The 144,179-nt window shown below is 36.5% G+C and overlaps 2 protein-coding genes across 2 annotated transcripts in view; both read left to right on the top strand.

Annotated features, from left to right (window-relative positions):
* The window catches only part of UFL1 (UFM1 specific ligase 1), a 58,222-nt gene extending 5,177 nt beyond the window's left edge, over positions 1 to 53,045 (top strand). Inside the window, exons 6-19 of the mRNA XM_003922922.4 lie at positions 1,526 to 1,656; positions 14,294 to 14,352; positions 16,195 to 16,341; positions 17,319 to 17,494; positions 18,573 to 18,752; positions 38,769 to 38,889; positions 41,416 to 41,538; positions 46,065 to 46,182; positions 47,284 to 47,444; positions 47,525 to 47,655; positions 49,304 to 49,384; positions 49,683 to 49,768; positions 50,313 to 50,493; positions 51,105 to 53,045. Of these exons, the coding sequence (XP_003922971.1) occupies positions 1,526 to 1,656; positions 14,294 to 14,352; positions 16,195 to 16,341; positions 17,319 to 17,494; positions 18,573 to 18,752; positions 38,769 to 38,889; positions 41,416 to 41,538; positions 46,065 to 46,182; positions 47,284 to 47,444; positions 47,525 to 47,655; positions 49,304 to 49,384; positions 49,683 to 49,768; positions 50,313 to 50,493; positions 51,105 to 51,323 (1,914 nt within the window). The 3' untranslated portion in view covers positions 51,324 to 53,045. The remainder of the gene's footprint in view (positions 1 to 1,525; positions 1,657 to 14,293; positions 14,353 to 16,194; positions 16,342 to 17,318; positions 17,495 to 18,572; positions 18,753 to 38,768; positions 38,890 to 41,415; positions 41,539 to 46,064; positions 46,183 to 47,283; positions 47,445 to 47,524; positions 47,656 to 49,303; positions 49,385 to 49,682; positions 49,769 to 50,312; positions 50,494 to 51,104) is intronic.
* Positions 53,046 to 73,556: 20,511 nt separating this feature from the next.
* On the top strand, positions 73,557 to 133,841 carry FHL5 (four and a half LIM domains 5). The gene is made up of 6 exons (XM_003922920.4): positions 73,557 to 73,795; positions 114,753 to 114,923; positions 115,912 to 116,086; positions 117,007 to 117,176; positions 121,825 to 122,011; positions 126,837 to 133,841. The coding sequence occupies exons 2-6, from the start codon at positions 114,765 to 114,767 to the stop codon at positions 126,998 to 127,000; spliced, it is 855 nt and encodes a 284-aa protein (XP_003922969.1). The 5' UTR covers positions 73,557 to 73,795; positions 114,753 to 114,764; the 3' UTR covers positions 127,001 to 133,841.
* Positions 133,842 to 144,179: the final 10,338 nt, after the last annotated feature.

Below are 144,179 nucleotides of genomic sequence, written 5' to 3'. Positions count from 1 at the left end.
CAGTAGTGCCAGCATCTTTTGATTTCACCATTTATCATCTTCTAAACTGTCAGTATGATGAGAAGAAGAACCAAGGAATCTTAATTTTAGGTATTTGTGTCAATACTCAAATATCTTATATGTAATAACAATGCTGACTGAAAATATAGACTATTTTCTTGTTTGCTTTTTTTTTTTTAAAGAATCATAGAAATTCATTTGGTAGAGTGGAAAGGGCATAGGCTTTTAAAGTTTTTAAAGGACCTTGATTTGAATACTGTCTGTACCACTTCTTACTTATTTCACATTAAGAAAATCATTTCATCTCTTTTATGCTTCAAATTACATAGCTGTAGAACAGGAAATACTGTCTTTTTTATAGGCTTCATTGAAACCTAGGGAAATATCTGACACAATAGAGGCACTAAATAAATGCTGGTTCTGTTTTATATTTACTGAAACAAGGGAAAAGGTATCTATCACCTTAAGAAATGCCAACTTGTAAAATTTGCCAAACTATAATTGCATGAGATTAATTTATAATACAAGCAGATTTCCTTACTCATATTAAGAAAACGAGCTTCCCTAATTCCATTTAAAATACCATTTATACTATAAATCTGTTTTATATAGTATTTCAGGAGCTGAAGTTCTATTTTATATGAGCAAACATGTTAATCACAAGACAACAAATATATTTTAAAAATACTTCTTTAATGTATCCAGCTCAAATCCAAATGATTTCTTATAAAACTGTTGAATATATCTTAGAAACATATATACTTTTTAATATTTCAGTTCCATTCTGAATATGATAGTATTCTAAAAGCTCATTAAGTTGTTTGAAAAACATTTTTCTGTGTCATAAAAATATCAGCTGTGCTGACTTGAGTAGATTTAACTTAGGATGTGAAATACGTCCAAACTTATTTCAGATGTACCTGACGCCAGTCGTAGTGTAGCTATGGGGGAAATACTCTGTTGAACTTAAAAACAGGTTACCAAGAAGTCAGATCATCTGCCGTATAGATCTTCTGGACGGGGATAAATTTGCATCAAAGAGGATAACTTCTGAGGTCTTTTGTTTTCCTATATTGCAGAATCTTGAATAACATTTATACTTGACTGTTAGTGTTAGCAGCTCCGGAAAGGGTCTTCTCCAAGACCTATTTGTATGTTTTATACAAATAGGCTGTCTATATATTGGAAGCTGCCTACTTCCAGAAACCGTCATATCAAATAATCATATTTATAGTTAATTATTTCTATTTTATATTAGAAATAACCCTTATTAACAAGAGCTAATATGATAGCTGAACCTTTTAACACGTAAGCAAGCAATTTGACTCATTTCTTGGCTCTGCTATGAGATAGTCAACTTTTTAGATACTGTGTCTTCACTTTAATTTATGTATCTTGTATGCTTGTTGAACTCTCAATCACAATTGGTGCCTCAGCATGCAGCGTGACTTGAGTATGACTATGCAAATACATATGTGTAATTCTTTTCTTTTAAATTAATAAAAATTTACATCTGTACCCCCAGGCGCTAACTCAGCGACTTGGTAGAATTATCAACGGACATATTGATCTTGATAACAGAGGAGTAATTTATACAGAAGCTTTTGTAGCTCGACATAAAGCACGTATCCGTGGACTGTTCAGTGCTATCACCCGGTAAGTATATTTTAAAGTATATATATATTTGCACATGTGTTTGATCATGGTTTGCATTATTTTCCTCACAGCTGAATCTTTTCCTTTTTTTTAATAGAGTCTCATTAGGAGCCCAGTTTATTAAATGGATAAAAGGTCAGCTTTTATAAAATAGAAATTGAGATTCCAGAGTTCTGGAACACAGCCTCTTTCTCCAGTATGCATCTCCTTCCTCTCCCTACCTTCACAACCCTTGTGACCGCATATATACTTCTCCAGAATGCAATTTAAAAACTGCTGCCCAGATCAGTATATTAAAGTCACCCTGCAATCATGAAAAGAACATGCAATTTAAAGTCAGAAGAATTTGATTCATAGCTGTATCACATAGTAGGCATATGACCTAGAGCAGATAAGTCAGTCACCTAACTTCTTTGGGAATCATATGGGGCTAGAGAATTTTATGACATTTTTTACTTTATAGAATTCTATAATTCTAATGAATAACAATGTCACTTTCAAAATCACTGACTTTTCTAAATTAAGAATTTCTGAAATATTTGGATATGTGTGACAGACTCCAGTATAGAATTCAGAAAACCTGTATTCTCAATTATCTCCTCTCTCCTATGTCATCAGCTTCATCTCAGTGACTATATGGTCCACCAGCATTTAAATATGTCCAAAAGTCTCCCATTTTAAAACAAACCTCTCTGAACCCCTTTATTCCATATAATCTATCATGCTGTTTGTTCCCTCCCTTAAAGTGAACCTTCTCAACAGTTGAAATCTTCATTCAGTGTCTCAGTTACCTTCTGTCACTTCTCAACCTACCTATCTAGTTTCCATTATATACATAGGACTGGTATCTCAATATCTGTAAGTCTAATGGATACTTTCTATTTATTTGACTTGACTTTTCGGCAGCATTTAATTCCAGTTCCCACTTCCTTCTTGAAATATTCTCTTTTGTTAAATACGACACTTTAGATTTCTTCTTATTTCTTTTGGCTGCATCTTCTTTTTTTAATTTATTTTTACTTTAGGTTCATACTCTATCTGGCATTTCTCCCCATGTTATCCCTCTCCTCCCCACCCTCCCCTCCCTCTCCATCCCCCTCTGTCTCTCCCCTACCCGAGCCAACTGCCCACAGTGTGGGATGCTCCTCTCCCTGAGTCCACGTGTTCTCATTGTTCAACACCCACCTGTGAATGAGAACATGCTGTGTTGGCTTTCTGTTCTTGTGTCAGTTTGCTGAGAATGATGGTTTCCAGATTCATCCAAGTCCCTACAAAGGACATGAACTCATCATTTTTTATGGCTGCATAGTATTCCATGGTATATATGTGCCACATTTTCCCTGTCCAGTCTATCACTGATGGGCATTTCAGTTGGTTCCAGGTCTTTGCTATTATACACAGGGCTGCAATGACCATACGCGTGCATGTGTCTTTATAGTAGGATGATTTATAATCCTTTGGGTATATACCCAGTAATGGGATTGCTGCGTCAAATGGAATTTCTATTTCTATATCCTTGAGAAATCGCTACACTGTCTTCCACAATAGTTGAACTAATTTACACTCCCACCAACTGTGTAAGAGTGTTCCTATTTCTCCGCATCCTCTCTAGCATCTGCTGTCTCCAGATTTTTTAATGATCGCCATCCTAATTGGCATGAGATGGTATCTCAGTGTGGTTTTGATTTGCATTTCTCTAATGACCAGTGATGATGAGCATTTTTCCATGTGTTTCTTGGCCTCATATATGTCTTTTGAAAAGTGTCTGTTCATTTCCTTCACCCACTTTCGAATGGGGTGGTTTGTTTTTTTCTTGTATATCTGTTTTAGTTTTTTTATAGATTCTGGATATTAGCCCTTTGTCAGATGGGTAGATTGTGAAAATGTTTTCCCATTTTGTTGTTTGCCAGTTCACTCTAATGATGGTTTCTTTTGTTGTACAGAAGCTCTGAATTTTAATTAGATCCCATTTGTCTATCTTGCCTTTTATTGCCATTGCTTTTGGTGTTTTAGTCATGAAGTCCTTGCCTATGGCTATGTCCTGGATGGTTTTGCCTACGTTTTCTTTTAGTGTTTTAATGGTGTTAGGTTTAATGTTTAAATCTTTAATCTATCTGTAGTTAATTTTAGTATAAGGTGACAGGTAGGGGTCCAGTTTCTGCTTTCTGCACATAGCTAGCCAGTTTTCCCAAAACCGTTTATTAAACATCGAGTCCTTTCCCTATTGCTTCTTTTTGTCAGGTTTGTCAAAGATCAGATGGTCGTAGATGTGTGGTGTTGTTTCGAAGGCCTTTGTTCTGTTCCATTGGTCTGTATCTCTGCTTTGGTACCAGTACCATGCTGTTTTGATTACTGTAGCCTTGTAGTATAGTTTGAAGTACAGCATGTGATATCTCCAGCTTTGTTCTTTTTGCTTAGGATTGTCTTGGCTATGTGGGCTCTCTTGTGATTCCATATGAAGTTTAAAGTGGTTTTTTTCAGTTCTGTGAAGAAGGTCATTGGTAGCTTGATGGGGATAGCGTTGAATCTGTAGATTACTTTGGGCAGTATGGCCATTTTCAGGATATTTATTCTTCCTAACCATGAGCATGGAATGTTTTTCCATGTTTGTGTCCTTTCTTATTTCATTGAGCAGTGGTTTGTAGTTCTCCTTGAAGAGGTCCTTTACATCCTTTGTTAGTTTTATTCCTAGGTATTTTATTCTCTTTGTAGCAGTTGCGAATGGAAGTTCATTCCTGATTTGGCTCTCTGTCTGTTCTGTTATTAGTGTATAGGAATGCTTGTGATTTCTGCCACTGATTTTGTATCCTGAGACTTTGCTGAAGTTACATATCAGTTTGAGAAGATTTTGGGCTGAGACGATGGCGTCTCCTACATATACAATCATGTCATCTGGAAATAGAGACACTTTGACTTCCTCCTTTCCTAATTGAATACCCTTTATTTCTTTTTCTTGCCTGATTGCTCTGGCTAGACCTTCCAATACTATATTAAATAGGAGTGATGAGAGAGGGCATGCTTGTCTAATGCTTGATTTCAAAGGGAATGCTTCCAGTTTTTCCTGTTCAGTATGATGTTGACTGTAGGTTTGTCATATATAGCTTTTATCATTTTATGATACGTTCCATCAGTACCTAGTTTATTGAGAGTTTTTAGCATGAAGGGCTATTGAATTTTGTCGAAGGCTTTCTCTGCATCTATTGAGATAATCATGTGGTTTTTGTCTTCGGTTCCGTTTATGTGATGGATTGCATTTATGGATTTGTGTATGTTGAACCAGCCTTGCATCCCCGGGATGAAGCCTACTTGATCGTGATGGATAAGCTTCTCGATGTGCTGTTGCAGTCTGTTTGCCAGTATTTTATTGAAGATTTGTGTGTCGATATTCATCATGAATATTGACCTGAAGTTTTCTTTTTTACCTGAGTCTCTGCCTGTTTTTGGCATCAGGATGATGTTGGTCTCATAAAATGAGTTGGGGAGGATTCCCTCCATTTGTATCGTTTGACACAGTTTCAGAAGGAATGGAACAAGCTCCTCTTTGTACATCTGGTAGAATTCGGCTGTGAACCCATCTGGACCTGGACTTTTTTTGGTTGGTAGGCTATTGATTGCTGCCTCTACTTAAGCCCTTGATACTGGTCTATTCAGGGTTTCAACTTCCTTGGTTTAGTCTTGGCAGAATACAAGTGTCTAGGAATGTATCCATTTCTTCCTGGTTTACTGGTTTATATTCACAGAACTTTTGTAGTAATCTGATGGTAGTTTGTATTTCTGTGGAATCAGTGGTGAGATCATCTTCATCATTTTTTATTGCATCTATTTGATTCTTCTCCCTTTTTTATTAAACTGGCTAGCAGTCTATTTTGTTGATCATTTCAAAAAATCAGCTCCTGGATTTATTGATTTTTTGAAGGGTTTTTTGTGTCTCTATCTTTTTCAGTACTGTTCTGATCTTAGCTATTTCTTGATCTTAGCTATTGCTAGCTTTTGAATTTTTTTGATCTTCGTCTTTTAGCTCCTTCAATTTTGATGATAGGGTATCAATTTTAGATTTTTCCTTACTTCTCATGTGGGCATTTATTGCTATTAATTTCCCTCTAGACACTGCTTTAAAGGTGTTCCAGAGTTTCTGGTAAGTTGTGTCTTCATTCTGATGAGTTTCGAAGAACATCTTTATTTCTGCCTTCATTTCATTGTTTATCCAGTCGACACTCAGAAGCAGGTTTTTCAGTTTCCAAGTGGTTGTGTGCATTTGAGTGTGTTTCTTAATCCTGAGTTCTAATATGATTGCATTGTGGTCTGATAGACTATTTGTTATTATTTCCATTCTTTTGCATTTGCTGAGGAGTGATTTGCTTCCAATGATGTGGCCAATTTTAGACTAAGTGAGATGTGGTGCTGAGAAAAATGTATACTCTGTGGATTTGGGGTGGAGCGTTCTGTATATGTCTCTTAGGTCTGCTTGGTCCAGCTCTGCATTCAAGTCCTCGATATCCTTGTTAATTTTATGTCTCGTTAATCTGTCTAATAATAACAGTGGAGTGTTGAAATCTCCCACTATTACTGTGTGGTAGTCTGAATCTTGGTTTAGGTTATTAAGAACTTGCTTTATGTATCTGGGTGCTCTTGTGTTGGGGGCATATATATTTAGGATAGTTAACACTTCTTGTTGGATTGATCCTTTTACCATTATGTAGTATCCTTCTTTGTCTCTTTTGATCTTTGTTGGTTTGAAGTCCATTTTATCAGAGACTAGGATTGCAACCCCTGTTTTTTTTTTTTTTAGGGGGGTATCCATTTGCTCAGTAAATCTTCTCCCATCCCTTTCTTTTGAGTCTATGTGTGTCTTTGTATGTAAGATGGGTTTCCTGAATACAGCACACTGAGGGGTTGTGACATTTTATCCAGTTTGCCAGTCTGTGTCTTTTGATTAGGGCATTTAGGCCATTTACATTCAATGTTAATATTGTTATGTGTGAGTTTGATCCTGCCATTTTGTTACTGCTTGGTTTTCTTGCCTGTTTGTTGACTCATTTTCTTCATTGCATTTTTGGTCTTTGACAACTGGTTTGCTTTTTCAGTGGCTGGTACTTGTTCCTTTCCATGCTTAGTGTTTCTTTCAGGAGCTCTTGTAGAGCAGGTCTGGTGGTGATGAAATCTCTCAGTAATTGCTTGTCCATAAAGGATTTTATTTCTCCTTCACTTACGAAGCTTAGTTTGGCTGGATGTGAGATTCTGGGTTGAAAATTCCTTTAAGGATGTTGAAATTGGCCCCCACTCTCTTCTGGCTTGTAAGGTTTCTGCCGAGAGATCTGCTGTGAGTCTGGTTGGCTTCCCTCTGTGGGTGACCTGACCTTTCTCTCTGACTTCCCTTAGCATTTTTTCCTTCATTTCAACCCTGGTGAATCTGACAATTATGTCCCTTGGGGTTGTTCTTCTTGAGGAATATCTTTGTGAATTTCTCTGTATTTCTTGAATTTGAAACTTGGACTGCCTTGCTAGGCTTGGGAAGTTTTCCTAGATAATATCCTGGAGCGTGTTTTCCAGCTTGGATTCATTCTCCCCATCATATTCAGGTACACGGATCAAGCGTGGATTAGGTCTTTTCACATAATCCCATATTTCTTGGAGGCTTTGTTCATTTCTTTTCACTCTTTTTTTCTCTTGTCTTGCCTTCTCTTTTTATGTCATTGAGTTGATCTTTAATCTCTGATATCCTTCTGCTTGATCGATTCGGCTGTTAAAACTTGTGTTTGCTTCACATAGTTCTCGTGCTGTTTTTCAACTCCATCAAGTCGTTTATGTTCTTCTCTAAGCTGGTTATTCTAGTTAGCATTTCGTCTAACCTTTTTTCAAGGTTTGTGGTTTCTTTGCATTGAGTTAGAACGTGTTCCTTTAGCTCAGAAAAGTTTATTATTATGCATCTTCTGAATCCGGTTTCTGGCAATTCAACACACTTGTTGGTCAAGTTATGATCCTGTCTTGTTGAGAAGTTGTGATCTCTTGAAGGAGAAGAGCTGTTCTGGTCTTTGATGGTTTCATCTTTTTTGCACTGGTTTTTTCCCATTTTTATGGATTTACCTGGCTGTGGTGTCAGGGAGCTGCTTGATGAGATTGCTTGTCTGCCTGTGGAGGCGCTACTGGGTTTCCAGTAACTCCTTCAGGTTACTAGGGAAGCTTCCTGTGTCTTTTTTGTTTTATACTGGGAGATTAGGCCCGCCCCTTCCGCTGACCTGTAGGTGCTCCTGGGTTGTCAAGAATGCCATCCCGTTGCTACATAGGCTTCCTGTGTTTTTTATTAAAATGTGTAGCCCAGTCCCACCCCTCTAATGGTGGGTTGTGCCCTTCCTCCACTGGGCTGGATCTTTCAGGGTTCAGCTCAGACTGTGCACTGGCTGCACAACCCACTAGAGCCAGAGCTTCAGCCCTCTGAGGTTTGTTGGGGAGGGTAGGGACCCAGCCACGCCAGGCCATCTCCCCCTTTCAGCTTCCTGTCTCTCCCTTTTTCTCTCTCTGGCCATGGGGTAGGGGCCCGCCTAGCTGCTCCTGCTTACAGCTCCCTCTCTCTCCGGGCACGGGGAGGGGGCGATAGCTCAGTCTGCAGGCTCTCCTAGCCGACTTTTGGACTTAGGCGTCTGTTTAGGTCTGTGCACCAACCTGGGACACTGTCCTGGATTATCATTCAACTCGACGCCTGTAATTCCCAGTGCTGGACTGGCAAAGATTCCCTGTTCTCTGTATTACTGAGGCTTTGGGGAAGTGCTGTATCTGGACTGGAGTACCAGAGGGGGAAGCCTCCAGCTCGCTGGTCAGATGCACTTTCTGGGTGACGCAGCACACCTCCCCGCCTCGGTCTGCCCTGCGTGGGCTTTGTTCACTGTGGGCTTTGTTCACTGTCGGACCAGACCCGTTGAAAGGCACCTGGTACCTCGGTTGGAGCTAGGAGATCTCTGGATTTCTGCGTGTCTTTCTCTCTCTCTCTCTCTCTCTCTCTCTCTCTCTCTGTCTCTCTCTGTCTCTCTCTCTCTCTCTGGGTGTTGTGCGCTGGAGTTGTGTCTATTTGGCCATCTTGGATCACTCTCTCTGTTGGCTGCATCTTCTAAGGCACCTTTTCTAGCTCTTTCTTTCTTTATCCATTAAAAGTTTTGTTTCACGCCCTTTCCTTCACAGTTCTGTGCTGTCTTATTTGATTTCACATGGCAGCCACAGTGATTTCTCTTTCTGTCATTCAACAGATCAACAAGCATTTGTTGAGCACCTAATGCATATAAGGCATTGGGGTACAAAAGGGAGAAATTTAGAAGGAGAACTTGATTCTGGTGATTTTCTCCCTCCCTCGGTGCAAGAGAACTTTTTCTTTCTGACTAATTTGAGGGAAAGTTGTTGACGTGATATTCTATCACCACAGATACATCAATCTGTATTTCCTATCAAAAGGGGCATCATTGGCTGGGTGCAGTGGCTCATGCCTGTAACCCCAGCTTTTTGGGAGGCTGAGGCAGGTGAATCGCCTGAGGTCGGGAGTTTAAGACCAGCTTAAGGAACATGGAGAAACCCTGTCTCTACTAAAAGTACAAAATTAGCTCAGCATGGTGGCACCTGCTTGTAATCCTGGCTACTCAGGAGGCTGAGGCAGGAGAATTGCTTGAACCTTAGAGGCAGAGGTTGTGGTGAGCCGAGATCACACCATTGCACTCCAGTCTGGGCAACAAAAGTGACACTCTGTCTCAAAAAAAAAAAAAAGCGGGGGGGCATCATCCTATATAACTATAATACAGTCATCAAAATCTGAAAATTAACTTTGATTATTACCCTCTAGTCCTTGGATCCCTTGCAAGTTTTACTAGTTATTTGATTAATGTCCTTTGTAGAAAAAGGATCGAATTCAGGATTACAGATTGCATTTATTTAATATGAATCCTTAGTCACCTTCCATCTGGAATACTTACTTGATTTTTCCTTGACATTCATGACTTTGACATTCTTTCTTTGATGTTCATGACTTTTGAAGATGACCGGCCGATTATTTTATAGAATGTTCATTGTTGCTTGTCTGCTGTTATTTCATGTTATACCTATTTGCATTATGCATGTTATGCACATTTTTCATACTCAGGCTACATGTCTTTTGATAGGAATATCTCAGAAGTAACACTATCTTCTCGTTATTGACTCTTATCAGGTGGCATACAATTTAGATTTTTCCCAATAGAGATACCAGCTAGGCTTGTAAAGCCACTTGTTTTCCTTTGTAATTAAAAAGTTATTTGTGGGGAGGGCAATTTGGGACCATGGAAGTTATCCTGTTCTTCATCAGATTTGCAGTTTATTCATTCATTTAAATCACTATGGACTCATTATTCTCTAATTTATTTATTGGATTATAATTGCTATCGTTATTTACATGTTCAAACTGGCCCTGATTTATCTAATGGTAGTGCCTGCAGACTGGCTTTTTACATGCTCCCATCATTCTTTAAACTGTCTTTTTTTTCTGGCTTAAGATGTTCCAGGCTCAGTTCATACTTTCCCTGTCCCAAGCCTCAAATCAGCCGTTTCTCCAGGGAGCCCTGCTTTCTTTTAGTAGAGTATGGTATTTAGAAACCAAGATCCAGATACTACATTACTTATCACTATTGAGTTCTCATTGCTCCCAGGCCCTCTCAGAGTAGACAGGATAGCACAAGGGTCCCCAGTCCCCAGGCTGCCAACCGGTACCAGTCTGACCTGTTAGGAACGAGGCTGTGCCAGCAGGTGAGGTCAGGCAAGTGAACATTACCACTTGAGCTGCTTCTCCGATCAGTGGTGACATTAGATTCTGATAGGTACATGAACCCTATTATGAACTGCATATGCAAGGCATGTATTTGTGTGCTCCTTATGAGAATCTGATACCTGATGATCTGAGGTAGAACAGTTTCATCCTGAAACCATCCCCTACAACTTATGTTAGTGGAAAATTTGTGTTCCATGAAACCAGTCCCTGGTGCCAAAATGGTTGGGGACTGTTGAGCTAGGAGATACACATACACATGTATATACACCCCACTATACAACTGTATTTCTGTATCTTTATCTATGTGTATTGAAAACTGTGAGTTTGTACTGATACTTCCAATTTTAGTCCAACACAATACGTTTCATTTCATTCTAGTTTCCTTCTTTTCCATGTTCGTAGCTTTCTTCACTGACTAAGAAAAATCTAACTCCTATTATCTTTAATGTATTTACTTACTTGATAGCTCCCCTATGTGACTGGTTTCCCATTGCTACTGCAGCTCTTTTTCTCATGTGGATGTTGTCTTTATTCCATGTAGGCTCAGACAGCCTGCACTAGATCACCCTCTTAACAAAGACACGGATGGTTGTTTTCTGGGGAGAGAAACTGGGTAGCTGGGTGATAGGAATGGACAGGGATTTTTCAGTTTTGTAACTTTTTTGTACCCTGTTCATTTATTACTTTGTCAAAAACCAAAAACTAAAAATATGTTGCTCCTAGTTATAAATATTTAACTTTTTTCATTGACTATTGTGGTGATGGTAATTTTCATCAAAATCAGCTGTTTTTCTCATTCATAGTAGTCCTGAGTTTCTCTATATGGTACCATCAAATAATGAGAGGAAAATAAGTTTTGAGCCTCAAAAGATGTTGCTAGGTTGGCCGGGCGCGGTGGCTCAAGCCTGTAATCCCAGCACTTTGGGAGGCCGAAGCGGGTGGATCACGAGGTCAAGAGATCGAGACCATCCCGGTCAACATGGTGAAACCCCGTCTCTGATAAAAAATACAAAAAATTAGCTGGGCATGGTGGCGCGTGCCTATAATCCCAGCTACTCAGGAGGCTGAGGCAGGAGAATTGCCTGAACTCGGGAGGCGGAGGTTGCGGTTAGCCGAGATCGCGCCACTGCACTCCAGCCTGGGTAACGAGCAAAACTCCGTCTCAAAAAATAAAAAAAGATGTCGCTAGGTTGTGTGGTATCCAGACAGTACCATTTAGGAGACCATATCTTCACATTTGTTTCTTAAAAATAAAGAGCCATCCCACTACTCTAGCCTAACTTAAAAGAAGACACCTGCATCTCTGACTTTTAAAAAGTTTGTATTTCTTGTTTTTATGGATATTTCTTGTCATTATGGATGGCCAGAGAAAAGAGCAGGAAGCAGTTAGTGAGAACTATATATGTAGGTTTACTAAACTATGTTGTATTTCAGATTGAAATAAAAATTAAGCTAAAGTTTCATCATACAAAAAAAAGCTAGAAATTCTACACAACTCAATTGATTATTTATTGAACACCACCAGTAATTTATGTACTAGAAATTTTAAGGTGAAGTCCTTCAGAGAGACTTGTACATTTTTGTAAGGGTGTGTTTGGGTAGAAGGTAATAAAAGACAAAATATATTAGAGGGTTGTCACAATTATAAGGTAAACAGAGGAGAGCAAAATTCACAGAGCACCTAGACCTTGTTGGTTTGGAGGTTTGCTCTGGTTTGGATGTGCTATGTACCCACTGAAATTCTGTTGCAGTTTGATCTCCAATATAGCAGTATTTTGTTGCAGTTTGATTTCAAATGCTTGGGTCATAGTAGTGGATCTCTCATAAATAGATTAATACCCTCCCACCAGGATGAGTGAATTCTTGTTCTCATGGGAATGGATTAGTTCTCAAGAGAGTATATTGTTGAGCAGAGTCTGGCTTCCTTGGTTTCTCCCCTTTGCTTCTTCCATGTGATTTCTTTTCACATGTCTGCTCGTTTTCTACCTACCGCCATGAATTGAAGCTGCTTGAAACCCTCAACAAGTGTAGCTGTTCAGTCTTGAACTTTCCAGCCACCAGAATCATGAGCCAAATAAACCTTTTTTCTTTTTCTTTTTTTTTTTTTTTTGAGACGGAGTTTCGCTCTTGTTACCCAGGCTGGAGTGCAATGGCGCGATCTCGGCTCACCGCAACCTCCACCTCCTGGGTTCAGGCAATTCTCCTGCCTCAGCCTCCTCAGTAGCTGGGATTACAGGCATGAGCAATCATGCCCAGCTAATTTTTTGTATTTTTAGTAGAGACAGGGTTTCACCATGTTGACCAGGATGGTCTTGATCTCTTGACCTCGTGATCCACCCACCTGAGCCTCCCAAAGTGCTGGGATTACAGGCTTGAGCCACTGCGCCCAGCAACCTTTTTCTTTATAAATTACCCAGCCTCTAGTATCTTGTTACGGCAACACTTAACTGATTAAAGCAGAGTGCTAGATAATTTAGCTGAAAATTTGGGGTAAAACAATTTAATAAAAAGGAAACTGATTCTAAGAATTTGGTAAAAAGAATAATTTACTCAAAACCACAGAAGTTTTAAATAGTCAATTCATTTTCATACAACTGTTTCTGTTTTCACAGATTTGAAGTAGAAAATATTTACAGTATCCTAAATGATAAACAATGGAGGGTTGAAATGTTAGAATTACTTGTCTTTTTATTATATGCATTAAAAATGAAAACTAACCTTAACTAAAGAGAATAGGCATACTGACTTAAAAGGAATAGGAAAAAATGATATAATCAGAATAAAAAGTCTAGATCCTTTTCTTGTATCCTTTACTTTAAAAAAAACAAACTATAGTTATTACAAATGAGATACACTTATAGGAATCCACCGCCCCCAAAATGAAAACATTCATCCATACAAAGTCAAAATTGTAAATGTTCATGGGAGCATTATCCACAGTAGCCACAAACTAGAAATAATCCACATGTCTGTCCACCAATGAGTGTATAAACAAAATGTGGTGTACTCATACAATGGAATGCTATTCATTAGTAAGTGGAAATGAACTACTGATGCATGCTTCATCATGGATGAATCTCAAAAACACAGGAGACCACATATTAATTCCATTTATATTAATGGCTAGAAAGGCAAATTTATAGAGGCAGGAAACAGATAGTTGTCTAAATTTAGGAGTGAAAACAGGAATTAACTGCAGATAACTATCAGATAACTTTATGGGTGATGAAAACATTGTGAACTGGTTCATAGTGATGATTGCCCAACTCTATAAATGTATTAAGAACATTGAATTGTACACTTATGATGGGGTAGATTTCATGTAATTTAAATTATGACTTATTGCAATAAAACTGCTTAGCAAAAGAAATGCAGAAAATAGAAAATACTCAAAAGCAAAAGAAAAAAAATGAATTTTAAATGGATCCCTCTCAGTCAGTCACCATAATCTAGCCTCATATAATTCCAAATATTTTCAATGCACATATGATCTCATTTTTCTTCAAAAATAGCATCATATGGCATCAACTTGAATATTCTCAAGTAAGGAAAGCGCCTCCCAGACAGAAAAAAACAGAATGAAGAAAAACATAAAGACCAAGGCAAATATCATGGAAATCTAAGGTGAAAATTTAGTGGAATGGGAACATAAATTAATCCTTGATTGCAAGTACAGATTGATTTCTTTGATATTTCAGTAGCAAAATTCCAATTAAGGATTAAACATTTGGTGTAATTTTTGACTTCATTTTTTCTTTTAAGCAGTATTTTTCTTAAATTCTAATTACCCTATTTTTCAAGTTCAAAAATCTATAACCCTATAATGAGTAAGAATTTCTTTTTTGACTTTCCATAAAGGCCTACAGCTGTGAATTCTTTGATTTCAAAATATGGATTTCAGGAGCAACTTCTTTACTGTGAGTTTGGTTTAAATTATCTTCAGTTGATTTGCTGCCGAATAGATTATTAATGTAAAACGATTTTTTCCTCTTTTATTCTTAATGTAACTAAAATATTTCCTAGTTTGAAAAAGTTTCTTTGTATCAAGTTTTATATATGTACCTATCTGTTATACTCACCAAACATTTAATATTGGTTAGCCCTAGAAGAGTAGAATGAATAAAAAAGTAAGCACATATAATGAAAACATATGCTTATGATTTTGCTACATTGTCTAATATGAAAGTAAATCGTGTTTTACTAACAATTTTTACAGAGTTGATAGCAATAAAAGTATATTTTTAGCATTCCAACAACATAATATTATCTCCAAAATAATCTTTGTTCATTATCTATGTTGTTTGTTAAGCTCTTGGGAGGTTTTGGGAGTTTTCTTAATGCTTTGTTGAAATAATTTTTAAAAGCAATGATTTTATCTTTCAGTTCAGATTATCTGTGCAAATGTAAGATGAAAAATGAAAAATGGAAAAGAAATGTCAAGTATTGAACCAAAAATTAATTTTCACTGTATTTTCAGAATATGAACTTTAAAATTTTTGTTTGACAGATTTAAAATTAAGCTGTCTTTTTGGAATCTATGTAATTAGTGGTTTGGTGTAGTTTCATTATAATGTAAAGTTCTTCAAGTAATAATTGGTATCTTCACAACTTTGGTCAGAATTTAAAATGGATTTGTATTGTACAGTCATATTAAATTGAGAATCATGTGTTATAGTCTATTGATAAGTCTGAATTTTTTTGATGTATTCTAGTTTACTCAGCATTGCAGTTTTAAAATTCATGCACGAACCAATTTATATTTCTGTTACAGACTAATTTTTATTAGCCTTTCTTTGTGCCAATCATCTTTTGAATGTGCTTGCTGATTCACTTAGAAATAGCTCCCTTCTCTCTTTTTCCTTTTTTAGAGGATTTTAATTTCTGAAACAACAAAATGTGTAGTTAAATGTTACGGTTTAAATAGAAATATAAATTTGTTATTAATGGCAGCATTATCCACTTGATGGTGGTGGTGGTGGTGGTAGTGATATTTAGTTAATATTTATTGAGCTTTTATTATGTGGCAGATACCATTCCAAGCACTTTACTTGAATACAGCAATTCTATGAGATGATATTGGTACTGTCCCCATTTCACAGATACGAAAGTAGAGAAATAAGGAAAATGACTTGTCTAGTGTTTCATAGCTAGTAGGTGGCAGAGTTGAGGTTTAGATTTAGTCAGTCCGGCTCCATATTTGGTCCTCTTAACCAGTGCATTCTGCTTCTCTTATAAGTAGGGTTGAAATGTCTTACTTCAGTGTAAACAGTGGAAATGTAATAACTTTAAAATGCTCACACTTTTATTTCACACTGATTCTAATATGGTCTAGGTGTCTTGATTTTTTTTTTTTAATATTAAAACACTGAACTTGTTTAACACTAATAATTACATATTACCTGTTCTTCAAGTGTTTTATCATCTATTTTTAATAAATTATTAGATAGATAATGGCATACTATGTTTTCCCCAAAATTACTCAAACTAAAAAATTAAGTGTTAATATTAACTAGTTTGAGTTAGAAGTTCAATACCTTTAGCAAGTTGCCAAAAATGTAAAATTTCCCTGAATTTGTGGTCTGAATATTCTCATAAATGGCAGGAAATTTTTGTCTAAAATATATTGCCTTCATTTATGCTATTTCAGATTGGTTTTTTTAAGGGTGAGAATAAGTAAATTATGAAATAATAAAGTATTTTACTTTTTAAGATTTATACCCTGCTCTGATTTGTTTGTATTCCTGTGGGTTTGTTTTAAGCTGTGCTTGAGGAACTTGTTAATAGCGGACGCTTACGAGGCACTGTGGTTGGTGGGAGACAGGATAAAGCTGTGTTTATCCCTGACATCTACTCCAGGACACAGAGTACTTGGGTGGATTCCTTTTTAAGGCAGAATGGCTATCTAGGTAACTTTCTTATTTCCTTAAAACTAAAATTTCATCTTAACACTAAACTCACTCTTCAAAAGTATTATACTAATCCTAGGGTCCTCCTTTGATCTGCAGGTTATATTAAAAAATAATAATAAATAAATTAAAATTTAAAAAGGGAACCCTAGAGGCTACATATACTGTCCTGTATGATCAGAAGATTATAATGGTTCCCTTTGAGTGTAAAAGTAATCACACTGCAAGTTTCTGTGGGTCTTGGAACTGAGTTTAGTTCTATGGTTACTGAACAATTATAATTTAAAAAGGCTAAAAGCTGTTACTAATTGCTGCCACTCTTCCAGTTACATTTATTGAGATGGCACTATAAACTTAAAGTATCTTTTAATTCATAAAAGTAATTATTATATCTTACGTTTTGTGAAGTTGCCCAGTTTTTCAGATATATCGTCTTAGAAATATTTTGTTGGCTGTCAGATTTACAATGTGTGTTTTTATTAGTTACCTAAAACTTTGGAAACATTGAAATTATTCTAAATTCTGTGTCTGAAGTTCTGTCATTTGGATAAATTGGACTAAATTTAGTTATTAAAACAATTAGCATGTTTATATATAATATATATAGGTATATATTTATATATCACTTCTTCATTTGATCGATTTTATAATCCAAGTCAAACTGCATAACAGAGTACTTCCTCAGTGATAAACCTGTAAGTTTTTAGTATATAAACAATTTAAACGGATGGTAGAATACTGGGTTTTGCTTATGTTTTCTTGATTTCCTATGCTGGACTTTTTAGTTTCTTCAATTATAATCATGGATTATAACTTTATTATAACTAGTTTTCTTAAGCATGATTATTTGGGGTGGAGTTAGAGGAGTTAAGAAGATAGATATCTCTAATAATTTTTATTGACTTTAAGTTTTTATTTTTCACTTTTGTCTTATATGTAATTGACAATCCTAATCCAACTTTGTTATGTATTTCTAGAATTTGATGCTTTGTCCAGACTTGGAATCCCAGATGCTGTAAGCTACATAAAGAAAAGATACAAAACTACACAACTCTTGTTTTTGAAAGCAGCTTGTGTCGGTCAAGGACTTGTGGATCAAGTGGAAGCATCAGTAGAAGAAGCCATCAGCTCTGGAACATGGGTTGATATTGCAGTATGTTTTATCTTTTTCTCACTTTTCTTTAAACCAATGACAACTGATATTTTACTAATATTTGACCATTTAGAAATTAGGATAAATAAAGGTGGTCTTGGCTTTGGAGGCAAATTCTAATTATTGTTATAACAAAAATAATCTTTATGCTTAAAGTTTTTCGGGTGACCTTCTACATGTGGACATTCAACATTGAGAACTCTGTAAATCTCAAAACAAGCAAGCAGTGTAACACTCCTGTTAATCCTGATATTGAATTGATCAGACTTCTCACATCTTATCCAAGCATTTACAGCTGTACTGGCATGAGGCACCGTGTAGCATTTGTTTATTCCTTATCTATTAATCTCTGTTAATGTATTAACACAAGCTGCTTTGGCACTGATAGTGTTTACTTCAGTGTTCAATGTTGACCTGCCCTTCAGCATGCCAAAAAGATAAGTGTAGGTAAAGAAAAATAAACAAGAGGCCAATCCATTATTTCTAGTCGAGCCCAGACCTTCTTTATAAAGCAGAAAATTCTCTGTTTTGGATATGCAAGTACCAAAGATTCCAGATTTAAGTGGTTTTTTATTCATCTAACAAAACCACCTTATGTGTGCCAGGCACCATTCTATTAATACTTGTTGGGGATATGGTAGCCGGAGAAGTTTGCTGTTCTTAGGAGGGACACTTTCATTAAGCAAAGATAGTTAATGAAAACAGTAAGATAATTTCAGATAGGAGAAAGAGTTATGACAACATACAATTTGAAGGGTATCAGGACATCCTGTTGGATTGTTTGTGGCTTTGTGAGAAGAGGAACTATATGCCTTGTAGGTCTGAGTATTGTTTTGAACAGTTGGAGATGCCTGTTAGGCATCCAAGTGGGGAAGGTAGGCAATAGGATATATGATTTCAGAACTCAGAGTAGTGATGAAACCAGAAATATAATTTGTGAGGTTATTGGCATACATACAGTTCCAAAAGCAACTGGACTTGGTGAGATCACCTAGAGAGAGCATATATGTATACAGCAAATGGTTTCCCTGTATTATAGTGCATTTATACTTTATTTTTATTTTGTTTGTAATTTTAGCCTCTGCTACCCACTTCTTTATCAGTTGAAGATGCTGCCATATTACTTCAGCAGGTGATGAGGACATTCAGCAAACAGGCCTCAGCTGTAGTCTTTAGTGACACTGTTGTAGTCAGTGAAAAATTTATAAATGACTGTACAGAACTGTTCAATGAGATGATGCACCAGAAGGCTGAAAAGGTATGCCAGATTTCCTTTTATCTGCTAATCTTTTTTTTTATTGTACTTTAGGTTCTGGGGTACATGTGCAGATCAGACAGGATTGTTGCATGGGTACATACATACATACATGGCAAGGTAGATTGCTGTTTCCATTCCCCCTTAACCTATATCTGGCATTTCTCCCCATGTTATTCCTCCCCACCCCCTGCTGTCCCTCCCCTAGTCTACCTCCCAGCAGACCCCAGTGTATGATGCTTCCCTCCCTGTGTCCATGTGTTCTCATTGTTCAACACCTGCCTATGAGTGAGAAGATGGAGGTGTTTGATTTTTGGTTCTGGTGTCAGTTTGCTGAGAATGATTTCCAGATTCATCTGTGTTCCTACAAAGGACATGAACTTATTGTTTTTATGGCTGCGTAGTATTTCATGGTATGTATGTGCCACATTTTCTTTGTCCAGTCTATCATTGATGGGCATTTGGGTTTGTTCCAGGTCTTTGCTATTGTAAACAGTGCCATAGTGAACATACGTGTGCATGTGTCTTTATAATAGAAAGATTTATAATCCTCTGGGTATATAACCAGTAATGTGATTGCTGGGTCAAATGGAATTTCTATTTCTGATCCTTGAGGAATCAGCACACTGTCTTCCACAATGGTTGACCTATTGGTTACACCCCGACCAGCAGTGTAAAAGTGTGCCTATTTCTCCACATCCTCTCCAGCATCTGTTGTCTCCAGATTTTTTAATGATCACCATTTTAACTGGCGTGAGATGGTATCTCAATGTAGTTTTGATTTGCATTTCTCTAATGACTAGTGATGATGAGCATTTTTTCATATGTTTGTTGGCCTCATATATGTCTTCTTTTGTAAAGTGTCTGTTCATATCCTTCACCCACGTTTGAGTGGGTTTGTTTGGTATTTTCTTCAAAATCTGTTTTAGTTCTTTGTAGATTCTGGATATTAGCCCTTTGTAAGATGGGTAGATTGTGAATATTTTTTCCCATTCTGTTGGTTGCCAGTTCACTCTAATGATTGTTTCTTTTGCTGTACAGAAGCTCTGTAGTTTAATTAAATCTGATTTGTCTATTTTGGCTTTTGTTGTCATTGCTTTTGATGTTTTAGTCATGAAGTCCTTGCCTATGTCTATATCCTGAATGGTTTTGCCTCAGTTTTCTTCTAGGTTTTTATGGCATTAGGTCTTATGTTTAAATATTTAATCCATCTGGAGTTTATTTTAGAATAAGGTGTCAGGAAGGGATGCAGTTTTTGCTTTCTGCACATGGCTAGTGAGTTTTCCCAACACCATTTATTAAACAGGGAATCCTTTCCTCATTGCTGGTTGTCAGGTTTGTTGAAGATCAGATGGTTATAGATATGTGGTGTTGCTTCCAAGGCCTCTGTTCTATTCCATTGGTCTATGTCTCTGTTTTGGTACCAGTACCATGCTGTTTTGATTATTGTAGACTTGTAGTATAGTTTGAAGTCAGGCAACATGATGCCTCCAGCTTTGTTCTTTTTGCTTAGTATTGTCTTGGCTAGGCTATGCGGGCTCTCTTTTGGTTCCATAGGAATTTTAAAGTAGTTTTTTCCAGTTCAGTAAAGAGGGTCATAGGTAGCTTGATAGGGATAGCATTGAATCTGTAAGTTACTTTGGGCAGTATGGCCATTTTCACAATATTAATTCTTCCTAACCATGAGCATGGAATGCTTTTCCATCTGTTTGTGTCCTCTCTTATTTCCTTAAGCAGTAATTTGTAGTTCTCCTTGAGGAGGTCTTTTACATCCTTTGTTACTTGTATTCCTAGTTATTTTATTCTCTTTGTAGCAATTGTGAATGGGAGTTCACTCTTGATTTGCCTCTGTTTGTCTGTTACTGGTGTATAGGAATGTTGTGTGATTTCTGCACATTGATTTTGTATCCCGAGACTTTGCTGAAGTTGCTTATCAATTTAAGGAGATTTTGGGCTGAGACTATCGGGTCTCAAAAGAGACAATTTGACTTTCTCCTTTCCTAATTGAATACCCTTTATTTCTTTTTTTTTTTTGCTTGATTGCTCTGGCTATAACTTCCAATACTATATTGAATAGGAGTGATGAGAGAGGGCATCCTTGTCTAGTGCCTGATTTCAAAGGGAATGCTTCAAGTGTTAGCACATCAATGTGATATTGGCTGTGGATTTGTCCTAAGTAGCTTTTATTATTTTGAGATACATTCCATTGATATCTAGTTTATTGAGGGTTTTTGGCATAGCAGGCTGTTGAATTTTGTCAAAGGCCTTGTCTGCATCTATTGAGATAACATGTGGTTTTTGTCTTTGGTTCTGTTTATGTGTTGGATTATGTTTATAGACTTGTGTATGTTGAACCAGCCTTACATTCCCGGGATGAAGCCTACTTGATCTTGATGAATAAGCTTTTTGATATGCTGTTGCATTCGATTTGCCAGTATTATATTGAAGATTTTTGTTATCGATGTTCATCATGGATATTGCCCTGAAGTTTTCTTTTTGTATTGAGTCTCTACCAGGTTTTGGTATCAGGATGATGTTGGTCTCAAAAAAAGGAGTTAAAGAGGATTCCCTCTTTTTGTATTGTTTGGAATAGTTTCAGAAGGAATGGTACCAGCTCTTCTTTGCACATTTGGTAGAATTGGGCAGTGAACCCATCTGGACTTGGACTTTTTTTGTTTGGTAGGCTATTAATTACTACCTCAGCTTCAGCCCTGGTTATTGGTCTATTCAGGGTTTCAACTACTTCCTGCCTTAGGCTTGAGAGGGTGTAAGTGTCCAGGAATTTATCCTTTTATTCCAGATTTACTGGTTTATGTTCATAGAGTTGTTTGTAGCAATCTCTGATGGTAGTTTGTATTTCTGTGGAATCAGAGGTGATGTCCCTTTATCATTTTTTATTGTATCTATTTGATTCCTCCTCTCTTTTCTTTTTTATTAATCTGGCTAGTGGTCTATTTTGTTGATCTTTTTAAAAAACCAGCTCCTAGATTTAATTCAGTTTTGGATGGTTTTTTGTATATCTCTCTCCTTCAGTTCTGCTCTGATCTTAGCTATTTCTTGTCTTCTGCTAGCTTTTGAGTTTTTTGATCTTGCTCCTGTAGCTCTTTCAATTTTGGTTATAGGGTGTCAATTTTAGATCTTTCCTCACTTCTCATGCAGGCATTTATTGCTATAAGTTTCCATCTAGCCACTGCTCTAATTGTGTCCCAGAGATTCTGGTATGTTGTGTCTTCATTGGTTTTGAAGAACATCTTTATTTCATGTCTCATTGGTTTTGAAGAACATCTTTCTTTATACCTTCATTTCGTTGTTTATCCAGTTGACATTCAGGAGCCAGTTGTTCAGTTTCCATGAAGTGGTGCAGTTTTGAGTGAGTTTCTTAATTCTGAGTTCTAATTTGATTGCACTGTGGTCTGAAAGAATGTTTGTTATTATTTCTGTTCTTTTGAATTTGCTGAGGAATGATTTACTTCGAATTATGTGGTCAGTTTTAGAGTAAGTGCGATGTGGTGCCAGGAAGAATATATATTCTGTGGATTTGGGGTGGAGAGTTCTGTAAATGTATATGAGATTTGCATGGTCCCAGTTTGCTTTCAAGTCCTGAATATCCTTGTTGATTTTCTTTCTCGTTGATCTGTCTAATATTGACAGTGGAGTGTTAAAGTTTCCCACATTATTGTGTGGGAGTCTGAGTCTCTTTGTAGGTAATTAAGAACTTGCTTTATGTATCTGGATGCTCCTGCATTGGGTGCATATATGTTTAGGACAGTTAGCTCTTCTTGTTATATTGATCCTTTTACCATTACGTAATGCCCTTTGTCTCTTTTTGATCTTTGTTGCTTTAAAGACCATTTTATCAGAGACTAGGATTGCAACCCCTACTTTTTTTTGCCCTCCATTTGCTTGGTAAATCTTCCATCCCTTTATTTTGAGTCTTTGTGTGCCTTTGCACATAGATGGGTCTTCTGAATACAGCACACCAATGATTCTTGACTTTTTATCCAGTTTGCCAGTCTGTCTTTTGATTGGGCATTTAGTACGTTTACATTTAATGTTAATATTGTTATGTGTGAATTTGATCTTGCCATTTTGTTACTGGTTGGTTGTTTTGCCCATTGGTTGGCACAGTTTCTTGATTGCATCATTGTTCTTTACCATTTGGTTCTTTGTTGCAGTGGCTGGTACTGGTTGTTGCTTTCTGTGTTTAGTGCTTCCTTCAGGAGCTCTTGTAAGGCAGCTGTGGTGGCAAGGAAATCTCTCAGCAATTGCTGGTCCATAAAGGATTTTATTTCTCCTTCACTTATGAAGCTTATTTTGGCTGGATGAAATTCTGGGTTGAAAGTTTTTTTCTTTAAGGATGTTGAATATTGGCCCTAACTCTCTTCTGGCTTTTAGGGTTTCTGCCAAGAGATCCGCTGTGAGTCTGATTGGCTTCCCATGGTGGGTGACCTGTTCTTTCTCTTTGGCTGCCTTAGCATTTTTTCCCTCGTTTCAACCCTGGTGAATGTGATGATTATGTGCCTTCGGGTTGCTCTTCTTGAGGAGTATCTTTGTGGTGTTCTCTGTGTTTCTTTTATTTGAATGTTGGCCTGCCTTGCTAGGTTGGGTCAGTTCTCCTGGATAATATCCTGAAGAGTGTTTTCCAACTTGGATTCATTCTCCTCATCAACTTCAGGTACACCAGTCAAGTGTAGATTAGGTCTTTTCACATAGTCCCATATTTCTTAGAGGCTTTGTTCATTTCTTTTCCCTGCTTTTTTTCCTTTTCTTGCCTTCTCATTTTATTTCATTGAGTTGATCTTCAGTCTCTGATATCCTTTCTTCTGCTTGATTGATTCATGTATTGAAACTTCTGTATGCTCTGTGAAGTTCTTTTGCTCTGCTTTTCAGCTCCATCAAGTTGTTTATGTTCTTCTTTAAGCTGGTTATTCTAATTAGCATTTCATCTAACATTTTTTCAAGGTAAAAGTTTCTTTGCATTGGGTTAGAACATGTTCGTTTAGCTCAAAGAAGTTCTTACACACCTTCTGAAACCTGCTTCTGTCAGTTCGTCAAACTCATTCTTTATCCTGTTTGTTCCCTTGGTGGTGAGGAGTTACGATCCCTTGGTGGGGAAGAGGCGTTCTGGTCTTTGATGGTTTCATACTTTTTTGAGCTAGTTTCTTCCCATCTTCTTGGATTTATCTAGCTTTGATCTCAGGGAGCTGCCTGGGGAGGCAGCCCCTGCTTTGTATGCCTGCAGAGGTGCTACTGGGCTGCCACCGATTCAGTGGAGCTGCTGCATGTATTTCCTGCCTCTCTTGTTTACTCAGGAAGAGTAGGCCTACCTCTGCAATAGGAGCTACCCTTCCCCTCAGCCAAGCTCAGTAGTTCTGGGTTGAGCTCGAACTGATGTGCTGGCTGCAAAACTCTCAAGAAGGCTTCAGTTTGCTATGGTTTGTAGGGGAGGGACCCACCTAGCTGTGTCGCCTGATTCCCTGCTTTCAGTTCCTCGTGTGTATGTGTGTGTGTGTGTGTGTGTGTGTGTGTGTGTGTGTGTGTATGTATATTTTTATTGTTTTAGGTTCTGGGGTACATGTAAAGAACATGCAGTTTTGTTGCATAGGTACATACACGGCAGTGTGGTTTGCTGCCTCCATCCCCATGACCTATATCTGGCATTTCTCTTCATCTAATCCTTCCCCAGCTCCCTACCCCACAGTGTCCCTCCACTAGTCCCTCTGCACACACCTGAGTGTGTAATGCTCCCCTCCCTGTGTCTATGTGTTCTCATTGTTCAACACCCATATATGGGTGAGAATATGCAGTGCTTGATTCTCTGTTCCTGTGTCAGTTTGCTGAGAATGATGGTTTCCAGGTTCATCCATGTCCCTACAAAGGACACGAACTTATCATTTTTTATGGCTGCATGGTACTCCATGGTGTATATGTGCCACATTTCCCCTGTCTACTCTATCATCGATGGGCATTTGGGTTGGTTCCAGGTCTTAGCTATTATAAAAAGTGCTGCAGCAAACATATGTGTGCATGTGTCCTTATAATAGAATGATTTATAATCCTTTGGCTATATACCCAGTAATGGTATTGCTGGGTCAAATAGAATTTCTATTTCTAGGTCCTTGAGGAAGTACCACACTGTCTTCCACAATGGTAGAACTAGTTTACATTCCCACCAACAGTGTAAAAGTGTTCCTATTTCCCCACATCCTCTCCGGCATCTGTTGTCTCCAGATTATTTTAATGATTGCCATTCTAACTGGCATGAGATGGTATCTCAGTGTAATTTTGATTTGCATCTCTCTAATGACCAGTGATGATGAGCATTTTTTTATGTTTGTTGGCCTCATAAATGTCTTCTTTTGAAAAGTGTCTGTTCATATCCTTTGCCCACTTTTGAATGGGTTTGTTTGTATTCTTGTAAATCTGTTTTAGTTCTTCGTAGATTTTGGATATAAGTACTTTGTCAGATGGGTAGATTGCAAAAAAATTTTTCCCATTCTGTTGGTTGCCGATTCACACTAATGATTGTTTCTTTTGCTTGCAGAAGCTCTGGAGTTTAATTAGATCTGATTTGTCTATTTTGGCTTTTCTTGCCAATGCTTTTGGTGTTTTAGTCATGAAGTTCATGCCTATGCCTATGTCCTGAATGATTTTGCCTAGGTTTTCTTCTAAGGTTTTTATGGTTTTAGGTCTTATGTTTAAGTCTTGAATCCATCTGGAGTTAATTTTAGTGTAAGGTGTCAGGAAGGGGTCCAGTTTCTGCTTTCTACACATGGCTAGCCAGTTTTCCCGACACCATTTATTAAACAGGGAATCATTTCCCCATTGCTCTTTTTGTCAGGATTGTCAAAGATCAGATGGTTTTAGATGTGTGGTGTTGCTTCTGAGGTCTCTGTTCTGTTCCATTGGTCTGTATCTCTGCTTTGGTACCAGGACCATGCTGTTTTGATTACTGTAGACTTGTAGTATAGTTTGAAGTCAAGTAGCATGATGTCTCCAGCTTTGTTCTTTGTGCTTAGAATTGACTTGGCTATATGGGCTCTCTTTTGGTTCCATATGAAATTTAAGGTGGTTTTTTTCCAGTTCTGTGAAGTAGGTCATTGGTAGCTTGATGAGGATAACATTGAATCTATAAATTACTTAGGGTGGAATGGCCATTTTCACGATATTGATTCTTTCTAACCATGAGCGTGAAATGTTTCTCTATCTGTTTGTGTCCTGTCTTATTTCGTTGAGCAGTGGTTTGTAGTTCTCCTTGAAGAGGTCCTTTACATCCTTTGTTAGTTGTATTCCTAGGCATTTTATTCTCCTTGTAGCAGTTGTGAATGGCGGTGCATTTTTGAATTGGCTCTCTTTAAGTCTGTTGTTGGTGTATAGGAATGCTTGTGATTTTTGCACATTGAATTTGTATCCTGAGACTTTGCTGAAGTTGCTTACCAGTTGTAGGAGATTTTGGGCTGAGACAATAGGATCTATTAAATATACAATTATGTTGTCTGCAAATAGAGACAATTTGTCTTCCTACTTTCCTAATTGAATACCCTTTATTTCTTTTTCTTGCCTGATTGCTCTGGCTAGAACTTCCAATATTATATTGAATAGGAGTGATGAGAGAGGGCATCCTTGTCTAGTGCGAGATTTCAAAGGGAATACTTCCAGTTTTTGCCCATTAAGTATGATATTGGCTGTGAGTTTGTCATAAATAGCTTTTGTTATTTGGAGATACATTCCATTGATACCTAGTTTATTGAGAGTTTTTCGCATAAAGGACTGTTGAATTTTGTCAAAGGCCTTCTCTGCATCTATTGAGATAATCATGTGGTTTTTGTCTTTGGTTCTGTTTATGTGGTGAATTAAATTTATACATTTGCGTATCTTGAACCAGCGTTACATTTCCGGGATGAAGCCTACTTGATCTTGATAGATAAGCTTTTTGATGTGCTGTTTCAATCGGTGTGCCAGTATTTTATTGAAGATTTTTGCATCTATGTTCATCATGAATGTTGGCCTGAAGTTTTCTTTTCTTGTTGAGTCTCTGCCAGGTTTTGGTATCAGGGTGATTTTGATCTCATCAAAAGATTGGGGGAGGATTCTCTCTTTTTGTATTGTTTGGAATAGTTTCAGAAGGAGTGGTAACAGCTCCTCTTTGTATGTCTGGTAGATTTTGACTGTGAACCCATCTGGACCTGGAATTTTTTTGGTTGGTAAGCTATTAATTGCTGCCTCAACTTCAGCCCTTTTTATTGGTCTATTCAGGGTTTCGAATTCTTCCTGCTTTAGGCTTGGGAGGGTATAAGTGTCCAGGAATTTATCCATTTCTTCCAGGTTTACTGGTTTATGTGCATAGAGTTTGTAGTAATCTCTGATGGTGGTTTGTATTTCTGTGGAATCTGTGGTGATATCTCCTTTATCGTTTTTTATTGCATGTATTTGATTCTTGTCTCTTTTCTTTTTTATTAATCTGGCTGGTGGTCTGTCTGTTTTGTTGATCTTTTCAAAAAAACAGCTCCTAGATTGGTTTTTTTTTTTGAAGTGTTTTTTTTGCCTCTCTCTCTCCTTCAGTTCTGCTCAGATCTTAGTTATTTCTTCTCTTCTCCTAGCTTTTGAGTTTTTTTATCTTGCTCCTCTAGCTCTTTCCGTTTTGACAACAGGGTGTCAATGTTAGATCTTTCCTTGCTTCTCATGTGGGCATTTATTGCTGTAAATTTCCCTCTCCACATTGCTTTAAAGGTGTCCCAGAGATTCTGATACATTGTATCTTTTTTCTCATTGGTTTCGAAGAACATCTTTATTCTGCCTTTATTTCATTGTTTATCCAATCAACATTCAAGAAGTAACTGTTCAGTTTGCATGAAGTTGTGCAGTTCTGAATTAGTTTCTGAACTGAGTTCTAATTTGATTGCATTGTGGTCTGAGATAGTTTGTTATGATTTCTGTTCTTTCGCATTTTCTGAGGAGTGATTTACTTCCAATTATGTGGTCAGTTTTAGAGTAGGTATGATGTGGTGCTCAGAAGAATGTATATTCTATGGATTTCGGGTGGAGAGTTCTGTAAATGTCTGTTAAGTTTGATTGGTCTGGGTCTGAGTTCAAGACCTAGATATCCTTGTTAATTTTCTGTCTCGTTGATCTGTCTAATATTAACAGTGGAGTTTTAAAGTCTCCCACTATTATTGTGTGCGAGTCTAAGTGTCTTTGTAGGTCATTAAAAACTTGCTTTATGTATCTGGGTGCTCCTGTATTGGGCACATATATATTTAGTATCATTAGCTCTTCTTGTTGTATTGATCCTTCTGTCCATTATGTAATGCCCTTCTTTGACTCTCTTGATCTTTGTTGGTTTAAAGTCTATTTTATCAGAGACTAGGATAGCAACACCTGCCATTTTTATTTTTTATTTTTATTTTTTCTCTCTCTCCATTTGCTGGGTAGATCTTCCTCCATGCCTTTATTTTGAGCCTGTGTGTATCCTTACATGTGAGGTGCGTTTCCTGGATACAGCACACCAATTTGTTTTGACTTTTTATCCAATTTGCCAATCTGTGTCTTTTGATTGGGGCATTTCGCCCATTTACTTTTAAGGCTAATATTGTTATGTGTGAAATTGATCCTGCCATTTTGATGTTAGCTGGTTGTTTTGTCCATTAGTTGATGCAGTTTCTTCATTGCATTGATGCTCTTTACAATTTGGTACGTTTTTGGAGTGGCTGGTACTGGTTGTTCCTTTCTGTGTTTAGTGCTTCTTTCAGGAGCTCTTGTAAAGCCAGCCTGGTGGTGAAGAAATCTATGAGCAATTGCTTGTTCATAAAGGATTTTATTTCTCCTTCACTTATAAAGCTTAGTTTGGCTGGATATGAAATTCTAGGTTGAAAGTCCTTAAGGCTGTGGAATATTGGCCCCCACTCTCTTCTGGCTTGTAGGGTTTCTGCTGAGAGATCTGCTGTGAGTCTGATGGGCTTCCTTTTGTGGGAAACCTGACCTTTCTCTCTGGCCGCCCTTAGCCTTTGTTCCTTGTTTTCAACCCTGGTGAATCTGACAATTATGTGCCTTGGGGTTGCTCTTCTGGAGAAACATCTTTGTGGTGTTTTCTGTATTTCCTGATCTTGAATATTGGCCTGCCTTGCTAGATTGGGGAAGTTCTCCTGGATAATATCCTGAAGAGTGTTCTCCAGCTTGGATTCATTCTCTCCCTCACATTCAGGTACACCTATGAAACCTAGATTAGGTTTTTTCACATAATCCTATATTCTTGGAGGCTTTGTTCATTTCTTTTTACTCTTTTTTTCTCTAATCTTGCCTTCTCATTTTATTTCATTGAGTTGATCTTCAATCTCTGATACCCTTTCTTCTGCTTGGTCAATTCGGCTATTGAAACTTTGTGTATACTTCACAAAGTTCTTGTGTTGTGCTTTTCACCTCCATCAATTCATTTATATTCCTCTCTAAGCTGTTTATTCTCGTTAGCATTTCATCAAACCTTTTTTCAAGGTTCTGGGTTTCATTGCATTGGATTAAAACATCTTTTAGCTCAAAGAAGTTTATTACCCACCTTCTGAAGCCTGTTTCTATCAGTTCATCAGACTTATTCTCCATCCAGCCTTGTTCCCTTGCTCGTGAGGAGTTGTGATCCCTTAGAGAAGGAGAGGCATTCTGGTTTGGGGTATTTTCATCCTTTCTATGCTGTTTTCTTCCCATCTTTGTGGAGTAATCTACCTGTGGTCTTTGCGGTTGGTCACTCTCAGATGGGGTCTCTGAGTTGATGTCCTTTTTGTTGCTGATGAAGTTGTTTGTTTTTTCCTTCTAGCAGTCAGGCCCCACTGCTGTAGGACTGCTAGAAGTCCACTCCAGACTCTGCTTGCCTGGGGATCACCTGCAACGGCTGCAGAACAGTAGGAGTTGCTACCAGTTTCTTCTTCTGTTATATTTGTCCCAGAAGGATACCCACCAGATTTCAGCCTGAGCTCTCCTTTATGAGGTGTCTCTTTGGTTATATGGAGGTTGAGGAGCTACTTGAGGAGACAGCCTGTCCCTTAAAGGAGCTCAAGTCCTGAGCTTTGAGCTCCGTTGTTCTGTTAGGAGCTGCTGAGCAGGTAAGTCTGCTGCAGCAGAACTCATAACCACCGTTTTTTCCCAGGTGCTCTGTCCTGGGAAGGTGGGGCTTTATAAGTTCCTATCATTCTGCTGCCTTTTTTCAGAGATGCCCTGCCCAGAGAGGAGGTAGCCTAGTTACAGTCTGTCAGCAGAGGTGTGGCTGAGCTGCCATGGGCTCTGCCCAGCTACTGTGTGAACTTCCTTGCAGTTTTGTTTATAGGGGTATAGTTAGAACTGCCTCAGTAATGGTGGTCTGCCTGAGTAATGTCAGACTGTCTCTGTAATGGCAGACTGCCTCAGTAATGGCAGACTGCCTCAGTAGTGGTGGGCTGCCTCAATAGTGGTGGACTGCCTCGGTTAATGGCAGACACCCTTCCCCTCACAGAGCTGGACCATCCCAGGTCCAGCTCTGCTTTCTGTGAAACTCAATCCAGAGCATTTCATATTGCTGGTCTTTGCAGGGGTCGGACCAGTCGAGCCAGATCATCTGGCTCCCTGTTTCAGCTTCCATTTTTTCAGTTGAAAGGGCGACTCTGTCTCTCAGGTATTCCAGTCACCAGTTGAAATGGCACCTGGATTTGTGTGAGTTTTTGTGCGGAGACCCACTGTGCCAGCTGAAACGGCCATGCTGGAGACTCGTGGCATTTTTCCACCCAAGAATATCCTGGTCTGCGGGCAGTAAAAATTTGTTTGGAACTGCAGTGATCACTCACCTTCTACATTTTCGCTGGGAACTGCAATCTAGAGCTGTTCGTATTCAGCCATCTTGGATCGACTTCTCAGCTCCCCTTTTTCCTAGGGTGTGGGTAGCTAGCTCTGTCCCGCAGGCTTTCTCTGCGATAGCCAATGTTTCTGCTTAGATCTGTGCCAACAACCTGTGGCACCGGTCAGAGTTGCTTCTCACCTCTGTTCAGGTAACTCACAGGCGCTTTTCAGCCCAGTGAAGATCTCTTGTTCTGTGGGTTGTAGAGGGCATGGGTGAGGCGCAGTATCTGAACTGGAATCCTGGAGTGGGAGAGCCCCCAGTCCTCTAGTCAGTTTCACGTACTTCCTGGGTGAGGCAGTGCCCTGTCCTGCCTCAGTTTGCCCTCTTTGGATTATACCCACTGTCCAACCAGACCCGTTAAAATGAACCTGGTACCTCGTTTGGAATTGTGGAGATCACTTGGCTTCTGCATCTCTCTGGTTAGGAACTGCATTCCAGAGCTGTTTCTATTTAACCTATTTCTTACCTGCTAATCTTAACAATATTTTCAATTTAGAATCATCTGATGTCTTTTGAAAAATGGGATGAGCAAAAGTGAACACTTTGTATCATGTATTATTTTCCTTTCATGTATCATAACTTTTTATTTTCTCTCCCAGATTTTTTTTTCTCTTATTCCCATCAAAACATATGACTTAAAAGTTGGGGAACTGATTTTATAAATTAAAATCACATAAATGAAATTACATACTTTACAGTTAAGTTTCCTGAGGGTATTGGTCCAAATTTAAAACATCAAAATGCTCGAAAACAGTATCTTTAGATATGTACAAATATACGGTGTATTTGTCAATCAGTATACAATATATTTACTCAATCTAGTAGAGTCTCAATACAGACAGGATAAGTTATTGAAGAAAGAAATTTTGCTACCATCCCAGTTGATTAGTTCCTCAGAGCAACAGCTATCAAAGTATTTTGAAATAGGTCCTGCCAGATCTGTGTTAATGACTCTTTACTTCATGTTTCTAGTTGGGACCATCATCTCCTTATAAAGTCTGCTCTCAAATAGGTCAAATAGGCCCATTTATTTTAAACTGTTAATAAATTCACGAGGGCTTGTTAAATATGTAAATAGTTTATATTTAGCTGTTCTCATTCTAAGCTGCTTAATAGTCTAAAATGAGATAAATTTCTGCATTTAACCTGATAAACAGCAGAGGAGATTAAAAAGTATACATGTTTACTGACATGTATGTCTTAATTTAAAATATGTGTATTCTCTGTATGACTTTGGACAAATAAATCTCTAGTTTCCTTATCTTTTTTTTTTTTTTTTTTTTTTTACACTTAAGGTTCTGGGGTACATGTGCAGGTCATGCAGGGTTGTTGCATAGGTGCATACTATATCCAGCATTTCTCCCCACCAGCCACTATCCCTCCCCTAGCCCCCCTCCAACTACTCCCAGTGTGTGACGCTCTTCTCCCTGAGTCCACGTGTTCTCGTTGTTCAACACCCACCTATGAGTGACAACATGCAGTGTTTGGTTTTCTGTTCTTGTGTCAGTTTGCTGAGAATGATGGTTTCTAGATTCATCCAAGTCCCTACAGAGGATACAAACTCATTGTTTTTTATGGCTGCATAGTATTCCATGTTGTATATGTGCCACATTTTCTTTGTCCATTCTATCATTGATGGGCATTTGGGTTGGTTCCAGGTCTTTGCTGTTGTACACAGGGCTGCAATGAACATACGTGTGCATGTGTCTTAATAGTAGAATGATTTATAGTTCTTTGGGTATATACCCAGTAATGGGATTGCTGGGTGAAATGGAATTTCTATTTCTAGATCCTTGAGAAATTGCCACACAGTCTTCCACAATGGTTGAACTAATTTACACTCTCACCAACTGTGTAAGAGTGTTCCCATTTCTCCACATCCTCTCTAACCTCTGTTGTCTCCAGATTTTTTAATGATCACCCTTCTAACTGGCCTGAGATGGTATCTCAATGTGGTTTTGATTTGCATTTCTCTAATGACCAGTGATGATGAGCATTTTTTCATGTTTGTTGGCCTCATATGTCTTCTTTTGAAAAGTGTCTGTTTGTATCCTTTACCCACTTTTGAATGGGGTTGTTTGTTTTTTTCTTGTATATCCATTTTAGTTCTTTATAGATTCTGGATATTAGCCCTTTGTCAGATGGGTAGACTGCAGAAATTTTTTTCCCATTTTGTTGTTTGCCAGTTCACTCTAATGATGGTTTCTTTTGCTGTACAGAAGCTCTGAATTTTAATTATATCCCATTTGTCTATCTTGGCTTTTGTTGCCTTGCTCTTGGTGTTTTAGTCATGAAGTCCTTGCCTATGGCTATGTCCTGGATAATTTTGCATATGTTTTCTTCTAGTGTTTTAATCGTGTTAGGTTTTATATTTAAATCTTTAATCCATCTATAGTTAATTTTAGTGTACAGTGACAGGAAGGAGTTGAGTTTCTACTTTCTACACATAGCTACCCAGTTTTCCCAACACCATTTATTAAACATGGAATCCTTTCCCCATTGCTTGTTTTTGTCAGGTTTGTCAAAGATCAGATGGTTGTAAATGTGTGGGGTTGCTTCTGAGGCCTCTGTTCTGTTCCATTGGTCTATGTCTCTGCTTTGGTACCAGTACCATGCTGTTTTGATTACTGTAGCCTTGTAGTGTAGTTTGAAGTTTGGTAGTGTGATGCCTCCAGCTTTGTTTTTTTTGCTTAGAATTGACTTGGCTATGCGGGCTCTCTTTTGGTTCCATATGAAGTTTAAGGTGGTTTTTCCAGTTCTGTGAAGAAGGTGATTGGTAGCTTGATGGGGATAGCGTTGAATCTATAAATTACTTTGGGCGGGATGGCCATTTTCATGATATTGATTCTTCCTAACCATGAGCATGGAATGTTTCTCTGTCTGTTTGTGTCCTGTCTTATTTCGTTGAGCAGTGGTTTGTAGTTCTCTTTGAAGAGGTCCTTTACATCCTTTGTTAGTTGTATTCCTAGGTATTTTATTCTCTTTGTAGCAATTGTGAATGGCAGTTTGTTCTTGATTTGGCTCTCTTTAAGTCTGTTATTGGTGTGTAGGAATGCTTGTGATTTTTGTACATTGATTTTATATTCTGAGACTTTGCTGATGTTGCTTATCAAGTTTGAGAAGATTTTGGGCTGAGACCATGGGGTCTTATAAGTATACAATTATGTTGTCTGCAAATAATGACAGTTTGACTTCCTCCTTTCCTAATTGAAAACTTTGTATTTCTTTTACTTGCTTGATTGCTCTGGCTAGAACTTCTAGTTCTAATACTGTATTGATTATACAGTATTATATTCAACACTCCTAATACTGTATTGAATAGGAGTGGTGAGAGAGGGCATCCTTGTCTAGTGCCAGATTTCAAAGGGAATTCTTCCATCTTTTCTCCATTCAGTATGCTATTGGCTGTAGGTTTGTCGTATATAGCCTTTATCATTTTATGGTATGTTCCATCAATACCTAGTTTATGAGTTTTTAGCATGAAGGGCTGTTGAATTTTGTCGAAGGCCTTCTCTGCACCTATTGATAAATCATGTGGTTTTTGTCTTTGCTTCCATTTATGTGATGGATTACATTTACGGATTTGCGTATGTTGAACCCACTTTGCATCCCCAGGATGAAGCCTAATTGATCTTGATGAATACGTTTTTTGATGTGCTGTTGCATTTGGTTTGCCAGCATTTTTTTTGAAGATTTTCATGTCAATGTTCATCATGGATATTGGCCTGAAGTTCTCCTTTTTAGATGAGTCTCTGCCTGGTTTTGGTATCAGGATGATGTTGGTCTCATAGAATGAGTTAGGGAGGATTCCCTCTTTTTGTATTGTTTGATATAGTTTCAGAAGGAATGGAACCAGCTCCTCTGTGTACATCTTGTAGAATTCAGCTGTAAACCCATCTGAACCTGGATGTTTTTTGGTTGGTACGCTATTGATTGCTGCCTCAACTTCAGCCCTTTTTATTGGTCTATTCAGGGTTTCCACTTCCTCCTGGGTTAGTCTTGGTAGAGTACAAGTGTCCAGGAATTTATTTATTTCTTACTGGTTAACTGGTTTATGTGCATAGAGCTGTTTGTAGTAATCTGATGGTAGTTTGTGTTCTGTGGAATCAGTGATAATATCCTCTTTATCATTTTTTATTGCATCTATTTGATTCTTCTCCCTTTTCTTTTTATTAAACTGGGTATCAGTCTATTTTGTTGATCTTTTCAAAAAACCAGCTCCAGGATTTATTGATTTTTTTGAAGGTTTTTTTGTGTCTCTACCTCCTTCATTTCTGCTCTGATCTTAGTTATTTCTTGTCTTCTGCTAGCTTTTCAGTTTTTTTTTATCTTCCTCTTTTAGCTCCTTCAATTTTGATAATAGGGTGTCAATTTTAGATCTTCCTGGTTTCTCATGTGGGCATTTATTGCTATAAATTTCCCTCTCGACACTGCTTTAAATGTGTTCCAGAGTTTCTGGTAAGTTGTGTCTTCATTCTTACTGATTTCGAAGAACATTTTTATTCTGCCTTCATTTCATTGGATGAAGTCGACACTCAGAAGCAAGTTGATCAGTTTCCAAGTGGTTATGCGGGTTCGAGTGTGTTTCTTAATCCTGAGTTCTAATCTGATTGCGCTGTGGTCTTATAGACTATTTGTTATGATTTCTGTTCTTTTGCATTTGCTGAGGAGTGATTTGCTTCCAATGATGTGGCCAATTTTAGAGTAAGTGAGATGTGGTGCTGAGAAAAATGTATATTCTGTGGATTTGGGTGGAGCATTTTGTATATGTCTCTTAGGTTGCTTGGTCCTGCTCTGCATTCAAGTCCTGGATATTCTTGTTAATTTTCTGTCCCATTGATCTGTCTAATATTGACAGTGGAGTGTTGAAGTCTCCCACTGTTACTGTGTGGGAGTCTGAATCTCGGTTTAGTTTGTTAAGAAGTTGCTTTATGTATCCAAGTGCTCCTGTGTTGGGTGTGTATATATTTAGGATAGTTAGCTCTTCTTGTTGGATTGATTGTTTTACCATTATGTAGCATCCTTCTTTGTCTCTTTTGATCTTTGTTGGTTTGAAGTCCATTTTATCAGAGACTAGGATTGCAACCCCTGCTTTTTTTGGTTCTCCATTTGCTTGGTAAATCTTCTCCCATCCCTTTATTTTGAGTCTGTGTCTTTGTATGTGAGATGGGTTTCCTGAATACAGCACACCAATGGGTCTTGACTTTTTATCCAGTTTGCCAGTCTGTGTCTTTTGATTGGGGCATTTAGGCTGTTTCACTCAATGTTGATGTCATTATGTATGAATTTGATCCTGCCATTTTGTTACTGGCTGGTTTTCTTCCCCGTAAGTTGATTCATTTTCTTCATTGCATTTTTGGTCTTTGCCATTTGGTGTGCCTTTGCAGTGGCTGGTACTTTTTCCTTTCCATGCTTAGTGTTTCTTTGAGGAGGCTCTCGTAGGGCAGGTCTGGTGGTGATGAAATCTCTCAGTAATTGCTTGTCCATAAAGGATTTTATTTCTCCTTCACTTACGGAGCTTAGTTTGGCTGGATGTGAGATTCTGGGTTGAAAGTTCTTTTCTCTAACAATGTTAAATATTGGTCCCCACTCTATTCTGGTTTGTAGGGTTTCTTCTGAGATACCTGCTGTGAGTTTGACTGGCTTCCCTCGGTGGGTGACCTGACTTTTCTCTCTGGCTGCCCTTAGCATTTTTTCCTTTGTTTCAACCCTGGTGAATCTGACAATTATGTGCCTTGGGGTTGCTCTTCTTGAGGAGTATCTTCGTGGATTTCTCTGAATTTTTTGAATTTGAAACTTGGACTGCCTTGCTAGGCTTGGGAAGTTTTCCTGGATAATATCCTGGAGCATGTTTTCCAGCTTGGATTTATTCTCCCCATCATAATTCAGGTACACCGATCAAGCGTAGATTAGGTCTTTTCACATAATTCCATATTTCTTGGAGGCTTTGTTCATTTATTTTCACTCTTTTTTCTCTGGTCTTACCTTCTCTTTTTATTTCATTGAGTTGATCTTCAATCTCTGATATCCTTTCTTCCGTTTGATTGATTCGGCTATTAAAACTTGTGTTTGCTTCACATAGTTCTCGTGCTGTGTTTTTCAACTCCATCAAGTCGTTTATGTTCTTCACTAAGCTGGTTATTCTAGTTTGTGTTTCGTCTAACCTTTTTTCAAGGTTTGTGGTTTCTTTGCATTGAGTTAGAACGTGTTCCTGTAGCTCAGAAAAGTTTGTTATTATCCACCTTCCGAAGCCTGTTTCTGTCAATTTGTCGCATTCTTTCTCGGTCATGTGTGTTCCCATGTTGTTGAGGAGTTGTGGTTGTATTCCCATGTTGAGGAGTTGTGATCCTTTGATGGAGAAGAGGTGTTCTAGTCTTTGATGGTTTCATCTTTTTTGTGCTGGTTTTTTCCATCTTCGTGGATTTACCTGGCTGTGAACTCAGGGAGCTGCTTGATGAGGTCATTTGTCTGCCTGTGGAGGCACTACTGGGTTTCTAGGGACTCCTTCAGGTTACTAGATAAGCTTTCTGTGTCTTTTTTGTTTACACTGGGAGGTTAGGCCTACCTCTTCCGCTGACCTAGAGGCACTGCTGGGTGGTCAAGAACACCGTCCCATTGCTACTTAGGCTTCCTGTGTTTTTGTTAAAACATGAAGCCTAGTCCCACTTTAATGGTGGGATGTGTCTTTCCTCCACAGGGCTGGATCATTCAGGGTTCAGCTCAGACTGAGGTACTGGCTGTGTAACCCACTAGAGTTAGTGCTTCAGCCCTCTAGGGTTTGTTGGGGAGGGTAGGGACCCACCTAGCTGCTCCATCTGTCTTCCTGCTTTCAGCTCCCTCTCTCTCCAGGCAGGGGGAGGGGGTGATAGATTCGTCTGCAGGCTCCCCCAGCCGGCTTATGGGCTTTTGCCTTTGCTTAGGTCTGTGTAGATTATTATTCAACTCTGCGCTTGTAATTCCCGGCACTTAACTGGCAAAAATCCCCTGTTCTGTGTATTGCTGAGGCTTTGGGGGAAGCGCTGTATCTGGACTGGAGTACTAGATTGGAAGCTTCCAACTCACCAGTCAGATGCACTTTCTGGGTGAAGTGGCACCCCTCCCGACCTCGGTCTGCCCTGCCTGGGTTTTGCTCACCGTCCGACCAGACCTTTTGAAATGCACCTGGTACCTTGGTTGGAAGTAGGAGATCTCTCGATTTCTGCATCTCTCTCACTGGGTGTTGTGCACCCGAGTTGTGTCTATTCAGCTATCTTGACTCCCCAATACTTTCCTTATCTTTAAGGAAAGGATTATGATGCCTACTATGGAAAGAATAAATATAAATAAATAAGAGATATATGTAAAACATCTGTTCCGTGTTAACTACCAGTTATTAAATGACTATTATTTTTATTTGTGATCTTTTACTCAAGTAAAAATTTTACATGGTCATCACTTTCCTTGGGTTTCTTCCTCTAACCACAAAAGTAAATTTGGAAAAAGGTGATTCTGTCACGTAAACTGTCAACATTCTAAGCATGTTTCTTTAGAAAAACAAAAAGGAAATAGTATTACTTTTATAATAAATATATGTTTTGTCACTAGATATTATAGGACTCTATCCTATCAGAAAGAACCAGTATCCAAACTTGGAAATACTTCATCATTGTTAACATAAACTTTTTGAAAGTAGAGATTATAAAAAATGAGTCCAGAGGGGGAAACAAAAGATTATATGAGTATGCAACTAACATATATGATAATTTGGGTGTTATAGGGGATGGAGGGTTCATTATCTTTAATAATCTCAAGTATCCAGTTGGCATTGGAATTGGGAGTCTCAAAAAGAGAAGGAGCATGGGGCATCGATTAAGCTAAGGTAAAACCAGCCAATAACAGTTGAGGAATATTGCATCTGATTGCAGCTGTATAATCAGTTGTTCAGTAACAAGATAGGATTTCTCATTAGCTAATAATGGGTACAAAAATGCCAAGAGCAGCAAGGGAAGACACCTATTTTGGGCAAGGAGAAACAGCCTTAGAGTGACAGCTCTGAAACAAAGCTCTGTAATTCTTCTAAGCAATAAAACCAAACAAAAATTATTAGTATCTGAACAACTTTTATGTTTTTGGAAATGCTGTATATTTTTCCTACCAAAAAAAAAAAACATGTTTTATTGTAGGAAATGAAAAATAATCCTGTGCATTTAATCACTGAAGAAGATCTGAAACAAATCTCCATTTTAGAAAGCGTTAGCACAAGTAAAAAGGATAAAAAAGATGAGCGAAGAAGGAAAGCAGCAGGTAATAAATTGTTAACAAGAAATATTTAAAGATAAGTTTTGTATTTGTTGCAGTGAACTTTGCATTTATTACATTTATTATGCCCTTTGAAAGGCCTTTTATTTTATTGATTTACCTTTAAACAACTAATGTCAACCAAATAGTTTGCTAATGTGTTAAATTTTACATATTGAAATCGAAATATTGGTGATTATGTTTTCTGCTTTCTTTTGTGAAAACTTAATTTCATCATCACGCTGATGTCTTATTTTCCCCCCATCCTCTCTATATGTTCCAGCCCTCTACCCCGTAGCTTTTTTTTTTTTTTTTTTTTTTTTTTAATTCTCAAACTTGCCAGGATCATGTTCACCTTAAAGCTTTTGCACTAACTTTCTTTTTACCTGGAATGCCCTCTCCCAGACTTTAAGTAACTGGTTTCTTCTTTTCATTCAGAGCTCCACTTTAAATTCCACTTCATTAGAGAGGCCTCCTAACCCTTCAGCATAGCAGCCGCAGTCACTCTCTGCCACCTCATTTTGTCAGTTTATTTGCATCACTTTATCACTGTGCTGTGTTTTATTGTTTGAGAACCTTGGTGATCTCATTTATTGTTGTACTCTTGGTACATACCTAAAGAGCCACTTGGTATATTTTATGTGTTCTATAAACATACTTATTAAATGAAAGAATTTCTCAGTAAAATATTTTAAATTTCTTTTTCTAATCTATAGTCACTAGAAATTATTCTGGGTATCACTGGTATGCTTGTAATTTGCATTGGAAAAGTAACATATTTCCATAATTTTTATATTAGGAACAGTGTTACTAGTGCTTTCTCAGAGCTAAAGAACTTCAGTATACATTTTTCATTAATAAATACAGTCTTAATTCTTTGAGATAGTTTATTTTCTCTTCAAAAATCTTTTTCTGTAAAACCTTTAAATGGCATTATGAAGTTTATCTATTCTTCCAGGAAAATTAATTACTTCAGTAAATCACAGTAATAGTCATTGCTATGCATATTTTGTCATATTATTTGAAGAGATAAATTTGCCTTGCTCAGTTGATGACTTATGTCAGTATAACTAGTGTATTTAATATTTTATTTTATTTTTTTTTTTTTTTGAGACAGAGTTTCGCTCTTGTTACCCAGGCTGGAGTGCAATGGCGCGATCTCGGCTCACCGCAACCTCCGCCTCCTGGGTTTAGGCAATTCTCCTGCCTCAGCCTCCTGAGTAACTGGGATTACAGGCACACGCCACCATGCCCAGCTAATTTTTTTGTATTTTTAGTAGAGACGGGGTTTCACCATGTTGACCAGGATGGTCTAGATCTCTTGACCTCGTGATCCACCCGCCTCGGCCTCCCAAAGTGCTGGGATTACAGGCTTGAGCCGCCGCGCCCAGCAATATTTTATTTCTTATTAAAAGTTAATGGTCATTTGGTGCTTTATTCTTAGTGATACTATTGTATTATAATTGTTTACATTATGTAGAATCACGTCAATCATGAATGTCCTCCCAATAGGAAACTTATTTCCAAATGTAAAAAGCATGTTTATTTTACACTTATACTTTTGAAAATACAATTTTTTCATTATAAAAGCAAGGGAAGAATAAATTAATAGATGTTTAATTCTAGGATATGATGAAATATAAGGGAAATCTATTTAGAATTTAGAAAAAGACCTTCAGTAATGACTTTATTAAGAAGACTAATTTGTTACTTATTTTGAAGTAATATAATACAGTTGTAATATGTTTCAGTGGTTTCAACTCTTTATAAATATTTCAATTTTGTAGAGTAGATATTTTACATGTAAATATCAAATAGCAGGGAAAAGCTGAAATAGTATTTTTTTATTTACTGTGTTTGCATTTGTTTTATCATTTGTTTTTTTAAGTTTATAGTCAATAGGTGATTGACAATGATATTTTCCTACTTAACCAATTAATTATTCATGGTCAGTATTTATGGAGTGTGTGTTTCAAGCATTTCTGTAAAGAATATACACATTGAGACATGATCCTTGCTCTTAAGAAGTTTATAATCTGGTTGAGTGGTAGGTGAGTCAGGATGTCTCCTCTAAAAACAGATAATAATCTTTCAACCAACAAGGCAAAATAAGTATAATTAAATTAGTGAAGTCTTATAATAGAAGGTTATTGATGAGGCTGTGGTAACACAGATGATCAAAGGAGGACACACTTCTTTTGGGGAAGGTAGAAGAGGAGGTGAAGGAATAGATTTTGATTAAGAAAATATTGAGAGCTCCAGAAAAGAGGTGACATTAGAGAAGGAGAAAGAGAATGCATTTAGAGCAGTCAGGCTATCTTAAGTAGATTGCCCAAGGGATTTCATATTTTATTCTTTATTAGTTATGTATTGGAGTTACTAAACTCTTAATAAGGGAGCTTCAAATTTAAAAAGAGTCTAAAAGTTTATTTGGCCTTTATTTTTTCTGCTATAAAGTTAAATACAGCAATATAGTGTCATTATTTTCATGATTTAGGTAAGCAATGCTAACTTACGTCATTTTCCCACCAGAGGGCAGTGGAAGCATGAGAGGAGGAGGTGGGGGCAATGCCAGAGAGTACAAAATAAAAAAAATCAAGAAGAAAGGAAGAAAAGATGATGATAGTGATGATGAATCTCAGTCATCCCATACTGGTAGGTAGCTTTTCTTTACTTTTCCTTGGTGTATGTGTGATATTTTTTATCATGTTTTCTTAAGATGTATATAATTAGATATATATGCTTATACTGGAAGTCCTTGTTTTGCAGTTTCAGTGGCACAAATTTCAGTTACCACACTTTAGTCAAATGACATCAGTCTAATAACAAGACTGTTTATCTTAAATATTAGATACAAAGATGCTTTAGTATATTAACTGAGTATTGTATAAAGTACAGATTTTACTGCCAGCTCTTCAGTCCACAAATTACTACATAAATAACAGATGCATATCATTATCTGTGACAGTCACACCACTTATTTTATAGTTTGTCAATGATTGGTCACTGCACATTGGTTATTCCTTATGCACAAATGACAAAGCGTGTAGCTGTGTTGCCTCCTTGTCTCCTGGTAAACGCTGTGATATTTTATAGAAATGGATAATCAAAAAGGGAACTGGCCAACAAAGATAAAAGCACAGCAAAGAAATGAAAAGTGATAACACTGAAAATAAAACTGGAATCAAGCATAAATGGAGTTATAGAGGGAATGACTGACTGTGGGAATGTTGACACTGCCACTGTTCAAGAAAATGAGGAAAGTGGCTATGATAAAAAAGGATGAAAATGTCTTAGAGGATGTGAAGTGGGCAAAAATTTTACAATTCTTGGAGATATTCCAAGACATCGAAAGGGCAAGGGATAAAATGTTGGAAGCTGATTCAGAATTAGAAAGTGGTATGACAATTTATTTAATAAAAAAATTAATGATAATAGATTGAGACTTATACTTTCCCTCTTTCACAGAATTTATTACATACGGGCTATAGCTGGAAGATGTACATATCAAGTTATGTGGCTGCAGCTATTAATGTTCAACTTGCTATCTGTAATAGCACAGTTGTTTAAGATTTGTCTTTAAAGTATTCTGAGATAGGTAGAAGTAACTACTGTTCTTCATATATGTAAAGCAATGTTAATTAAAGGAAAAGTATCTTTATAGGAACTACTAGCTGTATCTTTATTTCAAATGGGATTAAGACTATCCATTGTGAATTTTCATTTTTCACTGGTAAATGAATTTTCCTGTTACCCAGGTGTACTAGGCATATGGGTGAAGCGGCATTACAAAAACACTTTTCTAATATCTTAATCTGAAATAATTGGTAAACGAGGCATGTGGTGTTCCTTTTGTGAGTAGATTATTATTGAAAGGAGCTATAAAGGTAGTAAAATCATTCTTCCTTTAAAAATGTAATTTCAGTGCTTTTGTAAAAAAGATTGTTTTATAATCTCTGAAATGGAGGATGAAATTGGGTTTCCAATAAACTATAGGATTAACTTGGTATGAAAGATTACTACAAAGAAATATAATTTAATAATTTATACAATGCATAAAGGAAGCAAACAGGGAAGTCATAGATCATTTAGTGTGAACGTCAGGAATGGACAGCAGATCCCAGAAAATAATAGTACTGTCTACTCTAAAGCTAGAATTTTAACTTTTTAGATTTTTATTTGTAGTGAAAATTGATTTTCGAGCCATTATATTTTTATTTCTAAGGTTTTGCTTGTTGAATCAATAACCTAATTAAGCTGGAAATAATCCCTTTTATACCTTTACAATTTCTAATGGAAATATTGTTAACTTTCTTTTGTCTACAACCCATGCTTTCCTAAGTGGGTAGGCGTGACATTTGCACAGTTAACAATTATTTTCATTACAGTAGCTGTACACAAATTTTCCTTACTATAGACTTAATGTTTGTGAGAGCAAAAATAAATTATAAAATTATGACTTTATCTATGCCTTTTCCAAAAGACAAACTTTAGCTTAAATAATTATAGGAATTGTGATACACATGATTATAAAGACTTTCTGAAGATCTTATTTAAATTATAAGTATTATTTAATTTTCAATAAATTTATATTTTTATAAAGGAGGAAAAACTGCCCAGTATTTCTTGTTCAACAAAGATAAATTATCCTTTCCTTAAAAATTTGTTTTATAATACTTGTTTTGATTTCCAGCTATTTGTATCATACAAGTTTAACAAGGGGGAAAACTCTATTTCCTGATTGATTTGTGGAAAATAATCAGTCATTTTAAATGAAGTTAGCAAATGATCATATAAGAAATTGTACCACTTGATGATAAAAACCTTCAACAAACTAGGCATCAAAGGAACATACCTCAAAATCAAAAGAACTGCTTAAGACAAACCCACAACCAGCATCATACTGAGTGGAGAAAAATTGATAGAACCATTAAGAAATAGAACAAGAGGAAAGATGTCCATTCTCACCACTCCTATTCAACATAGTACTGGAAATCCTAGCCAGAGCAGTCAGGCGAGAGAAAGAAATAAAAGCATTCATATTGGAAAAGAGGAAGCCAGATTATCTTTGTTCACTGATGACATGATCATATACTTAGCCATAAAGACTCTTACAAAGACTCCTAGTCTTGATAAATGACTTCAGTAAAATGTCAGGATACAAAATCAATGTATGAAAATTAGTAGCATTTTGATACAACAGTAACTTTCAATCTGAGAACCAAATCAAGAACTCAGTCTTATTTTTAATAACTACAAAAAAAAATACCTAAGGATACATTTTACCAAAGAAATGGAAGATCTCTACAAGGGGAACTGCAAAACACTGGTGAAAGAAATCTTAGATGACACAAACAAATAAAAGGCATTTCAGGTTCATAGATTAGAAGAATCAACATTGCTAAAATGACCATACTGCCCAAAGCAATCTATAGATGTAATGCAATCCTTATAAAAAATGACATCATTTTTCACAAAATAGAAAAAACACTCCTAAAGTTCACGTGGAACCAAAAAAGAGCCTGAATAACCAAAGCATCCTAACAAAAAAAAAAAAAAAAACGAATATGGAGGCATCCTATTGTCTGACTTCAAATTATACTACAACGCTGTCGTAACCAATACAGCATGGTACTTACAGAAAATGGACACATAGATCGTTGGAACAGCATAGGCAACCCAGAAATAAAACCACATACCTTCAAACAACCGATGTTGGACAGGGTAGACAAAATAAACAGTGGGGAAGGGACACCCTATTCAATAATGGTTCTGGGAAGAATGAAACTTTATCCCGTCTCTCACCATATATAAAATGGTGCAGAAGAACAAAACTGTATCCCATCTTTCACCATATACAAAAATCAACTCAAGATGGATTTGGAACGTTAAGACACGAAACTATAAAAATTCTTGAAGAAAACCTAGGTAAAACTCTTCTGAACATTGGCCTAGGCAAAGTATTTATGATGAAAATCCCAAAAGGAAATACAGCAAAACCAAAAATTGACAAATGGGACTTAATTAACTAAAAAGTTTCTTCACAGCTAAAGAATCACGAAGAGTAAATAGCCTTCAGAATTGTAGAAAAACTTGCAAATGATGCCTGACAAAAGACTAATATTTAGAATCTACAAAAAACAAGAAAAAATAACCCCATTGAAAACTGAGCAAAGTACATGAACAGATACTTCTCAAAAGAAGAAATACAAGTGGGCGACAAACGAATAAATGCTCAACGTCACTATCAGAGAAATGCAAACTAAAACCACAGTATATCGTCATACATCAGTCGGAATGGCTATTACTGAAAAGTCAAAAAACAACAGATGTTAGTGTTGATGTGGGGAAAAGGGAATACTTATACACAGTTGGTGAGAATGTAAATTAGTTCAACCTCTATGGAAAACGGTATGGAGATTTCTCAAAGAACTAAAAATAGAACTACTGTTTAACCTAGGAATCCCACTGCTGGGTTTCTACCCAAAGAAAATGGAATCATTCAATTGAAAAGACATGTATACTCATATGTTCATCAAGGTACTACTCACAATAGCAAAGTCATAGAACCAGCCTAATTGTTCACCAGTGATTGACTGGATTAAGAAAATGTGATATATATCATGTAATACAATGTAGCCATTAAAAAGAACGAAATCATGTCCTTTGCAGCAACATGGATGGAACTTGAGGTCATTACTCTAAATGAACTAACTCAGAAACAGAAAACAAAGTACCACATGTTCTCACTTATAAATGGGAAGTAAACAATGGGCACACATGGAAAATAGTAGAAGGAACTCCAAAAAGAGGGAAGTTGTTGGTTGGGGGCGGGGGGGCGCAGGGCAAGGGCTAAAAAAAAATTGCCTAATAAGTACAATGTTCACTGTTTGGTTAATAGGTACAATAGAGGCCCAGTCCCCACCAGTATGCCATATACTCATGTAACAAACATGCCTACAAAACCCCTGGATACAAAATAAAATATTTTTTAAAAAGATTTTATTATATATCCTAATTTTAATATTGTTTTCATTAATTGTTGCTATTTGACACTAACAATTAATGAATGAATTACTAATCTTAATATATTAATGGACCCTTATTTCCCATTTGGTTGTCATCTATCTATCTATCTGTCTACCTATCTATCTATTTGCCATTGCTCATGTCTGCTATAGGAAAGAAGAAGCCAGAGATCAGTTTTATGTTCCAGGATGAGATTGAAGGTTTTTTAAGGAAACACATACAAGATGCCCCTGAGGAGTTTATTTCGGAACTTGCTGAGTATTTAATAAAGCAAGTATAAAATGTATTTTTTCTATTTTATGATAGAAATTCAATGGGTTATTAAATAAAATTTTTCCAAGATCATAGAAAGCATATGTATTAAATGTTTTCTTTTCAAACTTGGAATTTAACCTAGCCACCAAATGCCAGATTTTATTTGCCTACAGAGGCAGTTTAATTCAACAAATATTTGTTAAGTGTTTTGGGCAAGGCAGTATGGGAAACAAAAGGCAAGATCCAGAAAGTGTCCTCACTCACTGATCTTACAGTCTTAAGTCTTGGTTGGGGAGAAAAATAACAGCATTAACCACTGGCTGGTCTCTCCTATGGCACGAAAAATAACATTCAAAAGGAAGAAAAGATAATTTTCTATTTTAATCTGACAAAGTAAACAGTGTTTACTCTTAGGGAGAATATGAAGTAAAAGTTCACTTCAAAAAAATTAATTTAGGCACTCCTACCTTGTGAATGAACCAGGCTAAGGGTATTTTTATATAAAAATGAAGAAAATTATGTAGTAACTAACCTGGTCATCCATCAAGTTAGTTCCACTGTGTAAGCTTCCATAAATACAATCCAGAAGACCAATGCATCTAGCTTTGATTTTAGAAATAAAACTTTTGTAGTAATTTTTTAATATAAATAATTTTTATGCATAAATATATTACAGAACTATATTTTTCACATGTAAAAAAGTGAAATACTACTAATCATTTTCCACTGCTTTTTAAAATAAGGCATAAAAAGTTTTTTTTATGTATTTTAGCATTTTAAAAATTGAGACTTTTAAGTTGTAATTGTTGAAGAACAGATTTATAGTCTACTATTCTCCAAATTAATTCTAAAAAGCTATTTTGAATTGTGGGTACTTTGTTATTCTTGGTGTCTTAAGTGCAATAACTTTGAATACTTAAAAATAGAGAAAATTCATCTATTTCTGTTTTAATTACTAGGGTTGGGGAACAAATTGTTAGCGAACTTGTCTCCAAATTAGTTTTATTTGTTTAAAAAAATAGAGCTCTCTATTATGCCTTATTTTCATAGAAACAAAATTTTTTATCTACGTATATAGTACATTTAATAAACTAAATATGTTTGTCTTGTGCACAGACCTCTTAATAAAACTTATCTCGAGGTGGTACGTTCAGTATTCATGTCTTCAACAACTTCTGGGACGGGCAGAAAACGCACAATCAAGGACTTGCAAGAAGAAGTTTCAAACCTGTACAATAACATTAGGTTATTTGAAAAAGGGATGAAGTTTTTTGCAGGTATACTTAATCTTATTTTTTCATTGATTTTCATAATTTGGGGAAGAAATTAGTTTTAATAAAGCTCCTTTATTTTCCAGATGACACACAGGCTGCTCTTACCAAACACTTGCTGAAGTCAGTGTGTACTGATATCACTAACCTCATTTTCAACTTCTTAGCTTCGGATTTAATGATGGCAGTAGATGATCCTGCAGCCATTACAAGTGAAGTATGTTAATGATCTGCTTACCACTCTTGATGGGTTCTGTTTTGCATGTATACACATGGGTTCTGTTTTGCATATATACACATTTTATTTTGTCTTATTGAAGTAGTTAAAGAGGAAAATAAAATGCAGTAAAAGATATTTGAGGAAAAAAATCAAAGATTTTTCATTTAACTTTAGTACAATATATATACATTTGCTAGCAGTATTTGGTAGTATAATTAGTCTGTAAAAAGTAATTATGCATCATGATTTTAGAATAAACAGTTTTTTCCTAAATATTATGTCACATTCCCTTTTCCAGATGACTGGCAAATCCCATAACATTCTGGCGTTTCCATAACTTTACAGTTATTTTCCTTTAAGGACATCTCATTTCAATATTTAGACTAATTCCAATTTCATTTTTTAAAATTCTAATCTCAAACTAAATTCAAAAGCTCATCTCTTCCCTTCTTGTGATGTTATGTGGACCAATGGCTCCTCGTTGCCTAGAGGAAGAAAGGTGTGGTCTACTCAAAGATGACAACCCCTCCTCCTTCTTCTCCTCTTCTCTATCCTCCTCCCACCTCCTTCACCTCCTTTTCTTCCTCCTCTTTCTTATTCTTCCTTCTTCCTCACCTTTCTAGGTCCACTTCAAGTTGGACATTTAGGGAAAATGAGAGAGGAAAAACTGTCTTGATACGACTAACTGCATATCACTGCTTTGATCAAGGTCAAACCAAATCAGCCTGATGTTTGTGGTCTTTGGTGATATAGTTAGTGATTGCCATATAGATGATATAAGTTGTTTCTTGGAATGTTGTTCAGTTTCATGTAACTTTTCACAGTAAGGACCAACCCTCAAACAGAGAGGTATGGTTATTTCTTCCTCCTATCCCAGCAAGGTGCTGGCCCTGTTCCCTTCTGCTTGAGTAGCAAATCCCCAATTATCTGGACAATTTCATGTGTCCTTCTATAGGAAATACAGGAGATCTTGTTCCATTCCCTTTAGGGGCCACAGAAAGATAGGCGTGGGACTGGGGCAGAGAGGCTAGACAGGGGCAACAAGCCCCCGTCTTCCCAGACATTATACCCCTTAGGGCCTGTTGTCAAGCCATTCCAGCAAGTTTCCTCCAAAATTTTATGCCAGAAGAAATAAATGATTCTCGTCAAGAAAACCATCAAACTTCATTGGGCACTAACATGTAGAAGAGGTGCTGAAAATGTTCCTCACACCATAGAGCATAACAAGCATCCAGCCATGAACAAGAGCTCAGTTCATCTTATAGGCATCCCTGATCTTTATGAGTGGGGCCCTTCATAAGGGGAGAAAAAAACTAGCACTGGGGAGAAAAAAACACTCTCTTCCTACTTCAATGGAAGAATTAGCCTCTTACCCCAAATACTCTGTTTCTCACAGGGTCAATGATTCTCTCTTGTCTTTCTCATATTGCTGGAGCAGGTGGAAGTAGCAGGGCTGTATCTCGCCTTTTGGGCTGATTGGCTGTTGACTAGCTCTCGAATGTTTTTTGTCTCTAATTTGAGATCTAAAATTCAAGAATATGATAAAATCCACTCAGCAATTTGTTACAGTATTTTTTTCACTTTATCTTATGTCCACTGCATGTCAAAAGCACAGTACTGAAAGATTTTTTATTTACCCCCACAGATAAGAAAAAAAATTCTAAGTAAATTATCAGAAGAAACCAAAGTAGCTCTTACAAAACTCCATAACTCTTTGAATGAAAAGGTAAGTAAAGTTTTATTCTATTTAGATGTCAGGAAGCAGTGTGTTACAAAGATCTTTGAGTAGATCCAATCTTAAACTAATCTTTTGCACTCAGCTACCTCTTTGAAAGGTGAAGGGAAGACCAAGCTGCTGGCATTTTACAATTTTCAGTTCTATATCACAGTTTCTAATTTATTGAGGAAGGGACCCTTTTAAAAATTGTATTTAGGATGTAAAATTACAAAACAGTTATTAAATAGCTATACTTCTTTAGGCAGCCATATAGAAAAGTAAATTATGGTATTCATTGCCTTTTCAGAGCATAGAAGACTTCCTTTCTTGTCTGGATTCTGCAGCAGAAGCTTGTGATATTATGGTTAAAAGGGGAGACAAAAAAAGGGAAAGGTAACATTCAATAAATCTGTATTGTTAATGTTCTTAAATGTGAGACTTTTCAGATCTGAAATCTGAATTTGACTGCCTGACTCTTACATAGAGAATATATATCTAATGTATCTAATATTCCTAAATGGCTGTAGACCTTCAAGCACATTCAAAGTCTTAAAATAGTCAGATATTTCTCTCTGACCCTCTGGATCAAGTAGCAGAGTTTCTTTATCCTACAGTTAATCAAGCCCAGGAACTTTTTATTAGCCTGGGGACTTTTCCTTACAGGAAACCTCATCTAAATCAGTGCAAATTTGTTTGACCTCCAGCAACTCAAAACAAAAAACATACTTCGAATGTTCCTCCTTGAATTTTCTAGCATACTACTCTATCTATGCCATTTAGGTTTTATATGTATATATCTGATATTGAAAAGTTAAAATGTTTATGGAATTAAATTTCTTAGAAAAGCTAAAAATTAACAGAAAGGGATAAATTGAAATTGGTGAGAACTTTTTAAATTATGATAATGCATTTGTGTGCTGTTTTATTATTTATTTAGACAGATACTGTTCCAACATCGACAAGCCCTGGCAGAACAGCTAAAGGTCACAGAAGACCCTGCTCTTATTCTGCACCTCACATCAGTTCTGTTGTTTCAGTTTTCAACCCACAGCATGCTCCATGCACCTGGAAGATGTGTCCCACAGATCATTGCTTTTCTTAATAGTAAAATTCCAGAGGTATTACATTTTCAATACACTTGAAACTTTTCAAAGGTTTAGATTCTGAATATTTTGAGTGGATCGAGATGAATTATTGTCAGCACTCAGGCATAAAATATATCAACATCAGAGGCCACTTCCAATAATGTGAACAGTGGATTAGGGGATTAATTTTTTAATATTAGGCATAGCTTAAGAATCTTTCAAGAATATTCTGAATTTGGAAACTAAGCTTTAAGAAAAGATACAAGAATGTCAGATCTCCCATTTCAGTTTCTTTAGGTTTAACTTATCCTTCAAAGACCCGTTCAAAAGTCTTGTCCTATCTCTTTTAGCTAAAAAAAACTCCTCAGCTAAAAGGGAACTTCCCTGTTCCTTTGACTGTACCTTTGATGATAGAAACTGGCAAAGTCAACTTACAGTTAAAGTGATTTGCATTGATGTTTTATCTCTTCTAAACTGTAAACTCCTTAAGAGCAGAAACTTTGCTAGATTAGCCTTGCTGCTTCCATGGCCAGTGTTTTGTAACAATGAGGACCTTCAATGTATATTAGTTGAAGAAATTCTACTTCATCTGTTCCACAAAAAGTTACATTGTGTTGATTAACTTTTTCTTTCCCTTTTTGCAGGATCAGCATGCTCTTTTGGTAAAGTACCAGGGTTTGGTTGTAAAGCAGCTAGTCAGTCAAAATAAGAAGACTGCACAGGGAGATTATCCCTTGAATAATGAATTAGGCAAAGAACAAGAAGATGTTGCCAATACTACTCGTAAAGAGCTTCAAGAACTTTCTTCATCTGTTAAAGAACTTGTTCTCAAATCTAGGAAATCGTCTGTGACAGAAGAGTAACGATCTTAATTTACATTTGTCATATAGTAAGCATTTTCCCCCAAGGTTGAAGGTGAGTGGTCACAAAAAAGTAGTCACTGTACAACTCCCATCTCCCCCCAGATACCACCTCACACACACACAATTCAGTTAAAACAGTACTGTTGTATTAAAGGTAAATGTTAAAAAGATGTGAATTTTTTGTTCTTCATGGAAGTTTTTTTTTTCCCACCTTATTTTCACACAAATGCTATATGAAGTGTTTCATATAAACATTTTCACATAATTTTAAAAATTACGTATTTTAGGTTTGTTTTCTTTCCAAATCTTGAATGAAAAACAAATTTTCTGATCCATTCACCCCTGGGAAAGGATTCATTTGTTGCGAGTGCCAGTGCTACACTTATATACATTTAAGCAGAAATTTAAAATGTGGTCATGCTTTTTTATAAAGAAACATTTCTGTGTCAGAAGTGAAATGAAATCATGTATTGTATTTCAAAATTAATAGAAAACACTTCAAAACTAAAATATTTTTTTGCAAATTTCTGTGTTTTATTACTAAGCCCTTGCTCTTATTTTTGGCAGATTTTAGTTGGGGCTACAAGGATGCCCTTACAGGTGCGCAGGAACACTAGAGGGGCTCATGCATTGCTGTGTTCTATTCTAAAACAAGCTACTAACAAGAGAGAGAGAACACATAGAATTTATCACCAGTAAGCATAAGTCATATTTAACATTGGAATAACTAAACATTTTATACAAAGATTTTTCTCTGACCTAGTTTACTTTTGTACATTTTATTTTAATTCAGTAGCTGCTCTATCACATAATACTTTGTAAATACTAGTGTGAAAAACAGATAGGATGCCTTTTTCAGTCGTAAGAGTATCTGTAAGTGCATTTAGATCATTAGAAGCTTTTTTCCAAAACTAGAAGCCCTTATTTAAAAAAGAGGTATTTTTGTTTTCTAAAGATTATTAGTTAGAAATAACTAAAGAGTTCCTTAGAATAATCATTTCAACCAACTGAATTTCAAGCAACAACTTATTATTTATCAGAAAGGAATTATTTTGATATAACTATAAATTTCAAATGTTTAAAAAATACTATTTTATATAATTCCTTATGACATTTTAAACTTTATATTTTACACTATTTGAATACAAAAAGATCAGTCTACCTCTACTCATTCTAGACAAAAATATTAATCTTTACTGAAAGTAATTAATTAAATTGCTGACTTAATTAAGTTGATAGGAATGCAACATTAAATTTAAAAATGTTTTTCCATGGGTAATTTTCTATTATATATTTTCATATGGGCAAAGGAAAAAATGATAAATTCTCTGTGATCACAAACCCCAATTTTGTTTGTTTATTCAGCTTCTAAAATATTGAACACCCAGACTTTTAATTCAACCTTTAAGAACCTTACATTTATGTTCAGCAAATATCAAAGTAATCCATGTTTGTGTCAAATGATCATAGAAAATAAATAAAAGAGAAGGTGAAAAGTAAAAAGAAAACCATTGTATTAATGGTTTTACTTGTATTAATTTTTTTTCATTTATCAAAATGCTTATGTTGCCACAGTAAAGTTTTTATTATTTTGTAAGTAAAATTACATGGTTGATTTTGTATGTAAAGATTAGTTTCCTTAACAAAAATTATTAAATGTTTACTGTGATCTTAATGGGCAAGATTAAGAACGTTATTTAAAATAAAGTTACCTGTTCTAAATTTTATGGTACTTTGAAGCTTCTATTATTTTAATTAACACAAAGATTAATTGGAGCATGTTTTTTGTATATACATTTTGAATTTTCATTTTGAACATTATTAAAGGATTTTTTCTTACACAAAAATAGTTCCATAGTTCTCAGTCTTTCATTCCTTGAGAATTTGCCATTCTTGAACCATTTTATCTTAGTAAATTATTTCTCAACTACATTTCAGCAAATGTGTAGCTGTATTCTTGCATATGCTAATTCCTGTTATTGCAGTTAGGGTAGATAAATCAGAAAATGTGCTCAGGTATTCATGTTCATATGTCCTAGCTCTAGACTTACATGCTTTTAAGGAGTCAAAGGAATCTCCTGGCCATCAGAAAGATCCAATAAAAAGTAACATATAATATCAAAATCACAGTGTATTTTGTGAAAAGACCTTAATGCTAAATCAGGACAATAAATCTAATATTTGCTTAGCCTGAATGTAGAGCCATCTTGAACTTATTAGAGAATATGCTTTAGTCAGGAATGAGGTCAGGGTGCAAGGGTGATCTGAAGCCAGAATCATTGAAAAGGAACAGTTCATTCAAAAATGCCACTAAACCAAGGGTGTCTTAGTCCATTTTCATGCTGCTGATAAAGATATACCTGAGACTGGGCAATTTACAAAAGAAAGGTTTATTGGACTTACATTTCCACGTGGCTGGAGAGGCCTCACAATCATGGCAGAAGGTGAAAGGCAATGTCTACATGGTGCCAGACAAGGGAAAAGGAGCTTGTGCAAGGAAACTCCCCTTTTAAAACCATCAGATCTCATGAGACTCATTCACTATCATGAGAACAGAGCAGGAAAGACCCACCGCATAATTCAGTCATCTCCCACCCGGTTCCTCCCATCCATGACACATGAGAACTGTGGGAATCACAATTTAAGATGAGATTTTGGTGGGGACGCAGTCAAACCATATCATTCCACCCCTGGTTCCTCCCAAATCTCATGTCCTCACATTTCAACACCAATCATGCCTTCCCAACAGTCACCCAGAATCTTAACTCATTTTAGTATTAACCCAAAAGTCCACAGTCCAATGTCTCATCTGAGGCAAGGCAAGTCTTTTCTGCCCATGAACCTGTAAAATCAAAAGCAAGCTAGTTACTTCCAAAAAAAAAAAAAAAAAATGGTACAGGTGTTGGGTAAACACAGCCGTTCCACATGGGAGAAATTGGCTAAAACAAAGGGGCTGCAATCCCCATACAAGTCCAAAGTTCAGCAGGCAGGCAAATCTTAATGCTCTCAAATGATCTCCTTTGACTCCATGTTTTGCATCTGAGTCAGACTCATGCAAGAGGTGAGTTCCCATGGTCTTGGGGTTTGCAGGGCACAGCCTCCCTCACAGCTGCCTTGACAGACGTGTTGAGTGTCTATGGCTCTTCCAGACACATGGTGCAAACTGTCAGTGGATCTACCATTCTGGGGTCTGTAGGACAGAGGCCCTCATCTCAGACCTCCACTAGGCGGTGCCCCAGTAGGGACTCTGTTGGGGGGCTGCCACCCCACATTTCCCTTCTACACTGCCCTAGCAGAGACTCTACATGAGTACCCTGCCACTGCAGCAAACTTCTGCAGGGGCATCAGGTGTTTCCATACATCTTCTGATACATAGGCAGAGGTTTTCAAACCCCAATTCTTGACTTCCGTGCACTTGCAGGCTCTACATCACATGGAAGCTGCCAAGGCTCAGGGCTTGTACCCTCTGAAGCCAGGGCTGTAGTGGTTGGGACACAGGGCACCAAGCTCGTAAACCCGGCCCACAAAACCATTTTCTCCTAGGCCTGGGCCTGTGCTGGCAGAGGCTGCCATGAAGACCTCTGACATGCCATGGAGACATTTGCCTCATTGTCATTCGGTTCCTTGTTACTTATGCAAATTTATGCAGCTGGCTTGAATTTCTCCTCAGAAAATGGGTTTCTCTTTTCTATTGCATTGTCAGGCTGCCAATTTTCCAAACCTTTATGCTGTGCTTCCCTTATGAAACTGAATGCATTTAATAACACCCAAGTCACCTCTTGAATGCCTTGCTACTTAAAAATTTCTTCCACCAGATACACTGAATCAACTCTCTCAAGTTCAAAGTTCCACAAATCTCTAGGGCAGGGAAGAAACACCACCAGCCTCTTTGCTAAAACATAATAAACGTCACCTTTGATCCAGTTCCCAACAAGTTCCTCATCTCCATCTGAGACCACCTCAGCCTGGACTTTATTGTCCATATCGCTATCACCATTTGAGGCAAAGTCATTCAACAAGTTTCTAGGAAGTTCCAAACTTTCCCACATTTTCCTGTCTCCTTTTGAGCCCTCCAAACTGTTCTAACTTCTGCCTGCTAACCAGTTCCAACATCAATTCCAGATTTTGGGGCATCTTTTAAGCAGCACCCCACTCTACTGCTACTAATTTACTGTCTTAGTCCATTTTCATGCTGCTGATAAAGATATACCCAAGACTGGGCAATTTACAAAAGAAAAAGGTTTACTGAACTTACAGCTTCACATGGCTGGGGAGGCCTCAAAATCATGGCAGAAGGTGAAAGGCATGTCTTACATATGGCAGACAAGAGAATTTGTGCACAGAAACTCCTCTTTTTAAAACCATCAGCTCTCATGAGACTCATTCACCATCACAGGAAGAGCACAGGAAAGACCTACCCCCATAATTCAATCACCTCCCACCAGGTTCCTCCCATGACATGGGAAATGTGGGAGTGACAATTCAAGATGGGATTTGGGTGGAGACAGCCAAACCATTTCACAGAACCAAGTGGGATTTTTTTCTATCAAGAACTAACTTAAGTGAGTACGAGGATGGAAGAGTGGCTTTTCACTAAGACCAATGAAAACTTTTCCCCAATATACAAGAGATGAGATAAAAGCACATTAAAAAAAACTCTCAGGAGATAAAAGCACATAAAAAATTCTGGGAGCACTATTCAAGTGGCTAATTAAATGATCTACAAATTCACACAAGTTGTTCTATCTTGAGGACCCTACTAAGCATACAACAGAATAAATAGAAGCCAGGAGAGACTTCTTCCAAACCATCTAAGAATAAACTCTCTTTGACTTTCAGGCTTTCAGAAAAACAGGTTGTAATCTACTTACATCACAAAAAAGAAGGCATAACCACTGTAAACATGCATTCAACACTTACAAGTTCCCAGTGTTGTATTATTTATCAAACTTGCCCCTAGTTGCATCTCTATTTCTCTTAAGTGATTAGTAGTAAGACAACCTGGGTGTTGGTCTTAAGGAGCAGGAAAGACAGGATTCTGTTGATGATGAGATGGAAGAAAGGGAGGACAAGGTGAATTTATGGACTTGGCCTGATTTACTGGATCTTGTATGACAGACAAATACTAGGAATGCAGATATAAACTTTAAAGATACACTTTACTTTCAAGGAGATAAAAAGTCAACAATTACAGTTAAATATAGTGTTTTGATAGAGGTGCACAGAGGATGTTGTGACAAGAAATGAAATTCAGATTGTATTGGATAATGGGGAGGCTAGAAATGACACCTGAACCAAGAATCCAGAGACAAAAAGAAGGATTGGGGAATGCTGGGAAGAGGGCCGCCTAAGAACAGCTCAGGACTTCAGCTCCCAGTGAAAGTGCAGAGGGTGAGTGGACGCCGCATTTCCAGATGAACTCTTATTGCCCACAGACCAGGAGATACCCAGGCAGAGGGGTCGCCAGCGTCGCAGTCCCAGCCCGCGCGGCTGCTGTGACCACGCCCTGTTGCTGCGATTCTCCATACAAAAGCCACTGGTCTGGGAGCCCTCTTAGCTGGCGAGCAGAGCCCTGAGACGGCAGAGTTGCCCATTCATCTGAAATAGCGAGTCAGGCCAGGAGATTCCTAGGCAAAAAATCCGCCAGGAGCCGGCGCCGCAGTTCGAGCCGACTCCATGAGTCGCAGCACGGGAGATCCCGGCGCCTTTTCAACAAGCGACCGGAACGCGGGGTCGTTCAACTTAAAAGACTCTGAGTCAGGGAGCCAGGTGATCAGGCTCGGTTGGTCCCACCCCTCCACCCCCAACAACAACGAAAACAAAAACAGTAATTGGAAACCCTCTGGGTTGAGCCCTTCAAACCAAGCACAGCTGAACCGGGACAGTCCGGCTCGGTGGGGGAGGGGCTTCCGCCATTACTGAGACTCTCCACCGCTACGGAGGCAGGCTGCCGTTGCCTAGGCAACCCGCTGTTGCCAAGGCAACCTGCCGAAACAGAGAGAGTCCGCCATAACAGAGCATAACAGAGGTGGGGCCACCATTGCGGAGACAGTTCTAAGTACACCCATATAAAAAGGACTACAGGGAAGAGCTCAGAGCAGCTGGACAGAGCCCACAGCAGCTCAGCAAAGCCCCTGCGGGCAGGCAGTGGCTAGGCGTGCTGCTAGCTGGGCGAGTCAGACCTGAAAGAAAAATCAAAAAAGGCAGTAGTGCAACGGAAACTCATAAAGCTCCAACTCCCTGGGACAGAGACAGACAACAGGTGGATAAACCCACAAAAATGGGAAGAAACCAGCGCAAAAAGGATGAAAACTCCCGAAACCAGAACACCTCTCCTCCTAAAAGGGATCACAACTCCTCACCAGCAAGGGAACCAGACCGGATGGAGAAGGAGGGTGATGAAATGACAGAATCAGACTTCAGAAGGTGGGTAGTAAGAAACTACAGTGAGCTAAAAGAACATGTTCTAACCCAACGCAAAGAAAATAGGAACCTTGAAAAAAGATTGGATGAACTGCTGATGAGAATGGATAGCATAGAGAGGAGTATAAGTGAATTGATGGAGCTGAAAAATGCAACACGAGAACTTCGTGAAGCATGCACAAGCTTCAACAACCGAATTGACCAAGCAGAAGAAAGGATATCAGAGGTCGAAGATCAACTCAATGAAATAAAAAGACAAGGCAAGAACAGAGAAAAAAGCACAAAAAGGAATGAACAAAATCTTCAAGAAATGTGGGACGATGTGAAAAGACCTAATCTACGTCTGATAGGTGTACTGAATGTGATGAAGAGAATGAATCCAAGCTGGAAAATACTCTTCAGGATATTATCCAGGAAAACTTCCCCAACCTAGCAAGGCAGACCAATATTCAAATCCAGGAAATACAGAGAACACCACAAAGATATTCCTCAAGAAGAGCAACCCCAAGGCACATAATCGTCAGATTCACCAGGGTTGAAATGAAAGAGAAAATGCTAAGGGCAGCCAGAGAGAAAGGTCGGGTTACCCACAAAGGGAAGCCCATTAGACTCACAGCAGATCTCTCAGCAGAAACCCTACAAGCCAGAAGAGATTGGGGGCCAATATTCAACATCCTTAAAGAAAAGAACTTTCAACCCAGAATCTCCTATCCAGCCAAACTTAGCTTCATAAGTGAAGGAAAAATAAAATCCTTTGTGAACAAGCAAGCACTCAGAGATTTCATCACCACCAAACCTGCCCTACAAGAACTGCTGAAAGAGGCTCTACACATATAAAGGAACAACCAGTACCAGCCACTCCAAAAACACACCAAATGGTAAAAGAGCATCAACACAATCAAGAATCTGCATCAACTAACCAACAAAACAGCCAGGTAGCATCAAAATGACAGTGTCAAATTCACACATAACAATACTATCCCTAAATGTCAATGGACTAAATGCCCCAATCAAAAGACACAGACTGGCAAATTGGATAAAAAGCCAAAACCCATCAGTGTGCTGTATCCAGGAAACCCATCTTACATGCAAGGATACAAAAAGGCTCAAAATAAAGGGATGGAGGAAGATCTACCAAGCAAATGGAGAGCAAAAAAGGCAAGAGTTGCAATTCTCATCTCTGATAAAATAGACTTTAAAGCAACAAAGATCAAAAGAGACAAAGAAGGACATTACATAATGGTAAAAGGATCACTGCAACAAGAAGAGCTAACGATCCTAAATATATACGCACCCAATACAGGAGCACCCAGATATATAAGGCAAGTTCTTAATGACTTACAAAGAGACTTAGACTCCCACACAATAATAGTGGGAGACTTTAACACCCCATTATCAATATTAGACCGATCAACCAGACAGAAAATCAACAAGGATATCCAGGACCTGAACTCAGACCTGGAACAAGCAAACCTAATAGACATTTACAGAACTCTCCACCCCAAATCCACAGAATATACCTTCTTCTCAGCACCACATCACACCTACTCTAAAATTGACCACATAATTGGCAATAAATCACTCCTCAGCAAATGCAAAAGAACAGAAATCATAACAAACAGTCTCTCAGACCACAGTGCAATCGAGTTAGAACTCAGAATTCAGAAACTAACTCAGAACCACACAGCTTCATGGAAACTGAACAACTTGCTCTTGAATGTTGACTGGATAAACAATGAAATGAAGGCAGAAATAAAGATGTTCTTCGAAACCAATGAGAATGAAGACACAACATACCAGAATCTCTGGGACACATTTAAAGCAGTCTCTAGAGGAAAATATATAGCAATGAGTGCCCACATGAGAAGAAAGGAGAGATCTAAAATTGACACCCTATCATCAAAATTGAAAGAGCTAGAGGAGCAAGATCAAAAAAACTCAAAACCTAGGAGAAGACAGGAAATAACTAAGATCAGAGAAGAACTAAAGGAAATAGAGACACAAAAAACTCTTCAAAAAATCAATAAATCCAGGAGCTGGTTTTTTGAAAAGATCAACAAAATAGACAGACCACTAGCCAGATTAATAAAAAAGAAAAGAGAGAATAACCAAATTGATGCAATAAAAACGATAAAGGGGATATCACCACAGATTCCACAGAAATCCAAACCATCATCAGAGATTATTACAAACAACTCTATGAACATAAACTAGTAAACCTGGAAGAAATGGATAAATTCCTGGACACCTGCATCCTCCCAAGCCTAAACCTGGAAGAAGCCGAAACCCTGAATAGACCAATAACATGGTCTGAAGTCGAGGCAGCAATAAAGAGCCTACCACCCAAAAAAAGCCCAGGTCCAGATGGGTTCACAGCTGAATTCTACCAGACATACAAAGAGGAGCTGATACTATTCCTTCTGAAACTATTCCAGACAATCCAAAAAGAGGGAATCCTTCCCAAATCAATTTACGAGACAAACATCATCCTGATACCAAAACCTGGCAGAGACTGAACAAGAAAAGAAAATTTCAGGCCAATATCCATGATGAACATAGATGCAAAAATCTTCAATAAAATACTGGCAAACCGATTGCAACAGCATATCAAAAAGCTCATCCACCATGATCAAGTAGGATTCATCCCGGGGATGCAAGGCTGGTTCAACATACACAAGTCCATAAACGTAATTCACCACATAAACAGAACCAAAGACAAAAACCACATGATTATCTCGATTGATGCAGAGAAGGCTTTTGACAAAATTCAACAACCCTTTATGCTAAAAACCCTCAATAAACTAGGTATTGACGGAACGTATCTCAAAACAATAAAAGCTATTTACGACAAACCAACAGCCAATATCATACTGAATGGGCAAAAACTGGAAGCATTCCCTTTGAAATCTGGCACTAGACAAGGATGCCCTCTCTCACCACTCCTATTCAATATAGTACTGGAAGTTCTAGCCAGAGCAATCAGGCAAGAAAAAGAAATAAAGGGTATCCAAATTGGAAAGGAGGAAATCAAATTGTCTCTATTTGCAGATGACATGATTGTATATCTGGAAGACCCCATCATCTCAGCCCAAAATCTCCTGAAACTGATAAACAACTTCAGCAAAGTCTCAGGATACAAAATCAACATGCAAAAATCACAAGCATTCCTATACACCAGTAATAGACTTCAAGAGAGCCAAATCAAGAACGAACTGCCATTCACAATTGCTACAAAGAGGATAAAGTACCTAGGAATACAACTAACAAGGAACGTAAAGGACCTCTTCAAGGAGAACTACAAGCCATTGCTCAACGAAATAAGAGAGGATACAAACAGATGGAGAAACATTCCATGTTCATGGTTAGGAAGAATCAACATCGTGAAAATGGCCATACTACCCAAAGTAATTTACAGATTCAATGCTATTCCCATCAAGCTACCAATGACCTTCTCCAAAGAACTGGAAAAAAACACCTTTAACTTCACATGGAACCAAAAGAGAGCCCGCATAGCCAAGTCAATTCTAAGCAAAAAGAACAAAGCAGGAGGCATCACACTACCGGACTTCAAACTATACTACAAGGCTACAGTAATCAAAACAGCATGGTACTGGTACCAAAACAGAGATATAGACCAATGGAACAGAACAGAGGCCTCAGAGGAAATACAACATACCCACAACCATCTGATCTTCGACAAACCTGACAAAAACAAGCAATGGGGAAAGGACTCCCTGTTTAATAAATGGTGTTGGGAAAACTGGTTAGCCATGTGCAGAAAGCAGAAACAGGACCCCTTCCTGACACCTTACACCAAAATTAACTCCAGATGGATTAAAGACTTAAACATCAGACCTAATACCATAAAAACCTTAGAAGAAAATCTAGGCAAAACCATTCAGGACTTAGGTGTAGGTAAGGACTTCATGACCAAAACGCCAAAAGCAATGGCAACAAAAGCCAAAATAGACAAATGGGACCTAATCAAACTCCACAGCTTCTGCACGGCAAAAGAAACAGTCAGTAGAGTGAATCAGCAACCAACAGAATGGGAAAAAATTTTTGCAGTCTACCCATCTGACAAGGGGCTGATATCCAGAATTTACAAAGAACTAAAGCAGATCTACAAGAAAAAAACAAGCCCATTCAAAAATGGGCGAAGGATATGAACAGATACTTTACAAAAGAAGACATACAGGAGGCCAACAAACATATGAAAAAATGCTCATCATCACTGGTCATCAGAGAAATGCAAATCAAAACCACATTGAGATACCATCTCACACCAGTTAGAATGGCGATCATAAAAAATCGGGAAACAACAGATGCTGGAGAGGATGTGGAGAAATAGGAACACTTTTACACTGTTGGTGGGAATGTAAGTTAATTCAACCATTGTGGAAGACAGTGTGGCCATTCCTTAAGGACCTAAAAATAGAAATCCCATTTGACCCAGCAATCCCATTACTGGGTATATATCCAAAGGATTATAAATCATTCTACTACAAGGACACGTGCACACGAATGTTCATTGCAGCACTGTTTACAATAGCAAAGACCTGGAACCAACCCAAATGCCCAACGATGATAGACTGGATAGGGAAAATGTGGTACATGTACACCATGGAATATTACGCAGCCATCAAAAACGATGAGTTCACGTCCTTTGTAGGGACATGGATGAACCTGGAAACCATCATTCTCAGCAAACTGACACAAGAGCAGAAAATCAAACACCGTATATTCTCACTCATAGGCGGGTGTTGAACAATGAGAACACATGGACACAGGGAGGGGAACACTACACACTGGGGTCCGTTGGGGGGAAATGGGGGAGGGGCGGGGGGTGGGGTGGTGGGAAGAGATAGCATGGGGAGAAATGACAGATACAGGTGAGGGGACAGAAGGCAGCAAACCACACTGCCATGTGTGTACCTATGCAACAATCTTGCATGTTCATCACATGTACCCCAAAACCTAAAATGCAATAAATAAATTAAAAAAAAGAAGGATTAACTTTGGCGAAAATGAAAGGAGGAAAAGCATATCAAGGCAGACAAAAGGAGGTACAGAAGTACTATGACGCTAATTAGTATGAAATAATGAGATGTGGGGAGCCTAAAAGTCTGAGAAATAGGAGACTGATCTGGGGAAGTAGTAAAAGATATAGTAGAGAAAAGAGGGAGTTGTCAAATGCCTTAAACACTAAGCTACAAAATTTAACCACTATCTCAAAAATACTGAAAGCCTTTAAAAAATTTAAGTAACCAGGGAAATTAAGTAATTGTATCTGTCTTCTAAAACATTACATTCTGAAAGGCAATTTGGTGATTTACCAAAATTCTTTAAAATGTACATATTATTTGTGAAATTCATAGCTTCCTTTTCTGAGAAGTAAAATGACTAAAAAATGTATATGAGTTTTTTTTCCCAGCCTCTAGTATAGAGGAACATGGACAACATGTCTTGCACAGAAAGGTGCCAATCTTGGCTCTGAAATAGTCTATTCAGACACTAGTTGGCCAAAGAAAAACTATTATCTTATTAGCCAACCTAAGACAAAAGTCTCAGAGGTTGTCTCATGTTTTTTGTCATTCAATGTAAAGAAGTAAAAGTGCTTTGTCAAACTGTTTTACTACTGAACCTGTCTTTACATCTAAAAATGTAGAATTTAACCTAATTCTATCATACAGACTTCAGAGTAGAGTTGGGAAAGAGCTTGAAGACATGACACATGGAAAATATAGTTATTTAAATAGTATCTAATAAATGTAAATGTACTAAAATCAATGTTCTAGATTTTTCTCCTTTCTTCTTCTCAACCTAAATCTCAGTCCTGTGATTTGTATGTTATAAGTGCTGAGTGTATCTTTTGGTACTGAAAAAAAGAGAGAGAAAAAGGGAGTGGTATTCCATTATGTGTTTCACTATATCAAAACTATTTTTTACAGCCAATTCAAAAAATATTTTATTGGCTTGGAAAATTGCAGTATATTAAGTGAAAAAAGAATAAAGATTTATAATGGGGTTCAGGACGTACTATCCCAAAATACGGCACCTTGGTGTTTGAGAAAATCCCAGAAGCAAGGTGGTCATTCCCACCTTCCCTTTGCCCTTCTCTCCTGAGGCAGGTCATAAGACCTTAATTCAAGAGACGTCTCTATGCCTGGAAGAAAGGAACACATTATATCCCCTTTGGCCAGCCATACTTCTCCACGACTATCCACTCTTCATCAAATCGAAGCATAAAAATACACGTTTGATCCAAGATGGCCGATTAGGAGCAGCTCTGGATAGCAGCTCCCAGAGAGAACACAGAGGTTGAGTGGATGCCACATTTCCAGACGGATTTTTATTGCCCACAGACCAGGAGATTCTAAGGCAGAGGAGCCCCACAGGTCACCAGCGTGGCTGTTTTGGCCAGCATGGCAGGTCTCCGAACAAAATACACAGGTCTGGGCACCATTTTAGCTGGCAATTGGAGCGCCTGGGAGACAGAGTCACCCATTCAACTGATAAAAAGGGGACTGAAACAGGAAGCCAGGTCAGGAGATTCCCAGGTGGAATTTGTGAAAAAGCACCACAAATCTCCAGTGTGGCTGTTTCAGCTGGCATAGTGGGTCACTGCATGGGAAATCACACAGATCCCAGTGCCTTTTCAACAGGTGACTGGAGCATCTGGAAGACAGTCACCCATTCAACTGATAAAAAGGGGACTGAAACAGGGAGCCAGGCCAGGAGATTCCCGGGTGAAAAAGCACCATGAATTTCCAATGTGGCTGTTTCAGCCAGTGCAGTGGGTCACTGCTTGGGAAATCACACAGATCCAGGCGCCTTTTCAACAGGCAACTGGAATGCCTGGGAGACAGAGTCGCTTGTTGAAGTGAAAAAAAAGGGACTGAAACACGGAGCCAGGCCTGGAGATTTCTGGGTAAAAAAGTGCCATGAGCCCCCAGTGCGGCTGATTCAGCTGGAGCAGGTCTCTGCACAAAATCGCACACAAATCCGAGAGCCATTCAACTGGCAACTGGAATGCCTGGGAGACAGAGTCACCCATTCAACTGAAAAAAAAAAAAGGCGACTAAAAACAGGGAGCTAGGCCAGGAGATTCCTTGGCGAAAAACTGCCATGAGTCTCCATCAGCTGTTTCAGCCAGTGCAGCAGGTCTATGTACAAGAAATCACACAAATCAGGGTGCCATTTCAACTGGTGACTGGGATGCCTGGGAAACAGAGTTGCCCGTAGAACTGAAAAAAAAGGGGTCTGAGGTAGGGAGCCAGGTGATCAGGCTGAGGTAGTCCCACCACCACAGAAACAGCAATATGAAACGCTCCAGATTAAGACTTTCACAGCAAGCACAGCTGAACCCAGGACAGTCCAGCTCTGTGGCGAAGGGGCATCCATTATTACCGCAGAAGTCCACCACTACCGAGGTAGTCCACCATTGCCAAGGCAGCCTGCCATTGCTGAGGCAGTCTGCCATTACAGAGAGAGTCCGCCATTACAGAGGTGGCCCACCATTGCTGAGGCAGTTCTAATTATACCCCTATACACAGGATTGCAAGGAAGTCCACACAGCAGCTGGGCGGAGCCCACAACAGCTCAGCAAAGCCTCTGTAGGCTGACTGTGACTAGGCTGCCTCCTCGCTGGGCAGGCAGCCCTGAAAAAAGGCAGCAGCATGACAGTGACTTATAAATAAAGCCCTACTTTCCTGGGACAGAGCAGCTGGGTAAAAAAAAAAAAAAAGACGTTTATGAGTTCTGCTGCAGCAGACTTAAACGTGCCTGCCCAGCAGCTCTGAATGGAACAACGGAGCTCACAGCTCAGCACTTGAGCTCCTATAAAAGACATACTGTCTCCTCAAGCAGCTCCCTGACCCCCATATATCCAAACAGTCACCTCATAAAGGAGAGCTCAGACTGACATCTGGCAGGGATCCTTCTGGGACAAAGATACCAGAAGAAGAAACTGGCAGCAACCCTTAGAGTTCTGCAGCACTGCAGGTGATCCCCAGGCAAGCAGGGTCTGGAGTAGACCTCCAATAGTTCTACAGCAGAGGGGCCTAACTGTTAGGAAAAGTAAGAAACAGAAAGAAATAACTTCATCATCAACAAACTAGAAGTCCACTCAGAGACCCCTTCTGAAAGTCAAAAACTACAAAGACCACAGGTAAATAAACCCACAAAGATGGGAAGAAACCAGCATAAAAAGGATGAAAATACCCAAAACCTGAACCCCTCTCCTCCTCCAAGGGATCACAACTGCTCACCAGCAAGGGAACAAGGCTAAATGGAGAATTAGTCTGATGAATTGACAGAAACAGGCTTCAGAAGGTGGGTAATAAGAAACTTCTCTGAGCTAAAAGAACATGTTCTAACCCAATGCAAAGAAATTAAGAACCTTGATAAAAAGTTTGATGAAATGCTAACGAGAATAAACAGCTTAGAGAGGAATATAAATGAATTGATGGAGCTGAAAAACACAACACAAGAACATCATGAAGCATACACAAGTTTAAATAGCCAAATGGACCAAGCAGAAAAAGGATATCAGAGGTGGAAGATCAACTCAATGAAATAAAATGAGAAGGCAAGATTAGCGAAAAAAGAGTAAAAAGAAATGAACAAGGTCTACAAAAAATATGGGACTATGGGAAAAGACCTAATCTACGTTTGATAGGTGTACCTGAATGTGAGGGAGAGAATGAATCCAAGCTGGAAAATACTCTTCAGGATATTATCCAGGAAAACTTCCCCAACCTAGCAAGGCAGGCCAATATTCAAGTCCAGGAAATACAGAGACCACCACAAAGATACTCCTCAAGAAGAGCAACCCCAAGGCACATAATCGTCAGATTCACCAGAGTTGAAATCAAGGAAAAAAGGCTAAGGGCAGCCAGAGAGAAAGATAAGGTTTCCCACAAAAGGAAGCCAATCAGACTCACCGCAGATCTCTCAGCAGAAACCCTGCAAGCCAGAAGAGAGTGAGAGCCAATATTCCACAGCCTTAAGGACTTTCAACCTAGAATTTCATATTCAGCCAAACTAAGCTTTATAAGTGAAGGAGAAATAAAATCCTTTATGAACAAGCAATTGCTCATAGATTTCTTCACCACCAGGATTGCTTTACAAGAGCTCCCAAAAGAAGCACTAAAAATAGAAAGGAAACCAGTACCAGCCACTCCAAAAACGTACCAAATGGTAAAGAGCATTGATACAATGAAGAAACTGCATCAACTAATGGGCAAAACAACCAGCTAACATCGAAATGGCAGGATCAATTTCCCACGTAACAATATTAACCTTAAATATAAGTGGGTGAAATGCCCCAACAAAAGACACAGACTGGCAAATTGGATAAAAAGCCAAAATCCATCAGTGTACTGTATCCAGGAAACCCACCTCACATGCAAGGATACACAAAGGCTTAAAATTAAGGGATGGAGGAAGATTTACCAAGCAAATGGAGAGAAAAACAAACAAACAAACAAACAGAAGTTGCAATCCTAGTCTCTGATAAAATAGACTTTAAACCAATAAAGATCAAAAGAGACAAAGAAGGACATTACATAATGGTTAAAAGGATCAATGTAACAAGAAGAGCTAACGATCCTAAATATGTATGCACCAAATCCAGGAGCACCCAGATACATAAAGCAAATTCTTAATGCCTTACAAAGAGACTTAGACTCCCACACAATAATAGTGGGAGACTTTAACACTCCACTGTCAATATTAGACAGATTAATGAGACAGAAAATTAACAAGCGTATCAAGGACTTGAATTCAGACCTGGACCAAGCAAACCTAATAGACATTTACAGAACTCTCCACCCCAAATCTACAGAATATACATTCTTCTCAGCGCCACATCACACCTAATCTAAAATTGACATATAATTGGAAGTAAATCACTCCCCAGCAAATGCAAAAAGAATGCAAATCATAGCAAACAGTCTCTCAGACCACAGTGCAATCAAGGTAGAACTCAGAATTCAGAAACTAACTCAGAACTGAACAAATTCATGGAAACGGAACAACTGGCTCTTGAATATTTACTAGATAAACAACGAAATGAAGGCAGAAATAAAGATGTTCTTCAAAACCAACAAGAACTAAGACACAATGTACCAGAATCTCTGGGACACATTTAAAACAGTGTCTAGAGAAAAATATATAGCAATAAATGCCCACATGAGAAGCAAAGATAGATCTAAAATCAACACCCTATCATCAGAATTGAAAAAGCTAGAAGAGCAAGATCAAAAAAACTCAAAAGCTAGCAGAAGAAAAGATATAACCAAGATCAGAGCAGTACTAAAGGAGATAGAGACAAAAAAAAAACTTTCAAAAATCAATAAATCCAGGAGCTGCTTTTTTGAAAACATCAACAAAATAGAAAACTAGCCATATTAATAAAAAAGAAGAGAGAATAATCAAATAGATGCAATAAAACACGATAAAGGGGATATCACTACAAATTCCACAGAAATACAAACCAAAATCAGAGATTATTACAAACAACTCTCTGCACATAAACTAGTAAACCTGGAAGAAATGGATAAATTCCTGGACACCTGCATCCTCCCAAGCCTAAACCAGGAAGAAGTTAAAACCCTGAATAGACCAATAACAAGGACAGAAGTTGAGGCAGCAATTAAGACCCTACAACCCAAAAAAAGTGCAGGTCCAGATGGGTTCACAGCTGAATTCTATCAGACATACAAAGAAAAGCTGGTACCATTCCTTCTGAAACTATTCCAAACAATCCAAAATGAGGGAATCCTTCCCAAATCATTTTATGAGAACAATATCATCCTGATACCAAAACCCGGCAGAGACTCAGCAAGAAAAAAAAAACTTCAGGCCAATATCCATGATAAACATAGATGCAAAACTCTTCAATAAAATACTTGCAAACTGATTGCAACAGCACATCTAAAAGCTTATCCACCATGATCAAGTAGGCTTTATCCCAGGGATGCAAGGCTGGTTCAACATCTGCAAGTCTATATATGTAATTCACCACATAAACAGAAACAAAGACTAAAATCACGTGATTATCCCAATAGATGCAGAGAAGGCCTTTGATAAAATTCAACAGCCCTTTATGCTAAAAACCCTCAGTAAACTAGGTACTGATTCAACGTATCTCAAAACAATAAAAGCTATTTACGACAAACCAACAGCCAATATCATACTGAATGGGCAAAAACTGGAAGCATTCCCTTTGAAATCTGGCACTTAACAAGAATGCCCTCTCTCACCACTCCTATTCAATATAGTACTGGAAGTTCTAGCCAGAGCAATCAGGCAAGAAAAAGAAATAAAGGGTATTCAATTAGGAAAGGAGGAAGTCAAATTGTCTCTATTCGCAAATGACACGATTGTATATTTAGAAGACCCCATGTTCTCAGCCCAAAATCTTCTGAAACTGATAAGCCACTTCAGCAAAATCTCAGGATACAAAATCAATGTGCAAAAATCACAAGTATGCCTATACACCAATAACAGACTTAAAGAGAGCCAAATCAAGAACAAACTGCCATTCACAATTGCTACAAAGAGAATAAAATACCTAGGAATACAACTAACAAAGGATGTAAAGGACTTCTTCAAGGAGAACTACAAACCATTGCTCAACAAAATAAGAGAGGACACAAGCAAAAGTAGAACCATTCCACGCTCATGGTTAGGAGTAATCAATATCATAAAAATGGCCATTCTGCCCAAAGTAATTTACAGATTCTACATTATCCCCATCAAGCTACCAATGACCTTCTTCACAGAACTGGAAAAAAACACTTTAAACTTCACATGGAACAACAAGAGTGCCTGCATAGCCAGTCAATTCTAAGCAAAATGAACAAAGCTGAAAATATCGCACTATCTCACCTCAAAGTATACTTCAAGACTACAGTAATCAAAACAGTATGGTACTGGTACCAAAACAGATATACACCAATGGAACAGAACAGAGGCCTCGGAGGCAATGCCATACATTTACAACCATCTGATCTTTGACAAACCTGACAAAAACGAGCAATGGGTAAAGGATTCCCAGTTTAATAAATGTTGTTGGGAAAACTGGCTAGCCATTTGCAGAAAGCAGAAACTGGACCCCTTCCTGGCACCTTACACTAAAATTAACTCCAGATAGATTAAAGACTTAAACATAAGACCTAACACCATAAAAACCATAGAAGAAAATCTAGGCAAAAAGATTCAGGACATAGGCATAGGCAAGGACTTTATGACTAAAACACAAAAGCATTGGCAACAAAAACCAAAATAGACAAATGGGACCTAATTAAACTCCAGAGCTTCTGCACAGCAAAAGAAACAGTTGTTAGCATGAATCAGCAACCAACAGAATGGGAAAAAATTTTTGCAATCTACCCATCTGATAAAGGGTTAATATCCAGAATCTACAAAGAACTAAAACAGATTTACAGGAAAAAAACAAGCACATTCAAAAGTGGGCAAAGGATATGAACAGACACTTTTCAAAAGAAGACATTTATGAGGCCAAGAAACATATGAATAAATGCTCATCATCACTGGTCGTTAGAGAAATGCAAATCAAAACTAAAGTGAGATACCATCTCACACCAGTTAGAATAGCGATCATTAAAAAATCTGGAGACAACAGATGCTAGAGAGGATGTGAAGAAATAGGAACACTTTTACACTGTTGGTGGGAGTGTAAATTAGTTCAACCATTGTGGAAGACAGTGTGGCAATTCCTCAAAGACCTAGAAACAGAAATTCTATTTGACCCAGCAATCCCATTACTGGGTATATATCCAAAGGATTATAAATCGTTCTATTATGAGGACACATGCACACAAATGTTCATTGTGGCACTGTTTACAATAGCAAAGACTTGGAACCAACCCAAATGCCCATCGATGACAGAGTGGACAGGGAAAATGTGGCACATATACACCATGGAATACTATGCAGCCATAAAAAACAATGAATTCATGTCCTTTATAGGGACATGGATGAACCTGGAAACCATCATTCTCAGCAAACTGACACAAGAACAGAAGATCAAACACCACATATTCTCACTCATAGGTGGGTGTTGAACAGTGAGAACACATGGACACAGGGAGGGGAGCATCACACACTGGGGTCTTGGAGGGGAAATAGGGGAGTGACAGCAGGGGGTTGGGAGTTGGGGAGGGATAACATGGGGAGAAATGCCAGATATAGGTGATGGGGAGGAAGGCAGCAAACCACATTGCCATGTGTGTACCTATGCAACAATCTTACATGTTCTTCACATGTACCCCCAAACCTAAAATGCAATAAAAATAAATACACACTTTTATCTCTTGAGTCTTCATTTCTGAAAACCTCCCATGTTACATAAAAGTGACATTAAATAATTTATATAATTTTATTAATTTGCCTTTTGTTATGGGGGCTCAACCATAATCCTAGCAATGGGAAAGAAAAACATCTTGTACTTTCTACAAGTCTTTCCAATGTGGTCTTGGTTTTCTAATTAAATATATTGGATAACTATGTTATATATATATATATATACACACACACACACACACACACACACACACACACACGTGCACAAAAAGTAAGCATTTCCTTGTATCATTAATATATAAATGATACAAAGTCTAAAGAGGTATGCAAAGATTTGGTCTGGGCTGTCTTAGATTGCAAGTCATTTTACATTTTCTTTGTTTTTCAGTTTCTGTTCCAGATTTTCTGCAAGCATGTATTTTATAATTTGACAAACATTTTAAAAAATATTGCTCTGTAGAAAAGGATAGAAAGGGACCAGGTTGAGACAGATGCCAGTTGTTTTATGGCTGACAGAATAATCGGAGTAAGAAATGTGAAACATGGAATGCAGGGATGAGGACAAATTTGAGCAAGATCATTTAACAAACTAGAACCTACAGAAGTTGGACAATAATGGGGATGGTGGAGAATAGATGAGGTAAGGGGATAGTCTAAGATAAGGGGTGGATGAATGTACCATTCCCTGAAGTAGGAAATACAGCAAACTGATAAGTTTGGAAAGGGGAGAAGACCAAGAGGATATTTGGGACTGTTGAGTTTGAGATGCCTGGAGACCTCTAGATAAGGTTGTCTAATAGATAGTGGGATATAGATCTGGAACCTTAAAGAGTGGTATCAGATGAGAGTACACATTTGGGAGTTATGTTGTATAATTCTTCTTTGTTTTGATGCAGAACATAATGGAGAGCCTTCAGAGAAGCATACTGAACAGAAGATAAAGCTCTAGGGAAGAGTGAGGTGAATAGAGAGAAGGCTGAGGATGCTAAGAGCAACCAAAAAATCAGAAGAGTGTAAAATAGCAAAACCAATGGAAGATAATTCAAAAAGAAACAGACATGGCCAGAGGTAAGAATTCTTCGGTAAGATGGAAGACCATGCTTTTTGGATGGCTAGTCAAGGTTGTACGTGATCTTAATGAAGCTTTTTTTTTTTTTTTTTTTTTTTTTTTTTTGGAGTGGTTTCAGTGAAAGACAGATTGTAAAAACTTGGGAGGTAGAAGGAGGCTCAGAATGTAGCAGGTTTGGAATGACTTGGTGAATGTAGATCATCCTCTCAGGAAGCATGGTAACAAATAAAGAGGGTAATGGTCCCAGGCATTTTTACCTCTCAAAGACTGCTTTCCTTGCCCATAAAACAAGGAAAATACAGGTAGCACCTTTTTAGCAGTGGTGTCCTAAGGTTTAAAATCTATTACTAAGGAAATATACTTGTGTCCTTTGGCTGAATCAAAATTTATTGTTGCTAATCACCATGCATTCATTTTCATAATGTCTTAATCATTAAAGTCAAGTGAATAACAAAACACAGCTAACCGGCTCTGTGTTTCCCTAGCTTAAGTTCTTTGACTGTATATACCCAAGTTTGACCTTAAAAGATATTAATATTTCATTCCTTTAGCACTTAAAACAAGGACAGTTTCAGTTTGGTCTGGAAATAAGGCAGAATTTCTCCTCTCATCCTGCCTTCCAAACTGAAGAAGTGGCCTCAAATGAGATCCTAAGAGGAAATGTCACTTGATTTATGAATCAGTGTGAGAATACCTATTGTGGATCGGTTCAATATCCAAAACTTTCTTCAGATCCAACTCTTGGCATCTCTGTCAAGAGAAGTCTTGACAGCCACTTCTCCTGTTTTGAAGATTTCAAAAGACCTAATGAGTTTATGCTTTATGAAATCATATAGCCATGGATGTGATGTCACAATTGTGGCCCACTCACCAGGAAGCACGCAGAGCAGGAAAGGCTGAGTCCACACTGCAAGTGCAGAGAGCAGGAAACTACCTTGAGTTATTCTATCCAAACCCAAGTCTCAGAGTTCCTCAATTTCCCAAGAAGGCAGTGATAGAGGCCACAACCCTGGGGGTCATCTCTCAAGGCACCAATAGTTTTGCAGGTAAGAACATGGAGCCTCCTCTCTTTCCAGACAGTCCAAAAGAAAAGCTCAGCAGTTCAGACATTTCTAACCTAAAAGAAGGGTTCTGATCACCACCAGAAAACAAAACAAAACCAAAAACAGATTGAGGAAACAGAAAATACATCATCCTTTTAGAGTATTATTTTTATAAATATGCCCTTAATTTAGACTAGTTAGTGGAAATTTCTCAAGTGTGTATGTGTCTGTACGAATGTTGTGTATTTTAAACTTTTTGGAGCTTAGCCAGATATTTCGAATGTTAATCCTAGCAAAATTTCCCTTTAAGGATGTCCTGCAGAGAATTTGTTACTCATAGTTTCAAGTAAAAATTTACAAGAAGTGCTTTTTCAGCCCAGAAGGAGTCATGTGCATGTCGTAAGACTTAAGGAAATGCAGGGACCCTCCTATTTTCTCCTGCAAAGTTGAAAAATCTGCATGCAGTTGGAAGGGATCTTCAGATGGTGCTGGTGACTTTCTGTTCCTTTTGGAGTTGACATGCATATGGATTGGAGGAAAAATAATCGACATACATCCTCCTTTCATACTGTTTAAATCACAGGAAGAAGTGCCTTGAAGACAAAGTGAGTTCTTTCCCCGAAAAGTTTCCTTTGTTTTGTTTATGTGGTATTTTGACTTCTCTTATTGTTTTTTTAAGGATGAGAAATTTTAATAAGCCTTCCAGTAACTGCTTAAGAGAAAACTTTTGCTTGGCAAAAGTGGATACCTTTTGAAGTTTCTTAGCTCTTTTAGCTAAAGGTTATCAAATTTTATATGCTAAGATTTTCAGATTTCTCATTCTTCTAACTTGTATGTAGGGGTAACATAGTGACCAGATAACTCTCTGAAATTGCCTCTTGAGTTTTTCTAATGGTCTTAATGCAGGTATAGCTTTATTGATATAAAAAGAAGAAGAAGAGGAGGGCTCTTGAGATTTTATTTGGCTTAATTTATTTGAATGAATAACATTATCACTGAGGATATTTTATCACTAGATTTATATTTTGAGAGCACATTCTGAAGTCACTTACAGGTTTTAAGTAAAAGGAGTTAATGAGATTCCTGCTATTTTCAAGAAAAATCTGCCTACTTTCCAGAAGTGGGCATACAAAAATTCATAATCTTAAATTTCCTAAGATTAAAATATCTGTGTTTGCAGCCCACAGAGATATACAATAGACTATATCAATCTAAAGTGCTACTTCTTGGAACGGAGGTAGTGTTGTTATTCAGGCGAAAAGCATACATCCCATATGTGTTAATGCATTCTCTCACTATTTTAGTCATATCCTCTTTGGTACCTATCATTCATTTGAAAACCAAAGCAGCTCCTCAGCTGTCAATTTAGACTTTAGAAAATTGGAAACTAAAAAGAAACATTATTAACAAAATGCTTAGTTCATATACACAAAACCTAAGAAAATCCTTGAGCCATTTTAGCCATTATTTCATATCCACAATACCACCATGTATAAATGCTAGCATTTTTATTAGCAAAGCATATGGATTAAAATTTAACTTAAGTATTTCAAACATATGTATCATACAAGATATTTCTTAACATATGCGTTATGATATATGCTTAAAGCCATAATCTAAATTGCTTAAGGGGAAGGTAAACTCTGGTGTCTGTTTTCTACATTTCTTGTTTCTATTCTCACATTATCATTAGGTGCCAATTCTGGGACTGTTCTACCTAAGCAAGAGCAGCAGATTTGTGTGTTAACATAACACCTCACTTCACTGACAAATTTACCTCTTATTTTTCGTACACTTGCCAACATTTTGAGTAAAGCTGAATTAATTTGTGTATCTTACACAAGACTGGGTACTTTTCTACTATAATATTACAACTAAGTGTTTAGAATATTTAGAGAAGCTTTGATTTGTTTCTGTTTTCATTTTTATGTTTTCAATCAAGGGAACATGATCTCTTTAGATATGAAAGCCGAATACTTGGGTTTGCATGGGAAGCTCTGAATCAGGTATTAGTTAAACCAGTTTGCATTTCCTTGTTCTTGTAATTATCTTTTTCTTCTCTGGTTATCATCATTTTTCTTGGTTACTTTTTGGTACCCTGAAATCTGATTGAAGAAGAGGAAGAGAAGAGGTAGAGGAAGAGGAGGACAAAGAGGACTCCTTTTTGCCCAACATGCCTCAAATCCCTGCAAAATAATCAGCTTGAGGCCAGGCATCATGGCTCACTTCTGTAATCCTAGCTTTGGGAGGCCAAGGCAGGGGTATCACTTGGGCCCAGGAGTTCAAGACCAGCCAGGGCAACATAGGGAGACTCTATTTAAAATAAAAATAAATAATAAGCTTGCTGATGACATACCCTAGTATTTTATGTGACCTAGTAAGACATTCTTATGGTTTGCATTCACCCTATCCTCACCATATGTCTAAACTTTCACACAGGCTAATTACCCTGATTAGAACATACTGTATGTCAACAGCAAGGTTTAAACTCATTAAATAAATAAAGCTAGAGAGTCTATTTGAAAGCAATAGTGTGATGTGGAGAAGAAATTCAAGGTTTTGAGGTATCATTCATGCTGAGTCTTCTGTGAACTAAGACTCTGTGAACTAAGACTTCTGTGAACTAAGGTAGGGAGGTTAGTTTGCCTCCCTACCTTAAAGCTATAATTAAAAGAGTTGTGTTATAGAATTTTAAATTAGAATAATAGTAACAGTAGTCATTTTTATTTTTATTTCTTCTCAAATTTTTCAGTTTTACTTCTGGCACCGATGAACCTTAAATTTATCTCACTTAATTTTCAGCTATGAGCTATTCCTTTGCATATTCATTTTGTCAAAGGAGTACTCACTAAATGGATCCTGAGTTTTATTTTTCAGTAGATTATTTTGATATGTTAAGATTGTCTCCTCACATTTAAAAATATGCCTTTTTGTATTATTTCATTTTCATTGCAATTATAATGCTCTAAAGATGGTGGTGTGGAAGTGGTATGGAGAAATGTGCTTCTGTGGCTTATTCTCCAGCTTGATTCTGTTTAATTACTTCTTACAATTATTCATAAAACAATTTACAGAACATCTCATAAGTCATATGACTTCTAATGTTTCTTAATTTTTTTCTTTTTTGCTTTCATTATTATTACTATAGACACATAATTGTACATATCTATGGGGTACAATGTAATATTTGTATACATGTATAAAACAAATTATCAAATCAGGGCAATTAGCGTATTTACCACCTTAAATAGTTATCATTTCTTTGTGTTGGGAACATTTAAAATCCACTCTTCTAGCTATTTGAAAATATACAATAAATTGCTAATTATAGTTACGCTATAGCACTATAGAACACTCAAACTTATTCCTCCTGTCTAGCTGTATTTTGTGTTTCTTAGGCTACCTTTGGCTATCTCTTTCTTCCCCCTACCCTTTTCTGCTTCTAGTAAGCACTATTCTGCTCTCTAATTGTATGAGATCGACTTTTTTTAGCTTCTTTATATTCATGACAACATGCAGTATTTATCTTTCTGTGTCTAGCTTATTTCACTTAAAATAATGTCCTCCAAGCTCATTCATGTTGCCTTGAATGACAGAAATTTGTTCTTTTATGCAACTAAATAATATTCCATTGGTATATATAGCACTTTTTTTATCCATTCACCGATTGATGGAAATGTAGGTAATTTCATGTCTTGGCTTTGTATCGTAAGTAGTGCTGCAATAAACATGTGAATACAGATAGCTCTCTGACATCTGAATTTCCCTTCCTTTGGCTATATATCCAGTAGTAGGATTGTGGGATGATACGGTAGTTCTAGTTTTAATTTTTTGAAGTAATGGACATACTAATTTACATTCTTCCAAATAGCATATAAGAGTTTGCTTTTCACCACATACTCTCAGCATTTTTGTCTCTTTGGTCATAGCCATTCTAACTGGGGTGACATAATATATTCTTATAGTTTGGATGTGCATAACCCTCATGATTAATGATGTTGACCATTTTTTGAACATACCTATTGGCCGTTAGTATGTCTTCCTTAAGAGATGTCTATTCAACTTATTTGCCTACTTTTTAATGTGATTCTTTTGCTATTAAGTTGAATTTATTTTATATTATGAATATTAAACTCTCATCAGATAGTTTTCAAATATTTTCTTCTATCCTGTAGGTTGTCTTTTCACTCTGTTAATTGTTTCCTTTGCTGTGCAGAAGCTTATTAGTTTGACAATATTCCATTTGTCTATTTTTGCTTTGGTTGTCTGTGCTATTGAGGTCTTATCCGTGAAATCTTTGCTCACAACAACATCATACAGTACTTTCCCCTATGGTTGCTTCTAGTGACTTCATAGATTCAGGTCTTATATTTAAGTTTTTAATCCATTTTGAGTTGATTTTTACATGTTATGTGAGATAGAAATCCAGTTTTATTTTTCTGCATATGAATAGTCAGTTTTCCCAGCATCATTTTTCAGAGACTGTTCCTTCTCCATTAAATGTTCTTGGCAGCTTTGTTGAAAATCATTTGGCTGTATATGTGAATTTATTTCTGGGTTCTGCATTCTGTTCTATTGTTCTATGTATCTATTTATATGCCAATATTATGCTGTCTGGGTTACTATAGCTTTGAAATATATTTTGAAGTTCAAAAATGTGATTTCTCCAGCTTTGTTCTTTTTGCTCAGGATTGCTTTGGCTATTCAGGGTTTTTTGTGGTTTCATATAAATTGTAGTAGCTTTTCTTTTTTCTATTTCTGTGAAGAATGTCATTGGTATTTTAATAGGATTGCACTGAATCAGTAAATCACTTTTAGCAGTGTCATTTTTAAAATATCAATGTCTCCAATTCATGAACATGAGATACGTTTTCATTTTTGTGTCCTCTTCAATTTTTATCATCAGTGTTTTGTAATTTTTCTTGTAGAGATTTTTCACCTCCTTGGTTAAATTTATTCCTACGTGGGTTGTTTTTCATAGCTATTATAAATGCAATTTGTTTCTTGATTTTTTTTTTCTCACTAGTTTGCCTATGGTGTATAGACAAGCTACTGGGTTCTGTTATGTTTATTTTGTATCCTGCAACTTTACTGAATCTATTGATCGGTTCTGAGATTTTTGGTGGAGCTTTTATGGTTTTCTACATAGAAGTTCTTGTCATCTGCAAATTAGGACAATTTGACCTCCTTTTCAATTTAAATACTCCTTATGTCCTTCTCTGGCCTAAGTACTCTGTCTAGGGCTTCCAGTACTATGTTGAATAAAAGTGATTAAAGTGAGATCATTGTCTTGTTCCAGATCTTAAAAGCTTGAAACTTTTCTCCATTCAATGTCATGTTGGCTATGGGTTTTTCATACACGGCTTTAATTATGTGGAAGTACATTTTTTCTGTACCTAATATGTTGATAATTTTTATCATGAGGGGATGTTGAATTTTTCTCAAATACTTTTTCTGTATCTATTGAGATGATCAAATGGTTTTGCCCTTCATTTTGTTGATATATTGTATCACATTTATTCATTTGTGTATTCCATCCCTGGGGTAAATCCTACCTACATGGTGAATAATCTCTTTAACATGCTGCCAGATTGGTTCACTGTTGATTAGTATTTTGTTGTGGATTTTTCTTTTTTTTCTTTTTTACTATTATACTTTAAGTTCTGGGGTACATGTGCAGATCTCGCAGAATTGTTACATAGGTATATACATGCCATGGTGGTTTGCTACCTCCATCCCCCCATCATCTACATTAGGTATTTCTCCTAATGTTATCCCTCTCCAATTCCCCACCTGCCTTGCTTTCCCTCCCCAGCTCCCCCACCCCCAACAGGCCCCAGTGTGTGATGTTCCCCTTCCTGAGTCCATGTGTTCTCAATGTTCAATACCCACTTATGAGTGCAAACATGCGGTGTTTAGTTTTATGTTCTTGTGTCAGTTTGCTGAGAATGATAGTTTCCAGACTTTCTATGTCACTCCAGAGGACATGAACTCATCCTTTTTATGGCTGCATAGTATTCCATGGTGTATATGTGCCACATTTTCTATATCCAGTCTATCAATGATGGGCATTTGGGTTGGCTTCAAGTCTTTGCTATTGTGAACAGTGTCGCAATGAACATATGTGTGCATGTGTCTTTATAACAGAACAATTTATAATCCTTTGAGTATATACCCAATAATGGGACTGCTGGGTTAAATGGAATTTCTATTTCTAAATCCTTGAGGAATTGCCACACTGTCTTCCACAATGGTTGAACTAATTTACACTCCCACTACCAGGGTAAAAGTGTGCCTATTTCTCCACACCCTCTCCAGCATCTGTTGTCTCCAGATTTTTTAATCATAGCCATTCTTACTGGCGTGAGATGGTATCTCAATGTGGTTTTGATTTGCATTTTTCTAATGACCAGTGATGATGAACATTGTTTCATATGTTTGTTGGCTGAATAAATGTCTTCTTTTGTAAAGTGTCTGTTCATATCCTTCACTTACTTTTTGATAGGGTTTTTTTGTTGTTTTCTTGTAAATTTAAGTTCTTTGTAAATTCTCGGTATTAGCCCTTTGTTGAAGATTTTTGCATCTATGCTCATCATGTTTACTGGCTGATAGTTTTTTTTTGTTGTTGTTGCATTCTTGACCAGTTTTGGTATTAAGGTAACACTGGCCTCATAGAATGCATTTGAAAGAATACCCTTATCTTCAATTTCTGAAGAATTTGAGGAGAGTTGATATTAGTTCTTCTATAAATCTTTGGTAGAATTCCAGACTGAAGCAATTATGCTCAAAGCTTTTCTTTGATAAGAGACTTTATTACAGACTTAATTCCATTGCTTGTAATTTGTCTGTTAGGCATTCTCTTTCTTGTTGGTTCATTTTGATAGGTTATGTCCAGTAATTTACTCATTTCTGCCAGGTTTTCTAAATTTTTTGGTATGTATAATAGTCTCTGATGATTTTTTGTATTTCTAGAGTATTAGTTGTAATGTCTCCTTTTTCATTCCTGATTTTATTGGGATCTTTACTGTTTTTCTTGGGTGGTGAAGCCAATGGAATGTTATTTTATCTTTTCAAAAAAATTTACCTTTCCATTTTGTTGTTCTTTTGTAATTTTTAGTCTCTATTTTATTTATGTATGCTTTTATTTCTTCAACTAATTTTGGGCTTGGTTTAGTCTTGCTTTTCTAGTTTCTCAAAATACATCATGAGCTTGTTTATTTGATATCTTTCTACTTTTTTGATAAAGGTGTTTGTGGCTGCACACTTACGTTCTAATACTGCTTTTGCTATACCCCTGATGTTTTGGTATTTTATGTTTCTATTTTTATTTGTTTGAAGATATTTTAAAATCTCCTTAATTTCTTCATTGACCAATTTGTTATTCAATATGTTTAATTTCTATGTATTTGTATGATTTTTAAAGTTTCTCTTGTTATTTTGATTTCTAGTTTTATTATATTGTGGGCAAAAAATAATTGATACGCTTTCTATTAAATTTGTTAAGATTTGTTTTGTGGCCTAACATGTGGTCTATCCTAAAGAGTGTGCCATGTTCTGATGAAAAGAATATATATTTTGCACCTGTTGAATAAAATGTTCTGTAAATGCCTGGTAGGTCCATTTGGTCTAAAGTGCAGTTTAAATTAAATGTTTCTTTGTTAATTTTCTGCCTGAATGATCTGTCCAATGCTGAGTGGTGTTGAAATCCCCAACTGTTTTTGTACGGAAATTTATTTCTCTTTTGGGTTTAGTAATATTTGCTTTGTAAATCTGGGTGTTTGGGTATTGGGTGTGTGTATGTTTACAATTGTTACCTCTTCTTGTGGAAGTGACAATAACCTTGCCTCTTCTTATGATTTTAATTAAAGTCTGCTTTATTTAATGTAAGTATAGCTATTCCTCCTTGCTTTTGGTTTCCATTTGTGTGGAAGTTTTTCCATTCCTTGTTTTTATTCTATATGTGTATTTTTAGGTAAAGTGAGTTTTTTTGTAGGGAGCATATAGTTGGGTCGTTTTTTAAAAAAACTCATGCAGCCAGTCTATATCTTTTAAGTTGGGAATTTAGCCTGTTTACACTCAAAGTTATTATTGATAAGTGAGGACTTACACCCACTATTTTGTTGTTTTCCTGTTGTCTTATGTATCTTTTGTTCCTTTCTTTTTCTCTAATTGTTGATCATTGTGGTTTGGTGTTTTTCTGTAGTAACAAGGTTTGATTCTTTTCTCTTTCTCCTCATATATCTGCTCTACCAATGAACTTTATTCTTTTTGTGTGTTTTCATGACAGTAATTTTCACTTCCAGATGTAAGTGGAAATCACTTAAGCATTTCTAGTAAGGCAAGCTGAGTGGTAATGAATTCCTTCGGTTTTTGCTTGCCTTGAAAAGGCTTTATTTCTCTGTAATTTCTGAAGGATAACTTTGCTCAGTATTCTTAGCTAGCAATTTTTTTTCTTTCACCATTTTGAGTTTATAATTCTATTTTCTCCTCACCTGTGAAGTTTCTGTAGCAAAATTTATTATTAGTCTAATAGCAGTTCTCTTATGTGACTTGACAATTTTCTCTTGCTGTTTTTAGAATTCTCTGTCTTTTGACTTTTGACAATTTGCCTATAATGCGCCTCAGAGAGGAGCTTTTTTGGGTTGAATCTATTTGGGGAATTTTGAGTTGCCTGGAGTTGGATGTTCAAATATCCCTACTCCACAACCCTCACCACTAAATTGGGAAGTTTTCAGTTATTATTTCATTAAACAGACTTTCTATGCCTTTTTCCTTATCTTCTCCTTCTGAAAATCTCATAATATGAATATTTGTTTAATATTTTCCAATAAATCTTACAGGATTTCTTCCCTTTTTTTAATTCTTATTTCTTCTTTTTCTCTGAATAGGTAACTTCAAAAGGCTTATCCTTAAGTTCAGAAATTATTTTTCCTGCTTGATCAAGTCTGCTGCTGAAGCTCTCTTGTATTTTATTCATTGAATTCTTCAACTACAGGATTCCTGTTTTGTTCTTTTTATGATTTTTTCTCTTTATTTAATTTTTCATTTATAGTGTGGATTATTTTTCTGATTATATTTGTCTGTCTGTATTTTCTTGTATCTAATTGAGTTTCCTTAAGATCATTATTTTAAATTTCCTTTTTTGGCAATTAATTGATTTCCTTTTCACTGGAGTCTGTTACTAGAGAATTACTATGTTCCTTTAGTGTTAACTTATTTCTTTGCTTTTTCATGTTTCTTGTGTCCCTACATTAATATCTGTGTATCTAATCACCCTTTACAGACTTTCTGGAGTGACTTTCATAGAGAAAGACTTTCATCCTGCAGTTGAGTTTTACTGTACAGCTAGAAAATGTGTAGTGACTCTGTTTCCAGATAGGTATAGAGATACAGTCTCTATGCAGCCTCTTCAGTTGTATTCAAAGTCAGGAATAACTGTGGGTGCCTCATAGCCTATGCTTAGAGGTTTGCCATTGGCAACAAAGGTTTTTAATGTTCTTTGCATTAAGTAAGGGCTTCTGGGGTCCTCTTATTCTGGTTTTCCTTAAAAGAAGGAGACTTAGCTGAGGGGATCCCATTTGGTGTCAAGTCTGACCTCGTCAACAAGCAACTGCAGTGGCATGGGTTCTACATGCAGGTGATCAGGTGGCTATGGAGTAGGAGTTTTTAGCTCAGTATCTCATAAAGCTGTTGTGGCAACTGGGCCTTGGGTGCAGCTTCACCCTTTGTGGCAGGGTTGGATGTAGGTTACCCACAGAGCCAGGATCTATGATTCTGAGGCACACCCTAGCAGCTCAGGCTCAGGATGCCAGGTTGTAGCTGTAATTCTACCCCTGGGGGCAGGATACAGCACTGGCCTGACTCCAGAAAATAAGGAGTGCTCCAGAACTTTGGCCTGGGCAGCAGGGTATGGCTGCAATTCAGGAACCTGAGCCAGTAGGGCTCAGTGTCAACTCAGGTTCCAAGGGATGAAGCACTGGATAAAAGTGACTGTAGACCCTTGCATGGTGGTGCTGAGCAGTATCCCAGAACATGTGTGGCCAAATGCATTTGCTTTAAGTACTTTAGAATGGTGGAGGACAGTTGCTTTTTGTTCCCTGGGTGAGAGGTGGGTAGGAAAAAACAGCAATGACCACTCACTAGCTAGAGGGGTAGTTCAGCATCTGAGACTCTGAGAGCTAAATCAGTTCCAGGGAATCAAGGTCTAAAGTTCAACTTGTAGAGTGGGGTGTCTCAGCTCAGTTTCTGCTCAGCTCAGCCAGGGCAGTAATTCCCCAAGGGACAATGTGCCACTTCTGCTTAGGCTTGAAGGATGTGACTGTTCTGGGCAGCACAAGCACTGTTTTCTTGGGATGCATGGCATCAGTTCAGCTTAAACAATGGAGTGCATGGCTGCTCTGGGTAGCCAAGGCACCATTTCCCAGGGTCCAGGGCACCACTTCAACTTAAGACACCAGGGAGACATGACTGCTCTAAATAGCCAAGGTACTGTTTTCCTGAGAGACAGGGTACTGCTTTAGCACAAACTGGGGATGTGGGCTCTTAGGATGGGATGGTTCAGTGGTGGTTTAGTCTCAGGGATGAAGGGAGCCATGACTACTTACTCCCTAAGTAAGGTTCACTCTAACTGTAGTTTCTGTTCCAAGATGCCGTAGCATAGTAGTCACATGGGCCACAGCAGGTGGAGCGCAATATCAACTCCTTCTCTAGCTGAGCACAACTATAAGAACTCCAGGCAGCTTCACCAGGGGGACTTGGTGCCTGAGAAGACTGCAGAGAACACCAGTGGGGAGGTCTGTAGGTGTCCAATGTGTTGATAGAGATTGTTAGAGCCATCCTGCTTACCTCCTCACCGTAAGAAGTTCCTCTTGGCTCCCAGCTGATCCCAGTTAGGGGATGGGATGATGAAGGTGTGGAATTTCCTTATTCTCTATATAGCCATCCAGAGTTTTTGTGTCCACCCAGGATTCTGTTACTATTAAAATATAGCTGTTTTTCCATTGTTCTGCCTGTCTTTGAGAGGAACATAAGCTCTAGGGGCTTCTAGTTGGCTATCTTGCTGCTCTCTGACCCTTAATACTTTTAAAAAGAATATTAACAGATTTCCTGATCAAGGTATCAAACTATTTATTATTTTCAACAGTACCAAAAAGTCATACACTTGTGTAATTAATTCATTCATCTCTTCATTAATCTATTCATCAGTTAGATCAAGCTGGTATAAATCTACTGAAAAAAAAGTCAAGATTTTCCTTTTTTTTTTTTATATTACAGAACTTTCTATTGTGCTAATGAACACTAAAGAGGCTCCTATTGAGAAGGAGCTGTCTCTCATCAATTTTGACCAATTGCCTCTTAATATGGAACTAAAATGCTTCTGATTTTCTTTGCTTGTTTGTTTGTTTTTGGTCACATAAAGACCAACATTTCTTTAGTAGATTTATGGGTATAATTTGCATTTAAAAAAGCATCTGACACCAAGCTGTCATGCTATCTAAATTAAGATTTCATTTATAAAAATGATTTCTAATCTTATAATTATATTCAGTCTATTCATTTTTTCCCTTGAACATTTTGACAGTCATGCTATCACAAAATATTCTAATTTTTTACCTATATATATTTTAAATTAAATAATTATACTCTCATGTTTTTCAATATTTTCCTTATGTTTCCTTATTACCAAATTGTTAGATTACAGTATACAATTTGGAAAGTACTGAAAAGCAAAATTTCAAATACTCCTTAACGTCAATAAAGAGGCTTAACATTTGAGCATATTTTCTTCTAAACTTACTTCTACTTTAAAAATAATTTATGTAATTGAGATTTTACTGATTATTCTGTTTCACACTTTTTTTCCCACTTAGAGCATAGTAAGCATTTTACCAGGCCATTGAATACTCTTCCAAACACCATGTTAATGACTTCTAGTATTATTTTTAAAACCATTTAGTAAGTATATATTTTTTAAGTAGTGTTTAGAAAGTTCTTTTCAAATCCTAATTAAACTTAAGCATACTTTAACAAACACCCAGCAAAATATAATTAAAAGCACAAGACATACTTTGAAACTTGAGATTAAGGATCAGCAAAATGTTTTCTGCAAAGAGCTAGATAATATTTTAGTCTTCAAAATTACTCAGCTCTACTGTTGTAGCTGGAAAGGAGCCATAGATAGTATGATAATGAATGAGTGTGGCTGTGTTCCAATAAAACTTTATTCATGAACACCAATATTTAAATTTCATATGTCAAAAATATTTCTCTTTTGGTATTTTATTGTTTAAAGATGTAAAGTCAATTTTTAGGTTTCAGACCATACAAAAACAGGCAGTGGCTAGATTTGGCCCTTAAGCTATATATAGTTGCAGATCTCTACTGTAGAGCCTGGTTTCAAGAACTCTGCCTTCCCAGGGTTTGAGAAATTTCTGTGAACACATGCATTTGTATATATTTTTCAGAAGAGGTAAATAGCTTCTATTATATGCTAAATAATTATTAAATATAAAATGGTTAAGAATCACTATTCTAAATAATATACATAAAGTCACTTTATAAACCATAATTTCTTATTAAAATATATACTCGTACTTCACTTATAATATTCTTCACTTAGATACCTTAGATACCAAATGATCTAAAAAAGATTGATTAGTAGAAATAAATATATGTTATTATCAGAATTCCACCTGGGAAAATAATATTCAGAATCCAAAAAGCTAATAAACTTTAAAGAGAAAATAGGTGACAAGTTAAATTTTGAAAAATATTTAAAATAATGTTTAATGGTTATTTCAGTGAAGGTAGTTGGAATATTTATTGCTTTTGGTTTTTTTTAACTGAGCCAAGAGATTCTTTTCATTTAAACTATAGTAAGTAGCATTATCAGAGAATAGATCCTGCTGCCTAATTTAACATCTGGTTAATAAGAGTTAATGTATGTATGTCTGTCTCATTCCTCTCCTCTCCCACCTCTCAGTACACATACACATACATACAACAAACAGACCAAGAATAAAACTAGCTTTATTGTAACATTTGTTTAGATTGGAAAGTTCCACTTAATCATGGATGTCTCCTTTCAGAATTCTAAAGCAATTGAGAAATAGATACAGAAATCACTTATGGATCAATTTATTATCAACCTCATTATTGTTAATGCTGGAGTAGAAAACAAAATGTGTATGAAAGACCAAACGCTTTCCTTCCCAGCCTGAATTGAGCTTTTTCCCAGTGGTAGTAGAGAGCCGGGATCCTACAGAGCACCCTCATGAGCTGGGACTGAGCAGTTGGAATGAACTCACTGCAGAGAGAGAACACAGGTCCATGCACTGGCAACTTCCAGTGGAGTAGAGAAAAGAATCTGGCTTCACATGAAGTGCCCCTGTGCCCAGTTACTTATCAGCTAAGTCACTCCTTAAGTGGCATAGAATGATGAACCAACAGAGGGACATGTTATCCCTAATACCTTCAAAAGAGAAAAATTCCTTTAAAGGACAAGCACAGAAACCAGGGGGAATGCGAAGTGCTCTCTTAAGATCTTTAACTCAAAAAAAAAAAAAAAAATTATCGATCTGTTTTAAGTTTAAGATGTTAGTGAAAATTGTTGAAATGCCAAGAGAGATTTTTGGTTAACAGAATATGTCATAGATCTACCTTTTCAGTATGGTCTTTAGTTGGCCAAAGAGAAAAGAGTGGGCCAAATAAATCCATAGCAATGTGTAGTTAAGTTTTTAAAGCTCTGACAGGTAAAAAGAATTAGTTTTATATGTGGCCTCTTTGTTATCCAAGTATGGATACCACCCTCCGGTTCTAATGGTGCTCACGGGCTTGCATTCCATTCCTCTGGCCATGCAACATCACCTCCTCGACAACTGTGTGGATGACCCTCAGCTTGGGAACCTCCTCCTACTTTGCCTTAGTGACTACCTTATATTCAACCTTCAAAGCACAGCTTTAAAAGAAGCTTTACCTGAAGTTTTCCAGAAATTTCCTAAAATTCCCAGAGTACCCTGTGCAAACCTTCATACTGACCCCTCTCATCCTTCTCTCACTCTCTTCCATCTGCAAATATTCACTGAGCCTTCAGCATATGCTGGTAATAAACTAGACACCAGGAGTCTGCTGGCAAACATAGTATCTTCCCCGTCTCTCTGTTGAGCAGGAAACACATTTAGGCAGAGATAAAGCATACTGCAGGTGGTAAAGTACCAAAAACCGTGCGAACACACAGCCAGGTCCTTATCCTGTAGAAGAGTGATGGAGTAAAGAGAATATTTCAGTCTCTCTCCCAGTCCAGAGTTGGCCCTCAAGAGCTTTTTATGAAACCTACAGAACTAAAGTATATGTATTCAGGGAGCTGTTTGATACCATTGGGTTTAAAGTGAAAGAGAGAGACAGGATTCCAGAACCAAACATCTGACTTCTTCCTTTCTGCCTTCATTCAGCACGTCTTTGTGCCGGCCTGTCTTGTAGGTGCCAGGGACACAGCCCTAAACAGGTCAGGACAGGTTCCTGCCCTGTTTGTGTGTTGCACTGGCATGCCTTAACAATTCACACCTTAAGTGATGTTTAGGATAAAAATTAGCACTAAATGGTAACCAATATTTAGCAACTAATACTGTGAACATTTGGTTTCCAAGGGAATGGTAACAGATTTTTCGTCTTTCCTTATACACAGAATTAGCATAAAAACCTGATATCAACATGTTGTGTTTCCACAGCCTCAAACATAAAACTGCTGAGTGAAAACTGCAAGTATTTGGGCTATAATCATTTTCCTTTGATGGATGCTGAGAATCAACTTTGCCCGAATCTTTGAGACGGAGAACACATAAAAATTAAGTTAAAGCTGGCTTTAAATATCAAATGGCCAACCCCCACCACCAACATCAGCAAAAAATTTTAAACTGTCAAAAGAATAGCTTGTAATTATTGATTAGGATTATCACCAAAGCACAGGATATAGCTTTGCCTTGTACCTTTTAAAATCACATTCTGGCAAGAGGCAGATCATTTTGCTTCAGGTATAGGTACTGGAAAAACTAGTTAACACCAACCTGCACCCCTCAACCCGGACCCAAACATCCCCCCAACACACACACACACACACACACACACACACACACACCCCACAGCACACATGCTCACTACTATACACAGACACACACATCCCACACAAATCATAGACATACACCACACATGCACACACATCACTAACCTTATTTTATCAGATGAGTCAGATGAGGATGCAGAAAATAAAACCAAATATGATTTTGGGCTTATCTTCCCGATTTCCACAGTAATCCCACAATTAATATAATAAACAAGTAGGAATTGAGTTTCTCTGAATGTTGCAGGGGATTTGTACTACCTTTTGAAGATAACTATTTCACTTTGTACAGCTAGAAGCAGTTTGGTTTTAGGCATGGAATGAACCTCTCTGTTTATGCTTATGAGGCTGTTATCTGGTCAATAATTAAAACTTAGAGGGATGCAAATAAGGAGGGAGGGTTTTCATCTTTTTCTATGTTTTGAAAAATTACAGCCTAACCAAAGCTATCATTTTAAACTAGCTTTTTGCCAATTTCTATAGGGAAAAACAAAACAAATGGCTTCTGTGAGAAGCCTGCAAACCTGAATTCTGGTTGAGGCTTTGTTACTAGTTTGTCAGCATTTTCTTTAAAAACAACAAAAAAAGTCAATTTGCCTTTCTGAACTCATTTTTTCTCATTTGTTAGATTAGAATAATAAACGAAACTAGAGAATTGCAAAAATCCCTCCCAGCTCTTAGTTAGTGGTTCTGCAAAAATGGACTTGGATGAGACATGTACTTTTATAGAGAACGAAATACAACTGAATGACTGCAGCATTAAGAGGCTTTATCTCTAAATGTCTTACACCATATCCACGAGGGATTTCTTTTTTCTGAGCTTTCCTAAAATTCTCTCTGCTCTTCCCTTCCTTTCCTCTTTCTCCTTACTTCTCATTCTTCTTTTTCCAATGATTGAAATTTGATTTTTAGTAAACTATTACAGAAAAGACTCATTGGTTGCACAATTAATTTATTACAAAATAAGAGTTAACTTTTTTCTCTCCTCTTAAGAAAACAAGGTCATAAAGAGCAAAGTTGAGAGACAAATTGTGCAAAATAACCAAAATGATGATAAATGTAAGTTGTCTTTAAATGAGTCACTAAACTGGCATCTAATTTTGGCTGATCTTCTCTTTTACTTCTGTTAACAACATGGTCCTAAATAAGCCAATCCCTGCAACTTGCAATCTAGTCTAAAAAGAAGCCTGTTAAAATTGATTTGGCACCCGGCACGGGGGCTCACTCCTGTAATCCCAGCACCTTGGGAAGCTGAAGTGGATCAATCACTTGAGGTCAGGAGTTCAAGACCAGCCTGGCCAACAGGATGAAACCCCATCTCTACAAAAAATTTTTTAAAAGCCAGGTGTGGTGGCATGCACCTGTAGTCCCAGCTACTCTGGAGGTTGAGACATGAGAATGGCTTGAACCTGGGAGGTGGAGGTTGCAGTGAGCCAAGATTGAGCCACTGCACTCCAGCCTTGGTGAAAGACTGAGACCCTGTCTCAAAAAAAAAAAAAAAAAAGATTTGGATTAGTTTTGTGGGTATTTCTACTAAGTATTTGCAAATTTTCATTTTGCAGATGTATTTCTTTTTTTCTAATTTTTCTGAAAAGAAAGACTGTATTAGTACTTTCTTTGAGACTTAGTTTTCATATCTGTAAAATGAGGACTTGAAACTGACCTATTTCTTCTAGTTCTTGCATTCTATGATAAAGAACAGGAGACTCAAGTGGAATAAGTACAGTCGTCTTATGAAAATCTTATTTATTATTTGAAATAGGCAACTCATGCATTTGGTACAAAATTCCAAAGGTACAAAATTCTGTATAATGAAAAATAAATTTTTTCTACCTTCCTTGTCTCTTTATCACAGTGTTTCATGCTCTTTCTTCAAGAATGACTCTGAGTATTTTTATTCTCGATGTCAGTTGACCAGAAACCATGTTTGATTTTGATCAGTAACAAATGTTACAGTACCATTGTGATAACAAACTATATATACAACAAATTTAATAATATATTTTTGAATATTCTTGCTATCATGATTTCCTATGCATTTTCCTCCTCAATAATGTTGATATTTGTATAATTCATAATAGTTTTAAAGATATCTCAATATGTGCTATCTAATTTGCTCTAAAACACCATCTATGGATATAATTTCCAATATTCGACCTTGCAATGTAGCTTATAAATGTCATGGTTTTGCCATGTACCATGTATGTATTTAGATACTGTCATAATACCTAACACAATGCTAATAATGGAGTGGTTTTATAAAGTGTTACTGTGACCTTCCTAAAAAAAAATCATGAACATTGTCAACTGGTAGTTAAGAATTGGGAGGTAAATTTGAAACTTCATGCATATGACAAGGGACACATTATCCTTTATGACAAACTCTTAGTGACAGGCTGCTGGGCTTCACATAAGTGTCTGGGGTTGAGGCCTCCCCAGGTCTGTGAAGGGACAGAGAGGGCTTCTGCTATCAAAGTCTAGCGCTCCCCTCCCCAGTCTTCTGCAGACTCAGTAAGAGTCTAAAGTCTACAGGGACCACTATTTTTGAAAATGGAATAAAAAGGTTTAGAGACAATGGATCCCTACTCCACACCTACACCCACCAGTGAAACTGCTGCTAGACTTGCAAAGACACAGTATACTTGTATCCTTCAGCTTGGTCTACCAGTTCAGAGGAAATGAAACTGAATGTATCTTGAGACTTCTCCCTATAAATTAAGGAAAGGATGCTTACTGCACCCTCACTTAGACTCCTTGTAGTTACTATGGAGTCATAACGATGTCTCCAAAAAGAAAGTTCTACCTCATGCAGCAGCCCCTGTTTTCTTGGCCTTGAGCCATCATCACTTTCAATTGAGTAGAAATCCTTTACAAATTTTTGTCAGTTTTATCCATTACCTTTTTAGAGACCCTCAAGTATATGATGGCTACTGCTTGGCTCTAATCGAAGCATAGAAATGAATAAGGCATAATGGTTGCTCTCAGTGAGCTTACATTTCAGTTAGAAGGGATACAACAAGCTCTGTTGTATCATAATAGAAGGTAAAATATGAAAAGTATCTAATAGAAATGCAAAGGGCTTTCATTAAACATATCACAATAACACAACTTATCAATGTGCCCTTATGAACCTCAGAACTGAAAAAGGTTTAAGCCAGAAGTAGAACAAAACATGTTGACAGGCTGTTCTTTAAAAAGGCCCAGAAATGAACTCTCCTTTTATCACTAGGTTTTATGCATTTTAAGGAGGTCATGAACCAACAGAATCTATAATACACATTAATGCCAGGATAAATGAAAGCCAATATATTATATGATTAGACGTGGCATAATCTCAGAAAAGAATTATGTGATTGATTTTGAAATCTTATTTATTACTCTTAGTTGAATAGCTGAAAGCTCTTCCTAACTAATTTGTAACTGGAGTTGCTATTTAGGTAAATCATAGATTTAAAAAAAAACTGCTTTATAACCTCTATTAGATAAAGGATGTATAACCCAATCTATCATTTTGTATTGGCCACCTTCCAAATAAAGTGCACTCTTCATTTTATTGGACAGTTTCCAACGCTATCCATGTATTACTAGAAGAGGAACTGTTTATTGCTTATATTTGAAAACATATTTGTTTTAAAAAATCATAGAAAAGAATTTCTTGATTCTCCTATACTATGGGGAGTGTATACTCTTAGTTTTTCAGGATTATATAGGGTCAAGATGAACTGACTAGTTGTAATTGGAGCACTCTACACCATTCTTCTAAATTCCTGGATCCAAGGTTATCAACCAAACCTTCCTTGAAGCCATTGATGACATTGAATATATCAGTCATCCATTTAAAGTGACTTCATAGAGTAAGGATTTATTTTTCTCATCAATAATTATTGGAAGAAATTAAAATTAATTTTATAACATCTAGGAAAATAAAATAGCCATCTTGGCTTCATAGTAACCAATTCACAATATTTTCATAAATCATGATATTAAACACATAATGGAAAATGAAAGATATAAATGCCATTGTTCTTTCTTTCTGATAAAACAAATTGGTGGGTATTGAACAATGAGCACACATGGACACAGGGAGAGCATCATACACTGGGATCTGTTGGGGGGAAGTAGGGGAGAGACAGTGGGGGTGAGAAAGGTTGGGGAGGAATAATGGGGAGAAATGCCAGATATAGGTGACAGGGGGATGGAGGCAGCAAACCACATTGCCACGTATGTACCTATGCAACAATCCTGTATCTTCTGCATGTGCACCCCAGAACCTAAAGTGCAATAAAATATTTTTTTAAAAAATCCTCCAGACCATGGCAAAATGTTTATGTTATCTTATGCCACCTAAATACCTGGCCCTGTGGTAGTTATTCAGCTGATCAATGTGTGTTACAGATGGGGCCCGTGGTACAGGTTTGATCATTGCTCAGGAGACAGTGTCTGCAATGGCAGGTTATACTTCTTATTAGATAAGCTTGCACTTGCCATTTGATGCAGGCAGAAGCACGTGGCAAGTGAAAGCTGGTAGAAACAGTGTTGAGTAGGTCAGTCAATGAGGGGCCCTCTCTGCACTGTTGAAAACAGCCACCAGAATTCAGGGGACAATGAAGGTAATCTCTAAATAGAAAAGAAAATCAAAATAAAACATTTTTTAAAAACACTGGCACAATGAATAATCTTGAGGAGTGTTATAGAATACTTGTTCAATTTTCCAAGGAGCATAAAGAGGTGAAGGGGAATACTTGCTGATTTTATTAGATCTATAGTGTCCATCCACAGAATCCATCTCCAGGAAACAGGGTTGATTTGGGGATTCACATACAAGAAACACCCTGCTCCAAACATGTGCTGAGCCTATGCTAAATACTCTTAGATAAATTATCTTTTTTAGTTCCATCATTGGCTATACTAAACCTTGTTACTAAATCAGATCTTCAAACAAGACTTTGAGGAGACCCTGAGGCAACCTAGGAATTATATTTGCTCTTCCAGAACGCCTTTAAAATGAATAACAGAGCAAGTCTGAAGGGAGTAGAAGGGCAGATTTATATCTGCTGAAATGATTGCGGTTTCTTTGGAATTAAAATTGCAGCAGGAAGCCTAATGATAGATTTAAAAGCAGAAGGTTGGGCTCTGGATAGTCAGAGCCCTACATAATCCAGTTTCATCTTCAAAGGCAATACTCTTACTGTCTTGAAAATTTTCTTATATCCCATTGAGGAAAAAAAAGAATGATATTTAACCTATGTATTTTTAAAGAGCCCTTCTTTTTTGTTTCTTAAAGAATAAAATGTTTGATAAAATATTTTATATGCTATTCTGAACTGTATTTTACTTCTATTTCAATAATAGCTACCATAACTACATGATTCTAAATGTAAACTATCCAAGAAAACCACATGAAGCACTTTTTTCTTTGTTAGTATCCACAGAACAAATTAGCCAAATGGAAAGCTCTAGTCAGCTGTTTTGTTTCATGGGAGAGTAGTTCATCAGCTCTCTGGAGAATTTGTGTTCAACCTCTCCACACAAGACATTCAGCTTCCAACAAACTGTGCTTGCAAATATGTCCCTAGAGACTAATATCAAACATTCCACCACAATTCTAGGATGCTTGTTTTAGGTTATTTTTGATTGATGGCCTGAAGTTATGGCTTAAGTTATTTTTAAGATTGTTTGTTGAGTTTTTTTAAAGTAGCATTTGGGAAGGGGGATGGATACAGCCTCCTTCTTCAAAACGCAAATTATAGTTATAATTTAGTTGTACATTTTTCATCAAGCCAAGTACATCTACAACCAACTTACCCATGACTTTTCTATTCTTACATCTCATTTGATCCTTGAGTGGGATCATAAGCAACTAATATAGTTCTCATATCAGAGTTAAAGAAAGGGCTAGAAAAGCTACATGGCTTTTTGTAACAATAGACAAACTATATGCTACGGCTGAAACCACCAGCATGAGAATCTGCTTAATACTCTTCTTGGTATGTATGTCTTTGGTTTCAAGCAAAAAGATAGATAAGGAAGTACACACAGATCTGTTCAACTTGACCCTCAGAACCAAGGGGAAAAAAAGAAAAAGGAAACCTAAAACTAGAACCTGTTTACTAATTATTCTAACTTGTTCATAGTTTTAAAATATGTAAAGTTTACATTTTTTCTATTGTAGAATGTGCACGTATCCCATCTGGCCTAGTTTACACAGACTAATAATAAATTTGGGGGATTTATTTTTCTCATATAACTCATGTAATTCCACTAAATTTTGTCAAATTTATCCACTTATTACACCAACATTTCAGTTAATATCATAGATATTAATGGACAATGACTTTGCAGTCTTGTTACGGTACGGTAGTCTCCAAAGTCTTATGCATAGACCCAGAAAAGACTCATGCAGCTCCCAACAAAGAATTGAAGTATCTGATCAGTTTAAACTGTTAGTAGAAGCTCATTGGTGCCCTGAGTTTAGAGAAAAACCCTTTAATCATGTTAACAGATTAATCACCTACTTTTGCTGTTTCTTTGATATCTTTCTTGGCTGATATTCAAAGGGCAATTGAATATCAAAGGCTGCCTTCTTCAGTCACCCTCACAGAAAAAGTAAAAAACTCTGCCTGACATGGCAGGCCCTTAGGGCTTCAGCTTTTGTTCCCTAGCCATTATGCTCAGTCCTTTGACATATTTGTCATACATATACAGATATGAGTTAATTCACAATTCAAGTGAATATATAACATGCAAATTCTTAACTATTTTATACTTAAGTTTTTATCCTTTATTATATTGATAGAATTATCTTTGCATGTGTGTTTTCACTAGTGCTTGTTTTGGATTCCATGTTCTCAGAGAACAAGAAGTTTCCATTTGTTCAAATATTCAGTCCTAACGCATTTACTGAGATCATGCTAAGCCTCCTGAGATACAGAGATGAAGTAAGCAGCATCCTTAGCCTTGAGGAGCTAATAGTGGTGTGAGAAAGACACACACAGGACAAAACAACTGTTACAAAATGTGGCAAAAGAAAGATAAACATAAATACAAGCTAATGAGAACAACCACTCTCTCCTGAAATATCTGAAAATGCTGAAAGAGAAGGATTTTTAACTGGACCTTTACTGATGAGGATAATCATCAGGTTGGATGGATGAGGTAGATAGGAAACAAAGAGAAGTGCATTAGAAATACGAGAAGAGTCATGTGTGGCAACCGAAAGGCATAACAGAACACAGTGCATTTGAAGAATCGGGAGTCGCTGGAAGTGGCTGAAGCACAGGTGGGATATGTGTGTGTGTGTGTTGGAAAGTCTGGGGCTGGAAAAGGGCTGGCGATAGTGAGACAAGTAGAGATGACAAGATAGTCAAAGATTTCTATGCCAAGTAGTGTAGATTTTATAGTCAAAGAGGAGTTGTTGGAAGTTTTTCACCAAGAAACATGATCAGATGAATCTGCACAAGATTTTTATCAAGCATCATGGAGGATGTTCTGGAATTCCCCAGGAAAGTTGAATTTATCATTACAAAGTCATATAATAGACATGTGCTTCATTTCTCTAAATAGAATAAGAAATCTATAATATTTTCAGTTCAATGTAAGCCAATATGGTCCACCAGATATACGAGGACAGCCTAAACTAAAATTTAAGTAATGCTTCTGAGGTAGAATCAATAGGATGTGGTAATCCATAAATGTGTGGGGAGTGTAGGGAGGAAATGAGAATGATTAAAACATTTGCCTAATGAAACTAGTTGTATTGTATAACTGTGCACTGCAGATGGTCTCTACAACCTTTTATAGAGTATAGAGCAGCATATCTTGCTCAATCAGGTTTCTAAAATGCTGTTGGCTGCCCATCAGTCACCTCTTGCCCTTAAGAGCCATGATTCAAATTAAAAACCTGAACAAGAAAACGACCACAGATAAATCCAGTTAATTGTAAATTAAACTTAGATTTTCCTTCCAGTTTCTGTCTCTCTTCGAGTTTTGCATGTCAATCAGACAAGTTTCAAAGACTTCAATAGTTTGCCTAAGCCCTTCCCAAGAGCATTTTAATATTCTTTACACCATTTAAATTTAAATTCTTCCAAGTTCTTCTCTAAAGGAAAAAGAAAAAAAATCTACTTTACAGAATCAAATAGAGACCTGAATGGGCAATTGGGATAGCTATGCAGCAATCCCAGATGAGCATAGATGTATTTATGCAGGTAAAGCTACTTTGAATAACCAGATGAAAATTAAATCAGAAAGCCAGGCAGTCTTTAAAGGGCAATGCACTTTTACATACATGCAAAAGTAATAATTATGGTGTTAGTTACATTTATTTAGTAAAATTTACATATCATAAATTAGAGAAAAAAGTAATCTTAACAACCACTTACTGTATATCCTTTATTTTAAGACATATATCAATGTGATTATTTTATTTGGTGCTACCTATATCCATGGGAAACAAAAAGCTGCAATAAAATCAATGCAGTAACTTATAATTGGTATTTAGAATAAGAATATATGGTAATTCAACTCCTTCAAATTATTGCACAAAAAATAAAATTCCCCAAAAAACACATGAACAGAGATCATTATTGGAAACCAGAAGACCATAATTATATCCTAGTGCACTTCAACTTTACTGTAAGAAAGTAAAAGCCCGCTTTCAAAACGTGTAATCTATAGCAGGAAAGTAGTAAGACACATATAGGTAGCACATTTATTTGCACAATGCTGTGTTAACTGAAACTTGTGTATATTGGAAACATATTCTTGCTTTGCACAGTTCCATGGTAGCTGAGTATTGAGAAAGGGAAGATAAATGAGAGGGAAGAAGGGAAAAAAAAGAGAACTTTATTGTCTTCCTCTTCTCTCTCTTGCACCTACAATGGTCTTCCTCAGCAATTTACTCATCCACTCAGTTCACAAACATTCCTACTCATCCACTCAGTTCACAAACATCCCAGCTCTTCTCTGTGAACACAACTTTCATGACCACTATCAGCACACAAAGCCCTTTCCTATTTTAGTAAAATAATCCAGATGGATGTAGAAATATAAAAGCTAGTTTAATACATGTTATTACTTATTCATGATACACTCGGTTTTTAAAAAACATTGCATCTATGAGAAGACTTCAAACAGTTCATGGAAAATACATATTATTTTAAAACTAAGCATGTGTTTAAAATGTTTTTACACCAAAACAAACTCATACTAATTTGTTATAACATATCTGAAAAGAATCTAGCTCGAGGCACAAAGAAGGATCAGACATCAGTTTGAGGAGTCTCTATCAGAGCAACATAAATTCTCCCAAAATTGAAGCAAGAGCAAACATCAAATTTATAGTGAAGCTTGGGTAGAAGAATGGTGAAATAATTTATGCTTTATGGAAAGATAACAGGACATTGCCCCCAAAGAAAGCAGTTTACAAATGGATGTCTTAAGAAGGGATGAGATGATGTTAAAGATGAAGCCTGCAGCAGCAGACCATTCACATCAATTTGCAAGGAAAAAATTAATCCTTTGTGCCCCAATTGGAGAGGACTGACAATTAACAAGCAGAAACAATAGCCAACACCACAGACATCTCAGTTGGTTCAGCTTACACAATTCTAACTAAAAAATAATAAGATGAGCAAGCTTTCCACTTGTGTTTCAAAACTATTGTACAGATCAGCTGCATGCAAGACCAGAGTTTTCAACAGAAATTTTAGGCAAGTGAGATCAAGATCCTGAAGCATTTATTTGAAGAATTGCAACAAGAGGTGAAACATGGCTTTGCCAGTCTGATCCTGAATAGAAAGCACAATCAAAGGAATGGCCTCCAAGAGACCAAAGTGGTCCAGTCAAAGCAAAATCAGAACAGTCAAGGGCAAAGATGATGGCAATGGCTTTTCAGGATGCTCAAGGCATTTTACTTCTTGACTTTCTGGAGGGCCAAAAATCAATAACATCTGCTTATTATGAGAGTGTTTGGAGAAAGCCAAAGCTTTAGCAAAAAAAAATACATGAGGAAGTTTCACCAGAGAATTCTTCACAGTTCTCCTGCTCATTTCTCTCATCAAACAAGAGCAATTTTATGTGAATGTCTATTGAAAATTATTAGGCGTCCATCTTATGGTACTGACTTGGCGCCTTCTGACTTCTTTTTGCTTCCCAATCTTAAAAAAGTCTGTAAAGGGCATCTATTTTTCTTCAGTTAATTATGTAAAAAGGCTGCATTGACATAGCTAAATTCCCAGGACCCTCAGTTCTTTAGGAAGGGATTATATGGCTGATATCATCACTTATAAAAGTGTTAAATTTGATGGAGCTTATGTTGAGAAATAAAATTTATATTTTCAATTTTTATCTCTTAATTCCATTTCCATGAACTTTTTGTAATCTCCTTATATAGAAAAGAATACTCATAACCTATATGTAAAGTGTAAGATATAACAAATTGGCTTAACAAACAAAACATCCCCTTTATACTTGAAACTCACTGTGCAACATCCCAATCCATTTTTATAACTATTAAAGTTAATCTTAAATTGCATCTTGAATTTTGTGGTAATCATCACTATGCTTTTTTTAAAATAACTTTAACAGCACATATTCATAATTCCTAATAATAAATATTGGCTGTTCTAAACTTTATGTAAATATCATTCTGGTATATTTACTCTCTACAACTTGCTTGTTTACTCAATATTGTAAAGTTCTCTTGCATTGAGGAGGTTATCTGTAAGTCATCTATTTTTGTGGCCATATCACAATATGTTGTGTGACCATATATCTATTTAATTATCCATTTTTCCCTTGATGGACATTCAGACTTTTTTTGTTATTGCTAGTATAAACTATGTTGCTGTGAGCATTGTTCCACACGATCCCTGCAAGTTGCTCTCAAATTTACACACATAGGGGTGAACTTGCTGAGTTACAAGAAAGGTACATGTTCAACTTTACAATATAATGAAAAATGGCTTTACAAACTGATTTTATCCCTTCATTTTGCATTCTTTTTTTCAACGGGTAAGAGTTTCCATTAATTCTTTTTTTTTCTTTAGTGAACTAAGTAGTTTATTATTCAACACAAAGAAGTATGGAGGAAGTGACAGCTTACATAGCTGCTCTATTGCTTTCTCCCATTAGTTACCCTGATGAGAGCCGGAGGCCTTTTGCTTCTTGTACCAGTTGTATCTGACCCAGAACACTACTAGGACTTCCACAGTACTCTTCCTCAGGGCACATTTTGTGTCATGGTTTCCTTGTTAATCTGATCCATTTGCTTTTTGTCTTTTATTTAATAAAACCAAAAGCTTTTTATTTGAAAAAAAAAAAAAACAAGAGAACAATCGAGAAAAAATACAAAAGTCGCCAATGTATAATATTGGCATCTAAACAGGCAACTTTCCTATCGATATATGTGGGGTTTTTTTCCACTTTTTAAAATTAGACTTTAAGTTCTCGGGTACATGTGCAGAATATGCAGGTTTGTTACATGGGTACAAATGTGCCATGGTGGTTTGCCGCATCCATCACCCCATCATCTACATTAGGTATTTCTCCTAATGTTATCCCTACACTAGCCTCCTGTTCCCCTGCTATCCCACCCCTAGCCCCACAACCCCCAACAGGCCACTGTGTGTGATGTTCCCCTCCCTGTGTTCATGTATTCTCATTGTTCAACATTTACTTATGAGTGAGAACATGCAGGGTTTCATTTTCTGTTCTATTATCAGTTTGCTGAGAATGAAGGTTTCCAGCTTCATTCATGTCTCTGTAAAGGACATGAACTTAATCCTTTTTTGTGGCTGCATGTTATTAAAAAATGTATATGTGCCACATTTTCTCTATCCAGTCTATCATGGATGGGCATTTGGGTTGATTTCAAGTCTTTGCTACTGTGAACAGTGCTGCAATAAACATACATGGGCATGTGTCTTTATAACAGAATAATTTATAATCCTTTGGGTATATGCCCAGGAATGCAATTGCTGGGTCAAATAGCATTTCTAATTCCAGATCTTTAAGGAAGCACCACACTGTCTTCCACAATGGTTGAACTAATTTACACTCCCATCAACAGTATAAAAGCATTCCTATTTCTCTACATCCTCTCCAGCATCTATTGTCTCCAGATTTTTTAATGATTGCCATTCCAACTGGCATAAAGTGGTATCTAAATGTGGTTTTGATTTGCATTTCTCTAATGACCAGCGATGATCAGCTTATTTTCTTATGTTTCTTGGTTGCATAAATATCTTCCTTTGAAAAGTGTCTGTTCATATCCTTTGCCCATTTTTTGATGGGGCTTGTTTTTTTCTTGTAAATTTGTTTAAGTTCTCATAGATTCTGGATATTAGCCCTTTGTCAGATGGGTAAATTGCAAAAATTTTTTCCCATTCTGTTGGTTGCTGGTTCACTCTATTGATAGTTTCTTTTACTGTACAGAAGCTCTGAAGTTTAATTAGATCCCATTTGTCTATTTTGGCTTTTGTTGCCATTGCTTTTGGTGTTTTCATCATGAAGATCTTGCCCATGCCTATGTCCTGAATGGTACTGCCTAGGTTTTCTTCTAGAGTTTTTATGGTGTTAGGCCTCATGTTTAAATCTTTAATCCATCTAGAGTTAATTTTTGTATAAGGTTTAAGGAAGGGCTTCAGTTTCAGCTTTCTGCACATGGCTAGCCAGTTTTCCCAACACCATTTATTAAATAGGGAATCCTTTCCCCAATGCTTGTTTTTGTAAGGTTTGTCAAAGATCAGATGGTTGTAGATGTGTGGCTTTATTTCTGAGTCCTCTGTTCTGTTTTCTGTTCCTCAGTCTATCTCTCTGTATTGGTACCAGTACCATGTTGTTTTGATTACTATAGCCTTGTAGTATAGTTTGAAGTCAAGTGGCATGATGCCTTCAGCCTTGTTTTTTGTTTGTTTGTTTTTGTTTTGTTCTTTTGCTTAGGATTGCCTTTGTTATGCAGGCTCTTTGTTGGTTCCATGTGAAATTTAATGTGGTTCTTTCCAATTCTGGAAGAGTCAATGGTAGCTTGATGGGCATAGCATTGAAACTATAAATTACTTTGGGCAGTATGGCCATTTTCATGATATTGATTCGTCCTAACCATGAGCATGAAATATTTTTCCATATGTTTGTGTCTCCTCTTTTTTCCTTGAGCAGTGGTTTGTGGTTCTCCTTGAAGAGGTCCTTCACATCCCTTGTTAGTTGTATTCCTAGGTATTTTATTCTCTTTGTAGCAATTGTGAATGACAGTTTACTCATGATTTATCTGTTTGTCTGTTATTGGTGTATAGGAATTCTTCTGATTTTTGCACATTAATTTTGTATCCTGAGACTTTGTTGAATTTGCTTATCAGCTTAAGAAGATTTTGGGCTGAGGTGATGGGGTCTTCTAAATATACAATCATGTCATCTGCACATAGAGACAACTTGACTTCCTCTTTTCCTAATTGAATACACTTTCTTTTTCTTGCCTGATTGCCCTGGCCAGAACTTCTAATACCATGTTGAACAGGAGTGATGAGGGAGGACATCCTTGCCTTGTGCCGATTTTTCAAAAGGAATGCTCCCAGTTTTTGCTCATTCAGTATGATACTGGTTGTGGGTTTGTCATAAATAGCTCTTATTATTTTGAGATACGATCCAGTGATACCCAGTTTATTGAGAGTTTTTAACATAAAGGGATGTTGAATTTTGTTGGCTTCCTCTGCATCTATTGAAATAATCATGTGGTTTTTGTGTTTGCATTTATGTTATGGATTACATTTCTTGATTTGTGTATGTTGAATTATTATGGATTTTGGCCTGAAATTTTCTTTTTTACTTGTGTCTCTGCCAGATTTTGGTATCAGAATGATGTTAGTCTCATTGAATGAGTTAGGGAGGATTTCCTCTTTTTCTACTGTTTGGAATAGTTTCAGGAAGAATGGTACAAGCTCCTCTTTATACCACTGGTAGGATTTGGCCCTGAAACCACCTGGTCCTGGGCTTTTTTGGATGGCAGGCTATCAATTGCTGCCTCAATTTCAGACCTTTTTATTAGTCTATTCAGGGATTCGACTTCTTCCTAGTTCAGTCTTGGGAGTCCTGGTTTAGTCTTGTAAGTGTCCAGGAATTTATCCATTTCTTCTAGATTTTCTGATTTATTTGCATAAAGGAGTTCATAGTATTCTCTGATGGTAGTTTGTGTTTCTGTGGGATTGGTGGTGATATCCCCTTTATCATTTTTTTGTTGCATCTGTTTGAGTCTTCTCTCTTTTCTTCTTTGTTAGTCTGGCTAGTGGTCTATCTATTTTCTTGATCTTTTCAAAAAACCAGCTCCTGGATTCATAGATCTTTTGAAGGCTTTTCGTGTCTCTATCTCCTTCAGTTCTGCTCTGATCTTAGTTATTTCTTGTCTTCTGGTAGCTTTTGAATTTGTTTGTTCTTTCTTCTCTAGTTCTTTTAATCATGACGTTAGGGTGTCAATTTTAGATCTTTCTTCCTTTCTCTTCTGGGCATTCAGTGCCTTCATTTCATTCTTTATGAAGTAGTCATTCGGAGCAGGATGTTCAGTTTCCATGCAGTTGTGTGGTTTTGAGTGAGTTTCTTAATCCTGGGTTCTAATTTGATTGCACTGTAGTCTAAGAACTAAAATCATAACTGTTTGTTATGATTTCCGTCCTTTTGTATTTGCTGAGGAATGTTTTACTTCTGATTATGTGGTCAATTTTAGAATAAGTGTGAATGGTGCTGAAAAGAATGTATATTCTGTGGATTTGGGGTGCAGAGTTCTTTAGATGTCTAGTAGATATGGTCGGTCCAGATCTGAGTTCAAGTCCTGGATATCCTTGTTAATTTTCTGTCTTATCTGTCTAATATTGACAGGCCCTGGTGCATGATATTCACCTCCTTGTGAAAGTTTTATGGTTTTCTATATAGAGATCTCATACATTCTTATTAGGTTTCTAGATAGGAATTTCAGGGAATTTAAATGATATCATAAATGATTTTTTTCATTTCACTTTCTGTTTGTTACTGTTTGATAGGGATGCAATTGATTTTTATATAGACATTTTATTGAGCAACTCTAATACCTAACTTGTAAATCATAACTAGTTATTATAGAATCTATTGGATTTTCTTCACAGTTAGATTGTCAGCAAATAATGAGTTTGTCTCCTTTTAACCCTTACACTTTTTTCCCCTCACCTTACTGCAAAATCTTTGACTTCCAGCATAAAGCTGAATAGAAGTGGTGATAGTAAATATTTTTTCCTATTTATAAGCTGAGTGAATCTATCAAAATTTACCATTAAATATAATGTTTGCCATAGGTTTTTTAAATTCACATTGAAGAAGTTTCTTTTGTTTTTAGTTTGCCAAGAGTTTTTAATCATGAATTGAAGTTAGATTTTATCAAATGTCTTTTCTGCAGCTACTGGGGTGATGTTACAGCTTTCCCTTTTACTTGGAAAAATTATTGAAACACAGTGATTCTCCTTTGAATTTTAAACTGAACTTGGCATTCTTGAAATGAAATCAACTTGATCACAATATACTAAACTCTTCACATGTCACCGAATTTAGTTGCTCCTTATTTGGCATTGGATTTTGTATTTATTACAACAAGTATTATGGACCTATAATTTTCCTTCCTCATAATGTTTTCAGATTTTTAAACCAAAGTGTTAATGAGTTCAAAATCAACCAGGGCATGTTCTCAGTTTATAATTATTTGATTTAGTTTGTGTAAGATGCTGTTATTTCTTCTTTAAAGCTTGGCAAAATTCACAGATGAAGCCACTTTGGCTTTATTTTACTCTGTAGGCTTTTAATTACAAATTCAATTTATTTAACAATTGGCATAATTTCATGTTTCTTCTTATGTCAGTTTTAATGTTTTATTTTAGAATTTTTTCTTTTTACCTAAATTTTCTAATTCTTTAACATAGAGTTGTTCTGCATAGTCAGTTTTACATAGATTCATCTACGTGTTTACAATTTTCATTTTTTTCCCTATTCTTCTCTGCACCTGTGAGCTCCAATGTGTCCTTTTGCCCAAAGAGCACTCTTTGGTATTTATTTTAACATGAGTCAATGATTAATAAATTTAGTTTCTGATGGCCTCAAAATGCTTTTACTTTCATTGTCAAAAGATCTTTTACGTAAGCATAGACTTCTAGGTTGGCAGCTAATTTTTTTCAGCAGTTTGAATATATCTTTCCATTGTCTAGCTGCCTTTTTTTTTTCTGTTGAGAATAGTTATCTTCTCAGTTTGTTAATCTGAGTTATCTTCAGTTGTTAATCTGAAAGTGATATTTTATAATCTATTTTTGATATGTTATTTGTCTTCGACTTTTAGTGGTTATGCCCTGATATGTCCAAATGTGTGTTTTTCAGGTCAGTTGAGGTTCATGGTTTCTTGCTTTTTAAAAATTTTGGGCATGTATTTTGTCAGTTTTGGAAGACTGGCCATTATTTATTTAAATACTTATACATTTTTCTCTTTTCTCATTCTTCTCTATCAGCTATGTTTCTTACTTTCTTAATTGTACTTTTCATACCTTTTATCATCATGCTTAACTTTATTTTTTATTTTATCATCTTTTTCATTTCATCCAATCTTTTCTAAAATTTCCCATTATGTCCCTAATTTCAATCATTGTATATTTCTGTACTATAATTTACATTGCTTTCTTTTTCATTGTTTTTAATTCTCTACCAAAATTTTTGCTGTTTATTTTATTTACCCCCTTGAATATATTAAGGATAGTTTTATGTTATGTCTTATAACTCCAAAATCTATGACTTCCTGCATGTATGTTTCTATTCTTTATGTTTCCTTGTCTTCTTCTGAACATGGTTTTTTTTTTTGTTTTTTTTTTTGTTTTTTTTTGGTTTTTTTGTGCTAGACATTGGCATAGGAGTAATTGAGGCCTAGGATGATATTTTCTTCTTTCAGACAGGATGTGTATTTACTCTGGTGTTCAGCTAGGGATACCAGTATTCCAAGGTTATCTTAATATAACTTTAGAAACTGAGGTAATTCAAAGTTGGGCTTCCATCTCTGAAATACTAATTTACTTCTAATTTACCCTTACTTCAAGGTCATAGCTCTTTGGAAATCTCACCTACACAATGATAAGTTTACCAGGCCTGATGCTTTGAAGGTCCACGGACATCGATTTTTGTCCCCTTTGCCTTTCAAGGTTATCAGAAGTGCCCTACAGCTTCTCATACTATTAATTTATCTTCCTGAATGCACATATTCTTCTGCAGAAAGCAAATATCAAGCTCATCTATGTTTTTCTCCTACTTTTGGATTTTGCCTATTCTTCACTGAAATATTCTCTAATGCCTCCAAACTACCATTTTTAAGTATATATTTTTTCCAGCTTCTCTAGTGGTTCACAGCAGCTTCATGGTTTGAATTATACACAATACCATTATTGGAATGGAATTCTTTTGACAATTTTATTTTGGGAAAAAAAAAGTATTTCTATTATCTTCACTTAGTGAATTTGCTCTTTATGCTTTTATTTTATTTCAAGTCTGCTGATCATCACTTTTGCTTTGTTCAGTCTGCTGATAACCTTATCCACTGAATTGGCTATTACAAATATTTTTAAATTCTAATATTTATTTGATCCTTTCCCAGTTCATTCATTTTTCTGCTGAAATCATTTATACATTCATTCATTCTGTTTATTTCCTTCTGAATATTTAACATAAGTATAATAAAGTCCCTTTTTATTAATGATATATTTACTTTTTGAGATGTCTTATAATTTTTTGCCTGCCAAATATTGAAACAAAATACCCATGTACAATTTTTGGTGTTTTATTACCCCCAGAAGACAGAGTCCTTGCTTGTCACATGGCTAGGGCAAGGGGCTGAACTTTTAGTTTCTGTCAAGTGTTGTGCTGAGTTGCAGTTAACAAAAATATTAAATTAAGCTGACCTCTGGCTTCAAATGATATTAAAGACAACTATATTTCACTTTCATCTAACCTTTGATTGAAGCTGAAAATTTGCTGGAATTTAAACTCAGACTGGTTGCAGATGTAGATAGTTACTTTTGGATCATCTTTGGAATAATTTTTTCTTCAACCAAGGAAGTTTAACAACTCCATTTGGTTTGGTTTGGGTTTAAAATAAATCATGTATCTTCTTATTCTATAATGTCTCAGTTTTCTATTTTTATTAATTCTGTTTGACTTATTTTATTTCTATTTCTATGTTTAGAGTTTTCCATAAAAGATTTAACAAATCTAAGGACCTTTTATTAAAATTTTAACATGAGAAATACTTAATTTTCATGTAACTCTGTTAATTTATTCTCTTTTCAAACAATATGAAGTTTAACAATCAACTCTTTCCTCACTTAAATCCTGTTTTCCCCAATACATTAGTACCATTATGTGTTTTGAATGCCACAAATTATTATTGTTTTTTCATATAGTCTATGTTAGTTTATATATAACTGCATGTTAGTAAAGTTCTTTTCTCCTTATTCTTTCTTTTTGTCTTCAATTTTCCTAAACCTTCCTTTAGAAAGTTTCCTTTTTTCTTTCTTTTTTTACAAATCACATTCTTTTTTTTTTTCCAATATATATTTGATTGCATTTTAGGTACATACATGGCAATGTTCAAACTGCATTCTTTAGAACTGCCTTCAGTGAGGGTTTTTTGGTAGTAAACATGACTTTTGTCAACTTAAATATGTTTTTATGTCATCCTATTCTTTAAATTCACCTTCACTGACTAACAGGTCTAGGGTTTACTTATTTTCTCTCAGCATTATTTCAGTTCTTTCTGGTTTCTATTGTTGCTCTTAAGAAGTTATCTGATTATATAATTGTTGGTGTTTTAGACATTTTTTTTTCTCTTTGAATGTCTTTAAGATCTTCATTGTCTTTGGCGTATGGCATCTTTACTATGATGCATTTGTTTTTATGATAGCTGAAATTTGATTTACTTTCTGCATCATTACATTTATGTCATTAATTCTTGGAAATTCAATTCTATCTCCAACCTTTGCATATTTCTCATTTTTTCTGTTATCTTCTGAAATTCTGTAAAGGCTTGGGTCAAACTCTTATACTCTGTCTTCTACTATTTTTAACCAATATATTTTCCATCTCTTTTTCTTTCTTCATTGTATTTTACAGTACCTATTTAATTCTATCCCCATTTATTAATTTTCCCTTCAAATGATGCTAATCTGCATTTTAATCTGTTTTGATTTTAATGATATGGTTTTATCACTATTGTATCTATCAGTTTTTTTTGCAAATCTGCCTAGTCATTTTTATTCTCCTGAATTTTTCTATATAATGCCCTCTATTATGTCTTTAAATATGTAAACATAATTATTTTCCATTTTGTATCTGTTATTTCTCATGTGAAATTGTTTTGTTGGTGATCCAATTTTTGTCTTTGCTGGATTTTTACTCATGCTGCTTGTTTTCATTGCTTATTCTTATTTTAAAAACTTGAATTGTGAATTCATGCACAACAAAAATTTATATGTAAGAATTTTTTTTAGGCCTAGGATGATGGGACATTCTTTCATAGAAGATTTTCTTGTGTTTTGTGGTAGTGATGACACCTTGTCACTACCTATCCAGTTCCTTTTTAAACTAATCCTTTTAAACTAAAACCTAAATGTTTTAGACCTTACACTTGGTAAAAGTTCAGGCTGTGAATACTTGGATAACGAGGTCATCATGGCTCAGAAGACATCCTCAGGACAGATGGCTCCTTTAGAGAGTGTAAGCTTTTTAGTCTCCTGCTTTCTTTTTATTTTTAGCCTCTGAGATTTTTCCTTTCTTGCCAGTTCAGCAACACATTTTATTTTGTTTGTTTTTAATTTCTTAGGCGTGTTGTTTTGAACATGCAGTTTTCTAAACCGTCAGCAATGAGCATCTCCTCACTCACACTTTACCTCTGGAATCTGACATCAGACAATTTAGTGTTTACAAACTATTCTTTTGAAGGCATAGTTTACCTCCTTGTTAACATTTTCCTTAATTGTTATTAATATATATTCATTTCTTGAAGTTCTCACTTCCTTTGTCTTTCAACACACCGTGACTTTCACTATCTGCTTCATCTCTTTCCCATCACAAAACATGCCTTCTATGAGTTTGTATTTTATCTTTTTTTCACTTTTCTACACTAGGGTTTTTTTGATGGTCTCATTCAATCTCATAACTTCAGTTACCATTGTAACTCCTCAACTACTAATTAGCTCATCCATGAAAATAGTCCAAACTTCTCAATCTAATGCCATATTTCAGCCTAATATTTTGGACATACACCTTGATGGCTGTCTAGTTTAGTTCCTCAAATTCAAAGTAACTAAACCTGAGTTAATCTTGGCTTCCAATTAGCTTCTCTTCCTGTACCTCATCTCCTATTAGTGGTACACTAATTCTACCAGGAACCATATGTGAAATTTCAGAACGACTCTCTCTGCCTTCCAATTTTTTTAAGTCCTGCTTCATCTTGATTCCCACACATGATCTCAATACTCCAGGCCATCATTACCTACAACGTGAATACCCCAAATGCTTCCTTTCCTCATTTCCAGCTGCATTCTCACCCCTTAAGCAACACTTAGTCTTTGGCTTCTCAGAATTCCAGGACTGCATACATGCTTGTACTCTATCACTTGATCTCACAGTCTCTGCGACTCTCTCTTTATATATATATGTATACACATGTTTAATATTATATATAATTACTTGTTCATGTAAATTGATTAATATATTTTATTCTTATGATTTATTTAATGAATTTTCCCTTAAGGGAAATAGCTCATTGATTCTCCATATTCCCCCAAAACACAAAAAACAGCACGTTTTGTACAGAAGGCATAATATTTGTTGATTAAGCCACATATTGAAAAATGAGCTTCAAATTGATTTTTCTGTTTATGGTATATCTACATTTAATCACATCTCTCACCATTTCTTAATTCTCTTAAGTCTCAGCTCAAAACATGGTACTTACCTTTTCTAAATCATCAATGATTATATTTTTTCTATAGAAAAAAAGTTCCAATCTAGCATGAAACTTAAGCCATTGATGACCTTGCTCTGGTCTTCCTTTTCAAATTTGTCTTCCAATCTCATGCCCTGCAAGCCACTTAGAATACAATACTTACTGTTTTCCATGCATGCCTCACATATACAAGTGTCTGTGCCCTTCCCAATTCTGTTGATGTGTCTAAATGCCCTTCTCCACATCTCAAAGAAAGAAGAGGTTTATACTGGCTAAGATCCTGGGCTTCAGTTTCTAAAAGGTATAGACTTGCACCCTAGACCTAGTATTTTTATCAGCCAAGTGATCTTGGTTTCCTAAGTTTTGGTTTGTTCCTCTGTCAAATGAGTATAATAATAACATACCTCCTAGGGGGATTGTTGCAAGATTTAAAAAGATCCAAATACAGTAGTAGACATAGGACTTGGCACTCAGGAAACATATAGGAGTGTTAAATATTATTGTTAATATCTCTAAAATTACTCCAAGGGTGGTAGAGTCTGCTCATTGCCCACTTCCATATCCATTCTGCATGTGATCTAGAGGTCAGAAACTTGCTGCTACCACTAGTACCACCACAGCTGTCTCTCACAGTCGAAAAACTAGTTAGGAAAACTGACTCCAGGCATTATGAATGGATAGAAACCTTTGACATCTCAGCCAGCCAATCTGCCGGCAACAGCAGCAGCAGGAACATGTCATTCATTTCACATTCACCTTCTGATTTTTACATATGATTTTAGCAGAGCCAAATTTGCATCCTGAAAACACACTGTAACGGGGTCCAGGAAGTGCTGTTAGCTCCTTGATCTCTCCAACTAGGAGGAGGATAAAACCAATTTTGGGAGAGCCAATCCATAATATCTACCACAAAATTCACTGAGATGCCACTGCTTCAAGTTGTTCCTGAATTTTTCCTGGCTGAAAGTGATTGTCCTTCCTCCTCCTTTAAGCTGGTGGTTTTCAACCCGCACTGGACTTTAGAACTACTTGAGAACTGAAAAGTACTTATTTTTAGTGCACTTGAATTTATTTGGTTTGAGGTAGGGGTGTACCTTGGACTTTTTTTTTTTTTTTTTTTTTTTTTTTTTGACACAGAGTTTCACCCATGTTGCCTAGGCTGGAGTGCAATGGCACAATCTCAGCTCACCACAACCTCTGCCTCTTGGGTTCAAGGAGTTCTCCTGCCTCAGCCTCTCAAGGAGCTGGGATTACAGGCATGAGCCACCATACCTGGCTAATTTTGTATTTTTAGTAGAGATGGGGTTTCTCCATGTTGGTCAGGTTGTTCTTGAACTCCTGACCTCAGGTGATCCACCCGCCTCAGCCTTCCAAAGTGCTAGGATTACAGATGTGAGCCACCGTGCCGTCCCACCTTGGACATTTTTAAAATTCCAATGTGTACCCAATGTTTAGAACTACTGTTCTAACACTTGCAACATTTCATTTATCCTCATCACTTCCTAACTTTTGTTTAGAGATATGAAATGTCCTTACTCTTCCTGCTAGATCATAAGCTCTCTGCAGACAGTATGTGAGTCTAATCTTTTTATATCCTTTACAATTTGTAGCAGATCAGTTTGCAAATGACATGTATTTTACATGTTTTTCGAATGTAATAAATAGATGGTAAGTGATGCCTTGCAAACAATAGTATATTAAAGGTACCAGGCATGGCACCTAGTCCTTGCCTTTCTCCCATTCGAAATGTTCTCAAGTATACTTCTTGTGAATCTATTCATTCTGCATAGCATAGTAAAAATGTTAAGTGGATATATTGCTCATAGCCTTAGCCTTCTCATTAATAACTCATCATAAAATATAACTTAACACAAAATTATCCTGGTTTAAAAAAATAGCACCTAAGAAATAACATTCTCAGCTACGAAAACTATTACCAATGGACTTACATCTTTTTAGGGAGAAACCTAAAATCTATAGGAGGGAACCAAAAAAAACAAAGCCAAGTCCGTTCATACAATTGAATTTCTGAGCTACTCATCTATCTTCATGATCCTCTTTGATATATCAGTGCACCTCTAAATAAATCTTCTAAAATCCCAATATGCAAAGATAAAAATTCTGGGCTTATATGTTGTGTTAGTTGCTAAATAACTTTGAAAGAAGTTTGACAAGAATGTCTAAGTGATACATTCCAAATTAATGACTAGCACTGCTGAGTTCATATCTAGAAAAGTTGAATGCTAATCAATTGGGGTACATAAATAACGCTTACAGCTTATCATTAAGAATAGCTTTGCTTGAGGATTTTTAATCTTTGAAAGCAAAAATTTCCCGTTATCTTTGTCAAATTAGCCCTCAGGTGAGGATTCCTGAGACAAAAATCACGAAGTCCTCATCCTCTTTCCTACAGCTTTACCTGTTAGGGAATGATTAAAAACAAGCTATTTGGTTTGATCTTCTGAACACAGAATTATTCCCTGAGAATTTTAAAATATTAATGTTAGTGATAAAGAAGAAGAAAAGGTACAGAATAATGTTTTAAAAAGCGTAAGATAATCAAAAGTGGTCGGACTGGAAAAATTCAATCTTACCTGTTCTGCCTGCCCCACTCCAGTTAGAACTACTTGCATTCAAGGCTCATATCACTTCAGGAAGCTTTAAAGTTCGAAGATCCTTCTTCATCCTGAAGGTACCCAGGTGAAATCTGTTCTCAAGACTCACCACTTCCCATCTTTAAATGAGCTCCTGTACCATTCTCTCACTTGTCTTTTCCCTGCCTCGATAGTTTGATCTTTCCTTCCTTGCTTCTTTCTTTCCTTTCTTCCTTTTTTTCTTCCTTTCTTTCTTCCAAACTTCCTTTCTTCCTAACAGATTTCCAACAGCTTAACTTCCTTAAGATCTTCCTAGAAAGGTCTGTCTTCACTCTCCTTTCTATTCTAATAGTTCTCTAAAGATTCTGTATGGTTCTAATAGAATGTCTATCATTTATATAGTTATAATACCTCTATTTTTAATAGAGGATGTTTTAATAGATGGATGTATTCAAAGATCAATAGTTAAATGACAGACTTCATGAAAATGAGGAATAAATTACTTAGGGTATTTTTTCTAACCAAGAAGAAGAGAGTAAACATTCAGTTTGTTCTTCTACCTCAGATTACATTCACTATTACTAATACGGGAGCTACGCTAAGAGAATCTAGACTTCTTGAGGGGCAGGTAGTTCAATTCACTGAGTAAATATTAAAGAAATGTTGACCTGAACCAAATGCCTTCTCCCAGTATATAATTCTTCAAGTGTAAAGTCACAAGGTTTTGAGATATTAGACTGATTCTATTCACACCCTACCCAACTTCCCCAATGTTGGTTTTACAAAATGGAATTGAACAAGAAGTAAGTTTCTTATTTTAAAAATTAAGAAATATGATCTATATTGTAGGGCATTTTCTGCCAGGCCTATTAAGTAGTTAGGACTGGGATGGGAGAAGGACCATCTTGTCTTGTATTTAGACTTCATGATCTGATCACTAAATGAGTTACAGGTATTTTGATATTGTCGTGTTTAAAGTGTCATTTAAAATAAACAATTGAAATATTATCAGTTTTCGGATCTCTTTTGTTTTTTCTTTATTTTATAAGTCACTAAAAGTAACACAAAATGGCAGTAGCCTGGCAGTTCCTAACCCGTAAGAGGCCATGTTTCATAATGTTATTATATACATCTAAAACTAAAATAAATATTAATAATCAAAGGAGGGAACCAATTTCATTATTAAAGGTACATAATTTCTGTGAAGTGATAAACACTTGATTGCTATAAATGTGAATAAAACTTTTATTTTTAAGCTTTTCAAGAGAATTAGATCTATTTTCCTGCTGTTTGAAGCCTTCAGTAACATTCTGAGCGTGTTTGTATTCACTAGGAAAGGACATTTTTGTGGAATTAATTAAATGGAGAATTCAGTGTTCCTGGTAGATCATTTTGGCCATGTTCCATTGTGAACTTTCTAGTCTGCATTTCATCTTTCCTGGGAAAAGACCCACATGTTCCCAATCCTCAGTCTTTTCTCTACTTATTAGTGAAGAACAATAAAGCAAAACTGCTATATACAGAATTAATAATGATGTGCATTCAGCAAGTCTCTCTGCTGGGAACTTGATCACTAGAATAAGGCAAAATGCAATAGAATACATTTCAAATGTAGTCAGTACAAACTGGTATCAAAAATGCTGTTGTATCGTCATAGTTAATGGTTTCTCTGATTTTTCTTAAATTAACAAAAATTCCTGTGGGGGGAGAATTAGAAAATATTAAAAGCTCCTAATACGTTCCAATAAATCCTGAGATGACAAACCTCATTTTCCAAGGAAAATTGGTGCTACTTTTTTGGTAACAACAAAAATTCATGTTCAATGCCTAATTAAAACCTTTTGAAATCTATATGCTTTGTCTCTTAATGGTGTTCCATATTTATGAATGGATCCTTATCTGTCACTGGCTTTATGTTACATATCACCTTTTTTATTCGTCTTACAGAATGAATTTTGCCTTACAGATAAATTCTAGCTATTTTATTTATAGCCATAATGGAATAGCTGCTGCTATTATTTATGCTATATATGTGTTACTTTGGTCCTAAAGCCTGAAGGAACCTATGGTTGTTTCCTACCACTGATGATTTCATCTACACTTCTGTATCTGGGCAACTGCTCAACAATAGTCACAAAGATCTAGCACTTGGTCTGAATCCTACCTGCTGAGGAGTTTTACTTGGCCAGCTTAGTAAAGGACATTTAAATGAAGAAACGTAAAGCTAGCCAAGAACAGAGATTTTGGAGTCATCAGCACATTTGGGGTGGTGGAAGCCACAGCTAAGCAGGAGATATGGTACAGAAAGACCTTAGGGAAAATGTGCAGAGCCCTTATTAGGTATTCAATAAAGACTTGAGGAGTAAAAGAATGAACTAGAAAATGACAATGTACTGATTATTAATTTATATTTGAGTAAGAAAGACTGGTATTTACATCAAAACCTGCCTCTAGAATTTTCCAGCAAGAAAATAAGTGACAACAGTTAGTTAAAAGCCCTAGCAACAGTTCATATTTATATCCTTGAGGTGAAACCATCCTTCCTCAACAAATCACATATTCTCATTGAATTCCACATTAGCTTATGAGAAACACAAGATGTTTTTCATAATCTAGCTGCAGGTTTTACGCTTTTTTTTTTTTTGTTTAAAGCAAAACACACAGGAACTGCCAAGATGGGAGAGTAACCTTTCCCAAATCACTCCAAATGTCACCATGACTATAAGCATAATTTTCTAAATTGGTGAATTTTTGCTTAAGAAAATATAAATTCATTCAAGTGCTTCAGTCACATTAAGGTTCCATCGTTTATCCTATAAACAAAATTCTGCTTTTATATACATGAATCACTTTGTCATTCACAGGATCAAACCAAAATGACAACTGCTCAAGTTTACTGTCAATATTGCACTGCATCACTTCTTGGGAAGAAATATGTGCTAAAAGATGACAGTCCATACTGTGTTTTATGTTATGATCGTATGTTTTCTAACTACTGTGAGGCGTGCAAAAAACCAATTGAATCCGATTCTAAGGTAAGTTTCACCTCAATTTACAGAATTACTGCATATGAACAGCAAACAAATGGGTTGGAGAGCCTCTTTTCATTTAGTGTTGACTTTCAACACTATTTCTCTGCTACTGGATATATAAGGATCTTAAAAGTCACCAGCAGTCAAGCTCCAGCCACTAGACTTACCACTATGAAATACAACATATGCTTAATTCTCACATGATCTAATGAGGTAGCTGAGAATGCTAAAGATTAAAGATTAAGTTATTTGTCCAAAGTTACACAGCTAAAATTCTTTCGCTGTTTCCAAGCCCTCAGTAACCCTCTGGTGTATATTTATTATTTCCAGAATGACAAAGGTATAAATAAAGGCATAAAGAATTGAAGTTGTAAGAATTCAAAATCTCTGTTTTCTGACATAAAATCAGCTTCATTTCTGCTGAATCCCATTGATTCCTTTCACATCTACCACCCATTCCCCCAACACGCTCATTGTTTTCTTCTCTCTCTCTCTTTCCCTTTCTTTCCTTCCTTCTTTCCCTCCTCCAATTTTCTTTCTCTCTCTTTTTCTTTTTGTTTCTTTTCTTTCTTTATGCCTCTGCTTTACTTAGGTGATGTTTTTGTTTGTTTCTTTAGTTCAGTCTTAAGGAGTAATAGAATATTGCAACCTAAAATTTTAAAAAATCATTCCATGAAAAACCTCTGTTGTAGTTTATAACAAGAATGTAGGCAAACTTAGAAGACATAGCACAGAATTCATTTTTTTTTTTTTTTTTTTTTTTTTTTTTTTACCAATTGCCTTAAGTGAGCTGCCAAGAAAGCCCTGGGCTCTAGCTCTTAATTACCCCAGAGAGTCTCCTCTCCATGGGTATCAGTTTCAGTGAAACTTTCCCTCAAGCTACTAGCACAACCTACTGACATGAGAGTCCCAGGAGTGTTCAGTTTTGTCTTATAAAATAGCCTGTTTTGTCACAACCACATTTAATTAACTTTTTTTCACTGTCTCAAAGGATCTTTGTTACAAAGACCGGCACTGGCATGAAGGATGCTTCAAGTGCACCAAATGCAATCACTCTTTGGTGGAAAAGCCTTTTGCTGCGAAGGATGAGCGGCTGCTGTGCACGGAGTGCTATTCTAATGAGTGCTCCTCCAAGTGCTTCCACTGCAAGAGGACTATCATGCCTGGTAGGATCTCAAGGGGGCTCCCGTCTCTAACTGAAGCTGCAATGCTTTTCATTAAGTCCCAGCACATGAGGAGTGTAGCAGGTCCCAAAACCCTGGTTTGGAGAAAGACATCTTTCTTACTCTCTCAATCTCTTTCTTTAGAAATAAAAAGACTGTATTTTAGAAATAAAAAGATTGTTCATTCATTATCCTTCAACAGGTAACTTACAGTGTTCTATTTTCATAAAGTCTAATTTATACAAACATTTCAAACCAGAATCTCACCCACAAAATAAAGATAAAATTTATACTAACAACACTACATTAAACAATGGCGTCAGAAAGAGTGATTCATCACAGGCGATTGGGGCCAACCGTCATTTTGTAGCTTGACACAAACTGGTTTGAGGATCAGTCATTGTTATTCTCTCTTAGGGAAGACAGGGTTCACGTATATCATTCCACTTTTGGCAAGGACTAATTCTTTATATTTTGATCTTCTTCTCAATCTCTAGGGACAGCAGCATATTATGGATTCAAAGAATTTTTAGAAGGCCATAACTGCGCAACATAGTCTCAGTAGTTGTGCTGCAGGCATTTTTAATACCCCTATAATGGTAAATGATGGTCCAATTTATCCAAACCACGTGAAACCATTAGGAGTCTTCATTCAAAGTACTTTTACATCTCCACATTATAGGTTAGGCAGGGCTTGAAAGAGTTTTCAGTCTAAGGGTGACTCTCCATCATCATGGCTGAACTTCATTAACCTTTTCCTTTCCCCCAGATGAATGGGGTTTTTTGAACCTGAAAAAATACTATTTTTCTAAAAGGATAATTTATTTATAATCTTAACTTAAAATTTAAGTAATTTGATCTGTATTTGCTTAATAAAAATTACACTTGACTTATACTAACAGGTCCTTACTTTTGGAGCACAGGTTCCCGCAAAATGGAATTTAAGGGAAACTACTGGCATGAAACCTGCTTTGTGTGTGAGAATTGCCAGCAACCTATAGGGACAAAGCCTTTGATCTCCAAAGAGAGTGGCAATTATTGTGTGCCGTGTTTTGAGAAGGAGTTTGCTCACTACTGCAACTTTTGTAAGAAGGTAATTTTCTAAAGAGGGTGAAGCTTGTGGAAACTCAGACTATTCCTTTTGAGCTGTACCATATATTTGGAACGAACTGATACTATTATGTTATATACACTCATGGTACTTTTGACTTTCAACATGTATAAACCACTAGTTGTCATGATGAGGATGACCATCTTTTTTTATTAGGCATAAAATTCCAGCCAAACAAGAAGTTAATATTCCGAACAGCTCAAGTGCTCAAGTGATTTGGTATTCCAGTTCCATTCACTGCCTTTTTTTTTTTTTTTTTTTTTTTTTTTTTTTTTTTTTTTGAGATGGAGTCTCACTCTGCCACCCAGGCTGGAGTGCAGTGGCACGATCTTGGCTCACTGCAACCTCTGCCTCCCGGGTTCAAGCGATTCTCATGCCTCAGCCTTCAGAGTAGCTGGGATTACAGGCGCACGCCACTGTGGCCAGCTAATTTTTGTATTTTTAGTAAATATACAAATGGGCTTAAGAGTTCTGCTAAAGTAGCCCATAGATAAATTAATCCCATTTGGGGCTTCACCATGTTGGCCAGACTGGTCTTGAACTCCTGACCTCAGGTGATCCACCTGCCTTGGCTTCCCAAAGTGCTGGGATTACAGATGTAAGCCCCCAAGCCCAGTCCATTCACTGTTTTTATAGAAGATCTCACATATTCTGGGAGAGAGCACAGGTCTCTCATTTAATACAGATGTTTCTTAAAAAATAATTTTTGGCCGGGCGCGGTGGCTCAAGCCTTTAATCCCAGCACTTTGGGAGGCCGAGGCGGGTGGATCACGAGGTCAAGAGATCGAGACCATCCTGGTCAACATGGTGAAACCCCGTCTCTACTAAAGGTGCAAAAAATTAGCTGGGCATGGTGGCGCGTGCCTGTAATCCCAGCTACTCCGGAGGCTGAGGCAGGAGAATTGCCTGAACCCAGGAGGCGGAGGTTGCGGTGAGCCGAGATCGCGCCATTGCACTCCAGACTGGGTAACAAGAGCGAAACTCCGTCTCAAAAAAAAAAAATAATAATAATAAAAAAATAATTTTTGATCCATTCAGTATTAACTGTTTCAGAACAATACAGATTTGCCTCCCAAAGTGACTGAGGGAACCAAGTTAAACAGGATGTTTAACATTCTTTCTCAGCAATGCAAATGTCTTCTCGACTTGAAGGTTTTGTATTTCTTAAGAGTACAGCAATTAGCTCAAAGGAGTGCCAAGGTCATGAGGGAAGTCCAGGAGACACAATACAGAAAGAAGTCTAAGAACTGCAAATCCCTTCTCCAGTACCAGGATCATGCAGGGCCTTCTAACTTGGCTTCCCACTCAAAACACATTTTCTAAGAGAAAAAAAGTAATTTTTTGGAAGTAAACTTCATCCAATTCTTTTTTTAACCTCTAAGCTTTTATGTGAAAAAGTAGCTGTAACACCTTGATAAAGCCCATCTGTATTTCACAAATATATGGATGTTCTCAAAGAAATCCTTGACCTGTGAAGCATCGTAAGTTTCAAATGACAGCATAAACTGAAATGAGAAAGCTGAATCAGGAAAACACATTGTATTAGTGTAGTAGTTTCTAAGTATTTTTTTTTATCTATGGGCTGCTTTGGCAGAACACTTAAGCCCATTTGTATATTTGGACAGCTGGAAGTCACACTATCACTTTCTACACATGAATATGTGAACAAACATGCACATACACAGACACAGTAATTTTTTAACATACATAACCAATACCAATCCTGCATTTAAAGAGGCAACAATACCCTATGCTATATCATAATTATTAAGGTATACTATATTAATCGCTGAGAATTACAATTGATCACAACATGACATAAAATAATCTTATGACTAAGACCTTCATTATTCTACCAAAACACTGGCTTAGAAAATGACTTTACAAGCAGCAGTCAAACTAGATGACCATATGTCATATGAAGCTCTAAAGAATTATCAGTCAATGACAGCATTTAAAAACATGCTGGAGGCTGGGCATTGTGGCTCACATCTGTAATCACAGCACTTTGTGAAGCCGAGGTGGGAAGATCGCCTCAAGCCAGGAGTTCAAGACCAGCCTGGGCAACATAGTGAGACCTTGTCTCAAAAAAAAAAAAAAGTTTAAAAATTAGCCAGGGGTGGTGACACGTGCCTGTAGTCCCAGCTACTGGGAAGGCTGAGTCAGGAGGATCACTTGAGCCCAGAAGTTCAAGGCTGCAGTGAGCTATGATTGAGCCACTGCACTCCAGCCTGGGTGACAATGAGATCCTATCTCTAAAAATGTATACAAAAACTAAAAATTAAAGGAATTAAAATCATGCTGGAAATAAAACGAATAGGTTTATCTCACTGTTTTGAGAGACAACTGAGTGGGCCAATTTTAGGCTTCATTTCTTAAAGACTTAGATCAAAACAGTAATGAAATTTGTGAGAATTACCTTAAAATCATTTATTAGACACAATATAAAGTCTCTTTTAATGCTATAAAAACTCGGGAGTGAAACTTCTTTAGTACATTCATGCTGAGAACAGTCTGGGCCAAGTGCTAGTGTTTCCCAGGTTATAGGAGCCTGTAACTATATTTAGGATATGATTTAAAGTCATCAAAAATTTACAAAATATTTATATTGGGTAGTAGACAGATTGTGACATACCAGATTGTTTTTATTTAGTTTTTAAAACCACAAGTCCTTTTCTAAAAAGCTAGATATGTTTTTGATCAAGATGATCCAATCTAAACAATTTTTTCAACCCAAAGCAAAGACCAAACTTTTTCTTAAAAAAAGGAAAAACTACTTGACAACCAGGCCCTTAGAACTTTTAAGCTTTAAAGTCCACAGATTTTATTTTATTACACTAAGATTTATTTTCTGCCAGAAAGAAAATGACTTCAAACTACAAATGCTTCAAATTCAAATTCCTCAAGTTTCAAAAAGAGTTAAACGTCTTCTTTGATTCTTCATCTGTCACCTACTGAGTGCAAAATCATTATTGCCTCCTCTTTTTCAGAAAATAAACTTTTTCTAAATCCTGGGATCAATCAGTGGTAAAAACCAAGCTCAGATATTAGACTTCATCTTAACCTTCCTACCTCTTCAAAAGGAATATAATCACAAGCAAACTATTTTTAATGTTCCAGAGTTTCTTCCTCTAATTAAACAGTCTTTGGTGTATATATCAAGTTTTATTTTGCTGTGAATACATTTTTCAAGTTTTGAATCTTTTAAGCATTGCCTGCTAATACTTAGACCAAACAAATCAAAGGAATCATGAATTCTGCTGTGTCTACTGTAAGGCATTTGAAGTCAGTAGGGGGTATTTTAAATTGCTTTACTTCCATTACACCATTATGCTTCCCATTTACTTGTTCAGAATAGTATGCTTTTTTCCTCTAGGAAAATAATCTTTTATATCAAATATCTTTAATTTCTAAGATATTTGTTATAAGATTAAAAATATCTTTAGAATAATTTTTTCACAAGTCTGTATTACAGACAAATAACATTTCTGAGTTTGTAAACAAGGAAGTGGCTTAAAATAGTCTCTGTGTTTTTACTATCTAGTTAATTTGATACAAAGTTTATAGGAACCACCTCAGATATCCTGTTGCTTCATTATAAAACATTTACAAATACACACTTTAGTATCTACAGCCACTCCAAGAGCTCATTAGCTGTGAATTCAAAATGTGACATGGTTTAAAAATAGTTACACGAGAAGAATTGCCCAATATTTATCCATCTGAATCTGCATAAAGATTTTTCAGCCTTTTAAAAGGTAGAATTCATGGATTAAACTGGTTTAGAAAAAAAATATTATCTTATGGAAAATTAATTACATCTCTGACAAAATGCTTCATATCACACATTAAGGCTCAACGTACAACCAGTGCTCATTCCACTGAGTTCTGATTCCCACAGCACTCCATTGCTAGATACAATACTGGAATTGCTTTCCAGCTATTTTTTCCTTTGGTATTTATTCATTCATTCAACAAGGATTCATCAGCTGCTTATCTGTGCAAGATAACTTTGACTCAGTATGGTATTAATGGTGAAGCACACAGGCTATGGAGTCAGACCATGTAGGTTTGAATCCTAGCTCACTGTGGCCCTGGCAAGTAACTTAATGACTGTAAGCCTCAGTAGTTGCTCATCTGAAAAGAGGGAAAGATAATAGTCTCTATTACATAGAGGTGTTGAGACTATTTAGAAGAGGTCATCCTTTGCACGGTGCTAAGGACTGAAAAAACACTTAGGAAATGATAGTTATTATTAGCAAATAACTGTGCTTGCCAATTCCATTCAGAGTTACCAATATAGCCCTGCTTCTGTTCTATTTCACTGTAGGAGAAAAATATACAGTAACTTTTATTTCTTTCTACTTCTAGCTCATTCCTATAGCCTTTGGCTTCTCATATTACTATTTCTTTTTTTTTTTAAAGATGTTTTTTAGGAAAGGAACATCCTAACATGCGGTGAAAATAGAGCAGCTGGAAGCACCAGTTGTGGACATAGAAGACATAAAATGATTACTTTTTCTTTTTGCTTATTTTTCCCCCCAGAGATACTAGAATCTAAAGAGAATCATGAAGTGATCTGAATTGTAATGGCTCCCATGGTCATTGCCTTTTCTGTGGTCTTTGGCAGGTGATAACTTCAGGTGGGATAACATTTTGTGACCAGCTATGGCATAAAGAGTGTTTTCTGTGTAGTGGCTGTAGGAAAGATCTCTGTGAAGAACAGTTTATGTCCAGAGATGACTATCCATTCTGCGTGGACTGCTACAACCATCTTTATGCCAACAAGTGTGTAGCCTGTTCCAAACCCATTACTGGTGAGTTCTCTAGTTCAATATGAGCATGCCATGAAACAGGTATGGCTATAGAAAATGCTACCTAGTTAATTTAGGAAATGCAAGTAAAAGATGGGAAGCTTTCATCTATGTTTCCTTTTGAGATAAACACAAGTGGGTGCCTATATATGAGTACAAATATTACATGGATTCCTCAAGGAAAGTACAAGAGTATACTTTGGGAGCCCGCACTCTGTGAAGGTAACTATATACTAAACCTAATGGTACTGACTCTAAGTAAAATAACAGTTTAAAGAAGCAGGAGATGGGAGGTCAGCGCAGACCTTCACAAGGAGGCTTGCTTGAAGCCTCATTAAGATTTGAGTGGGAGGAAAGAGTACTAATAAATCAGAATCCTGCTTAATTTCAAAATAGGGCCAAGCGTCTTTTAGTTAGGAAGGTTTTAATTAAATTCCACCATTGTCTAGAACATCTGAAGCTGTAATAATTAAAGCAGTATAGATCAGTAATTAATTAAACTTTATTTGAAGATGCTTCTAACAAACGTATTACTCTCTTTTCTCTATATTCACTTGCAATTATGAAATGCATTAATGAGTAGATGAAAGAAAACAAGATGGCATTTTACTAAAGAAAAAAATGTGACATGATTTGAAAATAACGTAATGATAAATCGATCCATGTTAAAGAGGTTTTCAAGGTAAAAAAAAAAATACATCTTTTCCTCAGAGACACCTTTAAAATGCTAATCCTATAATAAAGGAACTGAAATTAGCATGACACTTGTGAGGCCCAGCAGCTATTCTTTCTGGCAATTTATAGTCACTTAATAATATGTCAGAACTGTATATCTACTTTCTATCCCTAGTATTCTTAGATCATATTTCAATTTTTAGTTCAGTTTATATACCACAGAATTAAAGATTATTTTATCCCTTTCCTCCATCATCTTCATATGTGTAACAAAATAAAAGATGAATCTTCATACATTTTCCAGTTAAGAGTTTGACAGCAAACCCCACCTTGGCAGGTTTTCACTGACTTGCAAGGGGAGAGAGGATATCACCAGAACAAACAGCATGGTCTTATTTGTCTATATGGAGCACTGTGTGCATCAGGATCACACTGGCCCACGGGCTATATCTGGCCAGCCGACAGGTGATGTTTGGCCTGAACATGTTTGGAAATAACTAATGCAAATCCATCTCTGCAGCTAAAAGTAGAGGAAGAGCCTGACATTGGGTGAGCAGACTGTCTCTACATTCCCCAGCAGGGTCACCATCATACGAAGCTAGTGGCTGTCCCATTGCATGGGGCATGTCCTCTCTGTTCCTCGCACCCTGTCTGCTTCTCTCAGCTAGGTTACTTCTCTGGCCCTTGCAAGGACTTGCTGTAGCAATCCCACACCATTGGGATCCAGGGTCCACGTATTATGAAGGTAACTACATACTATTTAGCTTTTAACTACGCTGCTCTCCTGCCTTCTACACATTTAGCAATGCCTATAGCCAAGAGAATAAGCTACTATATCCACTGATTTTAGTTAGAAAATGGGACATTCAGATATCCAACAGTACCTGGAGCTCCAGAATCTCCCTAGTAAAATCTGCAATCGCAGTCCATTTATTTGACAACAATCCTTTTCTTGAACTGGGAGAGCAAAAAAAAAGGGGTATGTCAATGAGAAAATGAGGAAATTAACAACTCAAAATAGATTTCAAAATTCTCTGGAGATCCAGATAGCTAATACTGATCTGCAAAAAGCCTACACAAACCCTGAATTTGAGTTTCAATTCTGATATATCACAGATCCATAGGTCTAAGTGATTTTTCTCATAGATTGTTCCAGATCAATCACTGAGCCCAGCTTTTTAAAGTTCAGATGGAAAAACAATGCTGTTCTGCACAAAAATATGAGGATGATCAAGAGAAAGTGATCTGACCCAAAATTAATCCAAATGCAATGTTATATATTTAATTTAGACTCATCAGTCCACAGGAAATGTCTAATAACTATTATAATCTCTTTTTTTTCGCTTTTTGACTGAGACACCAGAAACTGAAATGCCTGCAAAAACTTACAACTCAATTTAATATTTCTTAGTCTAATTGTTAAACATCTATAGGCACTGCAGTACAGCTTCTTTAAAATTGAGCTAGTTGAACTGATATATCATTGGGAATTCTGATATTGTCGCATATCTTCAGAAAATTGGCATTCATCTGATTATTATGTCACTTTAAGAAGCTAGGTATTCTTGATCAAAGGATACAAAATTTCAGCTAAACAGGTTAAATAATTTCAAGAGACCTACTGTCCAACATAGTGACTACATAGTTAATAACAATGCATTATATACTTGAAAATGGCTAATAGATTTTAAATGTTCTCACCACATACAAAGAAAAGTATATGATAAGGTAACAGACATGGTAATTACCTTGATTTAGCCATTCCACAATGTATACATATACAAAACCAACATGGTATATACTTTTATTTGTCAATTAAGATTAAACAATTCTTTAAAGCTCTGAAAAATCTATTTGTAAATCACCAAGTGTAATTTTTAAAACCCATCACAATGAACTTGCTTCATTTAAACAAACTCCAGGTATAACCATATTTTTTCCTCCTTTAAGATGGGATTAACCTCTTAAACTATCAGGGATAAATGAGGCAGCCTAATGCAATGAAAAGTGCTCTGGACCGAGGAGCAAAAGACTTGATCCTCCCTGCCCCCAACTGCTGTGTCACCGTGGGTGACTAACTCACCTCTGGGGGTGGGGAACTTCATTTGCCGTATTTATAAAACAAATGGTTAAGCCAGTTGGCCTTCTTCTATCTCTGTTTATTTCAAGGAAAAGGAATTACAAATGTTGTGGTTTCTTCAGAGAGTAATGCTGATGTTCCCAATCATGTTCTTTACCAAAGATAAACTCAAACTCAGTTTCATGAGGTTAAAAGCAGAGGCTCTAAAGCCAGATGGCCTGTGCTTAAATCTCAGATATGCTTACTAGCTGGGTGACCTGGGGCAAGTGGTTAAACTTGTCATTTCTCAGTTTTTGTCTGCAAAGTGGGGCTGATGCTAATATCTACCCCATGAAGGTAAGATGAGGGCTATATATGGTAACACATATGAAAGACTTAGAATAGTGATTGGCACATATTCAAGAATTCAACAAATGCCAGCTCTTATTCTACTGACTTGTCAGAAACCTATGAAACCAGATGAAACAGGTGCCAGAGACCTGCTTTGTGGATGGCTTTCTTACTGCAAATAACCTCATGACCTAAGGGAGTAAACATATCCTTTTTGAAACAATTAACAATCATCTCACATGTTCCTTCAGCCCTTTCTTAAAGACCTGTTGCCAGTTGCTTCTACTTTTTCTTCTTTGTAAAAATCTGGAAGAAATGCTTTTATATTTGCCACTTGTACAAGGCTAATAAAATTAAGAGAAACTCATGAGCATCAAAATGCTAGACATGTAATAATTAGTTTTATGAACAGGCATAATTTATGTATATACAGAGCATTACTCTTGCAGTCAGCTCATTAATGTTTTGAATAACACTGAGGGAATTAAGTAGTACATAATTAATTTACATTTATTAGAAAATAATGTTGATAGCATTATAGATAAGCAAGCTATAAATTTAATCAAGCAAAGTAGAGGAATTTGATGCAAATTTGACTATGAACTACTAAATTATACAGGAAGACATCAAACAAGTTTGTTACGTTAGAAACAAAAGTTAATTATCATATTTAAGAACAGTGTGTCTGAAATAGAATGCTATTCACCCTTTCACTTCACCATTTCAAATGGAGTATTTTGAAATTACATGTGAATTATATCTGTTTTAGCCTCACGCTATGGATGATAAGCAAATAATACCACTAGGATTACTGAAAGAAAACATGAAATAAATAAAGACTCAAGCGTAGGACATCTCAACCTCTTCCCAAACCCTAAACATTTTCTTCTTTTATATAACTTCTCAAGATCAATTTCTTGAACTATACCCTGGAATCACATTAGGGAGGCAGAGATCAGACCTTCAATAAAGATTCAAATTCTACTACTTTTTAAACAAACAGTATGGTTCAAGTGAGGTCCAAGTTAAAACGGAGGAGGCTGACAAAGCCCTTAGAAACCAATCATGTGGTTATCCATGTGGACTCAGTGGCCAGATTCAACATAAGCTGCAGCTGTCTCTGAGAAAGGTAATAAGGCCATCACATTAGGATGTCTGAATGATTAGATAAAATCCTCTATTTGGGCTTTCTAGAAATAGTGTCCCAACCCATATGACCCCCAGACATATTCTAAGTAAAACTAAGCACAAAAAAATGAGGGAAGAAGAGATGAAAACTAAAACTCATTACGACATCAGACATCAAGCTAGGAAGTGTATATTGATTTTATTTTATCTTCCTTTGGCAGCTAAGAAAACTAAAAGTCACCTAGAGAAAAAGAAGAAATGTAGTCATACTCAGATATCTCTGACTCCACAATGTATACCCTCTTCCCACTATGCTATTCTGTATTTTCTTACCTGGCCTAGACAATCCTTATCTATGTGACTTGCATATCAACATGCTGCCTATTTCTATAGATTATGGCAGAATTTGGCTGCGAATTTGGTTGGGTGGCATAGGTAAAACTTTCCTATAGCTGTTAGTTCCAGATGGACACAGAGCCAGGAAGCAGCATTCATTTTTGGGTTACTTGTCTGGCTCAAGGCTGTACCTCCAGTTCCTAGAGGAGTACCTGATAAAATACTCAATCTATTCCTTGAAAAGATAAATTAATCTTTTTCTCCAATTTTTTTTTACAGGTCTCACAGGTGCCAAGTTTATCTGCTTTCAAGACAGCCAGTGGCATAGTGAATGTTTTAACTGTGGGAAGTGCTCTGTCTCTTTGGTGGGTAAAGGCTTCCTGACCCAGAACAAGGAAATCTTCTGCCCAAAATGTGGCTCCGGGATGGACACTGACATCTAGGAGACAGTCCTTTCCCACCAAAAATCCACTCTTTGTTGTCACTAAAGCCAGAATTCAGTTGCAGTCTTATTTTTGACTTAAGTTTTAGAAAATATTAATGTACTTTAGAGTGGAAGAGTTTTTGCACACATTTTAATCGAACTACATTCTAAAGGCACAAAAAAACACAGTAGAATGGAAATGAATATATGCTAAATCACGAAGACACCTCTCCTTGCAAAATACTGCACTCTGCTGTTAGAAATATAGGAAAATATCTCTTTATAATCAAACATACAACCTCTACCTAGGAGCTGTGGATATAATTACTGAAGAATGAGGTTTTTCATACCTGAAGAGTAAAAGAAAAACTAAGAGATCAAAGTGAGAGGTATATGTGAGACTAGTGTTTGCATTCCCAGTTATATGTAATGTGATAAATTAGCTATGAATGGTCAAGAAAATTGATCAGAGTAAATGGATTAGCAATTATCACATTTAAGAATTATTATTTAAAAATCATTCTTTTATTGTTCACACATACTGACTTTAGAATTAAAAAACAAAGTTACAATTTACCCTCATACACTCTGCTTCCACAGCTTGCTAGTTCCATGTCAGTGCAGTATGAGACCTGAGGACATTATGGCTCTCTTACTCTGCATAGGTATAAAGGGGACCATTTCTACCTAGGGATGGCCAAAGCTTGGGTTTCAACACATTTTGTATTAAATGCATTTTCAAAGTCCACAATGATTTTTCTAAACGCTTACAGATTCCATGAAATAAAAGTCTATTCTTTCAAGTGGAGCTAACCAGGATAATCTTTGTCCCCAAAGGCAAACCTTTAAAATAAATAGATCATTAAATCATCACTTGTGGAAATGAGTTTTAGGGAAGGGATTGAGTGTTGGAACATGACTTTCATCCAGATATCTAGAGGCATAATAGAATGCATAATTAGCTCTGTGCCTCATGCATTTTGCCTTCTAAAATTACATAGATGATTAATGGGCAGACATAAAAGTGGGCTTTAAAGAAATCTAGCAATAATAAAAACTGAAAAAGAATAATTCACTGCTGTTAATTCAGAACCTGCAAAGCAGCACAACAGAGTAATGTGGGCTGCAGGGGAGCCCTCCCTACTCTTCCCCCACACCTATGCTACCCACCTTACCCCAAGCCAATCGTGCCCCTAGCTGCAATCTGCTTCATAACTAGTAGGTGCACTCCTAACCCTAAACAGCCATCCTACAAGTCAGTCAGTGTTTATTGATCACACAGAAAGCAAACAGCCTTAGTGAGAAGTCCATCACAATGTTTATCTTTATACCAGACTTTAACTGATCGTGACCATACCTTGCTGCCCCCAGATATTTTCCACATTACTTGTGACAAATGGAAAGCAACCTCTGCTCTCCATGGTCAGTGATCAAACTTGGTTATAGCATCTCTTGTGTGGAGTGGAAGGAGGTCAGGAGAAGAAGCCTACATAGATATGTAAGTGTGTTCACTCAGATTACTGCATAGCATTAAAGGCTTTGATTGAAATCTCATTATAAGATACTGCTGATTACAATTACTAAAATAGCATCATAGGAGAGTCAATTAAAATTGTTATGGAAACAATTTTTGAAATAGTTTAAAATGCAGGAACATTCAGGGATGTTGACAATTTAGAGATACTAATAAATGTTCTGCTAGGTAGACTATTTGAAAACTATGAATATATTTTTAGATTAACAATGCCAAGGTATTTTTTCATATTCACATTGTAAAATACAGGGAACACAATCAATATTTTTTCTGCATTATATGAAATTTCACAGGTAGAACTAAAGCTACAATATAGAAAATAGTATATTGCACGTAGAGAAAACCAAACCACTTAAGTCTAGATAGATATATAACATGTAACACCTTCTCTGTTAACCAGCTGTAGATAAATATATAACATGTAATGCTTTGTTAAACAATTGGAAATGTTTAGGCATTTTATTGGGTGTGGGGGTGAGTATGCACATGATCAGACTTGTATTCTAGGTTTCCAATTAAAAGTCACAGAATCATTTCCTTGATAAAAATTTTATTACCCTTTCATAAGCATAAATATATATACTTTTACATGTAAATAGCTCTACATTTAGAAGGTATTCTACACATCAAACACATATTAAACACGTACTATGCCCAAAGTTAGAGCGTATACTCTTGTGGTTCTGGAGTGGTAGGAAGATGGATCAGGGTATGGAAATGTGGAAGTGCCTGATGCAGAGATCCTTGCTTACAGGTTAAACAAAGCACCACCGTAGACATAGCACACATATGCAAAACGACTAAGGAAGTAGACCTCATTAGGTCTTGGTGTAACACACACACAAAGATAAATGTAAAAATTATATAGTTGATTTATATGATTCATGTAACAAAGAGAAAAACTCTCTTAGGGACTTATCTGAAGATAAAATGGACTGCCTCAGGAAACAGTAGGCTCCCAGTAATTCAAAGGTGACATCTGCATAGGCAGGAAAGTAGTTCCTGCCGATAACAACCAGATGGCTTGGAAGTAGCAGAGACTGTGCTGAAGAGCAAGAGGAAATAAGATTGCTAAAAGAGAAAGAGTCAGAGGAAGGGAGAATATTAACTCTCAGGATTAAAAGTGTATGTAACAGGCCATAGAAAGTTACCAACTGTTCTTAAGTAGAAGAAAAAAATAATTATTGCAGTGTTTGAGGAAAATTATGCTATTGATTCTTTGTGGAATAGAACCAAAGAAATCAAGACTCTAAGGATTAAGTTTCTTCCTGCAGTAATAAGTTTAGCTAGTGGCTACAAAAGTGAAAAGAAAGAGGAAAAAGGCATTGAAGGCCAAGAGTTATATTTGTTGACAAAGATGAGTATGCAAGTCAACAAGTCAAAATATTTTATTTTGTTATGTCGGGGATTAAGGATGACAAAAAAAAAGGCAAAAATGTATTTCTGCTTCAATAATAATGATTAAGATGCTCAAGTGTTCCATTTTAACTTAACAACATTAAAAAAGGCGTGAAATTGGGACAAACTAGCTCTATTGGTTAAGTAAAATGTGGTTATGTTACAATCCAGGATTCAAAGCTTACAATCCGGGATTCAAAGCTTACATTGTTGCTACAACTTTTAAAAAGGAACATTAGATTATTCAATGGAGTTAAAATTGGCCTACCATTATGAAAAATGCATAATACGAATCACAAATGGTTTAAAAAAACACTGTAAAATTTAATATCACAAATGAAAAGTCAATCCAAAAACACATTTGATGTTAGTAATATCATTTTGAATTAAAAAATAATAATTTTTAATATACTTGGCATCTTGTTAATAGTTCATTTTTTATGGTTGTTACAGTATGTTTTTTATATATTTAATTGAGCACATAGTCTGTAAGGTATCTGTAGGTGTTTATAAGGATAATGATACTGTTTTTGCTTATTTTATAAATTGGTTTTTAGAAGTCTCATACTGAATAAATTTGCATTTACATGATCTACATTACTCATATTATTTTTAAAGATTCATTTTCTACATTAACTGTGTAGTAAACAGAATAGGTGTGGAATAATTTCTGTTGTGTTTCTACTTCTATTACATAAGGAAACATGATAACTTTTACTTTCCATTACCCATCTATTTTTACAACATTAAACTTAACTCTATATTCAAATATCATTTCAGGGCATTAATAGGAAAAAAACAGAATTGTCTTACCCAAACAGAATCTGTCTTTTGTTAACTAGGAGATCCATGGCTATCTTCCTCTTACAGTAATAAAATGTTGAAATATTCTAAACTAAAAAAAAAAAATACTTCCTATTATTTCTGTGATTCTGAAAATATTTTATGAAAAAGATCCCATTTTAATTGGATTTTTTTTTGCTTGAATGCAGATAGTCTTTTGCTAATTTCTTATTTCTATATGCAAGGAATTGCTAAAACTCTTGGTGACTTTAAACCCTTATCTATTTTATCTAAAGCAAAATTTATGTCTATGACACACATCTTCATGAAACTTTAATCCACACTATTAGTATCGGTTACTTTCCAGAATTAATCTTGGATGCTGAATTATTTTAATGTCTAGACATATTTCTCACAGAATATTTGGAAGAATACCCTCATTAAATATTTCTAGTTCACTTTTTTAACCACATTTTTTTGAAAACTAATGATATTCTTTTGGGGACTCAAAACATAAACTTTATGTCTTAGAATAGTGTTTCTTCAATAAAAGAGACAGAATACCATTAGAAATTTCAGTTGTTAGGTATTACCTTTATCCTAAACCTCTTCATCTAGAATCATTAAATCTTTAGATCTTCATTATCCTACCAGAAACATTGCAGGACTGACTGAGATGGGATCACCATTAAAAAATGTATGGGAACTTCAAGTTTCTCTTTTCAGGGAGAGGTAAAGGAGATCTATGAAGACGGGAAAATACATCACCAGAATATATTTGGCCTTGCAACTCTCAGCATTTACTGAAATGATATCTAAATATATAGTTAGTTTGAATGGTGTAAAAATAGATGGATAATAGAAGGTAAAAGTCATCATGTTCTTTTTATGTCAACCTTAAAAAAGGATATCAAGGAAAGAGGATATCAAGTCTTCATTTGAACCATCCATCTCAAAAGAATTTAGAAATGAGTCCATCCATTCAAGTCATCCATGTGGCTTCTTAAATGGTGCCCAAAACATATCCAGAGAGAATTAGAGAAGTTTTGTCTGATAATTATAACCGTTCTGAATTTTTCTAGCTAATAAACTTTAGAACAGATACTCTGTTCAATATGGAGAAAATCAAAAAGGAGGAAAATAAAAAAAGAGGCAAAAGAAACAAGAGATTCCAACTCAAAGTTGGAGTCCATAAAAGAAATAACAGAGTTTATATGTATTTGAAATGACTGGATTTTATATCTCTGTGGTTGAGAAAGGGAACAGCTTGCTGTGATAGAATTATGATCCATGTCACCGAGGAGCAAAGAGTATTTGGGTCAAATATTTTCCCACAAATGTTAACAAGCTTATGGAGTGGATGTCCATAAAGGGTTCTCTAAATGAGGAACATTAATGAGCTCAACAGACATTCATCCAATGACTCAAACAGTGACATTAAATGCTATTCCCGCTACACAGAGAAACAAAAAGTTTGATATTTATGGAAGTCTACACACTGAATCATTAAGGCTTACTCCTTCTCTAACAAATGACAGCCTATCTCTTGTTTGCCTCTGTGGCATCACTGATAGGTCTGTTTATCTGAGAGCTTCACCCCAAGCTCTCAAACAAGAAATGAATGAAGGAGTACAGATACAGGAGAAATGGGGGTAAATAGCGTGGTGATAAAAATTTTGACATTTCTGAAAAAAAAAAGAAAAACAATTTTTAAAACTTTCACTTTGCCTATATAATAAAAATTTTCCCAAACTACAAGACAGAAGAGGCAAAATATGTGAACAAAAAAAAAAAAGGAAAAGTTTGATAAAACTTGGCTTGAGGACTACAGTTAGTATCAGTTTTCTCCCCTGCATGAAAATTACTCTTTTAGATGCCACCAACTAATATGGAGCCACAAAAGTCAATGATCGCTTTTCAACATTCAGTCTGCCATGAGACAGGCACTTGCTATTGTTGACTTCCTCATGATTCGTCAATGATTCTTCAATGCCAGTGGCATCCATGACACCATTTTCTCCTATGTCTTCTAAATCTCAGCCTCCTTCACTAGCACACCATCTTCTATCAATTTCTTAAAAACAAATATTCCTAAATATTCTTGACCTCCTTGTTCTATATTTTCTTTATTGGTGAATTTATCTAATTACATGATTTAAACTGCTTTCTCTGGGTAGCTAAGTTCCAAATATACATCTTCTGACTTGAATTCTCTTCCGAGTTTCAGACACAAGTTTCTCATTGCCTTTTGGACATCTCAAACCAGTGTCATGCAGATACCTAAAAATAACTTTATTATCCTTCCTCCAAATTCCACTTATCTTCCTCTGTTCCTCATCTTAGTTAATGCATCATCCAAATAGAGCTTTTTTAATTCAAGTCTTGGACACATGAAAAGTAGTCTTTAGGGAAATGCAGATTAAAACCACAATGAGATACCATTTTACACAGACTGGAATGGCTATAATAAGTAAGACAGACTGTAACAAGTATTGTGGAGGATGTAGAAGAATAGGAACTTTCATATAGTGCTTGTAGTAATGAAAATGACAGAAAATGATTCAGCTACTTTGGAAAACAGTTCAATAGTTTCTCAAAAAGCTAAACATTAAACTACCATAAAACCCAGAAATTTCACTCATATCTACCCAAGAGAAATAAAAATATATGTCCACACCAATGTTCATAGCAGCATTATTCATAATAACCCAAACTGAAACTACTCAAGTAGTCAACTGATTAATAAAGGAAGTGTGATACAGCCATATAATATTATGCAGCCATAGAAAGGAATGAAGTATTGATAGATGCAACAACATGAATGAACTTTGAAAATACTACGCTAAGCGAAAGAAGTCAGACAAAAAGGCCACATATTGTATGATTCCATGTATACAAGAAGCTCAGAACAGGCAAATTTATAGAGACCAAGTATATTAGTGGTTTCCTGGGGTTAGGGTCATGAATGGCACTTAACTGCCAGTGTGCATGAGGAAACTTTACTGGGGAGAATGAAAATATTCTAAAACTATTTTATGGTAATGATTGCACTGCTTGATGAAATTACTAAAAGTCATTGAATTATTGACGAGTGAATTGTATGATATATACGCTTTATCTTAATAAAGTTGCTTTTTTAAATCTATCTTGGCTCTTTTCTCTCCCCAATTTGTTACATTTGAGTCCTATACCAAAAGCTACGATTTCTTCATTTTCTCTTGCAGACTTATTTTGTTTCCCCAAAATGCCATTCACTTTAATTTTTATATGCTTCTGTCCATGCTGTTTGCTCTGCTTAGGATTCTCTTCCTCTCACCTGCCTGTCAAAATTTTAATCAATCTCTAAAGCCCAGATCAAAGTTGCCTCCTGTGTGAAAACTCTACTAATATCCCTTAGCAAAATTTAATCATATTCTGCAACTTCTTTTATAAATCTGTGAGAAGTTTAAACAACTTGATTATATTACATTTAGGAGTGAGAGTCAATCTAGTTAAAAGGTGGTCTTTAGAGTAAGAAAAGCTGGGTTCAGATCCCAGCTCTGCCACAGGCTTGTTATATGACATTTGGTTAAGTTACTGAAGTCTGAGCCTTGGTTTCTCAATTTTCCAATATAAATCCCAAAAAGTTTGATGTGAATATGAAATGAAATATATGCAAACTGCTTTATAGCCACCTGGAACATATTCAACATATTAAAAGTTATTAAAACGTCAATGATCTTCACCTTGCTTTCCACCCTCTTTCCACCCTATATCATGTGTTTATTCATCTTTGATAAACTCAGTGCTTAGTGAAGTGCCTGGTGCTTGGTAGACAGCCAATTACTACTTCTTGAATTAAATTCTAGTTGTGAAAATATTATTGCTATAATAATATTCTCCCAGCGTTAGTTGTCAATAATCGTGAGTAATATGTAAATGCCTTTTGCCATTGGCCTCAATCATGTTGTATGGAGTTGCCCATGTAAGAAGCAGCTAGAAGGCAAATTAATACCTGCAGTTTCAAGTATCTACATTGAACTTTTTATTTTGATACCACTGTTTCCTCTGTCCATATACGATTAGTCTGTAGAATATGTCTTTCTCAACCAGGATTCACAGGGTGTCTGGAGACACTTAATTTTCAGGTGCTTTGGAGAATAACTGCTTATATTTGAAGTTTCCTCTAGGGCCCTCAAGGTAGATGTTTTAGGCATTGCAGAGCTTTTATGTTAAGCCAAACCATCCTAAATATACCTGCCAAATTTGGAGTCAATCTGTCCAAGTTTTGTATCATGCGTGTGCAGACAGCTAGAAATGTAATTGTACTTACCTTGCTTAAACCGCAAGATGCATTCTCTGTGTTCCTCAAAAATGCAGCCAATTTTACTTTAACCTATGCTGAGTATGTGTAGCTTTAGATATATTAAATTATTTTATTGTACCATAACAGTATTTATGGGCTGCCTCAATCCTCCCATGGTACAGAATTTCTCTTGTTCTTCCTTATTAAGCTTCTCCTTTTTTTTTTTTTTTTTTTTTTTTTGACACTTTGACCCCTCCTGTTCCAGTGTTCTCCTTCTCTTAATGTGCATTAATTCCTAGTGGATATGAACATAATTACTTTGGCTGGAATTCTAGAAAATAAACATATAGGCTTCTTTATCCATTTACCTGGTCCTCAAATAGCACCCACACTTGTCTGATACCACAATATTAAACTCAATATATAGCTTCTTAGAACAGAAATACAAGTCCACAGCTAGAAAATGTTCAGATAGATATTAAAACTGGGAGAAATAAAACACTCTGGGTATTGGATTTTAAATTCTCATTCTTAGGTTTTTCATAAAATCTTTTCTTTCTCATAAGAAGTATGTTACTAACAAATGAAATGAGGCTTTTGTCAGTTTATTAGGAGAGTAATATCAAAACCAACAACTGCTTTGATTCCCAGAAGAAATATAAAGGACCTTTAGTTTGTAATCATAATGTACAATAATTGCTGAAAATCTTCAGCTAGTTATCTTATTTGTGAATAACTGTTACCTTGAAGTGACAGCAATCTCCACTTCAAATATATCTGAAGCAAATGCAGGCTGGAGTAGGTAGTTTTGTCTTAGCTTTCTTTATCTCCCCCAGTAAGAACCTCCAAGCACTCACCCTGTCCCCAGGAATGTTAAATGTTCTCGCCTTTATTTTCTACAATGATCTAATAAAGTGGTACTTTTAATTATTCTCATTGTACTTATGAGAAATTTGAGGTTAAAAGAGGGGAAAGAATTGGCTTGAGTCATTACAATACATATGGATCTGATTCCAGAGTCTATGATATCAAGGATGCTAATAACACTTGGTCCTGCCACTTTCTGTGGAAAGCCTAGTGTCACCATTTCCCCTGTCCCACATAACCACTCCCTGCTGGTCTCAGGTCCTGTTACACTTGTTGAATGTCTCTTAAGACTGTTTTCTCCTTTTCACGCCCATGGTTCAAGCTTCATTACCTCTCATCTAGATGCTTTAAATTATCTCCTACTAAAATATGTTTTTGTGTCTCCATGGCCTCATCGTTTTACCTTATCTTACACCTTTCCTCCACCAGATTAATATTCCTTAATTAGCATCTGATCATGGCTTCATCTTGCTCAGCAGCCTTTACTGACTCTCCAATTGGTCTCCTCCAAAATTTGGCCTCATCTCTCTTCCTAGGCTTCCCTATTAGTATTTTTCCCCACTTGAATCGGTACCTTTGAGGATGGAGTCTTTCTCTGTTCTATTCACCATCACATATGCATTGGCTAAAACAAAACTTAGGACAGAGAAGGTGCTCAAACAAGTTTTGGGTGAAAGAATAAAGAAACATTCTGCTTTAGTCATATCTTATTACTCATTGCTCCCAAAACAAATGCTGGATTTTCTTCAATTTGGTTTTTGCTCAAAATAGTCTCCTACCTGGGTAGTCCTCCCTACCATCATCACTTATATAATTAATTCCCCATTAAAATTTAGCCATTTATAACTTATAAGTCAATCTTTCCAGCTGGAAATATTCACTCCCTCCTTTGTATTTTAGGACAATTCTCATCTCATACTCATTATATTTGCTTTGAATTATATAGTGAATTATCCTATAGTCACCTGAAGCTATTGATTCAAAACTAAGGCAATGTCTCATTCAGCTTTGTATTTCCCATAATGTTGAGTATCAAATAAGCTTAAATAAATGTTTGTTGATTTTTAAAACTGAATTGAGTCACAGGACAAGCCACTTCTGAATTTCTTCCTCAAAACCAGTAAATATTGATACACGTGTAAATAACAATAATGATAAAAGCATTCATAACATTGAACACCAAGGGCTGCATGGACTTAATCCCTCCAGTGGCCTTAGGCAGTAGATACTATCATTACCAGATAGGAAAGCTGGAGCACAAAGAAGTTATGTTCTCCAAGATTCCATAGTTATTACAAGATGGCCAGAGTTTTAAATAAGAGATTTGGCTTTAGGGTCCATACTCTTAACCATTATGACCTCCAAAATTAGAAAGGAGAAACTTTAGAAAGAGCCAAATATAAGCACATTGATCTGTATTACAGGCCTCTTAGTAGGCAAACCTTTAGAAAAGGAGAATGATGGATTTATATTTTGTGTGTCCACATTTTTTAGCAACTTTTTATTTTTTTAGACAGGGTCTAGCTCTGTCACCCAGGCTGGAGTGAAGTGGCATTATATCAACTCACTGCAACCTCCACCACCTGGGTTCAAGTGATCCTCCCACCTCGGCCTCCTGAGTAGTTGGGACCACAGGTGCATACCACCATGCCTGGTTAATTTTTGTATTTTTTGTTGAGATGGGTTTTCGCCATTTTGACCAGGATGGTCTCTAACTCCTGGGCTCGAGCGGTCCACCCACCTTGGCCTCCCAAAGTTCTGGAATTATAGGCTTGAGCCACCGTTCACCACAATTTTAGCAACATTTTAAAAGGAGGCATAACATTTTTTTACATTAAAAGAATAAATCAAAATCAACGAAAGAATAGATTTCAGGAACTGTTTGTGCTAAAGTAGTTGTTTTACGAACAAAAAAAAGTGACAGAATGCCACTTTAGAAGTTACAGTTCTGTGAAAATGCCGTTTTTAAAAAGTAAAGGCATGGTTTATTCTTCGAATTATCCACTAGATGGCAGAAAATTGTTACTGTCCAAAGCACTATTACTGGATTCCTCCAAGCTCCTTTCTAAGCCCCATAAGTTATGCAAATTGCTTCCACCTCTACCCCTGCAATGCTGGCCTTTTCACAAGTGGCATTTTAAAACACACCAGTATTTTTAAGCTGGGAAAGAAAAATCAGAGGTTTTCACAGTTATAAATATTAGGTATGAGCATACTAATTATATGTTTGTGTTACTCTGCTCTAACATAGAAGGAACAGATGCACAGACATGTTGGGAGAAAGGCTGAGAGCCCACACAGAATGATCTCTCCAGATGCCAGATATTAGAGCTAAGCTGAAAAGCCTCCAGTGGAACAGTTTCCTCTAACTTTTAAGTCACGGTTTTCATGCCTCTTAGCATCGGATTTGCCTGGGGGCCCCACCCCAGGCCCAATTCTCTGGTGGTGGAACCTGCACATTGGCATTTTTTTCAAGCTTTTCAACTATCAAATAAGAGAATCAGACTAAACAATTAGTCTTTTCTTCCAGCTCTAACATTCTTGGACTGAAGTCTAACCGCATATTTATTACTATAAAGTTCATAAGTACAAGCACTAATTCTGTTCTGGATACTTTATGAAAATAAATTTAGTTACTTTACACACAATGAAAGATCTTGGGGAAAAACTAGACATAGAAAGGTTTCATGACTTGCCCAAGGCTATGCAGTAAGAAAGTCAAGACAGATTTGACCCCGTAGAGCCTGAATATATAACATTATGCCAAAATTCCCATAAATAGTTGATCAACATATGAACAATATCCATCTCTCTATCTATATCTAAAATTATACCTGCACTAACCATAATGGTCCCTACCTTAGTATTTAATCTTGTAGCTGCTGAGCTGGTTGGAAAATTGGCATAACATATCTGGGAACAGCGATGTAACAAAGACCGACTCTAAAACAATCAGTACATTTGGAAGTATTGTTTTTCTGGGAACAACTGTATTTGAACTCAGAAACTATGGTATTTTGCAAAAAAAAAGAAAAGTTTTGGAAATGTACTTACTGGAATTTATTTGAGTAAATCTTATAAACATCTTTTGACATATATTTTGACTCCAGGGCTCATAGAGACTAACAAAAGTAAGTTCTGTTCATAATCTCTCCTCTCTTTTTAGAGCCTCACCTTTTTTTCTGCCATATGAACATATAGGCCTCCTGATCCAGCAGGAAGGGCTTCTGTAGAAACACATATAAGTGTAGTATGAATTCTTCTATACTCATTCTGTCAAGCTGAATTCCCTGAAGCTTTTCCTTGGAAAGTTAAAACTTTTTTGCCAACATGTCTTGCTAAATGAAGACCTGGGGGTCAGAGATGAGTTGTGATTATAATGTACAGTTGCTATGTACTTCTGAACGATTTTCCTTTGAGGAAAGTAATAATGTTGATGAGAACTGACTGACTCTAAGGGTGACCATTATAATATATTATTTTTGAGCTTTTTATGATGGAAAATTTCAAACATATTCGAAAGTAGAGTGAGTGGTATAACACACACTCAAGTGGCCATTACCCAAATTCAGACATTATTATCTCCCACCGTATCTTCTTGCTACACTTCCACATCTTCCCTCCTACACACAGAGAATTATTTTGAAGCAAATCCAAGATATATTATTTCATATTTTGGTATGAATCTCTTAAAGTAAAAGTCTCTTCTAAAGAAGAGATTATTATATGATGCGCTTAAATTATGATATGATACTTAAATTACATTTGAGGAACCCCTTTTATCCAGATCCCATTTATTATTGACTGCTCTGACCCTGGGGAAAGTGAGCAGCACTGAGAAATTAAATTTTATATCCAGAAAGTAATTTATTAGGCAAATTTTAATCAAGAAGAATATAAAGGGCCTCATTACCATACCAAAGTCTGCCCCATTTTTCCACAGCACTTTTTCCAAACTTTAGACTTGTTGCATTTTTGTCAAATAGTTGTAATCTCCTTAGTAACAATTTAGTTTTAGAAAAAACATTGTTTCTTCTGATTAAATGTCAGTAGCATATACCGTGTAAAATGCCGAAATACGGTGATTTAGCAAGACACAGAAGTTTCCCCATGACCCAAAAGCTGTAGATTGAGTGATAATTTTTAACCTGTGGAGAAACTTTCATCATAACTGGGGACAATGCAATAGAGGGAGACTAACTTTGGTGGAAGGGCACTCAAAAGGAGATAATCATGAAAACAGATACAACAGATATTTGGACTTGGGCATTCCTTCTTGAAGAAAATTGGATCATCATGAAGTCTGTCTCCCTAGACAAAGTTTTTTAATGTGTAGTTATCTGGTCCGTGAAGTCCTGGAGGTAAGGGCCACAGCAAGTAGTATTTCTTCTGTGGTATGTGCAGACTTTCTGAAATCAGTAAGAGGCTTTTTCTAAACCTTTTTATCTGGGAAAGCCAGGCTTAAATATTGGCCTCACCATGTGTAGAGATACAGAAAGGTAAGGAGATAATTTAAAATTGAAGACTATCTTGGAGATTCCTAAAGAGTCATAATGGTTAATTTTATTATTGAATGGGGTTTGGCATTTGGTTATAGCTCTGGGTCCCTGAAGTGCACTTTCAGTATTAGAAGTCCAAACATGAAGAGAAGTCAGATAAAGCAGACTACATGAAAGTGATATTTCCATCAGTTAAAAACTAACTGAAAATTATGCACTGATCTAATTTAGCACAGCAAAATGTTCTATCTTAAACAGTAATACAGTTCTATGGTACACATCTGATGTTTTCTTTCAAATACCTGTTTCAAATCCATCAATCTATCATTGAACTGATTCCTGGTCAACCTTTTCTTTACCTCTTCTTTTTCTTTAATTTAGGAGTCTGGTTTTCTGATCTTTGTCCTGGCACTGTCCTTCTCTTTCCAAGTATGCTGTGAAAACAGGCTTAGCCATTCTAATTGTCTTGAGTCATTTCCACATATATTTCACATCAACATCTTTTCCTCTTTAGTCCAACAGCCACTCCTCTTCCTTGTCCTCTGTCTGGGTGACACCCTAACACATCTTGCAGCACCAGTGATAGAAGCATTGCTTTCTTTGCTTATTTTTTTAACCAAGATAGCTCTACTACCAATTTTCCCTATGAATAGCTAGAACCATATTCTTCGCCCCAGTACGAAACATCAAATCCTTTGTTCATTCTTTTCTCCCACGTTCAACTTTTTTGACAAAATGATTTTCATTTTGTGGGGTAGGTTCTTTAACATAATTTTCATCTCAGTGATCTATCATAGAAATTCCCACACAGATATTGCCTCATTCTTATGTATTTTTTTCTTGTTTAAATGACATATAAAATTGTATATATTTATGGCATAGAGCATGACTTTTTAAATATATATACATTCTGGCATAGCTAAATAAAGCTAATGAACATATGCATTAGCTCACATACTTATCATTTATTTGTGATGAGAACACTTAAAATATACAATTTTCAAGTATACATATATTTTTAACTATAATCACTAAGTTGTACAATAAATCTCTTGAAATTATTTATCCTTCTAACTGATATTTTGTAGCCTTTGACCAACATCTCTTCAATCCCTCATTCTTCCTGCAAAGCATGTATTATCTTCATGATGACATAAGCATTTATGAGCTCTTAGCATTTCATGTACAGACCACTATAATCTGGCCAATTTATGACCCATTTCTTACCCATTTCCCCATTGATGCCTCCGGAGATGTGTTCTATGTAGTTCATAGCATCCATATCTGTTCTCCTAAAGTTCATACCGTAACTCCTCACTCAGATAAGCAGAGCAGCAAAGAGTATTGACTTTGGTGTCAGACAGACCTGGATTTGAATCTTGCTTCTATCCCTTAGTATCTATGTGACCTTGGGAAAGTTTTTCACCTCACTCAGCTTTATTTTCCTTATCTATATCATAGGTATGATAGTAATAGAACATTCCTCCTAGCATTGTTATGAAGATTAACTAATTTATAAAGCACTTAGAAAGTGACTGGCATGTAAGTGTTTAAATGTGGGGTCTCTCTTTGGGATAGAAAGTGAATTGAAAAATAAATAGAAGCCCAAAGACAAATACGTAATTTTTCCTTCTTCTTTACTGCCTATCCACCTAACACACAGACACACCCACACACACAGTAATAGAGATAAAAGTTGAGTCAACAAAGCAGACAGAGAAAATGGGCATTGATTAAAGAGTTAAGAAGTATAGTTACCCAGCAGCTGGAGCTGACAAAAGAGGTCATTACCAAAATGATAAAAGTTAATGTCAAATGAATAAAATGAAAGTGAAAAAAAATTAAATTTCTTAAGCAGTTACAAGTATGTTTCTTTCTTATATTTCTCACTGTCTTCTATATCACCACCCAACTCCCAGTTTTATTTATTTTATTCATGTTTTTATTTTTGTGGGCATATACTAGGGGTGTGTGTGTGTGTGTGTGTGTGTGTGTGTGTGTTTGTGTGTGTGTGTGTGTATAAAATGGGGTACATGGGATGTTTTGATACCAGTATACAATGCATACTGATCATATGGTAAATGGGGTATCCACTTAATCCATTCTCCCTGCTCCATATTTTTATCTAACTAGATTTGTCCTACTGGAAAATCACCTAATCATTATCATGTGAAACTCATCATACTTGTAGACTAGTTATCAAGCATTAAACAAATTACTAAATAACTAATTCCACAGGGCACTGTGCAGGTTTGGTCAAGAGAACATACATACTTGATCCATGGGAGTTTACAATCTAAAATGGAAACACACACACATTGGAAATTTAAAAGAGTGCACAGTGATCTCCTTTCTATTCTTGTCCCCATTTTTCCTCCATCCCTTCTTCCATAGGTGACCACATTTTTAAGTTTTAAATTTCTTATGTATCTTTCCAGCATTCATTTATTTAAAAAAATTATAGATTTTTTTCTCACAATTTCACATGCAAAGTAGCATGAGTTTTGCTATTCTGTACATCGACTTTAAAGACATTAAACCTATTTTGGGATAATTCTAGTCACATGGAGTTGTAAGAATTAATACAGAGAGATTCCATGTATCTTTTACTCAGTTTCTCCCAATGACAACAGCTTACAGAACTATAGTACAATATCACAACCAAGATAATAACATTGATAACACTCTGGCTTCACTGCAAGAATCCTTCAAGCTGTTCATTTTATAGCCACACCCCCTTTCTAGCCACTTCCATTCCCTCCTAACCCCTGGCAACCAAAATTGTATTCCTATTTCTAAATTTCTGTCATTTCAAGAATAGTATGTAAATGAAATCTTGTACTATATAATCTTTTGAGACAGACTCACTCAACATTCTATGAAGGTTATTTCAGTTTGTCGCATATGTCAATAGCTCCTTTTTATTGCTAAATAGTAGTCCATAATAGTAATATATCACAGTTAGGTTTTCCCCAAGTGGGTGGTTTCTAATTTTTGCCTCTTATTTAGGAAGCCACCACAAACCTTCAGGTTCAAGTTTCTGGGTGAACATAAGTTTTCATTTCCCTGGATAAATGCCCAGGGATGTATTTATTTGGTCATAAGATAGTGATGTTTATTTTTAGGAGAAAATATCAAGCTATTTTTCACAGTGGCTTTACCATTCACCATTCCCATGAGCAATGTTTGAGTAATTCAGTTTCCCCGTATCTTTTCCAGGATTTGGTGTTTTAATTAGTTTTTATCTTTTATTGTGATAGTTGTACAGTGATATCTTACTGTGGTTGTTTGTTTGTTTGTTTGTTTGTTTGCATTTCCCCAATGGCTAATGATGTTGAACAAATTTTTCAAGTGTATTTATTTACCACCTGTATATCTTGTTTGGTAAAATGTCTCTGTCTTTTTTCTATTTTCTACTTGGATGGCTTGTTTTTGTTAATGTCTGTTTGTTTGTTACTGCTGACTTTTAAGGGTTCTTTATGTATTTTAGATACTAGTCCTTGTTGGATATGTGGCTTAAAAACATTTTCTTTCAGTTTGTAGCTTATCTTTTCATCCACTAACATGGTCATTCAAAAAGAAAATTTAAAAATTTTGACTGAATCAGATTCATCACCAAATGTAGATCAAAGTTTAAGATTCCTACTTAATGTATGCTCTTTGTCACCACCCTGACACCAGGGCTCAGGGAGGGGCAACTCAACCTTTTCTCGTAGGGTTGGGAGTAAGGCCATAATTTTTTTCTGTGGTGGTTTTCTGGAGTAGTTATTGTCTAAAAGTTTTCTGTCATGGAAGCCTGCCCATTTTCTGGCCCTTTGGCTAGAGAGAGCAG

The sequence above is a fragment of the Saimiri boliviensis genome, chromosome 4 (genome assembly GCF_048565385.1).
Source record: "Saimiri boliviensis isolate mSaiBol1 chromosome 4, mSaiBol1.pri, whole genome shotgun sequence".
NCBI lineage: Eukaryota > Metazoa > Chordata > Mammalia > Primates > Cebidae > Saimiri > Saimiri boliviensis.
This window is presented reverse-complemented; position numbering and strand designations above follow the sequence as displayed.

Excerpts from the sequence above, each read along its gene's own strand:
- FHL5 (XM_003922920.4), top strand. The coding sequence starts at position 114,765 with ATGACAACTGCTCAAGTTTACTGTCAATATTGCACTGCATCACTTCTT. Across the intron at positions 117,177-121,824 it reads ACTGCAACTTTTGTAAGAAG|GTGATAACTTCAGGTGGGAT; the intron begins GTAATTTTCTAA and ends GGTCTTTGGCAG. Across the intron at positions 122,012-126,836 it reads CTGTTCCAAACCCATTACTG|GTCTCACAGGTGCCAAGTTT; the intron begins GTGAGTTCTCTA and ends TTTTTTTTACAG.